The following is a 144,179-nucleotide window of genomic DNA, read 5'->3' as shown; positions in this document are numbered from 1 at the left end:
AAATGATGGAACTGGAAGTGCTAAATATGAACTTGCTTCCAGGTTTTGCCTCGAAAAATACATCATCCCTGCGGCACTCTATAGCCCTGGCATAGACTTTTTAGCATTTGAGACTCATGTTAGAACAAGGTGTATACAACAACGTGTCTCCCTTGAAAACATGCAATCAGATCACCTGAGACTGATGTTAATACAAGATGTAAACAGGGTCTTTGTTTTCACTGCCTGTAGTGACTGATGAGTATGAATGATGGAAACATAGCTGGACTGTTGTTGCCATCCATTCATCATCTCGGGTCTCAGGGGGCATACGCTCTGAAGTCTTGCACAGCATCACTGACATCATGGTATCGTACAGTGTTGGCCAGGTCTTGTTATTTATGAGGCTGTGCTTGTGAAAGACCCTGGCAGCACACCATGGAAACTACCATCTGGCTTCTCTCCCAGACACCTAGAATGAAGTTCTTGGGAAGAACTGGGTTGTAACTAAAGGTTGATGTATTGCTGCTCACTAAAGCTGGCATCTAACCCTGTGAACTGTTAGCAAGTGCATAGGCTGTGTTTAATTGAACTAAAGCACAGTTGGTGGGTTGCTTAACTAAAACTGCTCTTTTTAATACTAGGAAATATTGCTGGGAAACTTAGGGTTTGCCTTAGGGTTGGTCTGGTCAGTGCATAGCTTTAACTTACCATGAGATCCCTGAAATCTTGACTTTGGTATTATTATTATTTATTTTTTTGTGCATTAAAAAAAATTGCCCAATAGATATTTGGAGGGAACTAAAATTTTGTATACCTTATACCACTGTAACTTACTTTGTATAAAAGCGTCTGCCAATTGCATGAATGTCAATGTCTGTGCTCAAAAAGTGCAAAATAGTATTTTTTTAGGTCAGGTTTTTAGGTTGCTGTCAATATAGGGTATAAAAGTGTGATCAGAGGTTGTGTTTGCATCAGGTGTATACCCACGATACTGAAATTCTGTTTATGCTAAATTTCTTTCTTTCTGGAAAAATCTGTTTGGTTTATCCTTTATTTTGAACTACTTTGTTTTTCTTCCTAATCTGCTCCTGGTCGCTGGTGGCACGGTACTGAAGATCTGCGACTTTGGTACAGCATGCGACATTCAGACACACATGACTAACAACAAAGGAAGCGCAGCCTGGATGGCCCCTGAGGTGTTCGAAGGCAAGTTCCACCCATAAGGGTTTTTGACCATTTTTAGCTCAAAATGGTTTCACTGTGCATTCACACTTCACATTGTCTATTTAGTGTTTCACCCATCTTTCAAATTAATTATCTTCTCTAAGCCTACTTCAGTTTTCACAATTACTCATACAAATATTTTCCTAAAACCAGAAGCTCCTGGCCTAGATGATGAATGAGCCATTATAATTTAATGCATGTGTTCGCAATCAACCCGTAATGGGTTTCAATTTTTTCCCAAACACGTTCGGGGGCACTCAGCTGTCAGGGCGGTCGAAAGAAACCTCAATTAGGAGCAGGTTGTTATCTTGTTTGTTTGGGGAGGAGCAGAATGGCACGCTATTATACCACTAACGTTGCCAGCAGAGGAAACACCGTGCTCCTCATTTGCCACACTGACAACGGTATTATCAGAAGACCAGAGCAAGTCAGCGTAAAGACATACTAGTGCGAGCCGCTGTAATTTAAGAATAATAAGAGCGGCAATTAGGGCTCTCTAGGGCAGGATGAGAGGAAATTAGCTTGTGTGTTCAAAAGAGCCGACAAGTTAAAGGCGCCCCCACCCTGAACGATGGAAAATCAGCTTTGGGGAAATAGCTTTTGTTCTTTGTTGTGTGGTACCTTTTGTCTCCATCTCCTCTTTATGCAGATGTAAATCATCTTATCTTTTTAAATCCTTTAAGGTCCATATTTTAATGTGTTTCTGTCCATTGATCCTGTTTGTCTGTGTTGAAGGTAGTAACTACAGTGAGAAGTGTGATGTGTTCAGTTGGGGTATTATTCTGTGGGAGGTGATCACTCGCCGGAAGCCATTTGATGAAATTGGTGGCCCCGCTTTCCGCATCATGTGGGCTGTACACCGCGGTGAGTTTTGGGCTAACATATACAAGACTTTGCGATTATTTTTTTTATCACAAAACTGTTTAGTGACCATGGTGTTCCTATAGCACAGTTGGTAGATGATTGCAGTAACAGTACACACATTGATAAAATTAGGGATGCACCGATACCACTTTTTTTGGAATACGAGTACTTGCATTTTAGTACTTTCCGATACCGAGTACTTAATAAAAAAAAACATGATTTAAATTTACAGCTTTAGTCATATAATTTAACAAAAAACAAAGGACTAGTTTTCCAGTTTGTTGTAAATTCTGCCTCTTTGGACAAGACAAGAGACATTAACCCCTTACACGCTGCTCAAACATAGACATTTCTCAGACTGTGGTATTGATCCCCGGTATCGGGGGACTTTTAACGAGTACGAGTACTTTAAAAAAATGTGGTATCGAGGCCGATACCCGATACCATTATCGGTATCGGTGCATCCCTAGATAAAATGTATACCTTGTAATGCACTGTAAGTAACTTTGGATAAAAGTGTCTGCCAAATGCGTAAATGTAAATGACCAAGGGCTGTATAACGCCAAAAGGACAGAAAAGTATTAGGAAGAGAATAGTATCTGTAATGTAAAACAAGCATTTAGCCTCAGTGGTGTGACGTGTCTTCACATGATAAACTGGGATATGTGCAATTTAGTGCTGGGACGTAATTTAATAACGGTATTTTTATGATATAATTTTCGCGGTTAAACAATAATGACACTTCGATAAGTGATTGATAATGATTTATGATTAAAAATTTCATTTGGTCATATGACCGGCTCTAGTGCAATTACATTTAAAGGGGACATATCATGAAAATCGGACTTTTTCCATGTTTAAGTGCTTTAATCGGGTCCCCAGTGCTTCTATCAACCTAGAAAATTTGAAAAAAAAAAAATCAACTCAGTAACTTAGTTTTGGTAAACAAGCATGTGAAAAAATAGGTAATTAAAGTTTGGATCCCCTTGTGATGTCAGAAGGGGATAATACCAGCCCCTAATCTGCAGTATCCAACCATGGCACTGCCATTTAGTGCAGAGATAAACTAATTTGCATTTTAAAGGACACACCCAAAATGGCACATTTTTGCTCACACCTACAAAGTGGCAATTTTAACATGTTATTATACATTTTCTATATGATATTTTAAGCTAAAAATTCGCATACGTACTCTGGAGACACCAAAGATTTATTTTACATCTTTAAAAAGTCTTATGAAATGTCCCCTTTAAATGCGTAAAAATTTTAAGTGGTTTTGCTTTTAATCTGTTCTAGGGCTGCACGATAAATCGCATGCGATACCACGCCAGGGTGTCCGCGGGGTTTTAAAAAGTATTAAAAAGTGATAAATCAAAATTGTCAAATTTAAGGCCATTAAAAGTGTTAAATTCGGCTTAGAGGTATTATTTTTTCCAAATTAGGTATTATTTTTTCAGACTATCAGGTGTCCTATTCTGATTGAAATTCTATCTGCGTTCGCGTTAGTTCGTTTAAATATGGGCTTTAGCATATCTGGGCACATAATCAAAGATCTTTCGTCTCTGGGATGTTATCAAAGCCTGGAGTGGAGCCAAATCACGTTCCTCTCTCCACTGTGAGCGTACTGAAATAACTACGCACCGGATCCACTCCGGGTTTTCTGACTGTATCCCGTTAAACTGAGGTAAAACTATTTCAGCTAGCATGGTCAAACTTATAAAGCAGGAAGGCTCCGATGTTTTGAAGATCGATAAAGGTGTAAAAGACCAATGGAGATTGACTTGGCTTAGCGAAATGATGAAGATTGGCAAGCCTTTCTGTTCAGGGGCTAAGAAACCCAAACAGCCAGGTAACTTGCGTGTCTCCGCAGTATGACTGTATTTTGTAAACTTCATGTGGCGCCACAAGAACCAAGAGGCAGATGACATCCAAATCCCGTCAGAGAGATTGACGAGGAATCATATGAGGAGACTGCTTCCAAAATGCTCTCGCGCGACTTTGATGTCATCGACCTGTCGGTTCTTGCAGTTGCATTTGCGTGTGGTCACAAAAACGTAACATTTGTCCATATATTTAAGCACAGCAGTTTAAAAACAAGTGATTTTAAGCCATTCAAACACAAACAACAGTGCTAAATGTGTCCGCTGTTTCTGTGTCAGAGGAGCACGCAAGCCGTGCATTCGTTTCTCATTGAGCTTGTGTTGTAAGTATTTTTGCCGCTTTATTGGCCTTAAATAACACATATGTTTCTGTGTCAGAGGAGCACGCAAGCCGCGCATTCGTTTCTCATTGAGCTTGTGTTGTAAGTATTTTTGCCGCTTTATTGGCCTTAAATAACACATATGTTTCTGTGTCAGAGGAGCACGCAAGCCGTGCATTCGTTTCTCATTGAGCTTGTGTTGTAAGTATTTTTGCCGCTTTATTGGCCTTAAATAACACATATGTCTCAAAAATCCCGTCTTTGCAAATATCCTCATATAAACACGACCATTTAGGTCTTAGAAAGTAAACAGCAGAAACATTGCGCATAAAATAGCACATCAGCGCTGCCTCTATGTAACACATTTAGTTGATAAAGGTACAATCATTCAATTTCGTTCACTATGGTTACAGGCATCCTGTGTGAATTGTACACTAGTTTAACTCGAGTTGCTCGTTCAGGGTTTATATTCATACATAACGTTTGTATAGCTGTGACTGTAAGCTGTTGTGTGAACAGAACAGACCCTGGATTATTCGTTTATGTGTAACGTTACTGAACCAGGGTTTCCGCGGGGTTGTAAAAGGTAGTAAAAGGTAGTAAATTAAAATATGCCAAATTAAGGCCAGTAAAAAGTAGTAAAAAGTAGTAAACGTCATCTGACGAGGTAGTAAATTTTCGATTGCCTTTTGTAATGTTATGATGCCTGGAAATTAGTTCAAATCACCTGCATATCTGGGCAAATAATCAAAGATCTTTCGTCTCTGGGATGTGATCAAAGCCTGGAGTGGAGCCAAATCACGTTCCTCTCTCCACTGTAAGCGTTCTGTTATCACTACGCACCGGATCCACTCCGGGTTTTCTGACTGTATCACGTTAAGCTGAGATAAAACTTTTTCAGCTAGCATGGTCAAACTTATAAATGCAGGAAGGCTCCGATGTTTTGAAGATCGATAAAGGCGTAAAAGACGATTGACTTGGCTTAGCGAAATGATGAAGATTGGCAAGCCCTTCAGTTCGTGGGCTAAGAAAACCAAACAGGTAACTTGCGTGTCTTTGCACAAGGGGTCCTGTATTTTGGGGGTAAATGATTTCTCACGTTACTGATCATCCGCGTCACGCTTTTTAATGCTATGCTGATATAGCCAGTGGCTGGTACAACGGGTTTGTTTAACTCGTGAGTAAACTTCATGTGGCGCCACAACAACCAAAAGGCAGATGACATCCAAATCCCTTGAGAGCGATTGACGAGGAATCATAAGAGGAGACTGCTTCCGAAATGGTCTCGCGGGACTTTGATGTCATCCACCTGTCGGTTCTTGCAGTTGCATTTGCGTTTGGTCACAAAAACGTAACATTTGTACATATATTTAAGCACAGCAGTTTAAAAACAAGTGATTTTAAGCCATTCAAACACAAACAACAGTGCGTCCGCTGTTTCTGTGTCAGAGGAGCACGCTAGCCGCCCATTCGTTTCTCATTGAGCTTGTGTTGTACGTATTTTTGCCGCTTTATTGGCCTTAAATAACACATATGCCTCAAAAATCCCGTCTTTGCAAATATCCTCATATAAACACGACCATTTAGGTCTTAGGAGAAAGTAAACAGCAGAAACTTTTGCGCATAAAATAGCACATCGGCGCTGCCTCTATTGTAACGTAATATTTAGTTGATAAATGTACAGTCATTCAATTTACAACTGTCACTATGGTTACAGACATACTGTGCGAATTGTACACTACTTTAACTCAAGTTACTCGTTCAGGATTTATATTCATACATAACGATACTGTATTATTACTGTGACTGTAAGCTATTGTGTGAACAGAACAGACCCTGGATTATTTGTTTATGTGTACTGAATAATATGATATGAAAAAGTTGTATTTGTTCACATTAGTAAATGCATTATATAACATAAACAAACAATGAAAAATATAGAGTATATAAGCATTAATTAATTCTTGTTTATGTCATTACAGTAATTGATGGTAGTTCATGGTGCATTCACTAATGTTAACAGTTTCAATGTTGATTAAAAAATTATTAGTAAATGCTAAAATAAATACATTTACAATTAATAAATAATTAATAAAAGATTCATTTAAGGTGGTAATATTCATGTTTTCTTTTTATACAGTATAGTAAGTTATTTAGCTGTTTCGCCTTAATTTGAAATGCCCTGCAAACTACAGCTACCTATATGCAACAGGAGACTTCAATATGGAATTTATGGCAAAAAAAATCTCCCCTTAAAATGCTATTGGTCTCGCCTACATAAAGTGTTAGGTAAAGGAATATGACTTGCCCTGAAAAATATTTCAGTCAGAAGAATTTTTTTCACTTTAATTCTTTTTTGTATGTTATATATGTCAAAATCTGTGTAAATGATAGAAAGGTCGCTGATTAACACTTGCCATTCAGTGTCGTGATGGTTTTAAAAAATATTCTGAAGGTAGTAAAAAAGGTAGTAAAAAGTAGTAAATTTAACTTAAGGATTTCTGTATAAACCCTGTGAACAATATGATATGAAAAGTTGTATTTTATTTGTTCACATTAGTAAATGCATTATGTAACACGAACAAACAATGAAAAATATAGAGTATATAAGCATTAATGAATTCTTGTTTATGTCATTACAGTAATTGATGGTAGTTCACGGTGCATTCACTAATGTTAACAGTTTCAACTTTGATAAAAAAAATATTAGTAAATGCTAAAATAAATACATTTACAATTAATAAATAATTAATAAAAGATTCATTAAAGGTAATGATATTCATGTTTTCTTTTTATATAGTGAGTTATTTAGCCGTTTCGCCTTCGCATCTGAAATGCCCTGCAAACTACAGCTACCTATATATGCCACACAGGAGACTTCAATATGGAATTTATGGCAAAAAATCTCCCCTTAAAATGTTATTGGTCTCGCCTACATAAAGTGTTAAAGGAATATGACTTGGCATGAAAAACATTTAAGTCAGAAGAATTTTTTTCACTTTAATCAATGTCTATTCTTTTTGTATGTTATATATGTCAAAATATGTGTAAATAATAGAAAGGTCACTGATTAACACTTGCAATTCAGTGTCGTGATGGTTTTAAAAAATATTCTAAAGGTATTAAAAAGGTACTAAAAAGTTGTAAATTTAACTTAAGGATTGTTGTATATACCCTGCATGCGCATCACGTCAGTAATGCCGGTTCCTTGATTAGTATTAAATCGCCATCAGCTGTTTTCAGATGGCGCGACATTAACTGCACAGAGCCGTAGTTCCCTGACAATTTGGGCCATATCGCATACATATCGCAGGCGATATGTCCGCGATAATTAATGTGAAATTGCCTTGATTGTCAGTGAACTACGGCTCTGTGCAGTTAAAGCTGCTCCATCTGAAAACAGCTGATGGCGATTTAATACTAATCAAGGAACCGGCATTACTGACGTGATGTGCGTGACAAACACATGCGATTTATCGTGCAGCCCTAATCTGTTCCTATGAATTAAATAACCTTCATTAATCTGATGGAACCACACAGTGTGTATATATAAATTGCAGTTGCCTGGTTCCTGACAATTATTTTATGATAATCTGTATGAATGAAGACCCTTGTGGATGATGGTATTTTAATGATAGCAAGTCATCTATCTGTCTGCAGGTACTCGTCCACCTCTCATTAAGAACCTACCGAAGCCCATCGAGAGTCTGATGACTCGTTGCTGGTCCAAAGATCCATCACAGCGGCCTTCAATGGAGGAGATAGTAAAGATTATGCTCCACCTCATGAAGGTAACATCAACCCTTTGGCATGCCAGGCTGCTTGTCTAAATCATTCTGTGACTGGCCGTCAGTGAGATTTTAACATCATATTTGGTCTTTTCCTCAGTATTTCCCAGGATCAGATGAGCCTCTTCAGTACCCCTATCAGTATTCAGATGAAGGCCAGAGTAACTCTGCCACCAGCACAGGTAAAGGGAACCACAGGAGACTTATTGTGCTTTTCCACTGCATCGTACCCAATGGGTCAGGTCATGTCAGCTCACCTTACTTTGGCTTGGTTAGCTTTTCCATTGAGTTTAGTAACACTTTAGAGTGAGAGGGATTATGGGCGTGGTGTTATATTTGCGCTGCTTACTGCTGTGACATCATACAAAAAGTGAAAGCGAGCACCGTTGGAATGCAGTGTTTCCCATACGTTCATTTATTTGTCAGTCCACCACAAAATCAAAATTGACCAACACAAATAGATGTTTGCACATCGCGTTTATCACTACCTCTGTCTAACATGACAGTTTCTGTACAAACACCTGTGGCGTCAGTCGACGCGCTCCGCCGAGCCTCATTTAAGTTGCATTTAAGCATATTTGCGAATGTGCCGCCAGGAACTGCATGTCTGGAAAAAATTTGGTATGGTCTTCCTGATTCTGAACCTGTGGATGTTTTTCATCGCTAAAAGGGAGTTTGGGAACTTATAGCAGAGCACAGATGACAACATGTTTGCTTGAGACAGCGCAAGCTAGCATGAAGGTAAAGCTAATATTTTACATTGATGCTGGTAGTGATGATTCTCTCAGACCAATCAGTGACCTACAGTGTTTTCGCGTCACGTTTGGTATCAGCTCGGGTCGCTTGGAACCCCAACCTAGGTGGTACTAAAAAAAGTATTGGGTACTACATACTGCACCCAGTGGAAAAGCTCCCAAAAGTAAGCTGTCCCAAACCAAACCGTGGGGTACTATGCAATGGAACGGCGCCATAAGAGATGTCCCCAAAATGTCATCTAACCCTCTTGTGGCATTGTGGCTAGTGAGGAGAATTCATTTATCGACGGCTAAACATCTGATATAAATAGATATACCAAAATTAGATGGTTTGATTAGAATATGCCAGACTTCTTACGGAAATTTTGCTTTGCATACCTATAGAAATGTACTAAAGTCGTTTATGTTAATTGTTGCTCTCTAACCCAGGCTCATATGTAGACTACACGTGTACCAGCAACAAGAATGACATCAACATGGAGCACACCAACTCCCCTGGCAGTAATGACACCATCAAATATCCATACAAACCAAAGGTAGCACATCAACAGTATGCTGAACAGTCTTTTGAGAAACCTCCGAAATAGGTTGTAAATCTATACCTCTGTGCTTTTCAGGTTGACCCGTTGAGACCTGGTCTCCCTCTCTCTAGAGGGGGCAGTGTAGAGAGTCTCTCTGGCAGGTCGCATTGTATTCCTTCCGACAGCAAACGAATAAGTGTCGATCTTTCCGAACTAGAGCACAGATTGCCCTTTGCCCCTGCAGGTAACGTTTAATTAGTCATTGCTTGATTTTGGTAAAAGTTTACCATTTTGTACTTGAACTTGAACATATAGTGTATTTGTCAAGTGCACATTTTTCTATTTCTGTCATCAGTTTAGCTTCAAAATTCTCAGGTTGACCCCTGAACAGGCACCACTAACAATGTCCTGGATATCGATCTCACTCCTCAGTACTTGCACTGGCTAAAAATTGCGTACACCAGGGTGTACCAATGACCCCAGCCAGTGCTCCCAAACATACATCAGACACAAAAAGCTCATTGCATGGCATCTCCATTTCTCCTGTAACTCATCCTTTTGCAGCCCTGACATGTTAGTGTCTAGATCCAGCAGGCTTCATGCCTACCTGCCTGCCTGCCTGCCTCTGCATGGATACGTTTGTAAATATGTCGCATGTATGTGCTAATGCAGCTGAAGAACGGAAAGACTTCCTTCACCCAGTCTGCCTTGATGTCTTCCATTCTCTCTCTTTGTCTCTCTGTCTCAGTACACACATTGTCTGCATGCCTTTGTGGTCGTCGCTACATGCGCGTGTCTTTATGTGTGTTTTTGCAGCACGTCCACAATTTAGGCGAGGTCACCGTAAAACGGCGTCATATGGCACCATTCTGGACATTCCCAAGATCATCGTCACAGGTACCGGGAGTTCGGGTGCTCCCAGCAAAAAAGCTTATAATCAGAGAGGGGCGTCACATTGGCGCAGGAATTCGCATTGGCTGTTACTCCAAGATTACATGCATCCCCCTTCACCCGTGTCCAGTCTGGACAGTTTTACTGATCAACAGGTTATCAAAGGAAACTTCTGTCATTCACAAATGTATATATTAGCTGTTTGTAAGACTATGGTACTCAATTAAACACAATATTTTATACCACATTTACATCTTTTTTACAGAATGTGAAAAAATCAGCACAGAATATATACACTATTCATCAGGCCCAGACAAAGTCTATTCATGCCATATTCCCATATCATGAGTCTATCAATTCACCATTTTGTTTATTAAACAGCTGTTTCATATAAGGGATTTGATGGAGGATAGTGATGTTGGAGTAACACCCGTTCCAATCTTTTCTTTTTGTCTCTTGTTCTCCCATCTGTCTTGCTTATGATAGTAGTGAACCTAAGGCTGTGACGTTCACCTCCCATCTTCATGTCTCCCTCTGGCCACAAGCTGCTGTTTAGCATTTTATGAAAAACATCAGACAAATACAAATTTGATGTAAAAACAAAAATCATTATGCACCAATCAGCACATGTGGCAAATATGGGTAACATGCAGATGTGGATGGACACGCAGTGTCAATGGCTTGCCTTAGTGTTCCTGTTTGGCTTTATAGCAGGTGAAAGAGGATCCTCCCATTTCTCTCACTTTCTCAGCGGCCGTACGCTCACCTTCGCTCGTCCTTGTCTCGCCTGCAGAAAGGATGCCGACCAACGCTCTGCTTTTCATTCTTCCCTCCTCCACGCGTTTATTAAGTTGTTCATTAATTCAGAGACTGTGGTCCTAATGAATCTCTTTCACATTGAGGGTCATCACTATTATTATCATCATCATCCCTAATAAAGTCAAAGGAAATGGGGACAGTGAAGGATTGCACAGTGGGAATAAAATAGATCAAAGCATGATGAAGAGGTTTTTAATTTGGTGTAACAATAAGAAGATCGAATCGGCTTCTGAATTGTAGCCCTCATCCACGCATGCTCTTAACATGTCAATCATTTTTGTTTGTTTTTTCAATAGAATTCATCTCATCAATGACAATCATTGTTAATTGAACCGAATAAGCAGCATGGTTTAAATTGTGAATTTTAATGGGCTGTTTTAGCGCTATGGCACGTATTAAATACATGTATTAAAGCATGTTTGGGTAAGCTTTATTGAAAGTATCTGTGACTGCTGTCTATCATTTCAACGCATTCCTTAATTTGTAAATAATACATGCAGTTTTAGATGTACAATGTCTACTTTTTGTTAAAGAACTTGTTTGAGATGCAAAGTTGTCCATATAGAGCTAGGATTTTGGTTTGTCGCTTTCATGGCTATAGGAATACCAAAAGAAAGTAACAAAGTTCACTTAACAAGGTTGTTACTTTGCACATACTAGGTTAGTAAGCAGGTTTGTTACATTAGTTTCATGTGTGCAATGTGTAACTTTTAAGGTTTTGGAGTGCTGTAAATGTAATATAAAAATCTAAATAATTTTGGTAACCAAAAGCAGCCATGAATATTGCGTAAGGCCCTGTGTCCACTGGAAAGGTTTTTTTTTCAACCTGGAGTATAGTCTGTTTTTTTACGTGTTGGCAAGCATGTCTTCCCAGGCATCTTTTGTTTGACTTGTACTTGTATACAGACTAGAGGTCTTCTCGGGTCCAAAGAAATGGACCTGACCCGAAATGACCCGAATTACTTTATAACCCATCGTGAATACATTTTTATTTTTAAAGAAAGACCAGAGACAAACCCGAGAAAATTAGACCCGAGTCCGACCCGAACTAGTCGCAATTTTTTTTAACCCGACTGTACCCGAATGTAAACGGCACTCACGCACTTTCACACAGAAAGTAACTCCGGTGGTCTCGCAACCAATTTGGCGAGCTGCTCCATTTGTTTTATTTTGTTATCTGATGACGACACCAAGGTAACCACTACAATTTACATTTAAAATTGACTGACATGTCTGTCTCAACGAAAAGTAACCTACCGTCAGCCACACAATGTCACAAGCACTTTTGGCAAACAGATGAGAGGTTTAAAAAGGACATTGACGCACACACGCGACGAGTTCGGGTCCGTTCGGCAAAAAACACATTCATTTTAAATTACCCGAGACCTGATGCTGCTATTATTGTACCCGACTTGTGTCTGAGGCACATGGGAAACCTGTAGACCCGAACCTAATCGGGTTTCGGGTCGGACCTCGGGTTTTTGGATCTAAGAGGACCCGTGAAGGCCTCTAATACAGATGTTTAAAATAACATGTTGCAACAAAATGCAATGCATCACACCAACCAACTGGTAGATTGTCCGACAACAAAACAAAATTTTATAGCAACAAAGCACTCGGCTGAAGAAATGCTTGCAAGCGTCCACAATCGGCATGCGCCTACCATTTTCAGATGCGTTGTAACCACTGATCTATATAAATGACTGGATTGCGCATAGAACGCTTACGGCGCATTCACACGGGGCGTAAGCGTTAACGCTTAACGGAAGGCTTGTCTGAAGCGTGGCCAACAACCAATCACAGTGGCCGCTACACATGCTCGATTCTTCCATAAACGTAATTGGCTGGCTCTGTCTAGGTAATTTGCATAAGGCGATCTGATTGGCTGACACACGCGTTGCCGCTTGAAAAGTTGAGAAATGTTCAGCTTCTGCCGCGAGCAACGGCACTGACGCGGCGTCGACGGATCCACAATTCAGTTTGGCAACGCATGACGTCACCCATTAAAAGTGAATGCATTAACGCTGACGCCCTGTGTGAATGCGGCGTTAACGTAACAGCGTGAGGTGAAGCCAGCGCAGAGTTCGAGCCGCCATCTTGGTATACCCAACCGGCAGACGGCGTCATTGACTTCCATTCAAAATCCTGTTTTAAATTCACCCGCTTTATAGCGTATCAGTCACGCAAGATTATTTTTAGGATATGTGTACGTAAATTAATGGTTAATTCTGGTGTTATTTGCAATGTTTATGTTTTAATCGGGCAGGAAAATGGATTTATAAAAAAACGTTAAGGTGAGTGTGTCTGCTGCGTTCTGTTAATGACACGGGTATAAATAAAGTGTTTTTTGACATTCAGCTACACGGTCAGCGTTATTTCTCTAAATAAGTTCAGGTAACTTGTAAGTTTAGATACCATAAAACCAGCAAATTATTGCATGCACATACGGTACAAAGTATGATTATTTATTTAGATTTCAGAATGAGCACGTTTGTCATTAATACTAAATATCCTGCGGTCTGTCTGCTGATCTGATACTGTAATGAAGATGAATGTATAATAACTGATTAAAAACTAAAATGTACAACTTTCAGTAAATAACTATGTACATGCTTAGGACGTTTGTGTTGTAATAATGTACAGGGTAACTTCAGATATAAAAACGAAGACTAGTAAAGTGATGTTTTTTCATTAAAATCTGATCGCGTCCATTGGTTTAATAGAATGTTTGGGTATACCAACATGGCGGCGCGGTGGCTTCACAGATGTGACTTCATGCGCAATCCAGTCATTTATATAGATCAGTGGTTGTAATGCTTTAGTGGACATAGGGTCTAAGCATTAAAGGCGTAGTGCACAATTTCTGAAAACCGCTTTGGAAAAGGGAGTTAGGCCGACTACCAAAACACACTTGTAGCCAATCAGCAGTAAGGTGCGTGTCTACTAATCGTCATTGTTGCATGGGTTGCGTATGTGTGGGGCGTGTCTATCAAAAGAAGGTCCAGATTCTATTGGGGTAGGGGCGTGTTTGTTTAGGTGCCTTGTTTACCCTGCCTTTAAACTAAAATATTCCTTGTAGTAATTTGGATCATGTGTTTTTCAGCACAAATATTTAAAGTGAATCATTTTGTCATAGTCGATAATAGGTACTTTTCACCCTTGCCGGAACTGAGCTGCATTCTTTACCCAAATCATGGTTTGTTTGTAAAGACGTTTGTTTGTGTATAGACATTCTTTAGTAATCCTCTGTCATAGGATCTTATAATAGTCATGATTGAAAGCACAGCTCCTATCACCATTGATCCTTTTGTTACCATAAACTCAAACTCACAATATAGGGATAGGAGCTGTCCAATCAATGCAGGACAATCTACCCGTGTGATACTGTAGGTGTGGTCTGCTGTTTTTGGTGTGCGTGTGTGTGTTTTGAGGGGTCTGGTCACGTGATGACCACATTACAGGAACTGCTGTCATAGTAGTGAGTGGGATCAAATCAGTGCAGCTGTCTGAGTGTCACATCCCTCTTGCACCAACCCTGGGGCGAGAGCACGTACACTACCAAGACTTATCAGATTCCTCTTTTTGTTTTCCCTCTTTCCCGACCTGCTCTTTTCACAGCGACCTGCGAGCCACACAGACGCAGATCAGTGCAGGACCTTCCTGCCATTGGTACTGAGTCCAATCAGGTAAGATGCTCCACATTCACACTTGCAGTCGTGAGGAAAGAACCAGGAACTATTTAGAGGCAATAAACAGAAATCACAGCGGTGTGTCAGACAGAACAAAATCTTTCAGTTTGTGCTGTACGCTTATCTTCTGTGCATCGTAGAGGTATTTTGTTTTGTAAGGAGAGCTCATGTCTGAATGTGCACTGGGAGGATGTACTAGCTTATCAGATGAAGGAAGAAAGGGGGGAGATGTGTTTTGTTGAAGGAGATAGAGGTGTTGTGGGTGTAGATTTTTTTTAATCTGCTGTGTGCTTTATGCACACCTCAATCCTAAAATTGTTAACTTTGTGTCTTTAAAAAAATCCAGACGAAGTCTCATAATTTCATGATGCGTTTGGGAGCATCAGAGTTTGATTTCACATTGACTTTAATCTTTGACATGGCCTTACTCAGTATAAAGATATCAAGGTTATATATATTTCACAGGATGTTCTTTATGTATAATGATTTGATGCAGAAAACAGTAAATCAGAATAATTGACTTAAGCTAGGTTTTTACAGAAAGACTCACTTGAGAGAGCTTGCGGAGTTCACTCGAAATTTCGAAAGAAGCAGGCACGTGATCATTAATGGCCAATATTTATTTCTGTCCTTGATACTATTTATTATTTCAGGATGTGCTTTTGTATTTATGTTAAAAGTTTCTTTCTTTCACATGTACAAGAACATACCTACATTTCTGCATTTGCACGTACATATCCACAGTTAGTCATTTATGAACACATCCTTGTTCGAGATTTGAAATTTTATCTTAAAGGGACACTCCACTTTTTTTGAAAGTATGCAAATTTTCCAGCTCCACTTGAGTTAAACATTTGATTTTTACAGTTTTGGAATCGATTCAGTTGAACTCCGGGTCTGGCGGCACCACTTTTAGCATAGCTTAGCATAGTTCATTGTATCTGATTAGACCATTAGCATCGCGCTAAAAAATAAAGAGTTTCAATTTTTTTCCTATTTAAAACTTGACTCTTCTGTAGTTACATTGTGCCAAGACGGACGAAAAATTAAAAGTTGCGATTTTCTAGGCTGATATGGCTAGGAACTATACTCTCATTCCGGGGTAATAATCAAAGACTTTGCTGCTGTACCATAGCTGTAGCAGACGCAATGATATTACACAGTCCCCGAAAATAGTCCCCTTAGTAACTTTCAATAGCTACAGAAGAGTCAAGTTTTAAATAGGAAAAATATTGAAACTCTTTGGTTAGTTTTGAGCGCGATGCTTAATGGTCTAATCCGATTCAATGGATTATGCTAAACTATGCTAAAAGTGGTACCGCCATACGCGGAGGTCGGCTGAGTGGATTCCAGAGCGGTGGAAATCGGATGTTTGACTATAGGAGAGCTGGAAAATGAGCATATTTTCAGAAAAAGTGGACTGTTCCTTTAACTCTTTTCCCGTCTTTTACGAGTTATCTTGTCAATTAAGAGAAAACGCTTCCGTGCCAATTACGAGTTTGTACGACAATCCATATTTCTGCTATTATCCACTAGGATACCCAACTCTTACCCAACTTATAAAACACTGAAGCATCCACTGATCCAAAAAACTTAAAAACTATGTTTTTTATGTATGTATGTATATTTAAAGAAAATTTTCTGGAAGGCATTAAACTTTGTGAAAATTAAAAAAAATGCTGGAGCTGGCTGGCAACTTGTAAAGGTTAAAAAGTTTGGAAGATCTGTTGTAATTTTTTAATGAAATGTTTACACGCAGGTTTCATGACAAAACGTGCAAATTATCTTGTAGTCTATGTACTAGACTTCTTTGTTCTCATTGTCAAGATGAAAATTCATATTATTATTTTGAAATTGATGATTTTACATTGTTTGACCAATCACAGGAGAGCAGGAACAGTAGCAGATCATCCAGCCCCAGTGTGAGGATGATTACACCGGACAAGACAGGTAGAGTCTACCGTTTTTCTCCTGAGCGCTGTATGAACATTTACATGTATGCATTTGGAAGATGCATTGTTCCAAACTGACTTTAAAAGCATACATTACAAGGTATACATTTGTATCAATATGCATGTTTCCTGGGTTCGAACCCATGACATTTTTCATTGTAACACCTCTTTACCACTGAGCTATATAGAAGCACACATAAATCAAATTGATAACCATACAGTAATAAACATATAGACAATCAGTCATAACAAATAGGGTTTTTATGTAAGGAATAATTGACAACGGGCATTTTAATTATTCTAAAATAATGCACACCCAAGGTAGTAATGTTACACCACAGGGGTGCATTATTTTCAAATTATTTGAAGGCCCAGATTCAATTATTCTGCTTATATCACAGTTACCACAAATATTGCTCCGCAAGCCATTTGATAGGTTAGGTATGTGTTTTACAGAAAAATAATCAACACCTGTGGAACATTTCTCAACCAATCAGAATAAAGCATTCAACAGGCCTATGGTATAAATATGTATAAACAACAGGGATTTGTTGGTTTCCATCATAAGCAGAATAGAGCAGATTGTGATATTAAAAGATGAACTATGCTGTTGACGTCCAGTCAGCATGACCTTACTAAGAGTTTACAGCCTTAGTCTGAGCTGCAGACATTACGTAAGCTTCATCAATAATGGATGGCTTTCTCCTGTCTGACAGGATTATCACTGTTCACTATCAGCATTACTCCACAAACCACTTTCTGATCTGCAGTTGAACTTAACAATAAACAAGTCTCTCATTCATAGGTATCATCAATTAATGCCAATGTGATGTTAACTAAAACCGTTTTCCTTTCCCTTTAGATACCAATGGCTCTGATAACTCCATCCCGATGGCCTACCTGACCCTGGACCATCAGCTACAGGTACGCAGTTTTGATATTGTGTGTCAGACTTGATATTGTATAACTTCTCATGCATGGAAACTCTCATTCTCATATCTATTTGTGGGGTCAGTGGTTTGATGTCCATAGTGCTTCAGCATTTCTCCTCTCTGAAAAGATTGACAAGATGTAAAAACAGCCCTTTAATTGAATCAAGTCTGGGACACAGTGTTACAAAGCCTTTTTGACTCTATTTATACAGCGGAATTTGGTTATAAATATGTAGCAGCACATTGACAGTGAGACGTTTTGGTATTTTTGCCATCATGACTGGTGTTTGTATCATCCTTTGCATTTTGGATTAATTGGACGTAAGCTGCAAAATGTGATGAGTGTCTGTATGTGTGTTTTTGCAGCCTCTGGCCCCATGTCCAAACTCTAAAGAGTCAATGGCTGTATTCGAGCAGCACTGTAAGATGGCACAGGAGTACCTGAAGGTCCAGACAGAAATCGCTCTGCTCATTCAGCGGAAGTAAGTATAGTCACGTTTTCATGAAATTGTGATTCATACAGGTCAAGCTTAAGCACTTGAACATAAAGAAAGATATTTTGAAATAAATTTGTAACTGAACTGATCAGAAGCCCCATGGACAATAATAGTACTATGGAAGTCAATGGGGCTACTGATTGGTTTGGTTACAAACATTCCTCAAAATATATCTTGCTTTGTGTTTACCAGAACAAATACATTTTTACAAGTTTGTAACAACATGAAAGTGAGAAAACAATGACAGAATTTTCATTTTTGGGTGAACTATCACTTTAAATGTGAAGGTTTTTGTGCTTTATTTTGCAAGTGAGTTTTATAGCACAGCTCAGGGGACATACAGCGGGAAAATAAATATTTGACACATCAGCATTTTTATCAGTAAGGGGATTTCTAAGTGGGCCATTGAGACAAAATTTCCACCAGATGTAGCCATCAAGCCAAATATTAAATTCATACAAAGACATCAGAACATTTAAGTATACAAGTTGAGTCATAATAAATAAAGGGAAATGACACAGGGACTAAATATTGAACACACTTTATTTAATACTTTGTAAAAAAGCTTTTGTTAGTGATTACAGCTTCTAGACGCCTCTTGTATGGAGAGACCAGCATCTGCATTGCTCAGGAGTGATTCTGGCCCATTCTTCCACACAAATTGTCTTTAAATCTTGAAGGTTCCTTGGGCCTCTTTTATCAACTTTGATCTTCAGTTCTCTGACTGGGCCATTCAAGCAACTTGATTTTCTTTCTTTGAAACCACTTCATTGTTTCCTTGGCCTTGTGTTTGGGATCATTGTAGATCATTGTCATTGTAGATGGCAGCAGATTTTTATTCAGAATGTCCTTGTACATTTCTCCATTCATCCTGCCTTCAATAACATGAAGTCTGCCAGTACCCCTTGCTGAAAAGCAGCCCCAAACCATGATGCTTCCACCCCTAAACTTAACTGTTGGTTTGTTGTTCTTGGGGTGGTGGGCAGTGCCATTTCTTCTCCAAACATGGTGTGTAGAATGCATGTCAAAAAGTTCAATTTTGCTTTCATCTGACCATACTGTAGTCTCCCAATAATCCACAGTCTTCTTCAAATGCTCTTTCGCAAACTTTAACCGAGCCTCAACATGATTTTTGTTCAGCAATGGAGTCTTGCATGGTAAGCGTGCATGGATGCCATGGCGGTTCAGTGCATTGCTTAGTTTTCTTTAAAACAACAGTACCTGCTGATGCAAGGTCTTCCTGAAGTTCTGCCCAAGTGGTTCTTGGCTCTTGGAGAACTCTCCTGAGTATCCTTTGGACTCCTCTGACAGGGACCTTACGTGGAGCACCTGATCATGGCCGGTTTATGGTGAAGTGATGCTCTTTCCATTTCCGGATTATGGCCCCCACAGTGCTCACAGGAACATTCAGCATTCTGGAAATGTGCCTTTAACCATTCCCAGCAAAATGCTTTTCAACGATATGATTACGACGATCTTGAGAGAGTTCTTTGCTTTTACCCATCATGAAGTCTTTCCTGTGTGCCTCCTGGGTAATGAGAAGCCTTTGTAGGCCATCAATTAGGACAAAAGCAGCTGATATCAATTAGTACTGATAGGGGGCAGGGTTTCTCTCTCAATACTGACAGATTTCAGGTGTTCTCCTGGCTTTCTATGGCATTTTGGACCTTGTTCTTTTCATGTGTTCAATACTTATTCCCTGTGTCATTTCACTTTATTTATTATGACTCAACTTGTATACTTAAATGTTCTGATTTCTTTATGAATTCAAAATTTGGCTTGATGGCTACATCTAGTGGAAATTTTGTGTCACTAACCCACTTAGAAATCCCCTTATTGATAAAATGCTGATGTGTAAAAAAAATGTATTTTCCCCGCTGTAAGGAACCATTAAATAATAATATTTGGCAAGGTGATGGCATAATAAAGGGCACCTTACTTTGTTACATAAAGTATTCAATTTGATATTGGGTAACCTATTGGTTAAATCTCTTTAGAAACGAGCTGATAGCAGAACTGGACCAGGATGAGAAAGATCAGCAGAACGCATGTCGCCTCGCACAAGAGCACAAGAAGCTCCTGGAGGAGAACAAGAGTCTGTCAACCTACTACCAGAAGTGCAAGAAGCAACTGGAGCTGATCCGAGCACAGCAGCAAAAGAGACAGGGCACCTCATGAACCCACTTTAAACACACCCCTTTTCCCATCATGTAACAGAGCCAGACTGACTCTATAATCACAGTCCCATTTCTATATTCCTCCCTGATCCAAACATTGGGGTATAACTGTAGTTTGGCCCTCAAAACACCTGTTAAAGCCACCTCATGCCCACGCCAGTGCACGGCGTCCGTGACCACGGGTCACTTTCGCCCCTGCAAACCGTTCCGAGACCCTGCGCTCAACTGCACAAGCAATGCTGCGACACATGCCTGCGATTTCACAGCGGGATATGCAGCAGCGGGGCCAAGCTGATACACACTGTTTCCTGTGTTAGGAGATCTGGAAACAGCTGCTGCTTGCCAAATGAGCCAGCAAGTTTGAGTGTGATTGCAACTATTTTACTTTAAAAGGGGAAAATGTGCATCTTATGCCTGGGCTTTGAGGTCACTTTAAAACGAAAAAGAAACATGAGCCCTGTGGAATGTCAGTCATTTTGCTTCTCTAACATCCCAGAAATCCTTGCAAGGTTTGCCTCGTACCCCTCTGTTAGGTGTTGGTCCTTGAGAATGTGAAAGCTAATGATACAAAAGCTAATTTTATAGTTTTTAATTCTAGGTTTTTATTTTATAGCTTCCACTTCCACTGTGTACTTTTAGTTTTAACCCTTTTATGCAAAAACAGTGCTACAGGCATCCGTTTTTTTTGTTTTTTTCTATTTGTCTACCCTAGACGGTGTTATAATGTCTGTTTTGTCCATTTTGATCGGGGGATGTATCTTACAAATGCCTTCCATGTCAACTCTGTGTTTATGAACAAACATAGGGAAGATCTGCGCGCGTACGCGACTTCACAAGAAAACTCGTAATCTGCTTTATTACTGTCCCACTCGACAGGGCGCTTTAAGTCGAAACTAGCAAGTAAAATGGACTTGTGTTTGAGATTGTGAGTACAAACATTATAATCATGACTTCAGTATTCTCGTGTTTCTTTGATCTTTGTTGTGTATCTTTATCTAACTTATCCAGGGTTTTTAGAGATGCTTCATAGTTTGAAAGTAGGGGAAAGACACTCTTTCTCCAAGTTTAATTTATGTATTTTTAGTTCACATGATGCCTTGGAGTTGAATTGCTTGCATTTACTTGACTTACGTTGCGCACCTTCCAGGCTTTATGTAATTGTCAGTATAGAGACGAGAGTGCGTGGCTTTTTTGTAAAAAAAGAAGCTTGTATATGCAATATGAATGCAATCAAGAAGGTAATGCATGCCCATTTTGTTTGGCCTTTATAGTCAATATGCTGCAGAAATCACGATACGGGCAATTTCATTTATTCCTTCATGCCTGTATTTAAGAGTTTAAAACCGAAATGAGTCATATTCTTGATCACACCTTGTTTACTCATAATTTAATCCCTACATTTTTGCACAGTCCAGCCAAAATTGGTGATCACTGATTTTGGAGAATGCTTACTGTTAAACTCTTAAGCATTGTGAAGACATCTAGATGTTCAAGGTCTTGTTTTTCCCAGAAATCTTTGTTGTTGTTTTTGTTCAACAGTGAAGTGGTGTATTATTATTTACCTATCTTTTTCAGTTTAGTGTTCCTGATGAGTTTCTGTACTATGTGCTGTAAATAAGATGTCTGATTTCTTAAGCTATTGGGAACGGGATACACAGGTGAAGGTTGCATCTTGAAATAAATCGAACCGGTAAACATCCATGTCTCCAGGGTTTACTGTCTGAGCAGTCTCTCTGTGACAGGCAGTCACAAACGTTTCATCACGTCTACAACTGAATGATTGATGGTTTGCTAAATTTATAGTCGCATATAAAATGAAATCGATTTTTGGTGTTTTGCAGTGACTGTGCCTTGACATTTATATTGTAGATAAGAACGCAATTCTAGAAATTCCACTCAATGGTTTTGCTTTAAGTGTTCATCTAAAAAAAACTAATCTATTTTATGCAAGAAGTTTTCTAAAAAAAAAAAAATATCCATATTCCCTGTGTAGTGTAGGATGATATGATAAAAATTCTAGTCTTTTTAAGCACACGTGCTAAACTGTTCGCTTTAATTGCTTATATCTTCTGTATGCGAATGTTGATTCATACCAAAATGCTTTTTTGCATAGTTGTGTTTGACACATGAAAACGTCTTTGGTTACGTATGTAACTGTTGTTCCCTGAGAAGGGAACGAGACGCTGCGTCTCCCTTGCTATACTTCCTGGGTTCCTGTAACGCCGTCTTTGGCTATTTTTCAGATAGCGATATACTTCCTGGCTCCCGCGTCACCGTCTTTGTCGTTAAGCCTCACCATTGGTTGAATTTGATATACACATTCAGACATACTTTACCCTGGAAGCGTCCCCAAAGTGTCACCGCAGTGACGCAGCGCGAGTTCACTCGAAAAGGAACTGTAACAATATATCTTAAAAGGTAACACAATGTAACCTTTCTCTCACTTGAAATGTGTCCCCACATTTAGTCTTTGAATTTGAGGGTATTGGACCTGGAAGTCCTTGAATTTGAAGTTAACTAAGGTGTGGGAACCCTGCACCTTGTACTGACATATCTAAACATAAATAAGTGTCATTGTTTTGTCTCAAGATGCATACCAGAATTGTTTTTTTTTCTAAGGTCTGTTTGTACAAACTACTTAAATGTTTTCCTAATATAAATTAAGGCCTAGTCCTGGATTATTCCTTTTTGTTGGGAAACCGCCCCGTATTGTAGTTGTTAAGATTAAAGCATTTATATAGAGGCAGTTTTTTATCAAATTAAAAAGGTTTAGGATAGGACTAGAGCACCCTCTATGGAGCACAAACTGCAAGTGCTGTTTGATATTTAAAATAACTCATTTAATATTTCTATAATAAAAATCTGTATGTGATGCTTTTCTCAGCCTGAAGGGGGCGGTAGAAGTCAGGTTATTGATTTCTCTGTATTATTCATTTGTGCAAACACTTCCTCTCAGACAAAGAAATCGTGCATGTTACTGAGAATGTTGCCTGTACAAAAGACGCCCTAAATAACTTCACAGACTGCTTTTTGTGTGTCTTCAAAAATAATAGTTTATAAGCCAAGGGTGTGCAATGTTTAAATCGATACGTCTTCACAAAAGACTTTCATATAGACAATAGCTATCTTTCAAAAACAATAATGCATTTCTATAAAGGTGGTGTTCATTTCAACATAAACACCCTTTTATTCGAAAATCTGGATTGAATGTTTTTAACGCCACACACTTAGTCATGCTTGAAGTTGACATCTAAACGGATGGACTTGAACCCACTTAATTAACATGATGTCACTTCTTTCCCCTTTGGGTAGGTATTGTGTGTACTGGCTTCTTTGACCAGTTTTAAGTGTTCGTAAGGTGGAGAAGGGACTGGATGTATTGTTTAAGGACTGCCGGATGCTATGTCATCCTGGTGGGGTTTTTATTTTTTTGTTTTTGCGCTGAGTTATTGTGGAAATGAGAAACAGACTCTGGATGGTGTCTGGTGACCTAAGTGACCCCGGGCTTAATGAGGTCACTGGCAGTGGTTGTGCGTTACACAAACTGCAAAACTGATCATGACATATCCGTAACCTTGCGTACTGGGTTGCAACTGGTGAGTAAAGTCTGAAGTTAGAAGCTGATGTAATAACAAATGTGAGGCGGTCCCTGGGCACAATAGTGTGTGTGTGTTTGTTTTGCATGTTCCCTTTAAAACACATTTATAGTGAAAATGTATATGAAGGGTTCTTGAAGCATTAGCAGTGCAAAGGTCACGTTTAATCCAGGAACGTACATTTTGGAAACATGATATATAATGCCAAATATATAAATGTAAGTGAAAACCATTGTTCCTCTTTCTTTGGTGAGAGAAAGTTTGTCTAGAATTTTTATAAGACATCCCTCTCTTTCTCTCCTCCCTATCTTTCTGTCACCATGGTAACTGCCTGGAAATAGGCTAGGAATGGTAGAGGTGGTTGCAGTTTTTAGTAGCCTAATGGCCAGAATTTGGGTCATATATCTGTATATCAGTCTATAAATTCCAGTGTTCCAGATTCGTACTTTCATTAATCAGAATGATTCCCTAGCCGGCTCTTTTGAAATGTGGCTGTGGGCGATTCTTCTGCTTGCAAGCTCCTAACAGACGCTCGAGAGGAGACAAAGAGATCTTACAGCTGCTGGTGTTCCGGTCTGAGGTGTTTGGATTCTTTTTCCTTCAGAAACCAAAAAAGATATATCTTCCATATGATGTGAAGATCCCTAATGCATTGTGATGCACGTGAATTAGTACGTTTTCACATTTGTTACAACATAAATAATTTATCTAAACTGATATGGCGATGTGAAGGTTCAATGCTTTAAGCGGCAAGATGTCGGTCTTATTTGAACAGTGTCAATTTCACAAGCAAGTGTGGTTGAAACCGTGAGTCTTTGTCGGTGTTTAGAAGGAGTCTGTGGCTTACAACCGATCCTGAGCAGGTTTTCGCTTTAAAGGAAGCTTTTCAATTTCTATAAATACAACATAGTACCAAGAATGACCATCTTGAGGAGAGACAGGAGCGTTTGGGCTTTCTTTGTGTGACTGCTGATGGTGTTTGTAAATATAGCACGTGCATCATGTGACCTTGAAGTGTATAAGCTTCAGCTTGTGAAAGGCACAATGATAAAAGCAAAACGATATACAAAGAGAACAGATGATGTTGAATATTGGGAAATTAAATTATACAATAAAAAATATTTTGGACAAAAATGTAATTCTGTTCCAAGCAATGAAAGTGGATGGGGCTTTCAAGATCCAAAAGTGCCATACAATTATGATAAAGTAACCTACTGTATATGACTCACAATAAATTTCCATTATTCTGAAGACATGGTAGCTTTGTGTGAAACACATTTAAGTACACTGGGGAAGTACCCTTTAAAAAGGTCCTTCTGTAAAAAAAATGTGTTGCCTTAAAATTTTGAGTTAATTCAACAAAAAAAGTTGAGTCAACTAATATCTTTAAGTTGAAATAACTCAAAATTTTAAGTTGAACCAACAAATCATTTAACGATACAAGTATCGTTAAAGGTCATGTTCCTTCTGATCCCATTATTTTTAGTTATCCTAGTTAGTGTGTAATGTTGCTATAATAGCATAAATAAAGCTCAAAGTTCACTGCCAGGCGATATATTTTCTTTAACATAATTCGCCTTTCAAAGCCTACAGCGAACGGCCGGTTTGGACTACAGCCCTCTACTTCCTGCTTTAATGACGTCAGTAGAACGTTTTTTTTACTAAACTCCGGAATACGTCAGTCCCCAGCTAAGCCAACGGCAAGCTAAGCTGCTATCGAATCACAACACACTAAACAAACGACACAATCAGAACTCGTTACGCATTTTTGAAGGAGGGACTTTATAGAACAAGAAAGACATCAGCCCATTTTGAGAACAGTAAATTCAGCTGTATACAGAGTAAAGTAAATAATGTGAAAAATACACCGTTTTTTACATGTGAAACATGAACACGTGTTATATTGTGCACTGTAAACACAATCAAAGCTTCAAAAACACAGAAAGAACGGGACCTTTAAAGGTGGGGTGCATGATCTCTGAAAGCCAATGTTGATATTTGAAATCACCTTAACAAACACGCCCCACCCCAATAGAATCTGGACATTCTTTTGATAGACCCGCCCCACACATATGCAACCCAGACAATGATGCCGGTTAGTAGACATGCGCCTTACTGCTGATTGGCTACAAGTGTGTTTTGGTACTCGACTGACTCCTTTCTCCAAAGTGTTTTTCAAAAATCATGCACTCCGCCTTTAAGGTAAATATTAACTCTTTAGGTGCAAAGCTGTACTTTTTACTTTTTGGGTACTGCCCCAGTGACAGTCGGGTTACATATTTTGACAATTTTTTTACTTTACATATTGGAAACATGATGTTGCGTACAAAATAACAGGTGTTTCATTTTCAGTAACTCACTTCTTAAAATGCACTAAAAACAGAAGCGTGTGAGTGCTAAAGGAGTTAAAGACGTGACTGTGTGAAAGTGTGAGAGAGCCCGGCTTGTCTCTTATTGTTCTGATCGGCCGTGTTTGTGAGTGGGTGACGCTGTGTGGGTGGAAATAATGACTTTGAGTCTGCGGAGTGATGAGCATTTCTGTGCACAGTACATATTAGGAGCATCAGACTTCAACACAACATCCTCACCTCTTCAAAACTGATGAGTCATCTCGCACAACCCATCTATTATTCTCAGTCATATCCCGCCTTTGAAATTACCCAGATAGTGCACAGTAGACGCTCACCTAGAAATCTCATTAGGGATGTACTGGATTTCATTCTTTTAATCCAATGCACACAGACAGATAATACAGGAGCTGAACACGTGGATGAAGACAATAGCATGAATCCATATTCAGGCATTATGAGTTAACACGATTGTAATATCTGCACAAATTTGATATGGAAGCTTTGATAATATGCTTGTGAAAAGTCATTTTTGGTGATTTACTGTTTTCTACACAAAATCATCCTTCATAAACAACATACTGTGATACAGCCTTCATATATTTAATATTGACTAAGTAAGGTCATATCAAGGATTGAAATCAAACTAATCTCAGTTTATGATGATAAAACTTTAGTCTGGATTTTCACATATTTAATTTGAGATTATAGCGTGCCAGCAATAAAACAACAAGACCTTAAATAGCGACGCCACTCTCAACGCCTTTGTGGTGAGCTGTTTTTAAGCTTTGTTTCAGCATCAGCACTAATTCCTGCGGTTTCTCGTGCGCTAACTCATCAATTATAGATTGTGTATTCAATAGACGGGCATGCATACACACAGGCAGAGATTGTTTGCCATTATTAACCCTCAATGGCAACCTATGCTATTTCTGCATTGTTGTTACTTACCAACAACCACTGAAACCCTTTTGGATGTACTTGAATGTTCTTGTGAGAAAGTTTGATTATGATTCACCAGTTATAATCTGTATCCGGTATGATGTATTCATTTCCTTCAGTACGCTATTGGTTTTCACACAAACCATATTCGTTTGCTGAATGGGGCAGTAAACGTTTTTGTGTTGAACTGCTTTTCAGTCCAAGATGATCAAGAAACAAAGCCAAACTAAAGCAAAACTATTGGTTTGAACTGTGAAACCTCACTTAACCACCCACACAAACACATACATACATACATATACAGTACATGTGCATAAACATCCACACTTTCCCTTAGCTGACAAATATACAATAGCAAACTGTCAAACATTGCCATACTATCTTTCATCTGAATGTGTGAAGTTGTCTTCACAAACAACAGCTTTCTATCACCAGGTTTAAATTGCATTTTAGAGGGAGTCCATGAAAGTAGAGGTTAACAAGTGTCAACTATTCATAATAGAGTCTGATGAATATCTCTTATGTTGTTTATGCAGGCGTGGGTGATAAACAAAGCACAATCTTTTTTTAATTGTCATTTTATTTCTCCAGTTATACGTGAATGTGTGTGGTATTCTTTAAACCTGTGTGTGTGAGAGAGAGAGAGAAAGTGGGTAAAAGTGTATGTCCCGTGTATGCAGAGGTGCACAATGTTCTCAAGGGGAAACTGTTACCTCTCCTCCAGGTAACCTGAGCCGTTGTTAGTATCTGTGTGGTGTCTGTGTTGTGAATGGCGGTTAGCTCGTTCCCCGGGGCTCTGCAGGAGAAGCAGCAATTGACGTAATGAAGGCACTCGACTTGATATGCAACGTTGGCTGGCCTCCGAATTTCTGCCTCAGTTTACGTCTTTGCGCCTCTGTCGGGGCTTGCCTCGCACCTTTGCGAGCCAATATAGGGATGTTTTTTGGCACCGCGTTGCATTGCTGCAACCGCAACGTCAATTAATCTGCTCCGAAATGAGTCATCAAGTGTGACCGACTGCTGTGCATTCGACTGGTTCAAGGGGCCTGTTTTGAATTTACACCAGTCCTTTTTTGTTATGACTCATAGCTTTCGGCAGCTAGCGGGATTTGACATGTCGACTGAGATTGAGCTCTACTTGAACTTGAACTGTAAAATATCTGATTTAGCGATTTTATATGCTTGCAAATTTAATTTAGTAACTATTTTCAACACATTAAAAATAACTGTATGTTGTTTATTACAGTGTAGTATACACACAAAAAAATCTTGCTGCTTAATTTTTTTAAATACAAAAAGATCACGGTTAGATCACCTTTAAGAAGGTCCTAATATGTACCTTCGAGGTACCTAATGCTGTTTTTTAGTGAAAATTGATGAACCCAGGTGTTGCGTTAAATTCCCAACACACTAGTGTTGTCCCAGAATCCACCCATCTCTGTATTATTATGGAAACTACAAATTTTGTGTTACTTTTAACACAACTTATGTTTTATTTTAACACAAGATCAACACAAAACGACACATAATGTGTTAAAATGACACATAATGTGTTTAAAGCTTAATGCACAAAGATGTGTGAAAAATTAACACATGCTTTCTAGGAGTGTGGAATATATTTTTGAATTTGGAAATATATCAACAAAATGTATTTTAAGGGCACGCAAATGCATTTCTAATTTTACATCCCATATGGCAAAAATGTATTCTTTGCCAAAATATATTCGAAATATATGCTAAATAAGATGATTTTATAAAATATATTTTTGAAGTTAAAAAATATATTTTATTTTATCCTTTTTAAAATTGTTTACATGTTCGTAACCTAAATAAAGTTTTTCTTCCAGTGTGACATGAATATATTTCCTTGGGTTGAAATATATGGAGGGCTAAATATATTTTATAAAGCTTTAAAATGTATTTATTAAAAAAACATTTTAAATATACAAAAAATTGCAAAGAATATATTGATGAAAAATATATTTTTGAAAACATATTTCAGGAAATATATTTTTGGCCATTTTTGTATATTTTTAAACATATTTTAAAATATATATTTTTTGCTGTATGGGTTAACCCCGAACATTTATATTTTTACGTTTATATTTGACCCAACAATGGTTAAAAACAACTAAGCATAGGTTAAATTATTGCTTTTTGGACTTTGTAAGGTGTCCTTATGGGCCATGAAAGGCGCCTATAAGAAAATGTATAATAATAATAATAACTCAATGGATTGGGTTTGTCTTTTTTTGACCCAACACAAAAAGATTTTGTAATTAAATTGGCAGTGATAAGTTGTTAAACATGTTGGATTAATATTAAATAGTAATTAATTATGATAAGTTGAAGTGTAGTCAAAATAAAATAGTAATGACTTGCAAAGCCAATTTGATTATACTTAAAAAGCATTACACAGTGCAAGTTGTTTAAATCATTTATGCATGCAAACATATGCAAGTGCATATATGCATGTCAGTACTTGCACTGTGTTGCTCATAGAGACGGGATCAGAAAATTCATTTTGTAAGCACCCCATTTAAGCCTTAGATAGGATAGGATGTTGAAGTGATAATACAGAGGAAGGTACGGTGCTCCTTTGTTTGGTAAATTCATTTTATTTTTTAATTAAGTTAAACAACTCCAATTAGTTTTTATAAGTTATGTCAACTGTCCACTAGTCTAGTTCAAAACTTAAAGTTGTAGGTTGAATTGACTTACAAAACCAAGTTGTTTTAACTTCATGCTGTATTTTTTTTATAGTTTGTATGTATGTTCTCTTACTTTTAGGTTAGCCTGTGACATAAAAAACGCTATCCAAATTGCAAAGTCCACTTATATCTCCACCAGATTGTTGTAGGTGATCAGAAGTGGCAGGACTATGATGACCTGCCTTAAATCACTGTCACTCCTGCAACACATCAAGGACTCCTAACAGAAGAACACAGAAGGTCATTGAGTCCAGGAATGCCTCTTAAACTCCTAGGCTCTTCTGTATGTGTGTACATTTGGTCATAAATGAATGAAGCATATCTGTTGCTCACATGTAGGCAATAAGTAACTGGAGTAATCTGATAAATTGGTAAGCAACACATTGGAGATTAAATGCATTTTGCTTTAGAATATCTGCAATATCTTTAAGAGCACAGAATGTTGTTTTAGAAGGTATAATGATTCAATTAATTGGACCAATAAGTAGTTATATTTTAAGGACTGTATGAGTAATGTGTTAGAAATATCTGTTTTTGGTTGTTGTATTACTTGGGTGTACATTACACTGCTAATGTGGTTAATTGGTTTAATTATATCCAGCTTTACAATTTGACTAAACCGTTTTTTTCTACACAGAATCTCCCACTGTAGCGAGAGCTCAGGATCGTATAAAACAGGAAAAAATGTCTGTGGCAGCTAGATAATTTATAATTACATGCATACTCCCTCAGGGCAAGAATGCAACATTAGAAATGAGAATATTTTACCACTTAAACAAACAGTAAGTAGGCTGATTTGGAACAAAGCATGCTCGTGTTATGAGCTCTGTTCCCTAGGTAGTCTGTTTACACTCTGTGTTTTTTGAGTTTCCCTCTATTCGCAGTCTTCTAAGCACAGGAGGAGCTACAAATATTTGGATGTTTAAGACAAGAGAATATTATAATATTCATATTATGTAAAAAATTATTTGCTATTGCTATTACAACAACATCATCATAATAAAACATCTATTGTTTTGCATATTATCCCACATGAAAAATATTTATTGTAGTATACTGCAGTAAAATACTGCAGAAATGTTTTTGAAATATTTAAATATTTAAGTGCACTACAGTTCAGTATTTACTACAGTTTTACAGTTCAGTATAGTTAATACTAAAGTATTTTCCATATGATGTGTTTTGTTATACGTTAAGCTATAATACGTTGGGCATAGATTAATCTAGATCAATCTCATACAAAATAAAAGTAATTTTTTGCATAACATATGAGTTTGTGCTGTGTGTAATTATTATGTATATAAATACACACACATTCATGTATGTATTTAAGAAACATTTACACGTGTATATATATATATATATATATATATATATATATATATATATATTCTAAATTATAAATAAATTAAAAAACAATATTTAAATAAAACATTTATATATATATATATATATATATATATATATATATATATATATATATATATATATCACAAACTCATATATTATGCCAAAAAAGCTCTATTTAATACACATATGTTGATGTAAAACTAAGAATTTGGCTTTTTGTAAAATGTATGAATAACATACACTGTAATTATTGTGTTGTATGGTATTTATAAAACCCACATTAACAAAATACTAATACACTTCTATATTTTTAAAGTAAACTGTAGCAAAGTGTAATATATCATTATAGCAATCCCTACACTTTGTTATACTAAATTTATTCTGTAGTATTAACTATAGTGAATTGATAAACTAGTAAACAGTGTATCTAGGAATTTTACAACAAATTACTTTATACTTTTTTTTAATGTGGTAAGGCTTGAAATAACCATAATAGCATAGCATAGTAAAAAACGTTATTCAGCATTTAATTATTTTTAACCTACTGGTTACAGACTCAAAATGTCTTTGTTATCAGTCACAACGTACTCAGACACTATAAGGATCAGACTGTACTGTCCACATACATATACACGCACACACGCACGCACGCAAACACCGACTGTTATCGTTCCCGCTACTCTAATTCGCGAAGCACCACTGCGCACATATTTGGAGTAAGGTGCTTTGCCGCTGGAGGCAGCAACGCAATGCGCAGCGCGCTATGTTGTGAATGAGGCATGACGTCAGCTCGCGAATGTCAACAATGTAGCGTTTGAGAGGAGGCGTTTCATTCGCGTGTAACAAACAGAGGAGACGGAGCAGCACGCTGCACAGATCACCACACAAATTCACACACACACACATTAGCCGAAGAAAAACAACACTTTTACAACCACAAACTTGCTTTTCGCTCGTTGAGACAAAGACACATTCAAAGAGTGAGCCGCAAAACGGGATCTCCCTGCAGCCCGGGGGCTTTAGGAGTCTGCAAGGAAGTCATCATGTGAAAAAAATATATTTGGTATACGGACAAAAGGGCTGGATTACAAGGAAAACTGAAGTCTGAAAGGTGAGTTGCATGATTGTTTTGCTCGATGCGTCCTCCACGTTACGTGTGATTTCTGAATCGGAGTTGTTATAAAACAAAAACGCTCTGTCATAAAGGGAAACGTAGCGCTAAACTTGCTTTTCAAAGCTGACCCCATCGGGTTGTCAGAGGCGCTGTGTCACAATATCCAGGGGGGACGAGGCGGCATGCATGGCATGGTTTACTTCGACTGGTTCTGCTTGTGGTCCGCATGAACACACACTCCCTTTTAAACGGTAACGTAAGGTTACCACATCCTGTTGTGCAGCAGTGACAATAGCGAGCAGCGCTTCGGTAGTGGTGGGATGCGTTGCGATCCCGGGGGGAGGAGGGGTCAGGCATGGCTCATGTTTTCGCTTAAAGAAAAGAAGTTGTCACTCGGCCTTGACCGATCAACATAACGACGGAGACCCCCGGTGTACATTCCCTCATCAGTTCTTTCCTCCTTCCCAATGAATGGATAACTTGTAAAATTACGTAGAGTATGTTTGCAATAATCTCATTGCAGTGTCACTATTAGGTTTAAGCGCATATATATTTGAAATAATTATTTGATATTTATATGCATTACAATTTTGTACTGTTATTATATCAATCCATTAATTCCTTAAGGTGTAATAGGATGAGGGCAGTGTGGTACCGTCAGCTCATCTTTGTTTCAAAGAGTAATCGGATAAAAATACAAGGCTCTAAAGAAAATGTGCTTACTGCAGTGCGTTGTAAAAATGGGAAGCAAGCTCTCTTTGTTCCCCGCTGCACATCACTGATAGCCATTACATTACACACATTCATTAATCCCCATAAAATCAGCACAATATTTGCTGTGTAAGGGACCGCGAGCCTTATTTGGTTCAGAAGCCACTAAGCGTCTCGATCAGCCGAGGCTACCATTTAAAGGAACGGGGACCCTGTTAGTGAACGCGTCGGAATGCTGGATCTCCAGTCCGCGTACAAACGAACTTTCCCTCAATTACGAACGTGTTTTACATTACTAGGTACAGTTCCGCATTAAATGTGCCGGATTTAACGCATCACAACATGTGTATATGGAACGCGCGTGGGCTTGATCGTTAAACTCACCCTTATGTTATTGTAGTTCTCTGACCGTAAATAAAGGCTGCTTTTCAAGTGTAACTTGTCGTTTGTCATAGCTCGTTTGTGTAATGTAGCAGATGTTGTTGTGCGGATGGGTTTTGACTTGTTTCATATGACTTGGCGGTTTTATCTCCACATATCTAATGGGTGTATTAATTCCCGCTTAAAACCAGCCCACGTAAACCCACGCGCCTTGATATAAAATGCCACGTATCGATTATTTTGTTGCTGCCTGTCAGTACACAGTTAATCGCAGTTAATACAAATAAATGAATTATTTTTGGTTATGAATGAATCAGGTAATGTTATCAGAGCATTTGAAATGAGGTGATACAGCAGTTTAAGCTGCGCCTGCATTCCTTTGTCTGCAGGCGCTGGTGAACCATTCGGGCTGTTTTCCCTTTGCCCTAAATACATGACAGACTTAATTGTTCAACCGACAATCTGCCTTATAGAAATGCGTGTTTGCGATTAATTACACTGTATTAGCCTGTTAATAACATCGCTTTTTAATAATCTGTTTACGCTTACCCCTTTAATAGTGCTCATGTAAAAAAAACTAAGCAGTTATCTTGTAATGAAATGAATTTTGTTTTGCAAATCGATTTAAATAGCCTACTGTAAAACACGTGCATGATCTCCTGAAGCATACATGACGCCATTTTTCTTTACAGTCTCGTGCGTCCTGACAATCCATCATTTAATGTGTGCGTACATTTATCCTCTTATTAAACGAAATATTTGTACATTTAACAAATACTTTTGTTGCGTCGTATATGTCTGTTGCTTATGGTAGGCTAGATAAAAAAACAATTAATTGTAAACATAAAAAATATAACTGGGCTTTTGTGTTAAAGTAGCATACTACAGGAAACTCGTTGTGTACTGTGTAATGTCTATAAAGGATTATATATTACGTTTTTAATAGTGGGCAAAAAGCCCTGTCAGCAGAGTGATGAAATGATAACGTGAGTCTGTCTGACCCTGAGTCTGCATAATGCAGCTCAATTAACAGCATCATTAATTTTCCCCTGCATTAGTGATATTCCACCATCAGCATCTTCTGACTATGTGTCTGCATCTTCTTGCTGACAAGTGATCAGTTAAATTCATTATAGATATATTGATTACCTATTTATGCCAAATTCCTAGTATTATTTGACTTAAATATTTGGCTTAGTAATAATAATAATAATTATTATTATATTTTAGAATACTATTTAGCAGTTAACTGTTTGAGTGTTTTTTCTCTCTCTCTCTCTCTTTAGTCCAAGCATTCCCATAATGATTCATGAACTGACAGGTCTTAACAATAACAATAACAACAGCCTAGCCCATTGTTGTTAAGTTTAATGATAGCATCGAGTAACTTTAGAGTAGGAAAACAAACAGTGATATCACTACTCCCTAATGATTGAAATGTAATTAAGTGCATTATAAACACCCATACATCATACTGGTGTAGTATGTGCAAAACTTGAGATTGAATATTTACAAGTTTTAGCTTAATCCAGTCTGTTTGAATAAGCCAACCAGTAAAGCACTCTGCAAAAAGAATTAGAGCCTTGGGTATGAAAACATGTTCCCATAGCCATCCCACGTCAGCAGTAAGGCATGTTTGACCGAGTTCCAGCCTCTGAGAGGAAGAAAAAAGAAAAGAGAGAGAGAGGCAGCGAATAAAAGGGAGAGCGAGAAAGCTGAGCCATTGAAGTTTAGTCAGAGCTTTTTCTTTCCACACATGGCATTATGGGTGGCAGTCATTGGCATCATCCTTTAGAATGTGACAGATTAACTAATAGCACAGAAACCCGCAGACTTTGGAATAATAGAGGGAATCTCTCTGTGTTCACCCTTATCAGTGATTGTGCCAAGACAAATCACAGTGGCTGTTGCCACAGGCAAAATCCTGATTGGACTGTTTTGCTCAGCGTTTTTTTTTTTACTAGGGGATCATTCAGATGATAAATCTTTCATCCGTGCTGCGCGAAATCTTCCCCACCTTCTCATCTGTTTTTGACCTTGTCATACAGCTTGACACTTTGAACTGTTTTTTCCAAGTTTTCTGCCTGACTAGCACGTCAGTCAGTGCCTTTAAACCGTGTTAAAACACAAATAAACAAATAAATAAAAAAGATTGGCAGTCTGGTCCACATCTGGCCTGAATTGAGCCCCAGTTAAAAACAACAAGCGCAAACGAGCAGGAAGTTTATGGGTGGAATTGTGGAAGCGTTCGGCTCAATGGAAGCCCATTAAAACCACACCAGGAATTCCGTAACAGTCAACAGTCTGTCGACCCCACAGCAGCATGCGGATGGAGAATTGAACTTGCTGTGCTCAGCTTTGAATGAACACAGTTAACGCCTCGTTTGAATATTTGACTTCAACTGTTTCTTGGTGGGAGTTGTGTTTTCGGATTAATTGTTGGATTAGTTATTAATGTTTACTGGTGTGTGCGTGTTTGCTGGATTTTTGATGCTTCCTCCTTTAGGTTAAAAGTGAGCAGTAAACACACACTACAGCTGCTGTTTTGAGACTAACAGACTCTCTCACACATCGTAAACTTCTCTCATTTTGCGCTCTTTTATTTGTAACTTTCTTTTTCAAGCAAGTTGTTCTGACTGAGCGCCTAAAGTTAAAAATTGTAAAAAAAAGTTTTGCTTAATTATTTTGTATTCATTTGCAAGGTGTTTTGTGTCTAAATGCATTGTGGGTAGTGTACAGTATGAAAATTTACCACACCTGTATTAGTAAAAATCAGGTGGGAAATGCAGTTACAGGTGTTGCAGTTTTTACATCTACCTAAGTGTGTCCTGCCAGTTTGGTTTTATTGGTCGTACACACCGTCACACGTTGTCATGGTATTTTATATTTATCGGTCTGCCTAAACTGATCTCTGAAACAAATACCTTGTCAAAAATAAAATGTTTTGGTTTGCTAAAGTCAAGCGGAGATGTCGAGCAAGGATTACAAATGTGAAGAGAGGTTTCGTAGTAGATCTCCTCATGGAGACTTTAAATGCCCCGTATGTGTATTTGTGTGTATGTGTGTGCATTTTCCATGGTTAAATTTGGAGCTGTCATTCCCAATATTCATGCCCGCAGCTGCTGAGTCACATGTGCCATGCAACTGGAGAACCCCGGAGTGCTGGAGAGCACTATCACTTTCTTTTTTCATCATAAACATTCACATGACTACTTCACTGCGCATTTACCCCACTTATTTCACTCCTTTACACAGTCATTCATGTAACTGTTCTTTACTTAAAGTCTGTAAGTCATTCATTCTCACATTCCCCATGTGCCAGACATCTCTCTCCTTATCTCCTGCCGTTCCTCTTAGAGTAGGAGTTTAACCAATAGAAGCTTTGAACCAAAGCAAAGCTGATTCAGTCCGTCTCGCCTCGATGGTGCAGTTAGGTCTAACGCACAGTTCAGTGCTGACTCACTATAAAAAGAGAAAATAGGTCCAACAACATGCTTTACAGCAAGGTCCACCTGCTAGCTTTCTATGCTGACACAGCAAAAAGACTGTCTGTGATGTCAACGGATCTTTTGCAAATGCCTCTAAAAGCCACCTCTGAAAAAATGAGATCGAACCGAATGCTCTTGACAATATATACATACTATAAATTTGCAGAAATACTGGTTTGTTGGCAGAATCCATTAAGAGTCTGATAAAAATGCTCATTTTTAAGAAAACGTGTCAGAATGCACTTCGAGGGTTTTGCATTGGAGCTCTTTAATTGTTTCGCTTTCTCACACTCTTAACTGCTTTAGAAATACTTATGCCTTGATGTATCCAACCTGTTTAGAGTCTACAAAGATTGATGTATTATAAAGTGTTGTGGAGAAGATGAAACATTGAAAACGTTACGCCGGTTGCACTCCACACATAAGCAGCGAGTAGGCGTAGTGTAAACAGCGTGTGACCATTGTGCATGTATGCTACCGTGCAGCTTACAACCAGAACAAAAATATCTAGTTCACATTACTTTATTTTACATACATTTAACCTCTTCTGACGGTCAGTGTAGCTTGTATATTTGTTTAATCCACGTTGTTTTCATGGTGTTCTGGTCCGTGTAACGGCAGTTATAGACATATTTACACAATACACAAAATAGCCCATGGCAAATTATGCAAACTTTTAAAAAAAAAAAGAAATTTTCCCACATAACTTGTGCTGTATATAGCAAGTGTCCTGAAAACATACTAGATAATAGATTTGATGCAAAAACATAATAGATTTGATGCAAAAATGAATCCATTATTTTATGAAAGTCTTGACCTGTTTCTTTTCTTTTGTGTGTACCGAAGGGCCACCTTCCGATCTTTCTGATGAAGCCAACACAGAAGTGACTTAAAATGCAATTTATTGACTGGCTGCTTGAGGCTGACTCCAAAAGGGAGTCAATTCCCATAGACCTCCATGTTAAAATGTCCAACTTTACAGTAGAAAATATGTTTACATCCTGGTACAAAAGTGTTTTTGGTCTATATAGCTAATTTTGCCCTTCGTGACAAAATTTTTTTTGTAACTCATTCATTTAAATTATATTAAGCCTTAAAGTTCTGCAGAATTAAGGGCGTGGCCACTTGAGTGACAGGTGTACTGCCACTGCTGTCACTAGAGTCGAGCTAGCCAGGTGTGGTTTCAGAAACCAGTTACCTCGGCTTCACCCACGTCCCCCGCCTCTTTACCCATTTTCGGTTATCCGCATGTGATGTGCAGCCAAGATGGCGGCGGCAGGCACCACCTACTATTGGCTTCAAAAAAGCTCTTCACCTGTGGGACAGACACTACGTCCATATTTTTACAGTCTATGGACTGTACGCTAAAAACGCACCTCTCTACCTTTGTTTTGTAGATATCGCTACTGGTTGTTACACATTATTTAAAGTTACCCTGCTGAAAAAATAATAAAACCATTACAGAAAATTCTAATGGTTTTATTGGTTTTATTGGGAATTGTATTGGTTCTAATGGAATATGGCCCAAAACACACTACAGGGTATTGGTTTTTGTTGGTCTTTAATGGTATGTATTGGTTCTATTGGTTCAATGTAGGGATCGACCGATATGGATTTTTTAGTGCCGATGCCGATACCGATTTTTGTTTCATCAGCCTTAGCCGATGACCGATACAGGCTGCCGATTTATTGAGCCGATATTTGGAGCCGATACTGCTTTTGCTCACTCAATTTACATCATAAAAATGGCACGATGACACCATATGTCTCAATTTAAAAAAATTTTTTGAACTTAATAAAAAAACTATATTTAAAAAATAGTAAAAACGGGTGAGGGTGCTATGAAACCATGAACTGCACTCTCCACAATGACGCGGAACTATCATCAAAGGATACTGATTTCTAGCACTTTACTACTACAAATATATATATAAAGATGAGAAACAAAAACCCGCTTTGTGTAGCTATGATCAGCTGTTAGGCCGAGCTTTCGATGTTGTCATGGAAAGGTTGGTTGTTTTTAGTCACATGACCTGCAATTCCTTGCGGCTTCCAGCACTCTGTCTATAAATAATGCTGGAAAAAATCGGCAAACACAGCAGCCACATATCGGCCGATGCCGATACACATAAACCCCGCAAATATCGGCCCGATATATCGGCCGACCGATATATCGGTCTATCACTAGTTCAATGTATTGGTTCTAATGGAATATGTATTGGTTCTAATGGAATATTGCCCAAACCACACTACAGTATAGTGGTTTTAATGGTAAAAGCTAATGGTTCCTATTGGTATTTTAATCAAATCCATTAGAATTTTCTGTAATGGTTTTATTGTTTTTTTCAGTAGGGTAAACATGCTAAATATGTTTAACTGAACTGAAGTAATGAAGTTTACGAAAAATGCACCCAGATGTTAGTTTGTTTGACGCAGGACACTTCAAAAACACAACTGTTTTCAATATTTTACTATGTTTTTACCTCAACTTCGATGAATTAATTAATACATACCTATCTTTTTTCAATGCGTGCACTTTTAATCTTTGTACAGCCATTTTTGAATGTGTTAGCATTTAGCCTAGCCCCATTAATTCCTATGGCACCAAACAAAAGTTTTATTATGTGCCACCATACTTACTCGTGTAACTACTCATGTAACAGTCTTCAAATAGGGAAAACATGGAAGTGTTTGGTGGCTTCTAAATTCATCCCTGTTTGGAGCCATAGGAATGCTAACACATTCATGAGGCGCTGTACAAAGATTAAAAGTGCACGCATTGAAAAAAGATAGGTATGTATTAATTCGTCTAAATGTTGAGGTAAGAAGATAGTAAAATATTGAAAAATGGTGGTGTTTTCCTTTAAAATATACAGTAAGAATCACATAAAACGTTGGTTACAGATTTTAACCAGAAACCCCAAAACAACAAAATCTGTGTTTTGGTCAGAAGAACAAAAAGAAACCCATCAGGGGTTTAAATGAAACTAGGGTGAGTGAATAATGAGCCATTTGTAACTTTTGGATGAACTGATCCTTCAAGCTTCAGTCTTACTCTCGAGTAATAACGCATACATACATTCATGACCTGAGTCAAGCAGCAGGAGTGTCCTTACAGCCTGCAAACAGTCATTCAAAATGCTGCAGTGAATGTGGGCCAGGCACCGCCTCAGGCTCTTCCACACATGCTCATATATGTATATGAGTTACTGTATATGTACATCGTACGTATATGCACACGTCACCAACTGCTCTGTAACACAGTTTCAGACTCCATCTCATACAGACACAGACAAATAAACATGGTTTCACACCACAACAGGACCAAGGAAACCTGGGGGCTGGGGTGTCACTGGCCTGTGTCGGTACGGATGAGTCATACGCAGTGTGCTGTGTCAATATTGATGCATAGTCTAAATATAACCTACACACAACTCACTAAAGCACATACACGTGTCGTGTACTGCACACACTCGCTTGGAAAATGTGTGTTTGTTGTTTATTTCACTTTGCACCACCTGTCATGTTGACTTGCACGAATGCCCTGCACGTGTTCCAGAATGCTGTCCAACCTTAAACATGCTGTCAAAATGTTTTAAAGCTTGAAAGGTCTGGGTATTGTTGCCAGCAGAAGTAAGATTTATACAGGTGTACAAATCTTACAAGAATCTTTTTCTTCTTCGCTCCGTAAGTGCGTCATTGGATGCTGTCGAGGCTCATCCCAGGTGAACATACCACAGCTATTCTGTCAAAGTCTTCAACACGCTGTTCATTAAAGAAACAGTATTTGAGTTGCATTAGAAAAAGACAGTTCTCTCTCTATGCTTGTGTTTCTTAGAATTCCAGCCAACAATAACTTGGAGAAAATGTTGATGTTTTTTGACCTTCTTTCTCGCTCTCTTTCTCTCCATTACTCTGTATTGAATTGCAAGGGCTCTGTGCGGTATTGGACGGCAGTAATTTAAACCAATGTCAACTAAGAGCCTGAATGAACTGTGTCTCAGGGTAGATACTAAGCTTTCCCCAAGGTCATTTTTCGTTCTCTTCTCTGACATTTTCCTGGATTCCTGGTAAGTGGTGAGATCATTGTTTTAGACAGAGAACGTGTATGGGAGTATGAAGAGACTGGGTGGGTGTCGGGTTGGCATCAGGGTTGACCCCTATGCGTTGTTTTTCCTTTGCCAGAGCAACTCAGCATTCACAGTGCCGGCTCTGGCAAATGTCAGAATTCCACCCAGACGGATTTATTTGTATTGCTTTGCACTTCAGAGAGGAACAAAACATTCCCATTGTGTGTGTGTGTGTGTGTGGAGTTTGTGCTACACCGCAGTCTATTAGAAACATCTGTGGATGATGAATGCCTGAATGAATAATCATGAATAAGTAATAATCCCTCAGCAGAGGTCAGCATAAACAAATCAGTGGTGTTTAACACATTACAAAAGAGTGATGGATGCATCTGTAGCTGTGCAGTGTATATCACTGAGGTTTGAACGCATAATGTTTATTTGACATCCTTTGTGTGTGAACAGGTGCATAAGAAAACACTTTATAGTTTTTAAAATATCATATAAAGTGGCTGTCTTGCTGACGTGTAAAGCAACCAATTTGGTTTTGTTTCCAGGTGGACCTTTAAAAGAATGCAACGCACGTCTCACGGAAATCCTGTAGAGTTCAGATCAACTTTAAAACTCCTGAAGTGTTTCTAATTTTGTTTGTTTTATGCATCAGGCATTCTGCCAACGATCTGTGGTCTGAGACCATGAAACACCCTGAATATGGAATAGGGCAAAATTGAAGTTTAAAGATGCAATTCATATCTTTTGCCTCTCTATTGCCATCTCTGTTTGAAATATAAATTACAAGTTGTGAACTTCGTGTGTTGAAAATTAAAGAAGTCGAAAGTCAAAACAGACATTACCCAAGAAATCGTACATGTTGGCTCAAATAGTAAATCGTCATCATAAGCTTAATGTTTTGAATCCACTTGCTAAAGCTAAAGAAGAGTCCACCCTTAACTGTTTTATTAAGGATATATTCTGGCTTTAAGTGATGAAAATTATCTTTACATTGTATCTTGAGCCTTACTTTTACAAATTTATAATTTTAAAATAGCGTCTTTGCTTTATTTTACTAATTGTAAACTACTTATGTAGCTAATAAAATAAAGTAAATTATTTTATGTATAATTATAAAGTAAAAGTATACATAAGATAGTACTAGATTTAAAGTATTTAAGTATTAAAGTTAAAAAAATAACTTTTATTAAGTTTTTATGAGAAGTAGTCAAGTAAAATGTAAAGTATTATGCATAGTAAAATAGTAAAGTAAAAGTTTGTCAAACAAAAACACTATGATAAAGTACTTTACAAAAAATACTTGAGTAAAGTAAAAATAATTGAGTACATTACAGCTCTGTTAATATTTAGTGTGTCTCATTTTTGTAAATTCGTTTGGATAAAATTGTCTACTTAATCCTTAAATGTATATCCTTAAAAGTTTATAGGTTACAGCCAATTTTGATGTAAAAGCTGGACACATAAGCAACTTCTCTCAAAAGTTTGACACTATCAATTAGGCTGGTTATCGATTCAGATGTTCCAGATCGATTCGATTTCGATTCACAAGCTATCAAATCTATTCGATTTCGGTTTCCGGTTCAATTTCAGATTCTTGGAACAGTTTTTATACTCGATTCTCGAATCAACTCAATGAATATAGATCTAATACAAATAACAATAAAGAACAGTGAACATACGTTTACAAGGGTTATTAATAAAAAGAAATTAAGATCCACAAACCTCTTTTATTTTAGATACACTTGGGTACATTAAAACAGAACCCATCTCTAATTTTCAAATGCCTACAATTATGGTAAATACAATACAATTTTGATGCAAGATGAAAATGTATGCTGAAAAAAGTCAGAACAGCCTAGTGGAGAAAACTAATTAGAATAACATTAATCTTACGGTCAATGTTTGCGGAAATAAATATGAAAAAAATCGACCCGTGGCCTTTGAGAATCGATTTTGAATCCACACTCTAAAAAATATTTAACCCAGGGCTGGGTAACTATAGGACAGAACACATTTCTGGGTTAAAATGACCCAAAAAAATGGGTTGTTTTAACCCAACTGCTGGGTTATTGTTAGTCATCCATGTTGAAACAACCCATTATTTGGGTAATTTTAACCCAGAAATGTGTTCTGTCCTATAGTTACCCAACCCTGGGTTAAAAACAACCCAATATTTTTTAGTGTGCACTACTTAAAAAAAAGATTAATCGCAAAATCTTTTTTTGCTCATCCCTAAAATCAATCCTGTTTTGTCCTGCTCACAGTCAGATTTAATACCTTCAACAATTTCTCATTTGACAATATCAATGTCACTTTATTTATAAAGCAACAACTTTATTTAAAACAACAACTGCTGACCAATGTGTTGTACTGAAGCCTAAATTAAAGGACTAATAAATAGTGCCAACAAAAAGCAATACAATTTTAAGTTCTCCACAGAACATTTCGGTCAAAAGATCTTAAAAGAAGTGTTTCTTTCTTACCTTTTTATAGTTTCCCACAGCAAAGATCTACAAATAACAAAAAAACTAAACAAAGATCGAGCAGAAAGGTCTTCTGGATGTTAAAGTTTCTTTATGGATTTAAGACATCTTTTCAAAAAGCCACACTTACAGTTGTATAAGTAACAGTCTGTTATGTTATTTAAGTAAGGCATCATAAACTCTTTTTTTTTTGTACATTAATGTAAAGTAAACACAAACTCTTCATTCAATTTTATTTGAATTATTATTTTAAATCGCTTTATTTACGTCGATTTTATAAATCAGCTGTTAACTAATGTAACAACTCAAGTTCAAATCCTTAAAGTATCCGTTTAAGAACCACTGTGCGCCCACCATGTTTGATAATTTTTTGCAAGTTGTTCTCTTATGATTTCAATATGATTGTTAATGATTGTCAATACGTAGTGACTTTTCAAACCAACCGAGTTACGGTTTCTGGTTTAAATTAATGATTTGTGGGGCACTGGGGTGTGAATGAATAAAAACAAGTATGATATGTGGTTTTGCTTTTTGCAGCTGGAGGTGTGTAAGAGTGTGTGCATCCGGTGAGACTCGCACAGGTGGTGAGGGGGAGGGGTAAGAGGTGGGCGTGGAGCAGCAGGGGCGGTGTGACCACTTCCTGTCTCGTATGTACAGTAAATCGGTTGTGCCTGTACCAAATCAACTTTGTGTACCGGTGGTGGGTTTATGCCACCTGGCAGGATCCTCTCATTGGCTGAACTCTTGCAGTGTGGCTTGCAGATTTTTTTTCCTCGTAGATGTTTTTGTGGTGTTTTGTCTCTATTTAGGGTGAATCAACCGTACGTCATTTACCACAGCAAAATATTACAGCAAAGTTCTGCAAAAGCATGCATAAACATCAAAACACCACATTTGAGACTTTTTTGCAGTAAACAACAGCACGAGCAAAAGCTTGAGGTTGGAGGAAATTTTGTTGCATTTTGTTCTGAAGACTTGCGGGATGAAAAGATTAAACGTGGTCTTTCAGAATTAACAGCCATATAGTTGAGTTTGACGTATGGAATGCTGCTTTGCTTCGCCTGAGGTGAGAAGCTTGATGTGGGTGTGCACAGGGCACAATTACAGTTTCTTAGCCCGAAAGTACGATGGTCATAACCACAAACCTCAAAAAGCTTAGAATGTTATATGCACAAAATTCTGCTGTTAGGAATAAATTGATCCATAAATGGATCGTTCTGCTAAGTGGTCAAGAGTCCGACGTGATTTATCAGGTAGCTGATAGCAACTGCTCCACCCACTATTAGGTATGGACAGATTTATATCCCTATAGGGTGCAGTCAATAGCCATGACCTTAACTTACAGTCAACAGGTTTAAGTACCGGGGGTCAATGAGTCCAAGAACTAGACATAATGAGTGTTTCAAAGAAAACATAAGGGCTCAAGTATAAACTGCACGAAGACTGAGGCTAGTACTGGTATTTTGGGGTGCTTAAAGGTTTAATGTTTGAGGTCACTTTATGTACATTACTTAAAAATGACTTGCGTAACATTTACATTTCCAAATTTTTCTTTGCAAGTCTATGCGATGCTATAATCTAGTTTCACACCTGTGCAGTATGATGGCTTTTTATAATTTGTTAAATAAACTAAGTTAAAAAAAAAATTCAAAATGTTGATTAAAATTTTAAATCCGATATTAATAAATATAAATAAATGCTAATTAAATAAATAAAACATTACTTGATTAAAGGGATAGTTCACCCAAAAACGAAAATTTTGTCGGGATTTTCTCACTCTGATGTTTGTTACAAATCTGTATAAATTTCTTTGTTATTTTGAGGATTGTTTGTAACCAAACCGATCAGAGTCCCCATTAACCTTCATAATTGGAAAAAGAAAACTAATGGGGCTTCTGATCAGTTTGGTTACAAACATCTTCCATTTCCTTGTTCATCAGAACAAAGAAGTGTATACAGGTTTGTAACAACATGAAAGTGAGTAAATGACGAGAGAATTTTCATTTTGGGGTGAATTATACCTTTAAAAGATATTTTGTATTGTTTTGTTTTGTAATAAATTTGTGGCTTTTATGTACTAAAACTTTATATTTTGAAGCTTCCTTCTAGTAAAAATAATATAGACGGTAACATTTCTCATTGCTTATATAATTTTCTCAGTAATTTGTGTGTTTTGAGTGTTTTAGGGTTGCAGTTTTGCAAGTTTAGTAGTTTAATTTCATAAATATACAATAACAAATATTATTGCAGTGCAAAGTTAATTTGCCAATGCATAAAAGTCTTAGATAACTAGTCAGGTTTGTTTGTCTGCTATGTAGACAAATTCATGGAAAGTCTTGCAATACAGGACTCCACCTTTGCCAAAAGGCAAATGGTTTCAGCAATAACTATGTTTAAAAAAAGAGAAAGGCTAATAATGTGGGGGACGTATCTTTTCAGCCTTTCAGGCAGGCTGTCTAACACATACCTACATGTTTTCCAAAACAAAAACTGAAAGCCTTTTCCAGAAGTTGTTTTAATATAAATATAGAATATTTCAAGCGTATATTTAAACTTTTCATAGTCAATTAATTCCCCAACTTTATATTTAAAATGTTTAGTCATATTTAGCATTTATATACAATAACATGGCTTTACATGTTTTTATATTTTCTTAATACTTGATATTTTGTAGTCTTTGTAAATCTTGTCGGATTAGAACAGACAAAACATCAACAAAACAATCAGAAAAATACAAATCTAAGTTAGTTTAGAATTAGCAGTTGTAAATGTAGTTTTTCATAATTTTCACATAACAACTACTACACTGTAAAAATGCAGCATTTTTGTCAAATCAACATATATTTTTGTTACTTTAACCAAAATTTATAAATTTAAATCTTTATCCAAGACTCATTTGTTCTATCATTTATAATCTTTACTTTCTATACTTTTGTTTGTTCTGTAATATTGTTTTTCTTTCTTTTTTTCTTTCTTTTCAACAGTTTTTGCTGCCATTTTTTCTGGCATTCTTTTGACTACTATTTGTCCTTCTTTTTCTGTTTCATTGCAATGTAAAGTGGCCTTGAGCTCTGGAAATGTGCTATATAAATATCACGTTATTATTATTATTAATAAACAAATTAATTGTTTAAGTTAAAAAATTTCAACTAGTTTTATAAGTTGTTTCAACTTATCATAGGTCAAAACTTAAAATAGTAGGTTGAATTGACTTGCAAAACCAAGTTGCTTTAACTTCATGCTGCATTTTTTCACAGTGTCGTAATTATTGCATTTACTGTAACTAGTGAAAAACAACAATTGTGATGTTTACCTGAATTTGTAAAGAAATGTTAATGTTGTTTGGCAGATTATAGTGTGAACAAAAAAGTAGTTTGACATGCATTAAAAACTTAAGCAATAGCTTTGAATGATATTGCCTTAAGCAGGTTTCCAAGTTTCAAAACACAGTATCAAATGGCCAACAAATTGTAAGAGCGGTCTATTAAGTTTACTCTATTTCTTTCCAAACAAAACAGGATTGCTTTATAAACTACAATTCTGGTATCTTGTTACATCATGCAAGCATGATCTAAAACAGGTGGGTACGTTTTTTTTTTTTTTAAGAAAGATAATAAGAAATTGACGGTTCATTACAGGAAAGGAAGTGTGGCTGGGGTTTACAGTCAATGAAGTCTAAGGGGTGTGTGTTAGAGCGACAGGGGCGGAGCTTTTCTCCACACTGATGAGACAGAGAAACGTTCCTCTTTGAGGAGGCCTGTGCTGACGACCCCGAAAACCCACTGCCCGCCAACCAAGAGTGGTCCCAGGCGCTGTGGCACAACATGCGAATCAATCCCACGGTCAATCAGGAGCATCTCAGCGCATGTTAATGCTCACGGACCTGACACACTTACCTCCTGTCAGAGCTGTCAGACAAAGGAACAGACCACTGTGAGTGATCGAATTTTAGCAGCTCCTTGAAATGTCATTTCTTTTTGCTTCGAATCCGAGTGCACACCTTATTCTTGAGCATAAAGATGGGAGTCTTGTTTTATCGATGGTTGCTTTCTAGAATGTTGTGCTGTTGGATATGATTTGATGGTTGTTATTGGTTAAAGACATTGCCAGATTTAATTCGACACAAAATCTATAAAAGAGCACCGAGGCTATGCAGTCCCCTATGTATGGGATCAGTCGTGGGGCAGGTAAATGTTTAACAGGTGTCTCCTTCAAAATGTCCAGCGGTCACCTAGTAGCAGGTTTGGAAGAAAGCTGATTTGAATGCCTCTCTGAGAGAAACTTTGGCTTATCAATTCTTGTTTCAGGTAGAAGGTCTGCCATTTTGCGGAGAAAGCACGTTGAGTATGAATTTTCACTAGTAATGAACAGAACATAAAAGTTGTTATTTTCTATTTGTTTCACACTTCTGTTTCTCAAACGTCTTGCAAAGGAAATAAAACTTCCTTTTTACTATTTCCTGTCCAGGTGCTACGAATATCAACCATATAAATAAATATTAACCCCCAAAGTGACTTTTAAATTAACTTAATATAGAAAAACTTTTTGTCTGTCAACTGGTCCCGAATTCCTGCTTGAATGCTCATAGATCATTGTAGACCCATGTAAGATCCGTTTTCTGACATAAAGATGACGATGCGGTCCAAAAGAACTTTTATATACACTGTGAAAAAAGATTTGTTGTTTCAATAAAAAATAAAGTGTTCGTGCTGCCTTAAAATCTTTGAGGTATTTCAACTTAATTAAATATGCAGAGTCAACTAATATTTTATTTTATGAAGTCAAATAAAAAGTTACAACTTTTTTAATTTGAAACAACAAATCTTATTTTACAGTTTAGTGGAGCATCCTGAACTGCTGCAGAAGGAAAAGATCGAAACCCTCACGTAAATGATTGTGTATAATGTGTATACTGTATCATGTTGTATTGCAATTTTTAGACTCACCTTGGTAATGCAGTCTTGCTGGTGTTTTTGCGGGTCAGATGTTCATCGGTATGACACGTTGGAGAGCAGATGGTTGTGTATAATGCTGGTCAGAAGAACAGAAAGGCTTTAGTGAAGGGCCAAACTTCTGGTGTTGTTATTAATCTAGCCATTATGCATTAGACTACTAAAGTACTTTTTCCTTTTAAGAGTATACGAATGGTCCGATACACAATTTTACATTTCCTTTACATGTTTACATGCAAAAGCTGCATACCCCAAAGTAAACGATGATGTGAGTTATTGTCGTAAATCTCTTTTCTTGGACTACGACAAACAAACGGATTGTAGGCAACAGTTTATTTCCTGGGATTGGTGATTTAGTAACGATCAACATTATCATAATTCCTCCCGCTTGGACTCACAGCCTGTAAGTTAACTCCTGTTAGCATTGGATTGTGAGCGAATCTTTCAAACATGGTAAGGAGCGTCGCATTTCCGGCTGACGTCAGAGGTATTCAGGCCAATCACAATATACAGATTAGCTGGCCAATCAGGGACACAGCGCTTTTCAAATCAATGAGTTTTGTACAAAATCCGTGTTTCAGGAAGAGAGGGAAATCTGGAGCTACAATAATGTACGGTATGTGGAAAATAATGTGTTTTTTAACCATGAACCAAGCGAACACATTGTATTATACCGAATAAACAAAATAACGTTTTTTAGCAATGAAATAAGTGCTCTTTAAAAATTATGTAAATATTTGTTTATTTAAAAACATATTTCTTTTTCATTTTTTATGGTTTTGTAGCAAATGTTTAAACGTGGAGTGGTATGTTGATGAAATATGAGTTACCTAACATGGCATATCCTTTTTAAAATGATCTACTTACAGTGTATGAATATTAAAAACAGGGCTGGGCTGTAAGATTAATGTGTTAATGTTGCATAGTGTGATTAATTGTTAATTAAAAATGTTTTTGAAAGGATTGCCAATTTACAATCGTAGTAAAAACCTTTAAAAAATGTATAAAAATACAGATAGATAGGGCTGGGCAAACAAATTGATTTTTCGATTAATCTTTTTTTACGTGGTCGATTCAAAATCGATTCTCAAAGGCCACGAATCGATTTTTTTTTCCCATATTTATTTCCGCAAACATTTTTTTATAAACTTAATTTTTTTACATTAAAACAAATTAACACACAACAAACCAAACATTCCTTGACAGCATCATTTACATATTATTAAGTCAATAAAAAATAATAAAGTAAATAATGAACAGAATAATAACAATATTCAAAAAAATTAATTGCAGTAGTAATAGCATTAAAAAAATTATGTAAAAAGAAATTATAAGACAAAAAAGGAATAAAAAGAAAAGCATACAGCATAGTGAAAATCAATTTTAAATAAAAATTCCTTACTGATCAATTCGTTTTTTTAATGGTGTTTAAATATATACTAACATGCGTCCATTCCGCAAACATTGAACGTAAGATTAACATTAATCTCATTATTCTTCTCCACTAGACTGTTCAAACTTTTTTTAGCATACATTTTTCATCTTGCATCAAAATTGTATTGTGTTTAACGTAATTGTATGCATTTGAAAATTAGAGATGGGTTCTGTTTTAATGTACCCAAGTCTACTTAAAATAAAAGAGTTTAATATACAGGTTTGTGGCTCTTAGTTTCTTTTTATTAATTATCCTTGTAAACTTATGTCACTGTTCTTTTTCATAAATATAGTATTTGTATTAAATTTATATTAATTCAATTGAATCGAGAATCGAGTATAAAAATCGATTCGAGAATCGGATTCGAAACGAGAATCGGAATCGAATTGACTTGATAGTTTGTGAACCGAAATCGAATCGATCTGGCACCTCTGATACCCAGCCCTACAGCCCTTGCAAATTTTAAAACAATCCAAAATCTACAGTGACATTACACATTTATATACTCTATGCATATATGTGTCCTCTGTACTGTATATACCCTCAGTTTCTCATACAGCGAGTATACCATTAGACAGCAATCTGCCCAGTTCCCAGCATGCTGTTCTGCATGTGTAGCCTGGGGTAAACCCAGTGAAAGAAGACATTGTTCATGTCATAGTGAGGCATGTTGCATGCACTTATAACTCAGAGTGGGTGAAGTTTCCCCCATCATGCACCAAGAATTCCTTTGAATGACTGGATTGTGTGGAAGGAAAGCTGCAGGCGTCTAGTGCTTTTGTTTTTATTTTCCCTATCTGAGAAGTCACAAACTCAGCCACGCGGTTAGAACCGTTGCTTAGCTTGTTCCAAGTCATGTCACTGGGGATGCATAACACAAGCTACAACCTCGTGTGCTTCACGTTAAGCTGGCCAGTGTATCGGACGGAGGGAAAAAAGTACATAAGGGAAAGAGTGAGCTGAAAGTGTTGCAACGTTGTGGATTAAGATGCTCAGCACAGCTGTGTCAGATGTGTGAACCGTACGGTGGAGTGTTTCTTATCAATTCTCATGTCCGAGAGCAACGTGTGACTCAGAACGCCTTGTTTGTGAGCTGGTGAAGTTGTGAAAGACCACCAGAGTTTAATTTGTAGAGATTCAAACCTTCCGTATGTGCCTTACAAAATGGCTTTCACGTCTTTCCTCTAGGCATTCTTTCCTCATAAAAGGCATTGATTGATGAAACCACATGAGTGAAGGGTCCCATTGCAGGGGCCTCGGCACTGAATGATGTGATGTCCCAAGGGCCCGTACATGAGTCGAAATGAGCGGATGAACACAAACAGTGAAGATTTTGGGATTTCACTAAACACGTGCTTGTTTGTTTTTGCTGGGTCTCTGAGGAGTGTTCACTTTCAGCGAGTGTCGCCTCTTATGTCATGGCAACATTTATGTCCATTCAGCGAGACGAAGTTGACGTGGGAATTCATATGGGACAAATTTCCAAAATTAAATGACAAAAATGCGTATTGGTTGACTTATTTCGAGAAAAAGAGTGAGAAGGGACATTTCGTCATGTCTGAGTATGCATTGACGTCACTTTTCCATGTGACCACGCTGGAACTCGCCCTGTTGAGTGGCAAACGTTCAACAAAATGGCTGGTTTTCATAGTGACTGCTGCGAAAATGCCAGTAAAACTGACTATTTTCAGCTAAAATTGAATTTAGTTGGACTTGATAGCAGAGGTGGACAATCATTTTCCAAGCATCTGTGCTTTATTAGGGTGTTTGTCTCAGGAAACATTTTACTTCACTACATTCTAAAGCATAGAATCATACTGTGTATTCTTTAATATTGCATATTAAAATGTATTTAATACCTAATTACATTACTATTGTGTACTTTTACTTGAGTAAAAGTACGTTAATGTACTTAAATATTAAATGTAAAACAAAACTTGTATTTATGAAATGTAATAGTGTAAAAATTATGATAATATGCTTTGGAATGTATGTTTTCCAGTGAAAAACACGGATAAAATACAAATACTTGAAAAAATACTTTTAAGTAGAAAGTAAAAGCTCTGCTTTATAGTGACCCTAGCAACTTATCAACTCACCTGTGGTCTGTGGATGTTGGCATGAACGATCAATTTACTACTTCTTTCAGTGTTTTTTGTCAGTCTGTAAAACAATAGCTCAGAATTCTTGTTAATCTGTTAGTAAAGTCTATCGCACAACAGCTGTTTCCAATTTAGACTGTTTTCCCCGTGTTTTCGCTGATTTCTCACTGTACACTCATTCTGCCACTCTGTCTTTTGCCACTCAGTGGGTGTAACCGCAGTCACTCTCGCCGACGGTGACATCATGTGCATACCCTCTATTACATAAATCGCAATTACACCCTTCAGTGAAGTCCCGAGGGGTGAGGTGATATTAAATGTGCTTTTGTATACGACAGGAAAACCTTTTCATACGACTAATGGGATTCAGTGCATAAATGACCATTTTGGGTTGGTTAGCGTAGCATCTTTGAAACCGTTTCATATACTTCTTTCACAAATCACAAATGTGACACCAGCTACCAAGTTCGATTTACTGCCCTGTGAGAAAATACAGGCTATGACACCATCTCCTGTTCTGGGTGTGTTTTGGTTCAAGGATTTTGCCGGCCGCGTCAAAGGTCCTCACGTTGAGGCTTCCTCCTGTGCTTTGGGCTGCAAGGGGAGCACAAAGCAAAAGGTCATGTAGAAAGAGAGAGAGGGCGGTTATTTTTAACCCTGTTGTATCATGTATCACGTTCCACCATAGATTAGTTGAGGGAGGACATTTCAATTCTATTTGGTTCTCTTGTGTAAGCATGTGAAACCAGACGCTCTTTTGTTTATCTTATTAGATTAAAATAAACATATTTTTTACGTCATGCACTATTGGGGCATGTTGTCACAAATGTTCAGCATATGTTCAATGAACTGTATCTTTTTTCTCACCAAGACTTTGACCTTCCAAAATAAACCTACCCTGAGAAACATTCACTGAAGTAAACAGCGTGACAACTATCCCCTGGCTCTATCCATCACCTCACATGTACAGAATGGCAAATGTTGCATCATGGGAAAATAACGCAGTACAAAAATTAAACAGAAAGTAGGGATATAAAAAAGCAAAATATGCCAAAAATCGAAAAGAATGCAATGTCATAATTTCAGGTCATGATCTTTCTGCCGGAGTCTCGAGAGTATATCTCTTCCAGTGCTATCCCAGCATGCATTTCTGGAGGCATGAGCAAAGAGTTGGCACTCTTCACAAATATTTACCATACAGTATGTTTAGCCGGCTTCTGAATACTACAAGGGTATTTTCTCATGCCATCTGTGACTGCAGCTGTGGTGGAGACTCTCATGGTTTTTATCTACAACATAAATCAGATTATTTGATAGAGATTCTTTGACCACAGTAAACATTTGACAGTCTACATTAAACTTATTAAACTTGTTAGATAAATTTTAAAAGTTTATTTGTAACAATATTTCGACAACAACCCCCCTTTTTTAAGAGGTGTATGCACATTTATATTTAACTAACATACACCTCATTGATAAAAAAACTGATTCTTTATAGTCTGTTTTCCTAACACCTCTAGAAGGTAATAGTTAAAACTATTTTTTGTCTGATGAAAATGTTTAAATGTGTATTCAAAGTCTTATAGTTACTGATGTTTGGCCAATGTGACAACTTGCCCCAGCCTTCTCGATATTGTGCTTTAGTTTGTTCTTCATAAAGCTTAAAGGATTAGTCCATTTTCTTAAAAAAAATCCAGATAATTTACTCACCACCATGTGATCCAAAATGTTGATGTTTTTCTTTGTTCAGTCGAGAAGAAATTATGTTTTTTGAGGAAAACATTCCAGGATTTTTCTCATTTTAATGGACTTTAATGGACCCCAATTGCAGTTTCAAAGGACTCCCTACAATCCCAAACAAGGCATAAGGGTCTTATCTAGCGAAACGATTGTCATTTTTTACAAGAAAAATAAAAAATATGCACTTTTAAACCACAACTTCTCATCTATCTTCGTTGCTGTGCCGTGCCAGCGCGACCTCATGTAATTGCGTAATGACGTGGAAAGGTCACGTGTTACATATATGAAACGCACATTTGCGGACCATTTTAAACAATAAACTGACACAAAGACATGAATTTGTATCGTTCCACATACAACAACGTCCGAACAGTCCTCTTTCTCCACACTTGTAAACACTGGGGCGGAGTTTCGCATTTGTCATCCGTGAGATAGACGGACCGGAGATAGATGAGAAGTTGTGGTTTAAAAGTGCATATTTTTATTTTTATTGCCAAAAATTACAATCGTTTCGCTAGATAAGACCCTTATGCCTCGTTTGTGATCGTTTAGAGTCCTTTGAAACTCTGTTAAAACTGCAATTTTAAACTGCATAAAAACTGTTACGTGTTGGGGTCCATTAAAGTCCATTAAAATGAGAAAAATCCTGGAATGTTTTCCTCAAAAAACATAATTTCTTCTCGACTGAACAAAGAAAGACAACATTTTGGATGACATGGTGGTGAGTAAATTATTTGGATTTTTTTTAAGAAAATGGACTAATCCTTTAACGTTGAAGTTTGTAGGTGTGAGTGAATGGGACATGATTTATGAAAGGTGTGCATTCACCATCTTTCCTGCCATTTAGGGATGTTTTGTTTCCCTTTTGTCTCACACTCTCGCTGTCCTCACTGCTTGGACTTTGGGAAAAATGGGATGTTTGTTTCTGGATTGCACTTCTCTTTGCCACGCCTGGCATGAAAACATCTTTGTTGGAAAGCGACAGAGGAAGGTCTGGGAGGCCTCTGAGGGTTATCGAGTAGTGTGTGTGTTTTTCGGACCGGGTCGGGGGTAAAGCTGCCGCGAAGTTCATTCCCTCGTTCATTCATTCATACGCCCGTCACCGGGCCTCCGCTTTCTTTTATTTTTAGCCAAATCCATCAGGCTTGACAAGCGGGAAATTCGAGCCGGCGCGGGGCTCCGCTCCAGAACCCCCCTCCCGCTCCGGACCTTCATTCTTCTCTCTCTCCTTCCCGAGACTTTCGTTCCCTCTCCCCCCTGGGAAAACCGAGGCCGATTCAGACTGCCAAATATGTTGAGTCATGTGAGTCCATGTACACAGAGACACCACTACTTTGCACTCATGAAGGAAGAGTGAGAGAGATTCAGATGAGCTGTGATCAGTGCGCAGAGAGAGAGATAGAGAGAGGTTTTACGTTCCCCTCTGATTTTTCTATAAGGTAATGTCCAGTGGCTCTGGAAGGGCAGACATGTGCACGGATATATTTTAACACACAGCAGGCAGGCAGAGAGCAGGGGAGGGGGCTGAGGTCTCTGCCAGCTTCCTCTCCTACTTCCCACAGACTCCCTTTCTCTTGCCTTGTGTGCCTGCCCAGTCCAGCGTTTGCAGCAGACAGGATCATAGCGGTCAAGTAAAGCTGAACGAGCCGAAAAGCACACACACATAAGAGGCAAGTCTCAGCCCTGGGTTTGACCTATTAACCTGCATGTTACTATCTGACCGCTTCCCTTCAGACTGTGATGTATTTCCGTGTGATCCGGAGACTTCAGTCCTGCTAAAAAGCAGCATGCTTTGAATTGAATGGCCAAAGGGTAGCAATAGATGTGTTTTATTTTGATTAAATCTTGCAGTTGGTTGTCCTATGATTTTATAGTATGCTCTGTTACAAAACCATGAGAACTGCCTTGCTGACTAATGCCTATCTTGGCATCCTAACTATCATGGAACCTTATAAGTGACCATTTAAAACTTTTAACAAAGCCAGCAACTTGAAAAATAGCATGAGAGAACATAAAATGCATAGTTTAATATTAATTTAGTATTAGCTTTATTAATTAATATTAGTATTATCAACACAGTGCATTCTGAGAATGCTGTCTTTTCAAAGCGTATGTGTATTTTGGCTCAAAGTATGCTTTAAAAAAATAAAGGTATCTTTCTTTAGAAAATTCTTGAAGTTGGGAACATGCCTATGATGGATTAAAATACTGCATAGGCATTAGATTTTGAAACACAGGAGTAGTGTAATATTTCTGGCAGGTGGAAATGAGTGTCTGTGCATTTTTATGTATCTATAGGCAGAGAGAGAGAGAGAGAGAGAGAGAGAGAGAGCTGACTGATCAGGTTGAATTTACTTGGATTGGAAAGCTTACTTCTTGGAATTGGGATATAGGAAGGTGTACAGTACATTAACAGAAAAGGGTTGATGTCCAATGAGCTGTATTTGTCTTCAACACTGGCCCCTTCTGACAGTAGTAGTACACTGAGTTTTACTGATGAAATATTTTACAACCGAGAGAGTTATGATGCCCATGCACTATTGTTTTTATACTACATTAAACATTTTTTATCATATTGTCCAAATTTGACACGAGTTACATTTTGTGTTGAGCTTTTACCCAGTGGGTTGTAAGTCCCAGTCTGATTTAAAATATAAAAAATATAAAAATATAATTTTATATAAATTAAAAATTATAACAAAATCTGGAACATAACATTGTACTTTTTAATGTAAACATTTGACCATCCAGCCTTTTCTTACTGTTAATATGTGATAATAATACACTGACAAAAAATGATTCATTTAATTTACTCAATTCTTTTTAAGGTAAGTGGTTGCAATCAATTTATTTAAGCTACATTTAAACAAAAAAGATTAGTAAAGTAAAATTAAATAAAAAACTTTTGTTTAAAAGTAACTTAAATAAATTAATTGCAACCACTTACCTTAAAAAAATTGAGTAAATTGAATGAATCATTATTTTCAGTGTACATAACTTTTAAAAACACAAAAGATACTTTTTGGTATGGGTGGATAGACACTGCGAATGTATAATATGGACGTATTGGCAACATTTACTTGTAGCATTATTACATTTTTACAGCTCCAAAACGTTAAATATATATACATTTTTCACAGCATAAAGATTGCTGTATAATTATTGATAAATGTTAAAACCCTCTATACATGTCATTAATATGACAATTAAATGCTTTTGAATCGAAACGCTAATGCCAAGATTTGATTAATTATAAACAGGAATACGTACAAATTTGTATGTCTGTAAAGTTGTTCATATGTAAATAATTTTACGTTTTAATCTTGTCAATGCGTAAATAATATACATTTAAGTGTGTATAAAAAAGTATGTAAATGTACATGTGATACAACCACACTTAACGTAAAAATACACACGTATTATCATAAAATCACGTTGCAGCGATCATCCACATCTGAAGAGTAAAACACTTTTATTCAAATGCTACCAAAGTCAAAGCTAGTTTGCAGATTTTGAGCAGTATTTCATAGAGAATCAGACTATAGCTCCATCCAGTGAAAGATATCAAACATGTTTGAGATTTTAAGGTGACTCGGTGTACGATGCTTCACGACTCAAACTTCACAAGCTCACAAAGCTCAAGAAAAATTGCAAAGTGCAACAGGAGAGCACATGTTTCCACTTAATTTTATTGCGTTTAAAACAATTTGACAGTTGGGTAGACTGTGATCCTCAGTAATTTTAATGTGATGCCCAGGCCTTTCCTGTAGCCATTTACAAAGTTGGCAGGCTTGCAATGTTATCCAGCTTTTAAGGGTTTAAGTTTTGACTTGGAAGATTTTTATTTATTTGTAACAGGCACATTTAAATGTTGGTTAGCATTGTTCTCCAGAACAGTTTGTTTATGTAAGTAAATATGGCTACGTAAAAAAATGCAACAACCTGTCTAATAAGGTGATGAGAAAGTCACAATGTTACTTACAGTCCAGTTTGGATGCTGCACTTATTTAGTGCATTGCACAAAATGTACAGTATCTATGAATTGCACTCTACTGTATATTATTTTTGAACAGTATGCTATACAGCAGAGGTCAAAGTTGGCCCACAACGACCTTTAATTTGGCCCGTCATGTCACGTTAGATAAGGAAAAAGGATAAATGTCATTGTTTACGATGTTTATATTTCTAATTAAAAATTTTCTTAAATGGAAAATTTTTGGTTTATTTGTACATTGCAAAAATGTACATTGAAATTAAATGCAAAGTGAATAATTTTCTTTTTAATGTACATGGACACTTGATGGTGTAAAGCATGCATCACGAAACTCAACGAACTTGGGTACTAAAGTCTAATAATGGAGACGTCAGGCAGTGGCACAAAAGGAAATTTAAAAATGATTGGCAAAATTATTGCGTTTTTTACAAGTTACCTTTGAAAATAAAGATGCATTAGTTATGCATAACAGTAATGTTTGCTTATTCATTTTTTAAATATTAGAAAATTATAAATTAGGAGAATCAGGGCAACTTTATTTTTAATATAACACGGCAACATTTAATTTCGGCCTGCGGCCCTCAGTCAAGTTTTTTTTTGGCACTTGGTAGGAAAAAGTTTGGGCACCCCCGCTGTACAGTATATTTCCCATGTTGCTCCATCTCTTCCAGTATCATGAGTGTATTCCCATTCTCAGCACATCCCAAATCTGATTTGACTGTTATGTGTGTGGATCAGCTCTGCTGTCAGCCTGGGGCAGGGTTCAGTTCACGGTTAAATACAGGCTTCAGCAGGCACTGACATGGGTCTGATGTACTCAGTTATCTGTATGTTTCAACATCCTCTCCATCAGATACCATAAGCTGTTATCGTATCAGAATGTCTGTGAACATGCTGATTCTAGAGATTGATCATTCTCTTTAAGTGAAAGTTATGTATATTATATATCATTATATATTATACTTTTTAAGAACAAAGATCACAATATAACTTCTGTTTTTAATTATCGCAAATATCACATACATTCTCCATTTCCATTTTTAGCATTGATGTTTGTGTTATGAGTGAAAGTTTGCATGGCTTCATTTCATGCGCTGAAGTCGGGATCGCCATGGTTACCGCTATAATGGGTAACTGGTAGCTGAGTCTATATAGCAGGTTGGAATGCCTGGCTGTTTATTTAATGCAACCTTTTGTCATTTCACACAGTGAATTGCTTTAGATGTGTCTGTTGATAACAAAGAGCATTTTTAGTCAATCAAAATGTCTGACTCCAACATTTATTAGACATCAACAATGGAATTAAGCTGTACTCCAAAATCTTCAAAGGGAGATTTACAAAACACCACGTCTTGATATTCACCCATCACAATGTCTATTGTCAGAATCAAATTTGTATAAAACAGAAAGTGGATGATTCTACAAACTGAATGATAAAGCTTTCAGGAAAAGACCTTTTGCCCTTGACAGAGCAATCTTAGGAATGTGGATTTGTCTGTAATTTAAGATGGCTGACTTGACTCTTCATGGTGCTAACCCGAGCTGAATCCATTCGAAATCAATGACACTTGAAAATGTCTTAAGATTAAATCCTGTAATTATATGGCAGGTCGTGTCAGTGTAATTGTAATATTATGTCGACTGAGTTAGGTAGAGTGATGCAATAACATGAAAGCGAGAGCCCCATTAATGATGTGTAAGTGAGGTGAATAAATGATCCCTGCTTTGTTCGTCTTACCCAGCACCTTTTAGCTGTGACGGTCGGCTAGGCGAAAAGCTCCATATTCTCTTCCATCTGGCAGAAGTGATTAGTTGAAGTTGGGCAGATGGTTCATCATAGCTTTGGGGGTAATCTACAGTACACATACCTCCTTACAAAGCCATTTAACTGCCTCGTTCTGTTAGCCGGGCTCATTGTTACACCTGCACTTGCAGAATTTGGTAGAAGCATTTCTTTTCTAATTATAACATTTTTGACTAAATTTTTTTGACACCGATAAGGATGCAGTAGTATATCTTAACCCTAAAATCCTGAGGAACCTTAGTGGCTCAACTGGTAATGCAGTGTTGCAGCGCAAAGGTTGTTGGTCCGATTCCAGGGAATGCAGATATAGTCATACAAATATATCATGAATGTGCTCTAAGTCACTTTGGATAAAAGCGTCTGCCAAATGGAAATTTGAAACGCAATGCGTGAACAGTGGTAAACTATGGTGGACAGGTATTTTTTTTAAGCATTTAAGGTGCCAAACCCCCTTATTCATAATTCTGTATGACCCCCATCTTTATGTCTCAGTACGTTTACATGCAACCAAATAATCTGTTTGTAATCGTATTGATGGCTCAATCGTTTTGAAAAGCCTTCATGTAAACACCTTAATCGATTGAAGTTGATCAGATGCAAATTTGGATCATATTGAAGGGGGTGGTGTAGGCTACTCCGATCTGTGATCCGATCAGCAGGAGAAAGTGCACATGTAATCGTGTGAATCATAGTATTTTCTCAATCGGATCCAAAAATACATTGTGCACATGCGCAGAACATTTGTGTTCAAGTTCACGTCTTATAATTACCTCTTATATCACATGATTCTCATCACAGAAACATGCAATAGCAACACGCATTTTGATAACGTTAATGAGGTCACGCGATGTACATTCTGCAGCGTTTATGTGTAGGCTACTTTTAAAATTTTAGGCTACTTAAAGCATTGTGCTTTTTAAAAAGTGTGTTTTCAACCTATATCTAAAAACTTCTTAAGAACAACTTTCTCCAAGTCATTTGTGACTTTTATCCAGAGATAAAACGTGAACTCGACAAGAGATGCTGTCCGCAGCGTTGCCAAGTCCTCTGCTTTTTTCCGAGTTTAGATTTGGGCTACTTTTTAAACTATTTCCATCAGTTGTTCTTTTCTGCGGGTTAAAGACTAAATTATTTTGTTGATAAGTTATTGATATTTGGGCTGTGGACAGTCTTTGGGATGCTTTTGAATGTCCATTCGGATGGTTTTGATACGCGAATCTGGCAACCCTGACTGTGCGCTTGTGGAGATGTTCGGTTTCTATAGATTGTAAATGTAAACTAACATTTTAATCAGATTGCAATATTTAGAGTGCATGTAGACTCTATCGTCGTAACCTTCAATCGTATTAAATACAGTCGGATTGACAACATTTTGTGCATGTTAACATTGTGTTTTGCATTTGTGATGTGTTTATTGGCTATACATGTAGTATATGACTGAAAGAAGAGATGATGTAGAAGTATCTAAAATATTTACTATTTCCATCTAGTTTAACGGTAATAAAAATTCATCCCTTTGGTGGGGGAAAAAAAATGTTTTTTTTTTGTAACACTTTATGCATCACAATTAAATCTATTCATCTTAATTTCACAGATGTTACCCGTTGCTTCCCCATGTTAAAAGCCTTCACAAGTTCTGTGTGGCCCTCATTGCAAACGCTAGTCCTCAAATAGCACAACCGAACTGCTTAGTCTCAATAATGTATTGCTCACCAAGCCTTAGGAGTCATTGTTTCCATGAGAACATCCTTTTTTTCTCGCTAATAACACATTGTCTAGGTCTTAGCCTGGCCTCGGCTCAATCCCTGTTTCCTGTAGTGGAGCCCCGGGCAGGCCCGGCCCGCAGGATGTTTTTGTTTTGGACGAAGTGAGAGGGGCAGGGGAGGGGGTTCTATGACTCTGTTCTTGTGTGGCAAACACACCCAATTAAAAACCCTGCGGTCAGGGAATGGACCTGGCAGAGAGCAAGTTTGAAAGTGCCGATGTACCAGGAATGAGGAAAAGGGAGAGTGAGTGAATGCAGGGATCCCCCTGGAAAAAAGCGACGGGGCGGGCGTCTGTTAGGGGGAAGGGAGCGGGGTGAACAGAGGCTGAGGAATGTGCTCAGTTTAGTCACATATTCGCTCGCTAAACATGAGGAACTCCTGAGTCAGCGTCTTCCGAAATGAAACCTTTGCAGTCATGGATTCGTCCTGCTTCCTATCTGCCTCGTTTTTGCACCTCTCTGTCTCTATTCCTGTCTTCTTGTTCCCTACCCCCCTCATCGATTTAGACTCAAGCTGTTGCCGTATGATTGGCAGAAATCCTGGCTTAGAGACAAAACAGCCCTCCCCCTTTGACTCCGCCTCCTCTCACCCTTCTGCTTGGGATGAGGTCAGCATGAACATATGCTGGTAATGATGAAACGTAGCAATGATACTCTTGATCGGGAATCTGATACTTGCACTAGATAATTTTTTTATATAAAAATATGAATATGAACAAAAACAAAGTTTTATAAACCTCTTCCATTTTACTTGTTCCATTTTCTTGTGAGTCATTTGTATTGTGATAAATATCAATACACACCCCCTTCAGCTCATACCCCAGTTTCTTTTAGACAGGATAATCGGTCCATTGACCTTTTAAGACGCGTCTCGATTGCTTCACCAATCTTTGTTTATCTCGAAAAAAAAGCTGTGGTAATCGTTGCAAATTCACTCCGCTGTTTACGTAAGGACATGAGCCAAAATGAATCACTATGCTCCAAATGTGAATCTTGATGGTTATCAAAATAAATTTTTGAATTTACCTTTTTTGCAGGTTTAAAGCAAAGTTTCAAGTTAAAGTCCCCTTGTAGTCCCACCTACTCAATTGCACCAGCTCGGATCATAGATATATATGCACATAGATGCTACATTCGGCAGTCTGCCAAGTCTGGTTTCGCAATGCATACGTGAGCAATTTTTGTATTTCAAATCAATGGATCAATGGATTGGTTTGCAGCACTTGTTTATTTTGTAAATCAATGGATTACTCTTGAATTAAACATTGCAGATGGCTTCTTCTAATGGAGATTTTCTCCAAGTGTGAGAGTCATCAATGACTCTGTGGAAATTATGCACACCTGTCTCCTGTGCTGTCATCCTGCTGTCAGTCACTTTAGCTATGGCATACGCAGTGACATATGATCACTCATACTCTTGAGACTCTTGAAGACGGTTCAGCATACACACATGCAAACACGTATTCATGCAATATTACACCGCCATTACTGTGAATGTAATTTTTCTGTATTTTTTTTCACCAAAACTGCTTCTTTCCACTAGCACACACAATCCAGTTTAACCAGATGCTAGATCAGCCATAATAGCCGTGCGTTGTATTAAAATCTCTGTCCTTTATTTCTTTGGGAGCACACCTCGTATACATATATTCAGGCTTATTTGCAAAACTTGTGCTGCCTGCAATTAATGAAAGCATGCTGCAAATTGAACTAATGAAAAGAGATCTGTGTTTACATTTTTATCGGTCATAGCGCCAGTAATTTATCAAATGACGATCGAATGCTTGGTACGTATCCAAACGTGTGCGTCAAAGACTAGATCTTACATTCATTTATTATTTTCCCTGCAGAATTACACAAGGTTTTAAAATAATACATGAAACAACTTGAATTTCTATAAGGCTGCTAATTTACGCAGTGTAAGATAACAGCGAAAGTGACTTCCGTTTGTCAGTTCGACGTGTTTTTACGGCATGTGATCAGCACTTCTATCCAGTAGCACATGAGATTTTATGATCGAGTGCTGGCAGTGTGTGTAAGTTTAAGCGTGTGTGGGTGTGATATAGTAGTTGTAATGTCATTCTGCAAACCTGTTCTGCGTGCTAAGTGTGGTGGGAGAGTCTATCTTTAGCACTGAGGGGGATTGTGAACAGTTGGCCTGTAATGCTGGCGCTAACTCCGCTCGCCCAATTAGCACTACAGAGCTGTTAAAGCATGCAGAGAGATACGACTCTTCACAAAGTGTCAATAATATTAGCCATTTTCCTTTGATAAAGACGCAAAGTGCATTGCTATTTAGAAAACGTAAGGCTGATCTCACAGATTGCATCATAAAGGCTCACTTTTTATATTTTTTATTAAAAGAAATAAATTCCGCACCCTTCATTTTTCTTGTTTTTTTCTGAAATGTGTCACTTTACTCGAGTAGGCTATGTTTAGTTGTGACATCATTCTACGTTGACTTCAATCTGATGCAAATCTCTGTATTGAATCGCTTCCCTACAACTGAATTGTTAGTAATCGTTTAGCATTCTTGTAGCTTGTGTTGCACAACCATAAACAACACAAACTGTTGTGTTTACGTTGTGGCTCATGTCAGTAGAAAAGACAAAGCGTGAGACAGCACTTTTATACACAGGTGCATACATAGACCTATCATTTCAGGAAGTATGCTGCACAAGAGACGTTAAACACTTAGTTCCTTTTGTGACATGTGTTTCCATCGTCCCCCAAAATCTGAGGCCACACACACCCGCACCGGTTTAAGATGGTAAAAAGCGGCCACCACCACCACTTTTCGGTTTAACTGTTTTAACCCCGACCTGAGAAACCTCACTTATTCTGATGACTCGTCTCTCTGTTTAAGATCAGGCCCAGAAAAACAAGGGGCGATACGATCAACTTAAAGCTGCCTACCAGGTGAACGTTGTTTGTTGGTTTAAAAAAATAACCCTACTTCTCTCTCACCAAAGCATGAATGAAGTATGATCAGTTTTAGCACAAAGAATTTACGAGTTGAATTAACAATTGCGATAAACGCGGTAATGGTTAGTTCAAAAAGACAAACCATAAAAATCGACAATTTCATGGAGTACCATATCAAAGTTAATGAGACTGCAATTACCACAGTCTAAATGGATGCAGTATTTTGCATGGCTCCCTCAGTGATGATAATAATAATAATAATAACATGTATACGCAAACCATTTATTTGCAGTCATAAACAGCACTGTAATTTCACTCCATTTTCATCCATTTGGCCGCAATAGAAAGATGAGGTCAGTCAGTCTACCGAAAGACGATGTTTTGATTGGTAACTAAAGTCTGTGAGAAAGTAACCCGATGTGATGGCTTTTTGAGTGAAGAGATTGAAAGCATTCATACAAATTTCTAATGATGTCAGCAGATTCTCACCCGTCTTTATCAATACTCAACCTTTTTCTTTCGGGACATTTGTGCACGTTGCTAGTTTTACACTCACGGATACTGTGTCCCATCAGACGACACAGGACCAATTAGGCATGTAGTAGACGTTACATGATGGAAGAGCTGGAGATGAATGGAGGGTGGGAGGAGCGAGGATCAAAGTAGAAAGGTGGAGAGCTGAGAGCTGGGGATGTCAGACTGAGCCGGTAAAACTGGTCAAATCTAGAGGACAGCAATTTGATTGTTACTATACACCATTTTTGATCCTCAGTAAAGTCCTCCATTGGTTGGACAAACAGTTAGTCCTGCCATAAACCATCTTTATTGGCAAAGCAAGCTAATGTAAATAAACAGAGCATTTTTATTAAACCAGTTTTATATGGAAATCGCATGGTTTGCTTGTAGTTGTCTTTGCTTAAACTGCTGTGTAAATATTTTACCTTAAAAACGCATTAAATAAAAAATTTAGATTTCTTGACCTTCGCAAACTTAAAGGACAAGTTCGGTATTTTACACTTTAAGCCTTGTTTTCAGATTGTTTATGATGAAATAGAACGGTTTTGACTGAAACTTGGACATATGATGCTGTCCCGAGAATTTTTCAGGTGTTTGTTCTATCACCTCCCACCTCTACAATGGGTGTATAGGTGCACTGGAACAATCCTTTCTAAAATGCATTAAACTTTCGTTTACAAAGACGCTGCAAAAGATGCTTTCCAACAGCTGTTTTAGCATTCGTTGTAAACTTGTGGACCTATTTTTTCAAAACGCCTCACACCCGTACATTCTTCCGCTGAGAGCTTGAATAATAGACACTCCAGCCCAGTTGCGATAATCCGCCTTTGTCAATTGCAAGAATACAAACAAAGTTCCCGGCGCGGAGTAATACCGGACCTCACAGCACAACTAATACAAGTCTGTTGGAAAGCGTCTTTTGCAGCGATTTTTGTGTGAGCAGACCAGTGAACACCCCTGACCACTCGGTGAGTTTCACGTCTTTTTAAACGAAAGTTTAATGCGTTTTAGGAAGGATTGTTCCAGTGCACCTATACACCCATTGTAGAGGTGGGAGATGATACAACAAACACCCGAAAATTCTCGGGCCAGCATCATATGTCCAAATTCCAGTCCAAACCGTATTTCATCATCTGAAAACAGGGCTTTAAGTGTAAAATACCGAACTTTTCCTTTAACATGCGATACATATATTTAAAGCATAACCTTTTCTTTCATTGGTGATGATTTTTTTGCTGCTTGTTCTGTGTTTTTATAGTTTGTAAAAAATGATCTTGTAGTGGGAAAGTCTCTCGCAGAGAAGTTCCAGTCATGCCTGTGTCTATTGGCTCTGTAACGGACAAGAGAGCCAGCAAAAATACCACTCAGTCATTGATAGGCTCTTCAAACCACCACAAGTCTAAATGACTTTTTAGTTTAATCAGAAATTTTTCCCTGCAGGTTTTTCACAGATAAAAGATCACAGGTTATGATGCTGATGCTTTTTTTTGCTGCTCTTTATGGAAACATTTGAGGGAGAGACCCAGCCTACGTTTCTTTGATTGCTCTTCTTTTATAATTTCATTAAATGTTACAGTGGGCGACTCAGAGTTTCCAAAGGCCCGGGGCCAATTCTGATAGATTCGACTCTGAGTCATTTTTGAAAACATAGCGGTAGATAAACCATTTATATTGAGTTCATATTACACGTCTTAATATCAAAAAATGCCTGCCATTCTGAGAGTGCCATTTCATTTTTTGGTGTCTACTGCAATTTCAATTTCGGTAACACTTTACTTGAAAGGGTGTTGTTCATAAGACTGACATGACACGTTCATAATCATGACATGACGCGTGCCATCAACATGAAGGAGATTTTATGCACGTAACTGTCATTAAGTGTCATTTGTTTAATTATGTCATTTTTAATGCAAAGATGACATTGTTTGAGATGTCTTTGTTTTGACAACATGACATTAACCAATACATCATAACTTGTCATGACAACTTGACATAACCAAGGCAACATAACTGACCACTTTTTACCAGTGATACAAATTGAATTTGTCATTAAAAAATGTCATTAAGTGTTAATACTCTGTCAAATAGTTTTATCATGAATATTCTTCAGTTCGTAAAGTTTCCTTCGTGTGTTTAAGAAATAAAATCAATCATCCAATAATAATAATTAAAATTGATAAAATTATATTTTGTTGCATTTGGAGACAGATTCACCTAATTAAATGAAAACAGTACAATAATGGGTTAAGCCATGCAGCATTGGGTCCATATCGCTGGAAAACAATTATTACATTAAATGAATTAATTAAATTAATTATATGTTTTGTTAGTTTTTTTTCTATGTCAGAAAATTTCAAAATCCATTCAGCTGATCTCTGGATCTGGCGGTACCACTTTTAGCATAGCTTAGCATAATCCATTGAATCTGATTAGACCATTAGCATCGCGCTCATAAATGACCAAAGACTTCTGATAATTTATTAATGATATTACGCAGTAATCCCCTGCTGTTAAAAGTTACCGAAGGGACTATTTTCAGGCACTGTGTAATATCATTGCACCTGCTGCAGTCATCCTTGACTTTTAACTTTAGCAACTTTTAATTTTCCGTCGGTCTTAGTACACGATGTACAGTAACTACAGAAGAGTCAAGTTTTAAATAGGAAAAATATTGAAACTCTTTGGTTATTTTTGAGTGTGATGCTAATGGTCTAATCAGATTCAATGGATTATGCTAAGCTATGCTAAAAGTGCAACCGCCAGACCCGGAGATCAGCTGAATAAATTCCAAAACTGTAAAAATCAAATGTTTATATCTAGGGGAGCTGGAAAATGACCATATTTTCAAAAAAAGTGGAGTTGTCCCTTTAAGGTATTTAAAATGATTTGACATAGTATTAACACTTAATGACATTTAAATACAGTTTAATGTAATGTTAACGTATAAAGCTACATTGTAAAAAATCTGTAGAAATTACAGTATCACTGGGTATTACTGGCAACTAGCTGCCCGTAACTTACAGTCGATTTTACATTTATGCTATTTACTGGCAACAGTTCATTCAAAAATTAAATGAACATGAATCATTTTCTTTCTTTATCTTCTACAGTAAGTTACTGGCAACCAGCTGCATAATTACAGCACATTTTTTACAGTGTAGGTAGTTTCTAAAATTTGATAATTATTCTGCTATGTCATGTTTATGACAGATTTATGACAAGTTATGATGTATTGATTTATGTCAAGTTGTCATAAAATCTCCTTCATGTTCATGACCGGTGTCATGTCATTCATGATTATGAAGGTGTCATGGCAGTCTTATGAACACCCCTTCGAGTATTACCCAAATTTCTACATGAAAAATGTAACCAGTGGTGCAAAATTAGATTTCTCTCATTTAGATGAGACAATATAGCCTATATATAAACGTCATGTGTATGATCAATTAAATATAAATTATTAATGCAGAAGCAGGCATGTTTTTGATGTTGTAGCATCTCATACGAGTTATGTCCTTAAGAGTGGCTCTCTGCTTGAATTACATTTGCATGAGTGCTCAAATCTATGCTGTTATTAATGGACGTTGAAAGGCAGGGTCATAATGGAAAGTGCTATGATGATGTCAGTCGAAAGAAAGATAGAGAGACCACATGAATGTTACGTTTCTCCCTCGGCTGAGATCAGACTCATCAATAGCTAGATGATGGGGAGATGAGCGCTGTGACATCAATATCAGGCGCTGGGATCTCTGTGTTCTATTGTGTTTCTATTGTGCACCTCACCCCCTCTCTCGTTCAGACACTGAGGGTCCCGAGGGAAACAGGCAGCCATTGATGATGTGCCATGCAGGCTTCGGTGACTATGTGCATTGTCTTAGACGTTGCAAACTTCACCTTGTTTTCTATAGTTTCACCTAGAGATGTTTACATATATATTCAGAAGACATTTATTCAGAAGTGCCTTAACATTTCAGAAGTACATACGTAGTAATTAAAATCAAACCCATGACTATTAGAAATAGTACAGGTCTCCAAATATGCATCGTGCCTGCACAATGAAGGAGACTGAGAGTGCTTTGACCCAAGTTAAAATATGATGATCTTGAATGCTTTTAGACATTGATTGATGCTTGTGGGGCTTTTACGCACAAATCTACCGAATCATAAAATAAACAATTCGGCTTTCGCCTCCATAGCCATTGCACGTGGTGTAAATTTATCGTTGTTCTGCATAGATTTATTGACACCGTTCTTTCTTTAGACAGCCGTAGAAGTTGTATACAATCTTTCAGTGACAGTGCAGCATAAAGTCTCATAAGTGTTGTGACTGTAAATCAATATTTATTACTGCAGGGAGAGATTGCTGCAACACCAGAGAAAGGCGCTGATGGCACCCTGCGCTGCAGGAAACCATAAATCAGTCTTTGTATAATCCTTCTCTATATCAGAGATTATGCCATTTTAATGTGTTATACAGCATTTATATAGGCAATGAAAAACTAAGGAATGATGACATACACCCTTAAGAACCCCCTCCAATCTGACTGTTGTAGAGAAGATAAATGTCTTTGTCCCCCTTGTGTTTAGTTTGGACTATTCTAGGAATGCGTCGTCCATCATAAGTTATCGGTCTACACGAGAGCCTTCTCTTTTCAAACAGACGGTAAGAAAACAACCCCTGTACGCTGTTGACGTCCCTCCTCGCATAGCACAAAAGACCTCTTTCACGCCATCGTATTATGCTTTATCGTACCTCCGTGGCCCCGTGACTGCTGAATAGCGCGGCAGAGTTGACCGCACTTCAAACGCTGGCGCATGGGCAGTGGCTCTGGAGGTTTGATGAATGAGTTCAATTCCACTGAGGCTCACATGGCAACAATAAGTGCGAGAGAAGAAGCTCTCTCGCATTTCACCAGCCTGGGAACCATGCTTTGTGCGTGTCACGGGCCTTTAAACGCTAATCCTTTCTTTTGCACAACTAGCGCACAGAAACTGAAGTAGCACCCACAGGCAAATCCTCCTGATGCAGGGTGTCTTTTTTGGGGACAAAAGTGCTAGATCTTGATATTGTTTTAGCACCTCATCAGAATGGTGTGTAGTTCCTTAATTTCTAAAATTGTTGCACATACTAGCAAACTAACCAATGTTGGATCTTTATGCAGTAAGTCTGGGTTGCAAAAAAATTCACTTTTGACAGTGGCAAATGGTTGACAGTTATGAATAATCGTATTTACTGAAGTATTGAAGTATAAGGGCCACTCCACTTTTTTTTTAATCTGCTAATTTTCTAGCTCCCCTAGAGTTAAACATATTATTTTTACCGTTATGGAATCCATTCAGCTGATCTTCGGGTCTGGCGGTACAACTTTTGGCATAGCTTAGCATAATCCATTGAATCTGATTAGACCATTAGCATCGCGCTAAAAAATAACCAAAGAGTCTCTATATTTTTCCTATTTAAAACTGGACTCTTCTGTAGTTACATCGTGTACTAAGACCTTCGGAAAATTTAAAGATGCAATTTTCTAGGCTAGGAACTATACTCTTTAAGTACGGACTTTGCTGCTGTGACATGGCTGCAGGAGGCGTAATGATATTACGCAGTGCCTGAAAATAGTCCCCTGCTATAGAAAGTAACCAAGGGGACTATTTTCGGGGAGTTTGTTTTATCATTGCGCCTCCTGCAACCATGTTACGGCAACAAAGTCCTTGATTATTACGCCGAATGAGAGTATAGTTCCTAACCATATCTGCCTAGAAAATTGCAACTTTTAATTTTCTGTTGGTCTTAGTACACAATGTAACTACAGAAGAGTCAAGTTTTAGGAAAAATATTGAAACTCTTTGGTTATTTTTTAGTGTGATGCTAATGGTCTAATCAGATTTAATGAATTATGCTAAGCTATGCTAAAAGTGGTACCGCCAGATCCAGAGATCAGCTGAATGGATTCCATAGTGGTAAAAATCATGTTTATCTCTAGGGGAGCTAGAAAATGAGCATATATTTTTAAAAAGTGTAGTGTCCCTAGTGTACAGGACCGAGCAGGTCGTAGCCGTTTAGCTGACCCCAACACACACAGCCAGATATTAACCATGTGATCAGTCTATTCACAAGGGGCTTTTCTCTGTACCCCGCTTTACCCAAGCCAAATGAGATCATGATGTATATTATCACATGCTTAAGAGTGAGGGTGGTTTGGGACTGGGCATATTTACACACAGCTTTCTGGACAATCCCTACAATGATTAATCCTCCTTCTCCGTGCCCAGAAAGATGACTAGAGCCTTCTAGGGAGAATATGTGAATACATAATGAGCAGCCACGCCCTTATTTTCACCTGTAATGCGTGTTTGTTAAGCCTCAGTGCAAAGCCAATTCATTTCGCGAACAGAAAGTCTCCCAGATAGAGGAAGGTACAGAAATGATGTTGAATTACTACTGTGTGTGCATCGCAGCGTTAAGGAAAGTGATGTCATTTAAAGGAATAGTTCCCTAAAACAAGAAAACGTTCTCATAATTTACTCATTCCAATAACAAGAATCATAATATCTTTCATGCATGTTCTGTGAGAAAAACATGCATATGACAACTAGTTACAAGGCGCATGAGATTCAATGTGCCGTTTAAATGTATGTATACGCGATGTATTGATCGAATAAGCTCAAAATATTAATAATTTTCTCTCAGAAAAGAATCGATTCACTTTGGATTACTTTAATGATGAATGTGCAGTACTGTGCAAAAGTCTTAGGCCACCATGCCAGAATTAGATTTGTTGTTTTTGCAATGTATAGTGATCATATATAATTGTTTCTAGGTTTCTTTAATATAATACATCCAGAAAATACAGGAAATTTGTAAATAGTATTTAAAACTGTATAAAAGTATAAGCTGAAGTGTCAAGTATTTAAGGTAAACTCCCCTTCACTTGAGCAATAGCAGGATCTCTTAAACCTAAATAAAATTTTTATTTCTAATTTTAAAGAAATATGTCTTTTTTCTTCATTCTGCTAAAAAAACGCTCAAGATGTGCTTAGTGCCAAAAGAGGTCACACTAAACACTGACGATGCCTAAAGAAGACATTTAGTCCTGAAATTAAAATTTTTGTACATATTTCCTGTATTTTCTGTTTGTATCTAAAATGGATTGTAAATAAATATGGATGGACATTAAAACTTTTTAAAACACCAAGTCTGGTGGTGGTGGCCTATACTTTTGCACAGTACTGTATTTGCTTAAAGGGATAGTTCACCCCAAAATGAAAATGTTGTCATTTACATGTTACAAACCTGTATACATTTTACACAAAGGAAGATATCTGTAATCAAGCAGGAAACAGGAGTATCATTAACTTTCATAGTAGGAAAGAAAAATACTATGGAAGTCAATGGTGCTCAAAAACAGTTTGGTTATAAATGTTGCTCAAAATATGAAGAGTTACTGAGGTACAAGTTACTGCCAGAATCAGTATTATATCAGGTCAGTATTTTAAAGTAAATTCTTAATTTTAGCAAAATCCAATATCCGCCCTGTTACTCTGTCACAGAATCTTAGTTTTCCTCATCTACTTTGTTCTTCCTGATCAACAAACAAACAAAAACAAAATAATACTTTAATGGCATTGATAAACCTGTGATGTTTTTTTGTGACGGGAAAGAAACGTAAGCAATCAACATCTAATAATTTACGTGAGAGGCACTCGGGGAGCCGGTCGCTTGTTCTCCCGACAGCATCAAGTTTCTTTCATGCTAACACATTGACCCCAGGGATCTTATGAAAAACTTTCCATAATTTTTCTCAAAGTCAACGAAAATCGAGCAGGACCAAAACATTTTACAGCTGATCGCTGTGAAAAATGTTAAGCTACGACGTACAAGTATAACCGCAGCAATGACAGTGTTCCTAATATTACAAAGTAAGTGTTTTGATTAATGCCATTAATGTTTATTTTTTTAATCATTGTATACCACAAGTCAACTAAATGAATATAAAGTGGCAAAGATGAATGCACATTTATACATTGATTCAATAGATTTAGCATTTTGGAAAAAAAACTTGTCATGGATTTATTGCATTTTGTGGAAAAAAGAATTCGTTTTTATAATAAATCTTTGAAAACTAAGTTATAGATTTGAATTTTTTATGTTTTTATGAACTAAAGATGCTATGTGAAAGTTTGTAACAGAAAATAGTGGTTTTCATCTTGTCACTTTCTTGGTATAGAAAATTTTACCCAAATTTGTCAAAATGGATTTATTGCGTTTTGGAACCAAACTCTTCATATCTTCCTGTATACAGGTCTGAAACAACCTAAGAGTGAATAAGTTATGACACAGTTTTGATTTTTGGGTGAACGATCCCTTTAAGAGCTTTGAGCCCCATATAAAAATAAAACATGACAAGCATTTAATATACAATTATTTGTTTGTGTTCGACTGAAAGGCACGAGTATGAATAGATTATGAGAATTACATTTTTTCCTTTAATGCATACTTGTGTGTTTTAAACAATAGTTGGCATAAAGAGCAAAAATTGCTAACTGAAGGTTAGGATATACACTTGGGTTGACACTTATATTATATGGCTTACACTGTGTTTATTTATACAGTAAATTATAGCAGCACAAAAGCGGTTTGTTTACCAAAATGTGGACAGAATATGAATAGTGTGTTTGGAAGTCATTCAGGTGTTTCTGCGAGACTGTACTATTAGACTTGTGGAACATTCTGTGAGTCATATTTGGCACCCACTGAAAAATTATGACTCAGAGGAAGTAGCACACATTTCAGAACATTCTTTGTGTTCTGTGGTGTGTGTATGTATTAAGTGTGTGTGTGTGTGTGTGTGTTTAGAGTGAGAGACTATATATTCGTGTGTGCGTCTTAAAGGAATTTATGAATCGGAACAATAGGCCAAATGAATTTTGAGTCTGTTACGTCTGTTGCTGAACGATCGTATTTGCTCAAAGTTTTTACGCCTCCTTTCCAGCCACGTTTGCTTAGTAGGCATGTAAAATGCATGCGTGTTTGTTCTGCCCGTGGGCCTGCATGCGTGCATGTACGTATGAGGCATTATTTCTATGTGCACACACAGCAGCATTTTTCCATGCGTGTTTATGGGTGACTGTGTCTGCCCCCTTCATACGGGGAGGGTGTGCGTGGAGTTTATGAGACCCTTTGAACGAAAGCTGTGGTCCCAATTATCTTTTAGACCCTCACTATACCTCACATGCTTTCCTTCCTCGCATTCTGCCCATTTTTAATGCCGCACAGCCTGTCATTTTCTTTCAAAAGGGACAGCACCTCCTTAAGAGCAGAGGATGAGGGGAATTCTCCACATAAAATTGTTAAAAGAGTTATCGTTCTGTAGACTTTTCCCCTCGGCTTTCATCGCTTGAGGTTTTGGTGCAAAGTGCAGAAAACAAACATATTTTTCATGCTTCACAGCCTAGAAAGCTACTTCATTTCATCATTTATGCACAATGGTTTGTGAAGTGTGCAGGAGTACACACTGTAGCATATTTATGCATTTATCAGATGATTTTATTTAAGGAATCTTAGTGAACGTAAAAAGTAAGTTTCTTCATAGATTTTGCATCGCTGTTGCTATTAATAGGGGACAATGGAATGCTCAATATGGCCGCTCTGGTGACGGAAGTCCCGCTTTTTATGTATGTTGTTTACTCTAGGTATGTTATGAGGGTAAGTTTGGGTCTGTGTTATACACGGGTATTTCAAAGCCCCGGCCTTGCATCAGCGCTCTCCTCGAATGACCTGCAGGTTTGCTGTAACTGAGTCACTCTCATTGAGGTGACACATACCTGGTGACTCATTGCTTAAGACCGCTGGCAGGTGGAGGGCTGTGAAAAGACTTTTATTGGGCTCTATGATTACAGTATTAGAACCACAGCTTGATGTGTGCTGATTCATTTAGTGTTGGGCTGGTCCTCACTGAACTTTCTTGTTCAATTTGACTGTTAAAACCACTTACCAATACATACACATTGCTATCTGTGTCTGTGTGTCATTATTAGGTGACATCAAATAAACTAAATGGTGCTGCAAGGCTCCTGTTGCAAGGCTTACCTTTGGAAGCTGTCACCACGTTGGGTGATGTGACATTAAGCTTTGAAGGCCCGAAGGCCCCAGGGCAGTGACCCAGCTGGGCCAATCCGTAATCCTGTCCTTCGGCTAAAATGTATCAGTGACTTGTCTGTTGATCCTCTGCGTGTAAATCTATCTGACTGGACTTGTCAGCTTGGTTCCAGAGAGATCTGAAATGGGTTTAAGAAAAAAAACTGTGTGAATTGTTTTCTTTGGGAACAGACATATAATTCCAATGTTTGTGTAATCATTCCCTGCTTTATCACATGTGATGCATCAGTCAGTCACATAGTATGATACTGCACACATACAAAGAGAATCAATGGCCGGAGTGCAGACGGGGTCTGCGAAAGCAAACGTATTGAACAGAGAAAGTGACACAGCTGTGAATGACCACACACGCAAGCTTGGAGAGCAGAGAGCTGTGAAATGATTTTATTAGCTGTGTTATGAAATAAACTGTACCCATATTTAAAAACAGCTCGGTGCACACTTTCAGCTAGTCAAAGATAATGTTAATATACTACTGTCAGAATGATCTCTCTTTTTGTAAGGAATTTAAATAAATATTTTAATTCATGTATGAATGGAGTGTTTTGACTGGTTCATCCAGGGGCATGAGTTTGAAACAAGGTCCATCTGTTTGCCAAACAATGACGGGGACATACTGTACGTAAACAGGGTTCTCACGGGTCCTTGAAAGTTTGTGAATCTGGGGGAAAATTCAAGGCCCTTGGAAGTTTTGAAAATATACATACATACATACAGGTCATTGAAAGTGCTTGAATCTCTTTTATGCAAGAAGTTTTCTGGAAAAAATCCATATTATTCCCTGTGTAGTGTAAATTTCTAGCCTTTTAAGCACATGTGCTAAACTGTTCGCTTTAAATGCTTATATCTTCTGTATGTGAATGTTGATTTATACCAAAATGCTTTTTTGCATAGTTGTGTTTGACACATGAAAATGTCTCGTGTTACGTATGTAACTGTTGTTCCCTGAGAAGGGAACGAGGCGCTGCATCTCCCTTGCCATACATCCTGCGTCCCTGTAACGTCGTCTTTGGCAATATTTCAGATAGCAATATACTTCCTGGCTCCCGGGTCACCCTGTCTTTGTCGTTAAGCCTCACCATTGGTTGAATTTGATATACACATCCAGACACACTTTCCCCTCGAAGCGTCCCCAAAGTGTCACCGCAGTGACGCAGTGCGAGTTCCCTCGAAAGGGAACTGTTATAATGTATCTTAAAAGGTAACACGATGTAACCTTGCTCTCACTTGCAATGTGTCCCCACATTTAGTCCTTGAATTTAAGGGTATTGGACCTGGAAAGTCCTTGAAAGGTCCTTGAAATCAAAATTAACTAAGTTGTGGGAACCCTGTTAAAAAACATCATTAACTGTACAATTATTCCTTAAGCTACTGAATTTAGCAAAGCCTGGATCAGTGGGACAGTCATCAGTTTATGGCAAACACGACAACACCGGAGATTACCTAGCCAGCAAAATAAAAATAAACTATTAGCATAGACTTCCTGTGCCACTTCCTGTTTAAGATGGTATAGCATAGTGTGCCAATGTTACATTATTGCTTGTTGCTACAGATGATTGAAATACAGTCCTGTTATCGCACCAAAGTGTACAGTTGCATGCAGACTTCTCATTAAGTTGAACGGTATCCGATGAAAGCAGAGAGTTTGAAAGGAGACCCACCTCCATTTTAGGAATTAAAATAATATTTAGAAGTAATATTTAGTATAATATTTTTTTACAGTGTTACAGTTTAGGAACAGTTCACCCAAATATGAAAATGTTTCATAGTTCACTCACATGGACCTAAACACTAATAAATATTTAATAAAATGCAGTCATGTTATCTTTTTATATGGGAGCCAACATGGCAAAGCTCCAAAAAGCACATACGTGCATTTACCATGCCGATCTGTATGTTGCCATGGATACGCAACATGGATCATTTTTTATTCATGTATTGTTTTACTACAGAAGACATAAATTAACCCAGTGGAGACATTTGGATGACTTTATTGATAAATGGATGTGCTTTATGTGACTTTGCTTTAGACAGTTTCATCGGACGCACGCTTGATACGCGTTAGCTAATATTTGAACTAAGATAATCTACTAATCTTATATTGCTTGTTATCAGTTGTTGTTATTGATTATTTGCAGAGTTTTACGGAAGTTACGTGTGTTCCACGAAAGTCGTTTGTTTGTGTTGTTACTGCTGAAACTGTCTATATAAGAAGATATCGCAGTGACATTTTAATGCAAAATTATTTATTTGTGTTTAACAAAAGTCATATACATCTGTGATGGCATGAGGGTGAGCAAAACTGAGAAAGTGCCATATCTGGGTGAACTACAACTTTAAGAAGCCAGTTATTTCCCTAAGAGAGTGTTTCATTCGAGACTTGAAGTATATAACATTCCTCTTGGATTTCTTTATCTATTCCTGATGATGTCTGTGGTGGGAATTCACATCCCTGTTTAATAAAGAAGAGAGCAGGTTTGCCAGCCATGTGTGTATCTGCAGAGTCAGACAGCGTTACGTAAGGTAGACTGACAGGATGCCACACAGACAGACGGATAGATGTTTTATTTTATTCTCCATTCTTTATGGCAGACTAAATCTCTTTCCAGTGTGGCTCACCATGTTCTTCTCTTGTACATAGTAATCATCCCTAGAATAGTTATAGGTTAGATAATATGACTACAGTATGAATCTAAATGACACATTTATTAACCTAAACACGAAAATACTCTGGAAAAGTTTGTTAAAAGGCAGGTGGATATATTTGGCCTGGAATATAATGAAAGATCATACAAAAACCTCTAAAGAAACACTTGCCGATCAGGTTTTTATACTTTTTTCTTTTACACGCTTACTCTGGTTTATTTATGCTTTTTCATCTCTTCAGTCTGAGCCATTACAAATCCATTGAAGGATTAAAGTGGCTATAAATAGTCGCTTACGCAGAGCGGGACTTAGCGCGTTGCCTGCTTCATAAACAAACAAGCGTAGATCTGCTCCGCTGGTCTAGGTGGGGGCCGTCTGCTCGGGGCTAGAGGGAGTCGTTTGTGGCCTGTGGGAGGCTGACCTCGGTCAGGCACTGGCGGATACATGAGCCTCGCTCGCAGCCTCAGGGATGCACGCAGACGTGCAGATCTGCGCTGAAGGCTGGTGTCCAGCGTGTGGGAGTAGTGACACCACAGACGGGCCAAAACGTGTAATGATGCTAATTAAACCGCATCCGTGGCTTGTGGCACGCATTGTCCCTTTTAAAACTGATCCGGGATCAGATCAGACATGACTGGTCGGACTGGGCAGCCTCAGATGTTTCAGTTCAAGCTTGTGAACTGCTGTGTCGCCTGTCTACAAATAGAAACTACTCCATGAGCATTTTCACAACAAGGCAAAGCTAGGAAGAGCTGTTACTATAATGAGGACAGACAAGTGTGTGCATTTGGGGCATTGAACTTACTGAAGTAAAAGACAGAGTAAGTAGAAGAAGTACTGCAGAAACTGTCTGTCTGTCTGTCTGTCTGTCTGTATTCAGTGCTTTATCTTTCTATTATTCCTTCCTTTCCTCCTCCCTGCCTTCCTTTGTAATTTCTTCCTTTCTTCCTTTTTCTTTAGTTCCTTTCTCCCTTCCTTCCATCTTTCCTTGTTTCCTTTCTCCATCCTTTATTCCTTTGTTTTTACTTTATTTCCTTCTTTGTTTTTTGTCCCTTCCCTATTTCCTTCCTTTGTTTTTCCTTCCTCCCTTCCTTCGTTCCTTCCTTCCTTCTTTCTTTCCTTTGTCTTTTCTTCCTTCCATCCTTCCTTCCTTTATTTGTTCGTCCCTTCCTTACTTCCTTCCTTCTTTCTTTCTTTCCTTCCATCCTTTCTTCTTTCCATCCTTCCTTCTTTCTTTCCTTCCTTTGTCTTTCCTTCTTTCTTTCTTTCCTTCCTTTCTTACTTAATCTATCCATCTTTCCTTTGTCTTTTTTCCTTTCTTCCTTCCTCCCTTCGTTCGTTCATTCCTTCCTTCTTTCCCTCCTTACTACTTTCTTTTTTTTCCTTAATCTGTTCTTCCTTCCATCCTTTCTTCTTGCTATCATTCATTCCTTTCTTCGTTCCTTCCTTACTTAATTACTTCTTTCTTTCCTTTGTCTTTTCTTCCTTCCATCCTTCCTTTCTATCCTTCATTCCTTTCTTCGTTCCTTCCTTCCTTACTTCTTTCTTTCCTTTGTCTTTCCTTCCTTCCTTTGTTTTTCCTTCCTTCCATCCTTCCTTCTTTCCTTTTTTCCCTTTGTCTGTCCTTCTTTCCTTCCTACTTTTCTTCCTTCCTTTGTTTTTCGTTCCTTTCTTCTTTCCTTCCTTACTTCCTTCTATCTTTCCGTTGTCTTTTCTTCCCTCCATCCTTCCTTCTTTCTATCTTTCATTTCTTTCTTCGTTCCTTCCTTCCTCACTTACTTCTTACTTTCATTTGTCTTTTCTTCCTTCCTTCCTTCCTTCCTTCCTTTATTTTCCTTCCTTTCTCTCTTCCTTCAATCCTTCCCTCTTTCCTTTTTTCTTTTTGTCTGTCCTTCTTTTCTTCCTACTTTTCTTCCTTCCTTTGTTTTTCGTTCCTTTCTTCTTTCCTTCCTTACTTCCTTCTATCTTTCCTTTGTCTTTTCTTCCTTCCTTCCTTCTTTCCTTCCTTCCTTCATTCCTTCCTTTCTTTCTTTTGTCTGTCCTTCCTTCTTTCCCTCTTTTGTTTTGTCTTCCATTTCTTCCTTTCTTTCTTCCTTTCTTCTTTCTTTTGTCTTTCTTTCCTTCCATCTTCACATCCTTTCTTTTTCCTTTTTTCCTTTGTCTGTCATTCTTTCCTTCCTCCCTTCCTTCGTCCATCCAGCTTTACTTTGTCTTTCCTTCTTCCCTTCCTTCCTTCCTTCTTTTGCCTTTCCTTCCTTCTTTCCTTCCTTTCTTCTACCTTTCTTCCTTCCTTTGTCTTTCTTTCCTTCCTTCCTCCCTCTCTTTCTTCCTTTGTCTTTCCTTCCTCCCTCTCTTTCTTCCTTTGTCTTTCCTTTCTTTCTTTCTTTCTTTCTTTCTTTCTTTCTTTCTTTCTTTCCTTTCTTTCCTTTCTTTCTTTCTTCATCCATCCATCCATCCATCTTTCCTTTGTCTTTCGTTCGTTCGTTCGTTCCTTCCTCCCTTCTTTCATTTGTTCCTTCTTTCCCTCCTTACTCCCTTTTTCCTTTCTTTGTCTTTTCTTCCTTCCTTCCATCCTTCCTTCTTTCTATCCTTCATTCCTTTCTTCGTTCCTTCCTTCCTTCCTTATTTCTTTCTTTCCTTGGTCTTTTCTTCCTTCCTTCCTACTTGTCTTCATTCATTCCCTTCCGTCCTTTACTTCTGTCTTTCATTCCTTTCCTTTTCTTCCATCCACTTTCTTTTCTTCCTTCCTTCTTTCTGTCCATTCTTTCTTTGTTTCTTTTTCTGTGATTATTCACTTCTCAGTGCTTGTAACAGCACATCATGACAATGATTAAAGAACGGGAGACCTTTTTTCTGTAATTAATTGTCTCCTTTCGCTTTATTCCCTCATTACAAGAAAGAAGAAATGAAATTCAATCTGTAATTCTTTAGTTGACCCCAGTAATTCTTTCAACGAGCTCCATAAAACATCTCAAGAGTTTCTAATTAAACAGCTTCTCGAAAGCGTATTTTTTGAAAATGAGGGTTTTTACCTGCTCTCACTGTAGTATTGAGTCATTACATTTGACTATAACAGATTGAGTTTAATAAACTCACTACTCAACCTGGCACTGAATGACTAACCTGATCAATCCTCACGCCCTCTGAATCATTCTATATGACTTTAGTTTTATTGTGTGGAAATCTGTCTATTCACAGGTAATATTGTAAGTGATTTATGAATAATTTCTTCTCTTTCTTATAAATTTATCTCTTTCTTATAAGTCATTAGTCATCTTTTCACAGTTGTTGAAGGTAACTTGTCAGTTTTGACCATTAGGTGTTCTTTACCTGAGATGCAAATTTTGATCAGGTCCCTTTTTTAAAGGGCCCATGGGACCCTTTTGCATGTGTTTGTGTGAACATATCCACAACTTCTGCAATGTATCAGTGTGATTGAATAAAAAATCTGAATTGTTCTGCATAGCTACAGTCTATGTTAAGATTCAGCATTTTCTCAAGATTAAATCAATATTCTGCAAGATTGTATTGATCTGCCAGTGCATTTACATCTACTAGTGATATTGTACAGCATAATTACAACAGATGTTGTATCTTTATCGATATAAAACAGGCCTGGGTGAGCGAGTGTGTGTGTGTGTGTGTGTGTGTGTGTGTGTGTGTGTGTGTGTGTGTGTGTGTGTGTGTGTGTGTGTGTGTGTTCTCTTCTATTTTTGAAGTCTCTTACGAAGATACTATGAAGCTGACACAACCCATATCTTAAGCAAATACATTTTGTATCTGATATCTGAGTTTTGTGAAAGCTTCATACTGTAAAAACAGATGATGGTTAATATTTAAATAAGTCAGCGTCAAATATCCAACATCCCAAATGTCAGATGTTGATAAAGGGAGTCAAGTCACCAGCACAAAGCAATAAGTGGGCTGAAACCTCCCACAAACTGACATCAGTTATACACTTTACAGGTTCAGAATAATCTGAATATTTCCACTGTCTGTCTGTGTGTATGTGTGTGAGCGAAAGAGAAATATTTGTCCTCTCGTTCTGAGTCAGCTTTAAATGTGTTTAACCCCAAACCCACAGATAGTCTCAGTTGCGCACACTTGGGATCATAGCCTTTAAAACTATGATTTATCTGAAGGAAGATATATGCACTTGCATGCAGATTCTTCAGGGCCGCTTCGAGGGGAAAAATAGGTTATGACATCATGGCTTACGGCTTTAAAGTGACTTAAAACAATCTGTCCATAATAATGTCTCATAATACTGTTGCTGGCTGATGTTGTCTGAATGGAACACACATTGGAACAATGGAACACACTAAAGGAACAGTTTACCCAAAATTTGTTATTATACCATCAATTGGTCATACTATGTTGTTCCAAAATTTTATAAATATATTATTCCATTATTGCACAAAAATATAAAAGTGAATGGTGACCATATACATTAAAAAGAATGCTACTTTAAATTTTAAAGTAATTTTTTTCAACTTACTATTTTAAATTTTGTCCACTGGTAAGCTGTAGTTCATAAATAAAAATAAGTTGATATTGCTTAAAATTTAATTTAAAATGTATGAAAAATGTAAAATATCCAGTTTGTCTTCCGTGCACTTGGAGGACTTTGCTAAAAAATCGACATGATGTTTAGTAAATTCTGCCAATAAACCAGTATTTCTGAATGGCTGATTTGATGTGAATGTTTTTGATGAACATAATACATTTGACAGAGGTGCGTTTAGCGGCTTTTTTCACCTGAATAACATCAGGGTGAGTAAATGATAACATAATAATATTAATGGGTCCACTTTCCCTTTAAGGTTATGCCAAAGTAATCTTCTCTATCATTTTTTCTGCCATTATTCTTTAATTTTCTATTTTGCTATATTTGTCTCTTTATGTAGCTGAGACCCATGAATGGTGAAACAGTGGTGTTGTTTGGAAACTTGCATGCTTTAGGTGTGTGCACTTGGGAACATACACCTATATGTGCTTATATTAGCTCTTAGTATTTTGTCACCATGGCTGCCGGCAAGCTATCTGACCCACAGGGAGACCATTCTCTATTTCTGTAAGCTTTTTGAAGCACACTATACACAAGCAGTAGTGCATTTTATCCAAGGGTTAACAGTGTGCAGATGTATTTAGAGCACTATACTATATTGGTACTGTATTAGAAAACCTCACACAAAGCCATAATTCCCTTTTGAATGAATAGAGCTTTGAATAAATGCATTACTTCTCAAGGACAATTTTGCAGAACGGGAAGTAGCTACTACATCAATGAAATGGTCATTGTAGTGACTCCAATATAAACGTGGACACCATATTTGATATTAGCCATTGCATCAAGAAAGAGGAAGAAATATCTGTTTCTGTGTGCATTTGATAAAAGCAAGCATGTGTAAAGATAGAAATTTCTTTATATCTCAGATATTTCTCCTAAACACAAGTGAACAGTAAATGAGATTAAATGGAAAACCACTGGAGACTTCCCATATACAATAGGATCTTAAGGATCTCAATTTTGACTATTTAAATGTCTTAACCCTTGTGCATTGTTCCAAAAATGGCCACTAAATTAAACTGCTGTAAAAATGAATCAGATGAATATTTTTTTCAATTTTTTGCATAAATCTGTTAATCAACCTCATTACTGATCAAAACTACTAAAGGTTTACAAAAATTTCATGATTTTAACTCTTTAATTGCCAAGTTCATAAGTGATGTCACTGAATTGAGGGAAAAAACACACAAAATTACTGATTTTCAATATAAAAAGTGCTTGTGGACTGGACTTTTTTCACCTTTTTCACAGTCTTGGGCATTCCAAAGATTGTTAAAAACATTGGCTTTGATGCACTTTTAGTTTTTGTGCAGCATCAGATTTTATTTTTTTCTCTCTCATTTATGGTTTGTGGCCATATTTGCCCCATTCACTTCCATTATAAAAAATGTTTTGATTGCAAAGCCATGACAACTTATTATCCAAAATAAACCAGAATTTAAGCTGTTTTTTGCACAGGCATACTAAAGGGTTAATGGTGCCACATGGTGATCAACAGTAAAAATGAGTATGTTTACATGCACAGAATAAGTGGATAACTATTATAAATCTGCTTATTATAAAAAACTTTTTCATTCGTTTACATGCAAATCAATAAACATGATGGGACTTGGTGATAGCCGATCAAAAAAACCGACGGCATATCTGTCTTAAGCTATATTGTTTTATCTCTTCGTGTCTCCAGAACCTGTAAATATAACATCAGTTTTTATTTTCGCAGTTTCTCTGCCAACTGCTTTAGTAGAGCAGAGACTTTTATGCGTTACTTAGTGCTTACTTCCGGGTCTGACGTTTATCTTTCACACGCGGAGACATGCGCGCATGGACAAAACCGTGAGAAAGCCGGTTAAGGTGCTTACATGCCACGCAAAATCGGGGTAATGAGCAAAAAACTACCTGTGCCGATTGGTTTTTGCTTATGCTGTTTATGGGCTTTCACTGATTAAAGAAAACCGTTTTCTGTGTATATATGTGACCCCACGTGTTATCAGTTTATTAAGCATAATAGGTGTAAGACTGTGCATGTAAGCGCACTCAATGACAAATTTTACCTCTTTGCAAATAGAAAAACCACAAAGAATCAAAAATGCATGATAATAAGGTGTCATGGCTCTGCAATCAAAAAATTTTGTTATAATGGAAGTCAATGGGGCAAAAACAGCCACAAACACCTAATTAGGGAGAAAAAATAAAATCTGATGCTGCACAAAGACTAAAAATGCATCAAAGCCATTGTTTTTACTAATCTTTGGCATGGCCAAGACTGTGAAAAAGGTCAAAGAAAATCCAGTCCACAATCACTTTTTATAATGAAAATTGGTCATTTTGTGTTTGTGTTTTTCCCCAAATCAGTGACATCACTTATAAACTTGGCAATTAAAGAGTTAAAATCATGGAATTTTTGTAAACATTTGGTATTTTTGATCAGTACTGAGGTTGATTAACAGATTTATGCAAAAATACATTTTTACAGCAGTTTAATTTAGTGGCCATTTTTGGCCACAAACAACACGAAAGGGTAGTAAATTTACCCACAGTATATTGTTGAGTTTTTGAAAAATTTCAAAGCATTTTCTTAAAACATGTGTGAATATAAGATTTGTCACCAAAAATCATTCCATTTGCTGAAACACAGAGAAAGTTGTGGCCAAATTAAGACAAAAAAAAACAAAAATGGCCCCAACAACACATAAAGGTTAAAAGAAATCTGTGTGTCAATCAAACATGCAAAGAAACCTGCATTTTACATTGATTTATACGTGTCCAACACTGTGCTCTTATCGCATACCAACAGCTCACTTTGTCTCAAATTGTTTTATTACGGAAATTCTTACAGAATTTGACAATTGATACCTAACTGAGAACTTCAATAAAGTCTCCTTTAAGCATCGTCTCAGCAAAAACATTTTCTCTGGCTTATTAAGGACAAATTAATATACAGATAACACACAGTCTGCAGCACATGCATGTTGTGAAAGTGCGGATGTGGGTGGCCATAAGTGTCAGTTCTTTCCTACGGGGAGATTTTCCATCAAACTACATTTCCTCTGTTGGGTTGAGGTTTGTTTTGTACAAAATAAAATCCTGGCAATTGTTTTAATGTGCATTCCATTAAAATAGATCTTCGGATCTTACTAATCTGGGTTTATTGATTCAGCAGTGGTTGTGTCGATTGTGTGTGAGTGTGCGTGTGTGCAATGCATGCATAGTTGGAGGATAAAGTATGTAAATTGGTCATGAAGTTTAATCCAATAAGGAAGCAACATATAATGACACATTTCTTTATTGAGCACACTGTGTAAACATTGCAGTGCATAATGCCAACATAAACCAAAACTGTATTGAGCAGAAACCTCTACTGGCCTTATATTATTGAAGAAAACTGAACTGTGTGTATGATTTCGTGTACGTGCGCATGTCTTAAAACTCGAAAGAATTAGCTTGAGGTGCTCGTGGATTACTGTTGCAGGATGTTTTGGTTCTCTTTGTGTTTTAAACACACGTATGCCATTTTTTTTCTCTGCTTAAAGAATGTGATCCCAAAATGTGTGTCTGTACTTAGACACGGCTTTATATGGGCACATGGAACGTCCACTTGGGAAAGCAACAATGTTTTCTATATAATGCCTGTGTTCGGCACATACACAATTTGGCATGAAACGAGAGCGATTCAATAACCTCCAGGAATCTGTGTTTCTGTATCAGACTGATGCTAGATGCACCAAGACCATAGGTTTAATTTTAGGGTACCACACAGACATTAAAGCACCTGTTAAATACACCACAAACTGACTTAACAGCACTCACACATTGGCATTTTATGAGAAAGATGGTAAACTTGCCATCAAAGTTGACAATTTGTTACAATACAGTGCACATTAGTTGATGAAAAGCATATGATGAATACATGGAATGCATGTGGAGTTATATATGGATGAGTCACGGGAAGTGAATATGAGCTGTGTTGTTTTAGATCCGTTCGTTGACTTTTAATAGATCTGCTGCTGTCAGATTTGTGGTCAGTTTTTGTGCACTTTTTGTTAATTAAAAATTAACACATGCACAATGTGTCATTTTTTATATGATGAGACTTTCCGGTGTTATGGAAGTTGCTATCTTTAATATTTAATTTGGTCAGTGTCACTATGGTTGCAGGTGTTATTCGTGGATAACACAAGAATAGAAAAAGGGTTTGACTTTAGTTATTCCTTGATACATGGAGATGTCAGCTGCTCCTCTAAGAGCACAACCATTCGACAGTCACACCTGTTCCAGTTAGTAAATATGGTTGTCAATCCTAAAGAATACTTTATTAGTTGCATATCACAGGGTTACTATTACTCATCATCAGTTTATGTTTGTGAGATGAAGTCAAAATGAGTTAAATGAAAGTTTTTGTGATGGATAGCATGTAGTAAACATTGAAAAGTATCTTAGTATAAAAACCATTGTGTCTGTGAGAGTACCTCACCAGTAAACTTGTGTGTAAGGTCTGTGTGTTTGCCGGTCCAGCCCTGTCTGTTACCATATAAGACTTGTTCATGACTCATGCTGCTGTGTGACCTGCAATGTGGGAAGTCATGATTCATGCAAGCTACATTTATTCATCCTCAGCTCAAAATACTCTGGCATGTTTGACCCCCTCCTTCTCATGCACACACACACAAGTAATCAGTTGTTCAGATGCCAGCACACTTGTGTCATTGTGCTCTGCAGTGGTAGAAAGATCAAGTTAGGTTGCATAAACTAAAAACAACATGAACGTCAGTAGTTTGACTGGAATGTTTTTATTTCTCATTGGAATTATCCCGTCATCCCTCGCACCGACACGGTTCTGCTGTGACATCATTCAGAGGTAACACGGTTTCCATCAATACACGTGTTTGCTGTTGTGAAGGGATATATGACAGGAGTAGCTGTCTGATATTATTAGTATGTGTATTTTTATTGATTTATTTATGTTTTCTATTTGAATTTGGAATTTAAAGAATTTTTCATGTTGACATTTGAAATGGAATTTGGTGTTTCTCGTACTTGATGTTTTATTTTAAAGGAATAGTTCACATAAAAACAGAAACTTTGTCATTTTTTACCCTTCATGTCATCTTTCTTTGTTCTTCAGAACCCAAACGCAGATTTTTTTTAAGTGTTGTTTGGGGTTTTCTTGTTACTATGGGAGTGGATGGTGACTCGCTTTGTGAACCCTATAAAGCTTCAAAAGAACCCAAAAGTTTTAAATAAATATCTCTATTTGACTCATGTCATATATTTTAAGTGTCCTGAAGACATTTACCTTACTTTCTTGTTGTGTATATCGCTGTTGTTACACATTTATTTACAAGTAAACATCCTATAACATCCTTAACAACAGTCACACAGCACTGAAAGAGAGGCACAGGTCAAGACTTTCTTCAAATAATGGACTGTATTTTTTATCAAATGCTTTTGTGCTGTATGCCTTAAAGACATTTAAAATATACAGTACGAGTCATTTGAAGTTATTTGTTTAAAGGAATAGTCTACTCATTTTCAATATTAAAATATGTTATTACCTTAACTAAGAATTGTTGATACATCCCTCTATCATCTGTGTGCATGCACGTAAGCGCTGGAGCGCGCTGCGACGCTTCGATAGCATTTAGCTTAGCCTCATTCATTCAATGGTACCATTTAGAGATAAAGTTAGAAGTGACCAAACACATCAACGTTTTTCCTATTTAAGACGAGTAGTTATACAAGCAAGTTTGGTAGTACAAAATAAAATGTAGCGCTTTTCTAAGCGGATTTAAAAGAGGAACTATATTTTATGGCGTAATAGCACTTTTGGGAGTACTTCGACTCGCCTGAAAAGTCCGCTCCCTTCTCACTCTCATAATGGGAGAGGGAGGGTGTTACTGCGCCGAGTGGAAGTACTCCCAAAAGTGCTATTACGCCATAAAATGTAGCTCCTTTTTTTAAATCCGCTTAGACAAGCGCTATGTTTTATTTTGTACCACCAAACTTGCTCGTATAACTACTCGTCTTAAATAGGAAAAACGTTGATGTGTTTGGTCACTTCTAACTTTATCTCTAAATGGTACCATTGAATGAATGGGGCTAAGCTAAATGCTATCGAAGCGTCGCAGCGCGTTCCAGCGCTTACGTGCATGCACACAGATGATAGAGGTATGTATCAACAATTCTTAGTTAAGGTAATAACATATTTTAATATTGAAAATGAGTAGACTATTCCTTTAAAGGTGCAGTGTGTAAATTTTAGCTGCATCTAGTGGTGAGGTTGCGAATTGCAACCAACGGCGTAGTCCACTGCTTACCCCTGGCTTTTGAAACACACAGAGAAGCTACGCTAGCTACCACCGGACAAACATGTCATTGTCGGAGACAACTTAGTTAAAAAAATTGTCCGTTTAGAGCTTCTGTGGAAAAATGGGGGCACAAAATGGCGACTTCCATGTGGGGGGACCCTCAGTGTATGAAGATAAAAAGGTCTCGTTCTAAGTTGGTGAACACATAACGGTTCATTGTGAGGGGTCTTTGTGCACCCCTGATAATATGGTTTTGTGTATGATTTTGCATTTCTGTCAAGAGATCCTTCTAAAAATTACACACTGCACCTTTAAGCTTGAAGAGGCGGTCGGTCACCATCCACTCCCATAGTAACCAGAAAACCCAAAACAGTATTTTTTTTAATCAGCATTTGAGTTCTGAAGAACATAAAAGACATTAGGGGATCAAATGACAAGTTTAAGTTTTTGGGGGGGTGAACTATCCCTTTATATATAATATAATGTAAAAAATTTGACTTTGAGGAGACATTCACAAAAAAGGTTTGAGTAATACCGATATGTTTATTTTAGATGTACTCTTACCCATGAATATCTGCTATATAGTCTTAAGTAAGGAATAATTGACGACGGGCCATTGAATTATAAGAAAAAAATGCACACCCAATTACCGTAGGTGTGCATTATTTTCAAACAATTCAAAGAACCGGAGTCAATCTTTCCCCTTATACCAAGGTTACCACAAACATCGCTCTGGTGCCTATTTTTAAGACAATTGACAAGTTAGGTGTGCGGTTATTGAAAAATAATGCATACCCATGGAACATTTCTCAACCAATCAGAATACAGCATTCAACAGACCCATTGTATAATCTAATTTAACCAGCATGTGATCTTGACATGGCATATATTTTCTGTTTTTGCCATAATGAGTTTATATAAAACAAGTCTCATTCAATTATAACCAATAATAAGATCAGAACATGGCAGAATTTGACCTCAGTGTCTATTGATGCAATTGTTTTCTATTACACCTAAGATAAACATTGTAAATCCAAAGCATAGGTCAGGGCGAACATTGTGTTTTTTAATAGTTTTTCCTATAGGTGGCTAATCTGATGTGTGTTCAGTATTGATTAATGCAAGAGGATTTCAGCCTGTGCCCACCCATTAGTTATAGACAATACTTGAATATACCAGTCCTGTTTTCACCTGGCATCTATCTTGGTTGATCTGATCGCTAGTTGTCAGGTGAGATACATCAATGCATCTCTCATCATGACTACATTAAACAGCATTGTTTCTCCATATGTGCTTTGACTTAACCAATCACACTTACATACATCGAGTCAACCAGGAAGGTGATAATAAGGTCACAGGGTCAGTGTTATTGCCTATGAGTGATGTTGCATTGTTGTCTTTGTTCTGTTGTCTTGCACAACACGTCTGCAACAAGCAGATCCTCGGTCGCTGGTGGCCGTCGGAGATTGATGATGATGGGATTTCGGCTTCTGCCTACCCGAGCCGTACGATAACTCAAGTAAAGCCGTGCCCCCTATACATTTTCCATTATGATCAAGTCACACTCAGCTGGCAGAGCCTGTCGTGAATAATTAACAACCTCTCGGCGTACTCCAGGAAAGTCAGAGAGAAAGGGATGATGCAAAGCTTTTTCGCTCCCTTGGGGCGCAGCACAGGCAGACGATACTATTGATTTCTGCCTGGGCAAGAGGCACTTGGATCCATTTAGAGATTGAGCCGGGCTTAATGAACACAGACACGGCTTCATGCCTCTACCTTGAACTTACCACACGCGCTGTCAAATCTTCACATTTCAAGTGTATGCAATCAAGTTTTGATTCGAGGAATTATAATCCAATTCCAGAAACTGATTTGGTGCAACTTTTTGTTGTTGTGCAAGTCTTAAGCAAAGGTTAGCCAAATTAAAATATGTACCTGTATGTTCTGAAAGTTGATATTATTATTATATAATTATATCTTGTATATATATCATAATCTGCATTGATGTCATAAAAAGGATCTCCGTGTCTCATATACGTAAATGATCCTTATTACGTCTTGTGTGGTTGTCAGCTGTATAACCGTGCAGTCAGGTTGACTTTAATCTGATAAGTAAAGTATGACTAAAGCGAGCTCAGATAACACTTACTGTAGTTGTGTATTCAGCACAAAAGAGCTTAGTCAGGAGGATGTCGGTCAAGCTTTCTTGAGGCATTATGGGATGCATCGGACCCATTTTTGCAATGGATGAGAGACTGTAATTGACTTCCTCACCAAGCATGTTATCTCTATGGTTTGAACCAGCAAGATGGTATCTTAGGGTCATCAAAATTGAGCTTGCAAGTGTTCTCAGATTAATGATGAAGAATAGCCAAATGTATTTCTGTTGAGCCAGTGTGTACTAACCCATACTTCGTTTAAAGTTAAGTGCATTTTCCTCTGCATTTTTTAATGTATTTAGCTGAAGAACTATACTTGCATCATTACTTGTATTCCCTGTGAATTGAACTCATGACCTTGGTGTTGCTATCACTATGTGGTACCCATTCAGCTGTGAAAGAACCTAAGGTTGGCAACACTGTTATGCTATCAAGATAATCTTGTGCTTGCGCAAACAGAGGTCACCACCAGTGTCTTATCTGCATGCGGCTAAACTGGAAAGCCCCAACTGAAAAATGAAGAAAATCCCTTCTTCCAAACTTTTCACGCCAGTCTTAAACACCGTGTTTGTCTCCTTTCTCTTCATCTCTTCTAACTCAAAATTTGTCTCTATCAGAATCTGTCATGTAAATCACAGACCGTCCGGTTAGTAATACCGAAACAAGGGTGTCGTCTGGAGCGGAAGGAGAAGACGCGATTCGATTTCTTACACTTTCACCAAACATCGTTTCTCTTGTCACTGTTTGGGGGGGGGGTGCTTGTGCCTTTGACCTAAATCAACACACTGGTTTCAAGTTAAACCACTGTGACCTTAATAGACCTTCAAAACTCAAAGTTCGTTTAGCACGCGAACAAACTCATTCACCTCTGATCGCAGGATGTACCCTTTAAAGGGGACATATCATGAAAATCTGACTTTTTCATATTTAAGTGCTATAATTGGGTCCCCAGTCCTTCTATTAACCTAGATGTGAAAAAGATCAGCCAAATAAACAACTCTTTGCAAGCATGTGAAAAATTGGTAATTAGGCTCCCTTTGTGATGTCAAAAGGGGATCTTATTATAATAATACAGCCTCTTAATTTGCACTATCCAACTCCGACTCTGTAAGAGAGAGACCGAGAAAATAATTGACAGCACAATTGAGTTTCAATTTCAACAAACCACCATTATGGGATTAGTTTTTCCATTTCATCAGCTCATTTGCATTTAAAAGGACACACCCAAAAGGCAATTTTAACATTATTATAATAAATTTATATGTATAGTATTTTGAGTTAAGTCTTGTGAAATGTCCTCTTTAATGTACTTGATATCGACTTCACTCCGTGATCATTTATAAGTTAGTGTCACCCAGTCATATTTAAAAGGGCTTTAAATGGTTCTCAAGGAGATTTATTGGGGATAATAATCCCCAGTGGTCTCAGACAAGGGCAAGATAGAAGTTAATTGTTCTATTAAAATCATCATTATTAGCTATATAATGATGATGGGAGTAATATGAATGTGTCATGTACCGCACGGTAAAAGAAAGTGAGGGGTAGAAGTGAAGGTATTAGTGTCAGGGTAGATTGTGTAAATTAAATAAGATAGGGTTAAGATAGGCGTGTTCACAACGGGCGTGCTCTTCTTTTTAAATAAGCACCTAGAACTGAAACAATGCTTTAAAAATATGCAGACAATTGCATAAGATGCTTAAAACCAGAATGTCTGACACATGTACAGTTGAATATATATATATATATATATATATATATATATATATATATATATATATATATATATATATATATATATATATATATATATATATATATATATATTAGTATGCAAGAGTGCCTCCTGTGTGGCATCACACTTCAAAACACCTCATGCACCCACACAAAAGTCTGACTTTAGTTTTTGCATAAATTATGAAATTGAACCAAATTTAGTGGGAAAGTGGAAATTTTCTGCTTTTGTCAAGAAAAATACGTTAGTTAGTAATGTCTCTTGACCTTTAAGAAAGAAAAAAAGGTGCATTCCTTTTAACCGCGTGGGAGAAATGATAGACTGATTCTGTTGGCATTTAATAAAGCGTGATTATGAATCATGGATATAAAGTTAGCATTGAGAACTGTAATTACTTTTTATTAAAAACATCACACTAGAAATATATACTGTATAAAACCAGTTTATTCTTAACTACTGTAGTGCTTACTACTCATGTGATTGTCCAGGCCTAATGCTTTGTGCATATGAATCACTCTGACGAAAGATCTGAATAACTGGCAACTCATTTTTAAATGCTTTCATAAGTAAGGGATATCCTTATTATATGCTATATTTATTACTCAGTGCAACTTTCAATGTAATTTTGTCCTGACAAGTGCCCCCCAAAAGCGTTCCACTCTCTACAGAGACTGTCATATGTCATTTTGTACCTTTATGGGTATACAACACATTGAAATGTACATTTTGGGGTACAGTATTATACCCTAAGGATCTATTGTGTGCCTTTAAGGACCAATTCTTTACCAAATGTTAAATCTTAGGGGTTCAATACATTTAAGGTACAGTAATGTACCCAAAAAGGTACAACATTGTATTATGTAAACCTGTAAAGTACCACCTCAGTGACAGAAAACATACAGCTTTTTTTGCAGTATTTTCCAAAGTTTACATTTAATGATTTCATTTTTATTACATCCCAAACAGATTTTCACTTAGTCAGTAGACGTATGATGGGAAAAATTATTAGCCTAATTAAAAAAAACATCTGGTGCATCATGTAAACAGCTCTCCTGATGATGCATTTGTGAATGTGTTTGTTTATAGTGCAGCTCATTTAGTGAATAGCTGGCAACCCTCCAGTCTCACGACTTACTATAATAAAAGAAGATGATTATTATTTTGATGTCTGTGAAAGTGTTTGATACCTAGTAAATAAATAAAAACCACAAATGTTCACCTGGGACAGTTTAGACAGGACCTATTGAGGCAAACTTCCCTTTTTTATTGTTTATTTCAAGTACACCCAATTATTTACTTTCTCTCTACACCTAATACTAGATGAATAGTGTTAATAGTTTGTCATTCCCCTCATTTTATATCCTATTTTAGTTAAAACGTCTACATGCAAATCACCCATAAGAAAGAGTTCTATTTAACATTCTCATAGACATCAATGATATTGAATAGAGAACAATTGAAAAATTTTGTGTAAGAAGACACAGAAATCTCACGTCTCCACTACAGAGTTTAATAAAAGATCACAATAATCACAAGCTGAGCTTAGATTTGCCAAGTGAAATGCAACCAAAGCTCAATACAAAATCAAACATTTCTCATAAGTCTTTATTCAAAACCACATTGTTTTAAATACACTCTATACTCATTTTGTAGCTCTACGCTCGATATATTTTAACAGTCTTCTTTTTATCTATTGCTCAAAAGCTATTTTATTGCTTTTGCAATCACAGTCTTTTACATTTAGTCATGCACAAGCTGCAGGGAGCAGATGCCACAGAGCGGGCAGATGACTGATCTCCTTCAGACAAGCACACTCAGTGCTTGTCGAGGGCCAAAAAGACTTCCCTTTCAATGACTCAAGTACCATTTACCTCTAATACTGTAGTCCAGATTGTTTTGTGAGCAAAAGTCCATCCTAATGATCAAGAATAACAACACTTGTCTGCTCGCAAGCCCATTACATGCAAGAACGTTCGGAGTGGTTTGTTCTCATGAATCTCGAAAGACATTATTGTTTCAAACAAAGTGCAGGCATTATACCCATTTCAGACCCTTTTCTTACACATAAGCCTCTGTTACTACAGGTATTTACTTAACTAGATTTCTAGATGAATCCCTAAAAGCTTTTTGATCTCGTGACAGAATTTGTGACTCTTATGCCGTGGATTAGAAACTCCTCTAAACGTCCATTATTGTGAGCGCATTGAGAGATGAACCATTAGAAGAGCTCCATTAGTGAGTGTGCACTTTTGTAGCAATATTAGTCATAGAGAGTGATGATTAATGCCCAGCAGAGCTGAAATGTAATGAGCCATTAAGTTGTGTTTTAGTGTCAGAGGTCCAAGAAAAATGTACCCCATGCATGACACTGTCAGAGCCACACACGCTCAGATGCTGGTGTATGAGATTATATGTGTGTTTTGTACTCTGAAATGGGCTTTTAACAGTTAATAGCCAATAATTATTGGTGGAATGCAAACCTGTCCAACCACAGGTTTTGTTCATTCCTTTCATCACACGGAAATCGTAGCACAGTTCATCGGTTCATTTGCTCAATGGCGAGCTAAACGTGATTGTGATGCTTAGCATGAGGTAAATGGATGGTGACTGTTTTTGTTGTAATGGTAAAATGAGAGTTGGTAATGACTCTGCAGTCTGTTAGCTTTGCTGGTAACTGCACTAATATTGACCACACTTGTGCAATGAAATTGTTTGTGTGGAATAAAAAATCAATGTGAATGTCTGGTAGCGCTACTTAAGAAACAGTATGACATCACTGCATCAAAATGTATGGTTGCAAAAGTACCATGATTACTATAGAAAGTACTAGCAACTACTTGATGAATCGATATGGGATTTTCTTGAAGCGGTATAAGAATATTCCAAGATTATTGTTTTTGGTGTTTTTATGATACACTGGAAGAAGTGAAAGATGCTTTAAAAATTACTTTTAGTAACACCTAAAAAAAATTATAAACTAAAATGCCTCTACTTTCATGCCATTGTTGAGTTTTTATATAAAACAAAGCTGTCGTGTGAAGTGATGCCTGTGACTTCTAGCGTCGTTGGTTCTTGCTCTCCCTCTGATTGACATGTGGGTGTGCTTTTCCAGGGGAAGTGCCCAAAAAAATAAATAATACGTAAGGCTTACCCCTGATATGTCAGCTGGACCTGTATTAAAAAAAAAATTCAGAAACTATCCATATGAACCCTGGCGAAGTGCATTCGGCACAGAAATACTCTGTAACATGTCCAACTGCTTTTTTTGACACATTGCCTATGTTTAACATGAGGAAACCAACTTTTAACCTGTGTTAATAAGTCAGAATGCATGAAATAGCTTTAAACCCCCTCCCTCTTAACACCTAAGGGTGTGCAAGATATATTGTTTGTGATAATATAGTTGTTGTTTTTGTTGTTATAACGATGTGCAAAATTATATTATCGAGTATATCACTTATAAAAAAGCAGCCTTCAGTGCCCACAAATTTAAGAACGTGATGTAGCAGCATATTTAATTGTGATGTGTGTATGGCAGGTAAAAATCAATGTCATACTTCTTTATACTTCAGCTGATCGCACTTTTTGCAATTTCTATCTCGCAAGCGGAGAAAATTACTGTATTACAATGTTATTTTTTCTTCAAGTACGCTACTGTTTAGTAGGGCTGCATACCAACTAATCGCAAATAATCATTTGCAGAATAAAAGTTTTTATTTACATCATATATATATATATATATTTAAACAAAAACTTTTATTCTGCAAACGATTAGTTGCGATTAGTTGTTAGCCCTACTGTTTAATGTTTCCATTTTAAATCATAAAGACTGACTTTCTGTTGGGTTAATAACACCAACATTAACCTTGATCATATTAATAATATTAAATCATAGGTATTTTCCAGATATTAACTTTTTTGCCAATATTGCACACCCCTAGTACACCTAAAATATTTAAACATTTTCTACTAACATTTTTCACTTAAAGTGAGAAAATTTAAGTTGATAAAGCTTGATTTTTTTAGGCGTTACCAATTAAAGTCATTTTTACTTTTACTTTTTACAGTGCAGAGAAGTTTAATACCAAATTACCTCAGGCCTGTGGCAAAAATTTTACTAAAAATGGAAAAGATTGCATTTTTGAGAAGTTTCATGTACAGACAATAGCATCCGGGCTGTCAACTGTTCACAACGAAAACAACTTTATATCGTGCATGCCAGGCCAGTTGCCGATGCCATGTGATGTCTTAAGACGTAATATGGATATGGCTTTACCATTTTCATAACAAATTCGCATTTTTGCAGTTTAAATGAAGATGAGGAAAACTGAGTCAACAAAACAACGTTTGAGTTTTTTTAGGCCCCGAAAACACCAATGTTGTGTAAATGAACGGGCTGAAATGCATATTACATTTTCTGTTTTAGTTGAAACCTGTATTGTGTAAATGCTTTGGTTCTCCTACTTCTCAGTTTGTTCTGTTGAGAAGGAGACCCAGTAATATTAGAAATGTCCTCTTCTGAGGTTTAGAAAGTTAATCGCTGCAAACATTTTTCTTATTAAATTCTTTTTAATCCCAAATGTATCCAATACATTATTTGAATAGCTCTGTTCTCCTCCTGTGTGTTACCAACTCTCATGTGTATATATTATAATTCCCCAAATGGCTTTTTAGCATCTGAGCATTATCACATTATCACATAATTTGTTGTAACTGAATTTGGTAGCAACTGTAGTAACTTAAACATAAAGTTTGAGTGTTGAATTGGTCACAGGTGAGTTGAGTGTTTCTGTCAGCGTATCCATATCAACAGCTTTGTTGCTCGGCAGCAGACTGTGTGTCTATGGAGACAGAAGTTAGGACACACACCGCAAAGCACATCATGAGCTGTCATCCGCCCAAACCGCCATGTCAGGCCTCCTGCACGGTTTTACAACAGCACTGCTTTACACACACAGTCTGGGCTGTCAACCGCCTTTACTGATGTTAGCTGAGATACTGCTGAATTTAAACTAGTTTAAAGGTCCCCGGGCATGGGAACGCCCAGCTCTGTAGTGAAGCTGTAAAGAAGGCCTCTCATGGGTTTGTTTATTTTTAGGGTCCGCTGTGTGAACCCGCCTTTACTGTCTGAAATCTGAAGCTGCTGGCTAGGGTCGGTGCAGAGTGCAGGAGCGTCTTTGGACAAGGACGTCTTTGGACAAGCGCTAATTATAAGGACATCGGGTCAGTGTCTGTTATTTCAGGAAAGTGACTGCTGTGTGCAGGCTGGTCGGGGGCCAGGGAGAAAGTAAGAGAGGGAAAAATAAGGAATTCAAGAGGAGGGAAAAGGGCTTCAGTTCAAGATACAATTAAATCACTCAGATGAGAGAACAGGTTTTCCTGAAACCTCTGTTTTTGAGTCAAGGTTCAAACACAGCTTGGACTTTCAATATGTGGATTTTTTATATGTAAAGATGAGAATGTATCATTTTATCCAGAAATGTATACACTTCAGCTTTAAATTAAACAAAGCACAAAATTTGCCTTCCTGGGAAGATACAGTAGAGTATTTGTAAAGCATAAAATGTTTGCCTTGTAATGCACTGTAAGTCACTTTGGATAAAAGCATCTGCCAAATGCATAAATCTACTTATAAATCTATGCACATTAAAGAGAGAATTACAATTTGATCATCATGTGTTGTTTTTAATAATCTGCAATGAAGCGAATCTCTATTGCTTATTAATATAATTAAATACCCAATCAGTATTCTTTGTAGAGCAATTCGGCTGGTTTCACATACTGTAAGTCTCAATTCTCTTCTGTCTTCCAATCCCTTGAGCGGACAAAAGTAGAACGGCAGCGACAGCTGTCGGAAACCCATCAGGAAGCTCCACTTTTGATGTGAGTGGGAGTGTTCTTCGCAAAACCTGTTAGCTGCCACGGTTAACAAGATTGAAGAAGGTCTGGAGGAAAAAAGTAGAAACGATGGAGAAGAAGTACGTTTTCCTCGCATCTCCCAGCAATCAGTAACGTGGCCGAGAGCAGTCGTTTGTGGTAGGCTTGTGTGCGTATGCATCATCCGGTACGAAATGCACACATTTCAAAATCCCAGCATGGAAAGAAAGCACACTCCAATTCCGAAACAGTGTGCCTGGAATCTCCTCAACCTTGCAACCACATCCGGAAAAAAAATTCTTGGAAGACAGGTCATCATGCTTTGAATGCAGCAGGGAAAACATATTTAAAGCGTCGAAAATAAAATTGGAGTGACAAGTTGGGCTTGCTGTAGATATCTGGGAACGTAGGGTCCTCAATGGAGTCAAATGCAGTGTCGGAAATACATGCACTGTAAAAATGTGGCATGAAGTTTAACAACCTTATTATGCAATTTTGACTTGTGATAAGTTGACATAATTTATTAAGTTGAAATTGTTAATTTGTTAAGTACAAATTTATGTTGATTGGATATCATTTTTTACAGTGTGGTTACAGCTGTCATAATCTAGTACTAGTTTGAATCAGGTGGATTGAAGGTACAATGATAATTAATGGTGTCAGAATTTGTACTAATATTTGCTGTAAAAGCCCCTGAATGAAGATCATAAACACATTGTGAAAAATCGCATATCATTGAACGTGACTTTACCGCTCTAAAATCCACCGCAATCTCTCCTAAAAAAGTAAAGCTGTCCGTTTCATCATATAGGTGACTGGTCCTTTAAAACGTAGTGCTTTGCACAGATACGGCTCGATTCTACCTGCCTCTCTTTGTTCTTCTTTTTTTATGGTAACCACAGCCTGCCTTCCACACATGCACATATGTGCACACACACACACATGATGCAGTATATATATATAACCACAATGACGTGTGGTTTGATTTTCTCGGAGAGCGAATGAGAAATAGATAGAGAGAGAGAGCGATTAAGCGAGAGGGAGGTGTCTGGCCCACTGGTTCCATTCTCTTGGTTGAGGAGTTTCCATTTGCACACACAGCCATTTCCAATGACCGAGGACAACTTTCCGTTTCCACATTTTAATTTAGGCAGCCGTAAACCGTCAACTCTCAGTCAAGGCTCACAGCTTTTACAGATTTGCTCTGATTCAAGAGTCACCGCGGTAACCGCCGCATGCAACCTGCCTCGGATGAAGCAGAGCTCTGAACGTCTGCGAATGTGTGCCGTCTGTCTGCATGGAGAACGCAAAGTGCTCGTTTTGCCCAGTCAGAGGTTAAGACAAGATGACAAGGGTAAGAAATTTCAGGCCTGTGTCTCTCTTTGGGTTAGAGAGGTGAAGTCAGTGGTGGTTTTGGGAGCAGGGAGGGGCTTCCTCACCGCAGGGAGGCATATGGTCCTGGCTGCAGGAGAGATGGAAAGAGCAGCGTTGGCTGCGAGTGGGGCTCTGTAGGAATTGTTTAGTCATGCACAGATCATTTTGTGAGCAGAAGTTGACCCGGACAACTTAAACAGCTTAGTGTGTTGTGGAGAAGACTGCTGGCAGAGGCTGAAAGTAGAGATTGTTTCGTTTCCAAAGCAATTAAAATCAGACTGATTCAGAGCTTAAGCATCCTTGCTCTGTCTGTGTTTTTCTTGCTCGCCCCCTTACACCCCCTACTCTTAAAGGAAAAGTTTGCCTAAAAGGGAATGTTTTGTCCACCACACATGCTATTAAAATTTACAGCATATGTGCGATTTCTGAGATTCAATTCCAGGACTTTATACACTCCTAATGCTGCTTTCAGAATAGCCATGGTAGAGGCGTCAAGCGCAAGTGATTTCAATGTTAAGTCAATGTAAAGACGCGTTGGCGCACGTCTGGAGGTCTCGTGGCGCGAATGAGACGTTTAGCACGGTGCGGTAGACGCGATTCCACCTCATTCGTGTGTCTGGTTTGCGTGAATTGAGCGTTGCCGCAGGAAACGCGCGAGTTAAAATAATGTTACTTTGGCGGAAAAACGTGCCGCGTTTACCAATCAGGAGCTTGCTCTAGTAGTGACGTGATTACAGAACGCGAGCAGAGTCGCAGAAGCCCCTCCCATGACGTGAATTTCCACGTGAATGTCTTAATAATTAGAATTTCACGCGCGAATGAAGCGAGTAGACTCAAAATGTTCAAGCAGCAAACTAGACGCGGTAGACGCGAATTTGACGCCTCAAACGTGGCTGGTGTGAACCCACGGTGACACAATGCGTTACCAATTAAGCTATAGGAACTCTTGGATCCAATTTTTTTGTGGAATTTTAAAAGATATTAAGAAATGGTAATGGGTTTTGAACACCATGGGATGAGTATTTAATAACAAAATATTCATTTTAGGCTAGGCTACACTTTAAAGTGAAAGGATTTACTAGGCCTGGTTTGTTTTCAGAGATCATATGCATATACTGCCAATGCTGCAAGTGCTTTCAAATTATGAAATTTTGAGCTCTGTTCCTGACTCATCGTCATGTTCAATCTGTTCATTCACATCACCAACGGGCTGAATGCGAGGTTAGCGATATTCACTTGGCATCCAAAAAGCATCCCGTCCGCCTCCTCCGACGAGAATCCCAGCTCCCATCACTGATGAGATTAAACGAGTCATTGTGAAGACAGATCGTCAAAGGGTCCTGATGGAGGGCCTGGGGTACGTTTGTGTACAGAGAGAGGTGATCTAGAATTTAGAGACACTTAAGTCCCTAATCACACATGTACCGGCTGATCTGCTTTGATGGGTGAAACAAAGGAGACAGAAAAAGAGCTTAAGGTAATCTTTGTTACTGTATGTCTGAAGATCATTCACAGAAGCATCTCTCATCTACATAAGAACCGATAGCAGAGACTCTGTCGCTTCAATGGCTGTATCATCATCTTCTCGAGCTTGCACGACATGCGGCTAATCTACCGCTGCGTGTGTGGATGGGATCATTGTCTGAAGTGTGAATCTGCACCTGTTTTCATGGGGGTGTATGTTAAATGAGTGAGTGTGAATGCTATGACGACAGCTGATCCCCACATGGATCATGTGGGAGGTTTGGGGCTTTGTTTTTGCCTGTCGCTTTGTGGAAGGGCGCGTTTGTGTGCGTACGCTTGTTGTGGGTGGTATGTTTGAGGAGGTGGTCATGGTGAGATTGCTGAACCTTGTAGTTATGGTACAAAAATAAACTTTTGTCCACACTTGCCATGGTGGATGAATTGACTAACTTTCGAGACCTACTGTACGTTATGGACAGTTTTGCATTATTTGTATTCAAAAATAGATTTTATCTTCATATAATTGTTTTTATAGAGTGACTACGGCACCACAGGTCTGATAGTGTTGTGTGTGCAGATGCTTTCCTTTAATTGTTTTAATTGTAAATTGCATTGTTATCCAATTGACTTAATCCTCTTACATCTCTCTTTCTGCGCAGGGTGTGAGCGGTATGTCCGTGGATGAGAAGTCTGAAGCTCCCATGTACGTGTATGAGTCGACGGTGCACTGTACCAACATCCTGCTGGGTCTGAATGAGCAGCGCAAGCAGGGCCTGCTCTGTGATGTCACCGTGCTGGTGGAGGGGAAGGAGTTTCGCGCACACAGGGCTGTTTTGGCGGCCTGCAGCGAGTACTTCCTACAGGGGTTCGCCAGCCAAAATGACAATGAACTGGTTCTCAGCATGCCAGAGGAGGTGAGGATGCACACTCTTTGTCTTGGCTTTACACATTTATTTTGCCAAAGAAGCTGTTTGTATTGTTTGTAAAGCTGCTGTGCAGTCACAGCCAACAAGATATTTGAAGTTCAGTGTACACTTAATAAAGTGAGGGTTCACGGTGGCACAGAGAGACCAAGAATTCACTGAATGACTTGTTGATGTGTGTTTATAAATGTGGTAATGTGTATGTATGAGGTGCATGAGATTACAGCATGGCTATAATCACCATTCATCATTAATCTATCTACCATATGGCAGTGACCATTATTATGCCCATCCTAATGAGCAGTAGCTCTGTCAAACACACACTCGCGCATCTTCATGAGCAGTCTGCCACAGACCAAAGCACACATTTCATGAATTTCCATCTGTTGCATCTCAACCTCTCCAGTTTTCAAGTGCTAGGTTTGTCAAAAGTTAGTGAAACGGGGTGCATATGCAGTATTATGATTTTTACGATGATTCATTTACTGTGTAACTATTACAGTATAGAACAAAACGTATTAAAGGCAGCGGTTTCAACAAAGCTATACGATTGGATGCGCTACCCTAAAGGATTAGTCAATTTTCTTAAAATAATTCAGATAACTTACCACCATGTCATCCAAAATGTTGATGTCTTTATTTGTTCAGTCGAGAAGAAATTATGTTTTTTGAGGAAAACGTTCCAGGATTTTTCTCATTATAATGGACTTTAATGGACCCCAACACGTAACATTTTTAATGTAGTTTAAAATTGCAGTTTCAACTGAGTTTCAAAAGACTCTAAACGATCCCAAACGAGGCATAAGGGTCTTATCTAGCTAAATGATTGTCATTTTTGACAAGAAAAATAAAAAATATGCACTTTTAAACAACAACTTCTTGTATATCTCTGGTCATGTGATGCGTCAACGTGACCTCACGTAATACGTCATCACATCAAGAGGTCACGGAGGACGTATGCGAAACTATGCCCCAGTGTTTACAAGTGTGGAGAAAGAGGACCGTTCCGACGTTGTTGTATGTGGAATGATACTAATTAATGTCTTTGTGCCAGTTTATTGTTTAAAATGGTCTGTAAATGTTCGTTTCATGTAACACTTGACCTTTCCACGGCATTACGCAATTACGTGAGGTTGCGCTGGCGCGTCACAGGACTGGAGATAGACGAGAAGTTGTGGTTTAAAAATGCATATTTTTTATTTTTCTTGTCAAAAATGACAATCGTTTCGCTAGATAAGACCCTTATGACTCGTTTTGGATCATTTAGAGTCCTTTGAAACTCTGTTGAAACAACAATTTTAAACTACATTAGAACTGTAACGTGTTGGTGTCCATTAAAGTCCATTAAAATGAGAAAAATCCTGGAATGTTTTCCTAAAAAAAAAAAAAACATAATTTCTTATCGACTGAACAAAGAAAGACATCAAGATTTTGGATGACATGGTGGTGAGTAAATTATCTAGATTTTTTTTTTAAGAAAATGGACTATTCCTTTAACTTATTAAAATCCTTAACCTAAAAATTCATTAGACATTCACTTGCCAACATTTTAAACTGTCTGCACTTTTAAACCATAAAGATTTCTAAATTTGTCTTGGTCTGACAACACAAAAGGCCACGACTGAAATATTGTGATTGTTGCTGTTTGTCCAGGTAGTGCAAACTAATTTGAATATTGATAATAGGACAAACTTAGACACCAAACTGTCTGTAGTGAGTGACTAACATTATAAGTAGCAAACTGACTTATGGCAGGTGTGTTCATTATTGCTAGATAAGATCACATTGCATTTTATGCCTCTAGGTTTGTTAAAGCAAGGTGACTGCTGTCATGAGTTTTAATCGAATTTAACAATTAACAATGGCTGAAGGGCATGTTGGGAATTCGCAACTGGCACATGCACAGAAACACATACGCACACACCTCTGCTTTCCGAGCTACAGTATGAGTTTTCCACAGAGGTGTAATGTCACATCTAAACACCTCCAGTCATGTGTTTACACCCCCTTATTTATTCACTATCACACTCATGTGCGAACAAACATGTGCACATGCTCGGAAGAGGGGCACTTGTTACACGGGTGGTTTATGGTGGGCTACGACCACACCGTGTTGAACTGTATAATAGTTATCATCTATCATTTGCTTGTCGAAAACGAAACACCTCATCTTTGTCTTTTTCTGTGTAGTGTAAAATAAAGCTCTAAAGGTCTATAGGTCTTTTTGTAGTGTAGAAATTAGTGCTGCCAATTTACCAGTAAGAGAGGTTGTAAAATTACTAGTAATTTACCAGTAAGCGCTATGTGTGAACAAAAAAATATAGATTACCGGCATTTAGAATGGACGACGTTAGGCCGCCCTGACAGCTTCGGGCCAATCATAACGTTTTGATACAGATGACGCGTTTCCCCCCGCACTGTTTACGGACTTTTCCACAGTCCACACACACGCTGCTTAAAGTCGAGTACACCTGAAGTTAATGTCCACATTTCTTCATCAAAGTTGTTTAAAACAGCTTACCATCTATTTGCATAATGCAATATTGTTTGGTCACAAGCAACTTCTCAACCATCAGATGTAAGGCTGTCACGGTTATGAAATTTGACTGACGGTTAACTGTCTAATAATTTGTGACGATTATGACGATTAATTGCCTGTTTTAGGACTTTGACGATTAATTGCCTGTTTTATTGCTTTGACATTTAATTCTCATACATTTTTTGTTTGTTCATAAAATAATTTTCCTTCACTTCCCTAAATTTGGAATTGCTGTTTTGAAAATTTATATTTTACCTGGCAGTTCATACTGCTTATCAAAGTTTTGCAGCATTCTTCAAATTATGTTTTTCCACTGTATTGAATGGCTTTGCGATGTTTCGCATTACACTCTCAGTTAAGGACCGCCATCTGATACGGTTTCGTTTATACAGGTGCTGCAGCTCCCCCTTGTGTTTTTAAAGAGATGTGCAATCATTGCGGTGATCTAAAACCATTGCAGTGAGCTCAAACAATCGCGATGAGACGATTATTTAAAGGGGCCGTGAATTGGTCGGTTTTATTGCTTTATGACGTTGATTGATGTCTACTTATGCATTTCGCGTTGTTTTTACATTCAAAAACATCAAAAGCAATAAGTAATACGCTATTTTGTAACATGGATTAGTGGCTGTCTTGAGAAATGGTTCGTTTGAAGGGGCGGGCCGCATTGAAGACCTGAACGTAAACACCCACTGCTATGATTGGACAGCTTCATTCCCCGTCATTACATGTAGGGAAATGTTTTTAAAACATTAATGTGATAAAAATAGCAGCCGAACACAAATATGTTTGAGACACAAAAGATTCTGGGTGCTAAACATGATACACATAAATGACAATACGTATATTAAAGTAGAAACAAAACTCGACGTGACTAAATTACCGTATAAAACACAGTAAGCGTGCATCCGAATCTAAACTGCGGCTAATAAATCCTTATCAATAACTTTGTATATTTCTATTGTGCTTGTGAGGTTGCTTTTACATTCACGTAATGTTAAATAACACAGTTATATGATAAAAAATAAGCTTTGTTGAGTGTTTGACCTTTCAAACGCAACTTGCCTAAGTTACCGTATACAACACAGTAAACGGGCATCAGAATCTAAACTGCGGTTGATAAATCCTTCCTTATAACTAACTTTGTATATTTCTACCTTTAAATTACAGTCGTATTGTTAAGTGTTGTACCTTTATTAATCGTTTAATGTTTTTAGTAAATTAAAACAGTCAACAAACGTATTTAGACACGGATGTTACAACAGGACACATCAAGCAATCTCTTTTAACAAAGCAATAGTGAAACACAGTAACTTAAATAAAGTAAAATGTCTTACTGTGAATTATACTGCTGTGTCATTGTTGTCAGATCCAATATAAGTGGTGCTTCTGACTGAGTCTCTCTGCAAATCCAGCATCGACTTCTTTACAAATGAATCCATGTCCACAACGTTAACAAACGCTCCCCACACGAGCTGGAACTTCTTCAAAAGCAAACTTTATCCAAGCATATTGCTAATGTTAGGTTCCAAGCCTCCGAATTGAAGTATTTAGCTTCTGTGTTGTTCTCATGGTTGTTCCCACGCGGTTCTTTCAAAACCGAAAAAGCGTTTCCATGGTATCATAACAGATCACAGCGTCAAAATAAAAGTCTCTCAGAAAAAATGTATTTAAAAAGTCATTTTGGTTAAATTTGTCAATCTTTAAAGACATGTTTACTTACTGAGACACACGTGTCACGCGAAGCTGTGGGCGGGGCTACAAAAGTAGACTTGTCCTTTTGGTTATGGGGAGGTGTTTCAATTCTACTTTGACGTCATAGATTTCCGAATTTTAGACTGGAGTTTTTAGCTGGCTTGGTGCCAAAGACGGTTATATTTCAGTAGCACGGACGTTTTCAGTTCTGAAACTTGCAGGATGTTCATTTAAGTATGATGACCTCTTATATAACAAATTATCAAGTTAAAATTGAGTTTTTGATTCACCGCTCCTTTAATCATTGTGACAGCCCTAGTCAGATGTGAAAACAACAAAATTCAGACCGTGGATAGGAAGTCATAACCCGCCATTGTTTACAAATACAATCCTGAGCTCGCCACGTGCCACAGGTAACTTACGCTTTTTCTCAGAGTTTACTGGTATTTTGATACTGATGTGTGAATGATGTTTTACTGGTAAAAAGACGGAACGTCACTGTGTGTGTGAACAGCACATTTTTGTATTTACTTGTAAATTTATTCTGGTAAATTCATGGTACTTTACCGAAATGACTGTGTGAAAGAGGCTTGACTTCTTACCTTTGTCGCAGGTGTGAAATATGAACAAGAGAGAAAATTATATCTTCACATATTAAAAAGCAAGAGTTTGAGGGAGTGTCTGTCGTCACCTCTGACAGGAGATAACATTATTACTGACACTTTTCTGTCTTGCTTTTAAATGTTATCTATATTGCAGATAAGACGTATTGTTAAGTAACTCAATGCAGATTTTTAAAGATCAGAATCAGATTTCAATGGTGTGATGTACGGCATGGAAAAATGATGAGCATTTCCTGCAGATGAACATTACCGTGGCGTGAAGATACGCTTTTCTGTTATTTTCAAAAGTGGTCTGACGTTCCAATCTCACTGTATTTTATAACCACAGCCTACATTTAAATTGCAAAGAGGCCTGCATTATTTTGCAGTCTGATAAATAACTTTGCTTAATCATGTTTATCATCTTTATCAAAGACTGAGACAACGCACCTGCTCTGCTGAAGGTGTCGTATGCACATGCATCAGTGTCCATTATTACAGCACAATTTCAGCTCAGCGGCCAGTGCCTGCCTCATCCCTGCTGAAGATCGCCCCCTATATGCTCCTTAAAGGAAATGAATGTAAGAAAGATCGTGGGGGTGTGCTGGTGTGGTGGTTAATGAAAAAAATCCTCTGCAGATGAAACAAAGAGCACCCCCAACTTCTCTTCCACTATGCAACCCCCACATCCACCTCACCCCTCCCAGATGACCTTGTTATTGTTGAGTGTGGGGACCGCATTGGGTTAGTGACATCATCGTGTTAGCCAGCGAATGTTAAGCAGAGAGAGAGAAATAGAGAGAGAGAGAGAGAGAGAGAGAGAGAGAGAGAGAGAGAGAGAGGCTCTTAATCGGCTCTTTGTTGAGAATCAGATCATGAAGAGTGACAGAAAAACAGCTTCCCCCTCACCCTCCCACAGAGATTGAAGAAACTCTGTAGATTCCCAGCATTCCTTTACTAAAGGATTGCATAAAGAAATTATTCTCTATGCTTTGCATTCTGCAACCTACCTGCTGAAGGGATTTATCACAATGCTTTTTAATATCTGAAACAAATGAAAAGGTGTTCCTGTAGAGCATTGTGTTAGAGCGCAAAAGATTGTGGGTTTGATTCCCAAGGAACACGCATAATGACATACTGCTAAAAATTAAAATGCATATAAATTGCGTTGGATGAAAGCATTTGCCAAATGGGTAAATGTATAGTGTATAGGTTTATAAAAATAATATATAGGTTTAATGTTTACGGTTATGATGCGGGTTGATTTAGTTAGTGCTTCATTATTGCTGTGAACTTGAGCCATTGAGACACAATCATAAAGAGACAAACTGCAAAACAAAATGTTTGGTTCTCATCTGGTTGTACTCAATACCAAAATTGTTTATAGCACAAATGTGAATAAAGAAAGACAATAAAACTAAATCATACACTCCAAAACATGCTGGGTTGCTAAATTTAATTCTAGTTCATCATAAGATAATTTAACCCATCGGGTTGGGTTAAGCCCAGATTTTTTTTAAGTATGGAAATTGTTGATATGACATACTGAACATTAGGCTAAACAGGTAAATTGACAATTTATCAGTTTTTACCAGCCTAGCACATGGCTTAATATTGTACTAATTGTCGCTATTGTACCAGTTGACCCGTATTTGCGTTATATATTCGAAAAAATGCTTGGTTATTTTCAATTTTCAACAACGTGCTGGGTTGTACTTTAACCTATGCTTTGTTATTTCCACTCATTGTTGGGTCAAATATAAACATTTTCTAGGTTAATTTAACCCAACAGCTGTTATCGTCCATTTTTGACCCAATGCAGGATTGAAAATAAATATTTTTAAAGTGTAAACAACATAAAGTTTGATCATATCCAGAACCTTCAGGAGCCAAAAATATGGTTGCATTATCTTTCAAATAGCAGTCATTCAGTTGAGATCTGCTGTAGCAGATACTGAGACAACTTTATTAACAGTCACTTTATGTCAGCTTGAATGAATAGCTGTCCCATCGCATGATGAGGCCGTATGTCAGTGTTACGTTTGTCAGCTTGCTGTATATCTTAGTCCCAGATGTTAGCTCACAGTAGTCTATGTGTCATTTTCATCTGTGGTTAAGATGCTGTTCAGCACAGACAGTAATAAATGTATCTGTAATTTTTAAAGGAAGCTGATTCACCAGCTCCTTTCCGTGATTATAATTCCTTAATAACATAATTTGCCGTGCCATTTCAACATCTGCTTATTCAAGCAATCATTTCATTTCTTTCTCAAAAGCTCATGTTTTCATCACTTTTATCTCCGTTTTCTTTTCTTCACAGTGATTCATGCATTGATGCATTAAGAGTCTTGTAATTAAATCATCATTCAAAACTCTATGCCAGGGCTATTCAATTAGTTTGTCGTGGGGGCCAGTTCATAAAAAGTATCTTAAATGAGGGGCCGGAGATATAACAGTGATGATGACTAAATTTTTCTACATTTAAACATATTCATGTTGTATTTTAAAACTGCATAACAACAAAATCAGTGCATTGTACAATAGGCTTTTTCTACAAACATGTATTTTGAAACTGCATTCAACAACATTAGTGCATTGTTAGATGTCAAAGTAGGCTTTTTCTACATCCAGACATGTTCGTTGTATTTTAAAATTGCATAACAACATAAGTAAGATGCCCTAGTAAGCTTTATTCTACATTTAAATAGGTAAATAAGACCCATATCACACTCATTGGGCCCTATTTTAACGATCTAAGCGCATTGTCTAAAGCGCACAGCGCAACGTCTAAATGGGCGTGTCCGAATCCACTTTTGCTATTTTAACGACGGGAAAAATGGTTTGTGCGCGAGCGCATGGTCGAAAAGGGTTGGTCCTATTGTAATGGGAGTATTTTGGGCATAACGTGCAGTAAACCAATGAGAGTCTGAGCTCTCATCCCCTTTAAAAGCAAGTTGCGCTGGCGCTATGTCTAATCCCTATTTAGATGACGAACTTTGTAAACTGAAAAACTAAGCGGAGGAAGAAGATCCCCAGTTTAAGATTAATGTTAAATAATTGTGTTGTTTTACACTTGTATTGAAATTGTTATTTTTTTATTAAAACCTTTAAAACCCGTTTTCTTTTAGTCATGGAAGTAAAAAGCAGGCTTGTAATTGCTTTAAATGTATGACTATCCAATATCATCAAAACATAATTTACAAGTATGCAAGATAAGGTTTGTACTCTATCTCCTGTTTGTTACAAATAAAGTATTTTTAAAGAAATTACAAACGGCTCTCCTCACGTTTCAGCACTTTGGACAGCGGTTTTTTTAGCAAAGAGTTTTTTTAAGCATTACTTACAAATGTTTCTCATCTCGCCATATCCACAGGTATATCATATACAATAAATCCGTCGGGTAGCATTAAAAAAAAACATTTAAAAACAGACGCATTTGTTTAAAGCAAAGCATTTATTTACTTACCAGGCTGCAGGTGAAGCAGCTCTTTGCGCCTTCTAACGTCTCATAATAAGTCCTCAATTATGTCCAAGAGACTCAATAATAATCTTTTACATTCAATCCTTTAATCTTTCATATTTAAAAGCATTTTTGTGCTGCTGCGCATTCATGTACTTTGTGATAAGCAAACCCGCGTTGTCCTCCCGTTTATAGGCGCATTTTACTAATGCGCTCTTTAAATAACATAAAACACATTGCGCCATTGACTTTAGACTTTAGACCAGGTTTTTGTTGGTCAATGGCGTAGTCTATTTTAGTTGCCTCAAAATAGCAACGCGCCAACAATGCGCCTGAACACACCTCGTTTTTCAGACCAGAACGCCCATGGGCGCAAAGGGGGCGCAAATGCATTTGCTATTTAAACAACGCGGCGCTAAACGTGAAAATTAGGGTGGAAACTAGCGAAAGACACTTGCGTCGCGCATTGCGCTGCATTGCGCCGGGTGTAAGATAGAGCCCATTGAGAATTTAACTCATTTACTCACTTCAGTGCACATAACAAAAAAGTTTATAATATGGAACATAATTGTTTTATGCTGTTTTTGTCAAAAGCTAATTACAGTAGCCCTATTTAAACTACAACAGCCATCTTAATACTTGGCAAACAGTAGGCTACCTTCTAATAAACAGAATATGTTTTTAGATTTCGCAAGAGCAGTAAAATCAGGTGTATGTTTGGCAGCATGATACGCATACAGTGGTGCAGGTGCTGTGAGCGATGGGCGATTAACTGTTACTCGTTTTAATTGCATTCTTGTGTGAGAACGATGACTCGCATAATATTTGAGCCTTTGTCTGCTTTGAATTTTGGAGAAACGGCAGGATCTTTTTGTCTAGTTCACAAAATCGTTTCAACGAGTTTCCTTTATCTAACGCGTTAATGTCATTGTGGATAAGCATAAACATATCAGACAACAAGTGTCGGAAAAGGCAGTGTTTTAAGCTGAAAATACAACAAATAAAGTTAAAACAACCATAGAGTCCGGTCTCTTAACTCACCACTGTCTGTCAGCTATCGCGTCTTGAGACGCGGGCGCGAGCGGGGGAGGCGATCGCTTTGAACTTGTGGACAAAAGCGCGAATATAATCACGTGACATGAAACAGACGCACGCGTATCAACTCGTAACTGTACGGCCCGTTGTCTAACTTACTAAATTTATTTTAGAGATGTCTTTTTTTACAGACTACATACAGGGCCGGATCAAATTACCTTGGGGGCCGGGTTTGGCCCGCGGGCCGCCAATTGAATAGCCCTGCTCTATGCAAGGAGTCATTGATGATAGATGTTGAAAAAATGAATGCACACCCAAGTGAAACAGGTGTGCACACTTGAAGCGATACAGTGTTTGAACCATTTAAACATAAGAAATAAGAATTTGTTTTGTTTTTTACCCTAATACACGTTTTATGTGTTCTTTTTTGTTTGAGTTCATTCGTAACGCAGTATTTCAAAATGAACTTGCGTGAACTTTATTCCAGGGAGTGTGGTATTTGTGTGTGTATGTCCCAATGCAGCTGTGCATTCAGTATGTGTCACTGTGATTCAGCATTGCTTTAGCAAGCCAGTGTTGGTCTGTGTGTTTATGTATGTGTGTGTATGTTTGTGTCTGTCTGTCTCTGTGAGTCTGATTCAGCATTAGTCTGTACAATGACCTCAAACCACCTCCTGTTATAAAGTTTACAGGCTTCCACATGGAGCCGGTTATGAAGAGCAACCACATGAAATTCAGCACCATTGAAACACTCCTTCAAACCCCGAAATACACACACTGTAAAATATATATTCGTTGATGCATGCAACTAAATGTAAACCTCACTGGAGTGAATTGCAAAATATCTTTATTTTACTAAAGCTTTGTAAAACTGTACTTGTGCAAAGCTTGGTGGACAGGATAGTATCATTTCGGCTTGTTTTGAGATTCTGAATTTAAAATATATATACTGGTTAAGTCATTGCTGCTATGTCTTGCTGCTTTATCAAACAGATCAATATTTCGGTAATGGTGCCGAGGAACAACACTTACACGTCAGGGAAATCAATGTACAAATGGCCCATTTATAGTTGTTTCTGCACATTAAAGTGAAATAAGCAATTTAACATCAAAAAATTGCACACATCAGTCTAAGACCACAGAGACATCTGAATAACTGTTTTTAGGACCAGATGAAAAGAGATTCATTACATTAAAAAAATAAGCAACCCGTATTTTCCATAAGATTTACATAAGAAAATAAATTGTGGAATGATTTGACCACATTGAAAGCAAATCTTTTGGCCAAAATAAATTTTGGTTTTACAAAGTAAGCTAGTATACCAAATTTTACTTTGACCAATGAATTTGCTTATCATATCGTACACTGTCGAAAAAAAGCTGTCACTGGGGCAGTACCATTTAGGTACAAATATGTATCTTTGAACTGCCAGTATGTACCTGTGCAGTACTAATATTCACTTTTTGGGTACACAGGTGTACCTTTTTGAAAGGGTACTGTCCCAGTGACAACTTTTGTACCTTTATTTCTGAAAGTGTACCACAATATATTTAATTAATAAATGTGTGTGATGCAAATTTATTCATCGGTAGGTCCGGCTGTTATGCATATTCTGAGCTAGGGCTGGGCAACAACATATCATTATTTTGTTAATTTTGATTTTTAATTTTAATTCTGAGTTTTGGTTATATATCAGTATTTTTCCCAGCTAGATATGGGAAGAGACAATATCGGAATGGTCTTATATGACCTTCCTTCTTTTCAACAAAGCCTCTGCCAGAAATGCACACTGAGATCAGATGTAAGCTTTCCAACCAGCTTGCATGTTGTGCAGCTGTATATTTTCATAAAGGAAGGGAATTTTATTTTTATCATACACTGTTTTAATAAAGGTGATTGTGACATCTCACATTAGACTTTGACTAGTTTCAGCCTCAGACTTCACACCCACAGACCGTTGACTGAACGTTTGATGTCTAAAACACACTTTTCTGGAAACACTTTAGTGAATGTCGAAGTCGTCCTCTGATTGGTTAAACAATACGGGATTTCCAGGAGACGTGTGTTGCGATCTTTAACGGTCCGACCAGAAACAACACAAAGCTGTCTGATCGAGAGAAGAAAGCTTTCATGTTTACATCGGTGACAATATGCTTCATCAAGATCGAAAAACGTTGCATGTTTAAAAGCTATCTTAACGTGTTTGCTATTGTTGTTATAAACTTTAGAGACGTTTGTTTGTGAATGATAGTTGTTGCACATCGGTCTGTTTTAATAGCCACATCTCCAAGCCCCTAAAACATGACGCGACACAAAACGAAATGTGATGGTTGCTTTACGTTCTCAGACCTTCTGTAGTACTATGTGAGACTAGGCTTTGACTTGCATGTAAACATTTAAGAAGCTCAGATGAAAAACCGCTAAACAACACCTCTGTCAAAAATGAGATAATGATATTAACCGAATGCTTTCGGTTGCCTGCACAGAGTCTGTGAGGTGCCCGCCAAAGCACATTATATTAATAGTCTCAATTGTAATATTTATTTACAGTATTACATATTTGTTATATTAGCTTGGCTTGGTTTATGTATATTAACATTTTAAACAATACTAAAACATATCAACAAGTGAAATAAAATAAAATCAACAAGTAAAACAAAAACGTTTTGAGTAGAATATGTCAAAAAGTAGCCCGCCAGATTGTTTTATCCATTATGGTAGCCCTTGCTCACAAAAAGGTTGGAGACCCCTGCTATAGACAGTTTCATCGGACTTACGTGTGTTGTCGCGTTTATGCGTCTGGACGGACCTTAAAGGTGCTCTAAGCGAATTCACGCATTTTAGACCATAAAACGCGGTCTCTGTAGACAGCCCAGCCACCACAAACTGCAATAAAAACAAAGTGGCCAAACCTAGAAACAGAAATGATAACAAAGTGTTCCAGCCAATAAACAACAAGAAGGATTTGGGGGTGGGTGTTAGGCCCGTTCATGAAAGCACGGAAGGGAGGGGGAGGAGTTAGCTAAGCTCCGTTTGTTTGAAAACAGTTCAAACATCAACAAAAAGTGATGTCACACAGATTCGCTTAGAGCGCCTTTAACTTCCAGTCTCTGTTTTTTGTAATGGTCTGACTTGTTGCTAAACTGAACCCTGGAACAAATACCTCGTGGAAAATAAGAAATGTTTTGGTTTCCTAAAGAAGAGGGAAGACGGCGATTATAGATCACCGTTATGTGAAGGAAGGTTTGGCAGCCGATCTATAGTTAACATTGTATACATTATTTTACAAGTAAGTTACGTAACATTAGTTGTAACGTTAGCTCAGTGTAGCTTTCGATACGCTTTAGCTATAATTTGAACTACGGTAATCTACTTGTTGATTATTTTGCTTGTTATCAGAAATAAACGACTCTAAAAGGACTCTATTGTTATTGAGTCTTTGCGCAAGTTTATGGTAAGTTACGTTTGTTTCACGAAAGTAGTTAATATTGTTATTGCTGAAACCGTTTAAATGTTTAGAATGTGTTACAGTAAATCCAGTGATATACACAAACACAGTGAGAGGCTTTTGAGCGGGTCAGACAGGAAAGTGTAATCCTGTTGTATAAGTCATGGAGGAAATAACGGCAGACTGGCATGCATGTTAACACTCAAGGCTATGGCACATTTGTAGTCTGTTATGCAGACCGAGGGAGTTCTGTCTTCTGTCATAGGGTGAGGGGGGTTGGGCAAAGAGGTAAAGCCCGGGTGAGGAAGTCCATCTATCAAATGGATTTCTGAGTAAGAGAAATGACCTAAGAAGGGAGAGAAGAGGAAGAAATGAGCTTTTGTCTTAAAGGGCCAAGGACTGTGGAATGGACAAGCTCAAGGTAGACGAGGTCATGTCCTCTTGCCTGTCTGGTTGTGTACTGTAAACCTCACTTTGAGAGGATTAGCCTAGACCTAGAGAGTAGCCTATCTGATTTAATCCGTCGCACAAGGAAGGGATGACTTTAAATCTGTCAAGCACTTACTCATCTGAGTGTGTGCATATGTGAGTGAAATTACTGTTTATATTTACATTTACCCATTTGGCAGATGCTTTTATTCAAAGCGACTTACAGTGCATTGCAAGCTTTGCATTTTTATCAGTATACAGTATGTGTTCCCTGGATCGAACCTGTCACGTTTTACAGTGCTACCAGCTAAGCTACAAAAACACCATTAACTTTAAATTAATAAAATGTTATTTCTTCCAGTGCTATATCAGAGATAGTACTCTCAAATCTTAGCATTTAATATCATTTTCAGTCATAGGCATGTTTAAGCACTTGAATCACATACAGTATATATCCCAAAAATGCTGTCTCAAGTAGGTTTTAAAGCACAGCCAACAAATACCCTGTACACACCATATATCGCATTCATAGTGAACCGTGACTTTGTGCCGCGCCACATTTCATTTGTCTGTGTCTGGGTGCGAGATTAAGGTTAGGTTAGTCAGCACATTTCATATCACAAGCGTCCCATCTTCAGTCGAGTTTTGGTATTTGTCAGACGCTCAATACAGCTCTCGCTCCATTGTCATGTGGCTCTTTGCCTCATTAACATTCATAACATGCAGGAATTTGCCGGGGCAAATTTACATACATTAGCCATTTCTGCTACTGAGAGGCAAGAGCATCAAAGAGGAGAGAGAGAGAGAGAGTAAATGAACGAGAGGGCAGCTGTGAGGGGTTTATAGCGTTCTGTGACCTTTTTATGGAAAGAAATGGCTTGGCACAATTCCCAAATTGTCCGGAGTTGTCAGGAGGTATGATGTACAATAGGTGTAATATCCTGCTCTGTAACAATATGACCCTTTTCAGGCCCAGTGAGAAAGAGAGGGGTCTGTAGTAGGAATTAGCATAAATGGCCCAGATCTGTCGTTTAGATAAATTTGTTCCTTTGTCTGTTTTCAACATAATAAATGTTGTTAACAGGTTCAGTGCCTCATATGTCAAAGTCCGCCCCCTAACGAGTAGCAATAGCGCTTTAGTTTTTGCTTTTCTGTCCGCACCTTTTATCTTTTCTTTTGTTGTTTGTCAGCGTAGCGCTGCACGGTTAAGTGCTACACTTTCAATTTACTTGTCTTTGTCTTTCTACCTCTCCACCTTTCTACTCTTTATTAATATCTTTTTAACACATAAAAGTTATGTTTTTAGCTTTTATTTAGACAGTATAGTGGAGCGTATACAGGAAAGTGTTGGTTGGAGATAGGGGAGTGGGATCGGCAGGACCTCAGAGATGGGAAACAAACTCGGGTCGTTGTGAGCACACTGGTGCTATATGTTGGCGCACTAACCACGGGCTATCAGCGCCGACATAATTTAATGCAATTGCTTTGGTTACATTTTAAGCAAAGTCAAGAGCAATCCCTCTATGCATGTGGTGAGCTGTAAGAAAATATAAATCCAAGATGGTGGACGAGGCAATAGAGTATATAAATAAATATATTTCATTTAATTCTGAAAGACATTTTAAAAAAATTACAAATGTAATACCAATATGACAAATGTTGATTTAAAGGATTAGTCAATTTTCTTAAAAGAAAAATCCAGATAATTTACTCACCACCATGTCATTCAAAATGTTGATGTCTTTCTTTGTTCAGTCGAGAAAAAATTATGTTTTTTGAGGAAAACATTGCAGGATTTTCCCATTCCAATGGACTCCAATAGAGCCCAACATCCAATACTCAACTCAACACTTAACAGTTTTTTTCAACGGAGCCTCAAAGGACCACAAACAATCCCAAACGAGGCACAAGGGTCCCATCCAGCAAAACGACCGTCATTTATGACAAGAAAAATAACAAATATACACTTTTAAAGCACAAGTTCTCGTCATGTAGATCCAGTCGTGATGACCCCACGCAATACGTCATGACGTCAAGAGGTCACAGAGGACGAACGCGAAACTCTGCCCCAGTGTTTATAAGTGTGGAGAAAGAGGACCATTCCTACGTTGTTGTATGTCAACTGATACTAATTAATGTCTTTGTGGCAGTTTATTGTTTAAAATGGTCCGCAAATGTGCGTTTTATATATGTAACAAGTGACCTCCCTACGTCACTACGCATTTACGTTAGGTCGTGCTGGACCGGACCTAGACGAAAAGTTGTGGTCCAAAAGTACACATTTTTTATTTTTCTTGTCAAAAATGACAATCGTTTAGCTAGATAAGACCCTTATGCCTCGTTTGGGATTGTTTATAGTCCTTTAAACTCCGTTGAAAAAAACTGTTAAGTGTTGAGTTATGTATTAAATGTTGGGCTCTATTAAAGTCCATTAAAATGAGAAAAATCCTGCAATGTTTTCCTCAAAAAACATAATTTCTACTGGACTGAACAAAGAAAGACATCAACATTTTGGATGACATGGTGGTGAGTAAATTATCTGGATTTTTCTTTTAAGAAAATTGAATATTCCTTTAACACTGAAGTATAAATTAAAAATAGTTTAAAATCATTTAAAGAAATTATTTTTCCCGTAATGTGTTAGCGATGTATTTTTTTGTTATTAGTCACTGGCTATGTTTACATGCACAAATTTTGTCAATCCGACTGAATTTAATCTGATTGCAGGTTACGACAATACAGTTTACTTGTACCCTGATTAAAATGTTCGTTTACATGTACATTCTGTATAATCCGAACCAAACGTCTACGCAAGCGCACAGCCAGGGTTGCCAGATTCACGTATTAAAACCATTCCGATGGACATTCAAAACTGGCCCCAAACCATCCCAAAGAATATTCACAGCCCAAAAACCAATAACTAATCATGAAAATCCTTAGATCTTTAACCTGCAGAAAAAAGTCAACTTGCAGAAATAGTTTAAAATAAACCAAATCTGAACTCCGCCAAAAAGCAGAGGATTGACAACACAGCACAGAGCATCTCTCGTTGTTCACGCTTTATCTCTGGAATTAAAGTTGGGTCGGAGAAAGTTGTTCTGAAGAAGTTTTCAGATAACGGCAAAGAAAATACATTTTTCAAAAGGCACAATGCTATTTTTTTGCTTTATGTAGCCTAATGTTATGAAAGTACACATGAACCCTGCAAAATGTACAGCGCGTGACCCCATTACCTTAATAATGCAATGCGTGTTGCCATTGCCTTGCTATTTCATGTTTCTGTGATGATAATCATGTGATACGCAAATAAGAAATAAATATGAGACGTGAAACTAAGCAAAATTTTTCTGCGCATGCGCTCAATGTATTTTTGCATTCGATTGAGAAAATATTACAATTCATTTGTTTACATGAATACTTTTATCCTGGTGATCGGATCACAAATTAGACTACACCAACCCTTTCAATACGATCCAAATTTGCTTCCGATTGACCTCAATCGTATTGATTAAGGTGTTTACATGAAAGCTGTTTAATCTGATTGAGCCATCAAAACGATTACAAAGTATTATTTGGTTGCATGTAAACGTACCTACTGATGGAGACTGCTTGCAGATAGGATGCTACCATTAAAGGGATAGTGAAAATTCTGTCATCATTTTCTCACTGTCATGTTGTTACAAACCTGTATAAATTTCTTTGTTCTGATGAACAGGAAGGAAGATATTTTGAGCAATGTTTGTAACCAAACTGATCATGAGCCCTATTCACTTCCATAGTAGGATAAAAGAATACTATAGAAGTGAATGGGGCTCATGAATGGTTTGGTTACAAACATTCCTTCAAATATCTTCCTTGGTGTTCATCAGAACAAAGACATTTATTGAGGTTTGTAACAACATAAGAGTGAGTAGATAATGACAGAGTTTTCATTTCTGGGTGAACTATCTATTAAAAGACTGTCTGTGTAGGCAATGAGGCAGGCAGCTAGATTTTGGAGCCTCCATTATTCATATTTCCCTTTATTCTCTCTCTACTTGTCATGGCTTATCCTTTTTTCTTTTGTTCACACACCTTGTTTTTTTCTGCATCAGGCTGGTGGTGCGTGTGTCATGGCAACACTTGTATTAGCAGCCACAGATGGTGCAGGAACCGATGCTGCGCCTGCAGACTCTGTCTGCTGATGTCAGCTCAAAAACTCCTTTCCCCAGCAGAGAGAGCTGTTAGTCAGGCATAGCCTTCACACACCGTCTCTCTCCACCTTCAGTTACAAACTGGTGTGTCTGATTGAATCCAAGCACAGCAGTGAACAAGTGGACTATATAGAAAAAACATCAAATGTATCGCTTGAATGCACTTTAAGTGGCTTTGTATTAAAGTGTCTGCCAAATGCGTGAATGTAAATATGATATTTGTTCTGATAATGGTATTTTGTCATTAGGACCAAACAGCCATTGTAGCCAGTTACATTTCTGAATCAGGTTTTTAAATGACGTCATTGGTATGAACAGTTAAAGGCAGGATAGGCAGGAATTATCTAAAAAACGTTTTTCCAAATTTGTTTAAACTTTCTGTATATACCAATACATAATTAAAATGTAAGTACTCTGAAAAAGAAGAGTATAAAACTGGAGTGTCTGTAGACCTCTCACCACTGTTTTAAACACAGATAATTATTTATATTCGGGACGAAACAAATGATTGGCTTGCGCGACTATCACTCTCTCTCGCTACCATGGCACCACCCCTGTTGCGCACACCCGATTGATTCGAACGTGCACAAGGCACTCTAGGAAGAGCAAAAGTACGGCAGAGAAAGAGCATTCAGAGCTCGCAGTACCTCCATATCCAGTCAGCGAAGGCAAACAAGGCAAACAAAGAAATAAACGAAGAAATCAAACAAGAGTAAATATCGCGTGGTTTTTTCTCAAGTCGACGATGCGGAGCGGTATTGTCTCCGGAGTGTAGTCATCATCAGAGTCAACAATGCTTTCCTCACGGAAGCTCTTCCATGCAAAACACCGTATGTTATGAACCTTCCACGAAATTCACCTTCATCACAGTGTAACTGATGGTAAAAAAAAAACGTGTATAAATGCAACCTGTTTTTAGCTTTGTCTTATAAATATAACTAGCTCGTTTGTTACCGAATCAAACTAAATATATTTTAAACTTTACCAGTATCGATACGCTAGCTTAATAGTGAGTACTAAAAGCCATCCTATTTGTTTATATTCATAGTGATAAAGTTAGGTGTATTATTACATGTGATTCTAACATGATGTTACTACATGCACCGCGCTCCTTCCTCTCCGCTCGTCTGGTAAATGCTTCTCCCAGCAGAGCCGGTCAGCGTCGCGCGTTCATGTGTTTTGGGGGCGTGGCTTTAGAAGAAACCCAGAAGGGAGGGGTGGGGTGAATGGAAAATAAGCTGTGACTCGTGAGAGGTCTACAGACACTCGATTTTTATACTCTCTTTTTCAGAGTACTTACATTTTACTTATGTATTGGTATATAAAGACAGTTTAAACAAATTTGTAAAAAAAAGGTTTTTTAGATAATTCCTGCCTATCCTGCCTTTAAACCTGAGTCATGAATTCAAATATTAAATTCAAGTAAATCAAATGTACAAACACAACATCATGTTCACTACAGAAGTTTAAATCAGATTTATTATTATTCAAGATATTAATACATTATGTATTAATAGCGAGTTATTACATCAAGTTATTAAAACATATCAAAATCACTGAATATGAATATAATAATAATGCAAATATCATATTTTTTTATTAAATCTCTTTTTTTCGGCTTCCTCTTCTAAGTGGACAGACATGATGTCAAAGAGCCATGATCATCCTTTTAACAAACACACGCACACATGCACACTTCTTCATATGATTCCTCCCCCACTCCTGTACACTGTGTACACACAATACACACACGCACACACACACACACACCATCCCCCACAAACATTACGAGTCAGCAGCTTCCACTCAGCAGTGACAGATCGGTGTTGTTGTATCGCCAGTGGGCAGATGAGTCTCTCTCTCTCTCTCTCTCTCTCTCTCTCTCTCTCTCTCTCTCTCTCTCTCTCTCTCTCTATTGAAATGTGTCTACTGGACACAGACAGTCCTGGATGACTCAGACTCAGTAGTCATCAATTTTGTTTGTGAGCATATTTGTGGATGCTGTTGAATCCTTTGTTTGTGTGTGACTGCAGTGCCGTCTTAGAGATTTCCATCTGACGATGCCTGAATATAAATATGAGAGGCTATATATTCATATAATCTTTACGTCAGGCACCTAATTTACCATTATTAATCATTATTACACAGCACTGTGATATACTGTATTTAAATTAGGTCCCTATCCGCCTGTTAAGTCTAACGTCATGCACCGCTTCCAGGTCCAACCGATCTCAAGCACCATAGGGAAATTACAAAAAATCATGCTAATATACACTCGTATCATAATGCAAAACTACCAAAAACACCCAATCCTAATTTTTATCTCCATAACAAATTCGACTAATTTTTTACAAATTATTAGTATATTGCTGTCTATGATTTTGTGAGCCTGGAAACTGGTGTGTACACTGTGAGTTACGTTACGTTATTTTCACGTAAATGTGTAATATGAATATATAATGCTTATAAACGGCTGTTTGAATAATATCCTCTATGAATGAGTGGAGGCAGTATTCCTTACGTCATGATTTAACAAGCGGATAGCAGCCATTCTCCTACCCTGTAATAATGGCTGGCTGCCTGCATACATTGTAGCTTACACACAGAAAATAAATTATTGCAGTGCTTGAAAGGCCAATTTTGTACTTTAAAGACTTTCATGAGGCACATGATTTATATGGAACCAGGCATGAAACCAAATATGACATTCGTTACCCCAAAATTATGAAATTAATTACCTTCCAAATGCTGGTATGGTACAATATGCTTGTCTGGAAATGCAAATATGGTTCATAATGTAATACAATTTATATTCAGTTGTTATGTACCAAACCTGGCTATGTTTTAGTTTTTGGCTAAAAGGTTTTAAGTGGTACTTATGAATTTTTTCAACATGCGCTTAGTGGCTATCGTGTTTGATTTCATTACAATCAAGTATGCCACCGCTAGCTTAATCAGGAGGCAGTATTTTACTCAATGTATGTGCGTTTCTGTTTTGTGTGTGATTTTTCGTGTGTTTTTACCACATACCACAATCTGCTGTGTTTTGAATTATAGTTGCTATGAAGAGTCATTTAATCTCAAGCCTGGGTTTTCCCTCCATGCCTTTGCCATGACTGTGCACACAATCCCCATGTTCTTCCAAGTGGAAACATCAACGAAGCAAATTTTTAAGATTTAAGTAACTAGGAAAGATACACCAGGCAGAGTATGGTTTGATACTACTGATCTGGGACCTTGCGCTACCCTCAATCTATAAGAGGTTCCTCGATTATCAAAATCTATGGAGACTACTGATTTTGTCCACAAAAGACACGTACATTAAACACTGTCCTGTCTCCATTCATTCAACTTAAAGTGTTGATCTCATTTGCTCTCATCCATGAGCACAAGTTCACTTGTGCTGTTGAGAACTTTACATCATTGAGGGAGAAGAGAGGGAGCTTTGTGAACTGAACAATGCTGGCCCAGATCAAAGTCCAACCATTTTAATGTGACTGTAAACAAAGATTACCTACGTGAAAGTCTGTTTGTGGCTCCAGACAGAGTCTGACTCAGTGTCAAAGATTTTTCTACCTCCTAGGATACATATACATTAGCCTAATACGTGTCTTATTATCTTTAAATTAAACTAATTGCAACAAAGACTGATGCACTTATGCCAACAATACAAATGCTGCAATGGGCCAGCCAAGCTTTTGCAGGCTCAGGCATTTACCTAACTATCTCGCATTAAGTTAAATGGAAAGCTTCCATATCTGTTTCTCTCTCTCTCTTTCTGTCTACTTCTCTCTGTAGGCTTAGGATGGCTGTTGCCAGGATCATTTGTAAGAGTCCTAGAGCCCATTAGTCTTTAAGATACCTCACCTGAGGATAGATGTGACATTGTGTTTACAAACCAATATGCTCCTACTTGTTTCAGAATTACAGCAGGGAGCGCTAGCTGAGCTGAATTTAGAGGGCCTTATCGAGTTAAACATCATAAATGAGTCAGGTCTCTTGGTCTGCCGACAGCCACCACCTTTTTCATGTTTTATTTTCCGCAAGGTTCAGTGCTGACCTGATAAAAGATTAAATGGCACTTTACAGTGTTTGTTTATGATCATTCGAGCTGTCGAGTTCTCTCCAAGTGCCCTGAACAATGGCTGATGGTAACACGGGCAATATTCAATTTTTTTCTGCATGTGTGTCCGCAGGTCAGTGCTCGGGGATTCGCTCCATTGTTGCAGTTTGCCTACACGGCTAAGCTGCTGCTCAGCAGAGAAAACATCCAGGAGGTCATCCGCTGTGCCGAATTCCTGCGCATGCACAACCTGGAGGACTCCTGCTTTCGCTTCCTGGAGGCTCAGCTGCGTAGCGAGGAGGACGGCCTGCTTCTCGGTCGCAAGGTGGAGTCTGAGAGCAATCACGTAGAGGATGAGAGCATGCAACCTGAGGCGCTGACGACGGTGACGACTGCAGGGACGACGCCGTCAGGTTCTCCACGCTCTCGCAGTTGCACTGAGAACTCCTTACGGTGGCCAGACCACGATCGGTTGGCAGCAGCAGACGATTTAGCCGACGGGCGGATGGACTTTGAGCGGCATGGCAACTCGGACCTGCCACGATGCCCTAAGTACAGGAAGTACCAGTGGGCATGCAACAAGCACAACAACGACGCCTCCTCACACACCAGTACCTCAGGTTTTCCAAGCACATTCAAGGACATGGGTAGGCCAGCCGTGAAGCAAATCAAGCAGGAACCACGCAGTGAGGAAGAATCTATCTCAGTTTGCCTGTCAGAGGATGAAGAGGATAGAAGGGAAAGCAACGATGTGGCTGAGATGGAGCTGGATGGTTCTATAGCAGTGGACCAACCAAAGGGGAGCAGGCAAACTCTCTTCAAGAAGGACCTGGCTAGCACACCTCAGCAGCTATTTGCTAACAGACTCGCCAGTGCCCAGGACAAAGGAACCACTCAGGAAGACCACAAAAAAGATCACAGGCCATCGCTTGCCAGTGAGCTTGGCATGCCTGTGGCATTCCCCAAAGATGCCGATGGTTTCCCGCCAGGGCTCTCGCTGAAGTCGGCCTCCTGTGACGGCGTGTGCAAGCAAGAGGTGGAGCTGGATCGCCGCAGTGTCATCTTTTCCTCAGGGGCCTGTGACCGACTGGGTACACCCACTCACTCTCAACCCAGCGGGAACTCATTGGAGAAGGAGCTCTCAGAACCCATGCCAAAGGGATTGTGGGCCGGTGCCAGCCAGTCCCTCCCCAGCTCCCAAACGTACTCCTCCAGCACCACAGCCAGCGACCCGCCCCTGCTATGCCGCCAAAGGCCCAATACCAGCTGCCCAGTGCCAATCAAAGTATGCCCACGATCGCCTCCTTCAGAGACTCGCACCCGGACCTCAAGCTCCTGTTCGTCGTACTCCTACGCCGAGGACGGCAGCGGCGGCTCCCCCTGCAGCCTGCCACAGTTCGAGTTTTCGTCTTCACCTTGCCCCAACGTGACACGGTGTCCCACCGGCAATTCACAAGAGGCGGGCGCCGACACGGATGCGATATTCGCACGGGTGCGGCCCAAGATAAAGTGCGAGCAGTCCTACGGAACCAATTCCAGTGACGAATCGGGGTCCTTTTCCGAGGGAGACAGCGAATCGTGTCACATTCGGGAACAAGGCCCTGAGGTGAGGCTTTCTGTTTTTCTCGCATATGTTTACCAGTTGTCAAGCCACCGCTTCTGCAAGCATACTGTTGTGCGTCTCGTAACCCTAGTGTCCATTCATGCAGAAACTGATTAGATTGTGCATCTGTTGTTCACTGCCCTCATGATATTAGAGACTTCCCTTGCGATCCCTATTCACTGAATCATTGAATAGAGCTGCAAACTCCTAATGGGCCAATAAACACCGTAATCATTTTCATGTCTGGGTGGACATGAACATGAATAACTGCAATGATATTACCCTGACCCTTGTGTGTTATGTGTGAAAGGCTAATAGAATACAGCAGAGAGGAGCAAACTGAATTTAAAAACAATCAAGTATGGATTTGCTCTAGTGTCAAGCACCATACATCGTACAGTACAACAAAATAGTCCATTAAAGGGATAGTTCACCCAAAAATGAAAACTTTGTCATCATTTACTCACTCTCGTGTTGTTACAAACCTGTATACATTTCTTTGTTTAAGATATTTTGAGAAATGTTTGTAACCAAATCGTTCATGAGCCCCATTCACTTTCATAGTATTTTTCATCCTACTATGGAAGGGAATGGTGCTCATGATCGGTTTGGTTACAAACATTCCTCAAAATATCTTTCTTCATACGGGTTTGTAACAACATGAGAGTGAGAAAATGATGACGTTATTTATGTTCATGTGAAAGTTTACTTACATACACAAGAAAATCTAAATAATATGAAAATATTTAGAATACGTGGTATTGTTTACACATAAGTGGTACTAAATATGACAATAATTGTCTGTGGGTTTGTTATCAGATCATTAACTTCATAGTTTTGTTTAAGCAAATATGTGCATCAGATTCATTTGTATCTAACAATAGATCAGTGCTGAGTAATAATATTTCCCTGTAGATCTCCTCAGACAGGGAAGGACTAATGCACCCAGAATATTCAAAAATCATGATGTAAGCCTGTTTACATCATTTGAAGATTGTACACAGTTGTGTTAACTGGGAATTTTATAAAATAATATGATATTTTTTAAGGTTGCACTTACTGTACTTACGCAATAGCCAATACTGCAACAGCCAGTAATACTCTGAAAGACAGCAGACAGTATAGAGAGAATTAGTAGTAAGAGTTTACAAGGAGATTGTTTAGTCATGTCAGTCACACCACAAGGATATACAAGCATTTGCTTACCTCACACCCATTTTAAGTCCACCGCATCTTTTTACCTCCATCAGCTGAAGCCCCTCTATTATGCACATCAAGCCAAATCTGTTCATTCTCAAGATTTAGATGAACATGTGTTGGAAAGGTTTGTGTTAGCATTGGCCTTGTGTCGAAGGCAGATATCTCCTTTTGTGTCTTTTGGATGGATAGACTTGGATGAATTCTGCTTCAGTCCACCTGGCCAGACAATCTGTAATGGAGCAGTGCTGATTACTGTGATGATATAGTACAGACAGTCAGATAACATACAGATCCTCTTTAAACTTTCATGTCTATGAAATCCAGGCCAACGTCTCATAATGTAATTGTAAAATTAGGCATGTCAGAGTAGTCAAGAAATTAAAACTTGTAAAAAATACCTGTGGGAAAGCTACCTCGTTGATTTATGTAAGGACAATGTATCAATATAGCCTACAAAGAAGGTATATAATTGTCCTGAGACTATATGAGACTTAAGATGAACAGTTTCTGTTCCTTAGTTAGTGAGTGAAGTGCTGGATATTGTGAGAGAATAAAGAACTAGTGAGAAGAAATCTCACTGACTTTTACTGACTGGTGACAAGACCTGTAGAAATGCATGCAATGACCATGATGGAGACTCAGTTGTCATGGCAACAGGTAGCACTTTGTAATAAACTGGCTAGTTTTCAACAGTTTTTCCAGTGTTGTTTAAAAGAACAACTAGATAAATCACCTGCTAACGTGTAAGTATTGCATTTTCCAGATAACTTGAGGTAAAAGTACAGTGTAATTCAAAATACATGTCTGTAAATTAGAGGTAGGATCTCTAAGGTATCTGATTGAATCCTGCTTTGCTTACACTATTGATTTTATTGCATTGGCTGTTATCACTGTTTTGAAGCTCTCATGTCACCTTAGCCTCTCATCTCACTCCATTCATTCTTCTAACACTTTCCAAGTTGTTATCTCACTATCACTCATTTTCTCACCTAAACGTTATCAGTCTCGTCTAGCCGAGCTGACAAAAGACTGACAAACTTTCCATTCAAACACTTTTATCAGGAGAAACTGCTACCTCACCTCACCATGACTGTCACTTCATTTCCACTCTTCTCTCTTTTGCGTACTTCAAGGCCCATTACTAAAGATGATAATAAAGATAAAGAAGTTTAAAAATCTGTAGTCTGTATTCCACACTACAGCTATAATGATCATGAAACAAAGAGACAATGGAATCAATTCCAGAGATTTTTATTCCCACTTGATAAAATAACAATCAAATTAAAATCCATTTGAATGTGAATGATGTGGACACTATTTAATTATCATTGTAGTTATATTATGGGCACTTTTGGTCCTTTTGAATTTTTAAATAAATGCTCCTAAAGCAACCCTTTTCACATTCTCATTATGTGTTTAAATTTGATTGTACATAAGTTACCCTGGACCACAAAACCAGTCAAGAGTAACACGCGTTTATTTGTAGAAATAGCCAACAATACATTGTATGGGTCAAAATGATAATTTTTATGCCAAAAATCATTAGGATATTAGGTAAGGGTCATGTTCCATGAAGATATTTTGTACATTTCCTAATGTGTAAATATATAAAAATGTATTTATCATTAGTAATATGTGTTGCTAAGGACTTCATTTGGATAACCTTAAAGGCAATTTTCAGAAAAGGTATTTATTCAGCTTTCAGATGATGTATAATCTAAATTTCAAAAAATCATTATGACTGGTTTTGTAGTTCAAGGTTACATATATGAATAAACACCAGTTAAGCTTCAAAGTTACTTTGATAAATGCACGTGCAAGCATTTTATGTGTCCTAAGTACAGAGCAGAATATTTGCGTATTTGCACATTGCTATTCATTAACACTACTGACGTCTTGCTAGTCAACTAAACCAAGTAAGTACATTAACTTTTTAAAACTGTATTTGTGGTAAAATGATTGATCATAATGGAAAACCCCCACAAAGGACATATTTTTGTAAGTATTAATTCTGGTCTTAATTCTGGTCTATTATTATTAGGGGCCAAGCACAGAAGGTGCGGAGGCGCCTATTGTATCTGTTCTGGTTCTTTTTTTATCCGGCTGGGCAGCCCATAGAACCGTACGTAGGAAATTTATGAAATTTGGCACACTAATCTAATATTTGGAGGATAGTCCAAATAATATCCACAAATCGTTGGTTTTGAGATAGAAAATTTTATTGCCTAAAACCTTGAGTCATCATGGATTATTCCTTTCATGGCTTGCCTTGGAGTATAATCATTGGTGGATGTCAATTCATGCCTATACCTCTGCATCAGAACATCGTAGAGACATGGGGATGGGCTCATTAACACCACTGTTTTGCCACTACAGCACCACTCACACTTCCTTCAGTGTTTTAGCTAACAATGCTCCTCGAAAAGAGGGAGAGATTTCACTGAATGAGAACACAGCTTTTTTGCTTTTATATACTTTCGTCTGAAATCAAGCGGTTTTCCTAGATTAATTAATCTGCTCATCCAAACTCAACTTTACTTCCTTCTGTGCTCTTTTTGGCTTGGCCCCAGTAAATGCTGCTTGCAGCCATATTTATTATTATTATTTTACTTTGTTTCTTTTACTTGGACTTTTACCTAAATGTACTTACATTGTATTACATGTAAGCATTTGGCACATGCCTTTATGCTGTTTGACAGCTATTTACAACACACTCAAGGTACACATTTGTTTTTTGAGTGTATGTGTTACCTAAGAATCAAATCCACTGTTAAAGCAGTGCTCTGCCAATTAAACTACACAAGAATTTCAAGAATCTTTCTCTGTCTTTCTTCTTTAATTGCTGTCTCCCATTGCAAGATTGTACAGTAATAGAAACATACAGCACATACAGAGAGAGAGAGAGAGAGAGAGAGAGAGAGAGAGAGGAAGAACAGTATACAGAAAGGAAAACACAGTTTCAAAAATAACTTTTGCCTGCTGCTGGAAACAATGAATTCAATGAAGGAAGGAAGTTGTTAAGCTGTAGGATAGTCTAGTCCTTCTTGGCCTGTCTAGTAGTGAAGTTAAACCAGGTCTTTGAACTTTTCTCATGAGTCATAGACTGTATCACCTATTCAACAGCTATTTAAACAGGAGGTGTTCAGAATTATAAGCAATAGTATATTCCCGAATCTCTCCCTTTGAAGATACTGGAGATCTAAATGCTCTTTAATTTTGTTTTACATTTACCTGAACAGTTTGCTGTAAGAATCTTGTGACCATTATCATGTCTCGAGATCTGAGACAATCTTTTTCTTCTCCATTTTCTTCTGGTTTAGTCATCTGGGTAAAGTATTGATCTCGATCTGTGTGGGTGTGATCAGAAACAGCCCATAGATGAAAATCTCATTCTCACTTCTTCATTCTCAGTCTACAATATTGCAGCGCAAGAAGAATTAACCCTTTAGTATCTCAGGAAGTGGGGAGTGAAGTCAGAACCATTTCTGTTCCTTTCGTTCCATCTATAAAGCTAAGCCGCTCTCTCAATATGAGCCGACTGTGGTCTAAAAATTATTCTTCAGTCATCACATTGGTGAGCTGTAAAACCGCATACCAAATATATGCTCAAGTTCATCGTTTGCTTTGCAAAGTAGAGTCGGATCACATTCGCATTTAACGAAGGCATACGTTTAAACGCACTGTAAAACTATATGAGCAATTGCTATTATAAGAGATGTGGCTATAGCCAAGTTAATGTTTTGTTTCATAATGAAATTAAATGACTTTTTTTGACCCCATCTGAAATATTGAGGAAATATAAGAAATAATTAAATAGGAGAAAATTGATTTTATTGTCGTTTAAGATATGCTTTGTACTGCAGATGTGTTTATTACTGACCCAGACAGACATTCATACAGGCAACTTATCTTAGACACACACACACACACACTTTGGTCCTGATGCAAATGAAGCCCCATGGTGACCAAAGACATGCACATCTCTCCATTAGATAAAGTGAATGTGTGCAGATAGTTTTCCCCCATTACTCAACCCCTGTGGAGCGATCCAGTAATACCAACAAGGTTGAGAGAAGAAAAAACAAGGGAAGAAAAGGATTAAAAATGAGAAATATCTTAGGGGTTGTCTCAGACTGTTTACTTATCTGTGTCACATGGCATCTCATTACAGAGAAATGTGAAACTGCAAGAAACATGGCAAATGATATTTGGCGAACAGATAATCTAGTTACTGCTTAAAGTCACCAAAAAATAACTTCGCTTTTGTGGCGGTTTTGCACAATAAAATGCATTTCAGCACATGAATCACTCATTTGGGTTTAGCCTAGAAATAAAGAGGGCGGTGTTGGCGTGCCAATTTTACCAATAAGGATACATTTGTGTGGGACCGCTTTCAGTCCAGTCACCTATTTTGTCCTTCACCTCACCACAATTCCCTGCTGCAGATGCCCATGCTCTGAGAAAGAGACAAAAAGACAAAGGTCACTTGGCTCCAAGTAACAGATGAGTCCTACATTTTTGTTTCAGACCTATTTCGAGAATAATGACCTAGAGAGCGAGAAAGAGAGAGAGAGAGAATCAAGATCACGTTTAAATGTATAAGTGTGCACTCGCTGGTCTCACTTTTGCCATGTTTTTCGAATGGTTTTCTCTGTCAGACACTAAATATAGACATCACGCTTGCATTTCTACTTCCAAACCTCTAACCGATTTACAAGAGAAGAAAAGTAGGAATGAAATATGAAAAGGTCATGAAGGAACAACATCTCCTTGGACAATTTAACCATGTTAAAAGACATTTTTCTCTCTGTAGTTCAGCTTAATAGTCTGATCATTATGACATCGTCATCGTGTGCGCTTTAAATCTCGGTGTCGACTGAGACGCGAGGCTTTTAGAAAAATGTCTGTCTATCATTATTAATAAATAATGATGCCATGGAGACAGAACGAGCGCCGACCTGCCAATGCTCCGAATCCCCTGCTGCTGTGCGCGAGACTGGGCCAGATCAACGCTTTCATCTTCTTGCAGTTGTAACCAGAGTCAGCGTGGGTTTCCCAACAGAGCGGTCCACTTCACATAGAACCGCAGTAGTGTGGTTCTGCATGGTTTATTGGGTCGTGGTACCACTAAGCCCATGTGAGTTCTTAAGTAGGGCAGTTAACTGGTTACACTGTGGTTGCTTCATTTATTAATGGCACTGATAGAAATTCAAGAGGCAAACTATTAAGTACACGTGAGATTTTATTAAAGCATAAACCACTTGAGGTTGTGCGATATTGTAAGTAGTCAAAGCTACAGTCTAATTTTGCAAATTTTTATTCAGGTGTTGTGCCATTGTATGCACAGAAGCTACAAGTGTATAACTTCATAGCTGCATTTATAACTATTGACCAACATTCAGGACTATTCATTTCATTTGTTTATTTATTTCACCATTCCAGCATCTATGGCTATTAGTCACAATATCTGGTTAATCTACACACGTTGGGAAATGATAATTTGGGATCTTCAGTTCACCTAAACTGGATGTTTTTGGCTGTTGGAGGAAACCGAGGGAGTAAAACAATGTAAACATGCAAAATCCACACAGAAACGACTCTTGACACATTGATGTTTTTTTAAGCAAACTACGCTGTAAAAACTTTAATCTAATTGGTTATGCTTTATAATTGGTTATTAAGTCAATTGAACCTATCAGGTTTTTGACTAGTATTTAGTTGACATAACTTATAAACAAGTTAAAATTATTTAACGTAGTGCTGGGCAAAGATTAATCGCATACAAAATAAAAGTGATTTTTGGCGTAATATATGAGTGTGTGCTGTGTGTAATTATGTATATATAAATACACACACATTCATGTATGTATTTAAGAAACATTTACATGTGTATATAAATTTATTAATATTTTTATATATTCTATATTATATATACATTAAAAAAAAGATATATAAATAATAGAGCTGGGCAAAGATTAATCGTGAATAATCGCATACAAAATAAAAGTAAATTTTTGCATAATATGTGTGTGTGCTGTGTGCAATTATTATGTATATTTAAACACACTCAAATACATATATACATTTCAGAACATTTTTATTTATATATCATTTTTAAAAATGTATATATAATATTATGGCTGGGTATCGATTCAAATGTTTATGATCAAATCGATTTCGATTCACAAGCTTTCGATTCGATTCTCGGTTCGATTTTCGATTCCGATTTTTGCTTGCTTTTATACTCGTATCTCGATTCAACTAAATGAATATAGATTATATAGAATATTATATTATATTAGAATATTATATTATTATACTATTATATTATATTAGAATATAGACTGAATGAATGAATGACAGGCTCGCCTCTTGCTCCTTGGTAACATCGCGCAAACAAAAAAGAGGGTGACATCTAGTTGAGAAGACTAGTAATTATATTAACGTTAATCTTACGTTCAATTTTTGCGAAAATAAATATGGGGAAAAATAAATTCGTGGCCTTTGAGAATCGATTTTGAATCGACCACGTAAAAAAAACGATTAATCGATAAATTTTTTTGCCCAGCCCTAGAAGATATAAATAAATATATAAACACATGTAAATGTTTCTTAAATACATACATGAATGTGTGTGTATTCATATGTACATAATAATTACACATAGCACACACTTGTATATTATGCTAAAAATCACGTTTATTTTGTATACGATTAATTGCGATTAATCTTTGCCCAGCACTAAAATACTTTCTTTTTTTTAAATGAATATATGTATGTGTGTGTGGTTAAATATACATAATAATAACACACAGTACACACATATATAATGAAAAAAAATCACTTTTATTTTGTATGCGATTAATCGCGATTAATCTTTGCCCAGCACTATTAATTTGTTATGGTAAAACAAAAACTTACGTTGATACTGTATACAAGTATAGTTTAAATTATACTAGTAATGGTATAACAAAGTTTGGGCTAGGGGTGGTGCTTTTTAACAATTTTAACCTGAAATCGCCACCTCTTCAAATAGTTTTGTTTTCCTGTGAGATCAGGTTGAACTCGGTACATTTCTGTTAGATTGGCCTGAAACAAGAATATGAACTATTTGCCAGTGAGATAGGAAAAATAAACCTCATTCAAGGTGCATCTGTGCAAGTCACAATATTACTTTAAAGATGCTTAGATATTTGTACAGGTAAACATGCAGGCATACTTATTAACAAATTCTGTAATTGTAAAATTTCTGTATTCAATAATGTTGCGTACTGTGTTCAGAATCTTAAGCGTCTCACTTTATTCTTCAGATTAAAGGAAGAGAGGAGATCAAAGTAAACTACCTAGGGTTCAGCAGGTAGAAAGACAGAGTAACAGAGAATGAATCCTGGATTGGTTGACCTGCAGAAGATTGGATCCCAACTGCCTCATTCCCCTCATTCTTATCCTCAGTCCTCCTTCATTCCTCATGATATTCCCCAATCTGTCTTATAGCAGCAGGGTGTTAGCACGTGACACCTTAGAAGTGCCCCCCATACGGGGATGAAGAGAAAAAATGATCCTTTATATTGTCAAACAGCCTGAGAATCAAACACATTTCACCTACAGCAGAGTGAGTGTGCGTATAGGATGCAAGGTGTGATATGTTGGAGATGCAGTGACGGCTTTGCTGGTTAACAGTTCAGTCATTTGCATACTTATGCCCTCTAGTTATGTGAAATAGAGAGATATAGACTAATCCAGCTGTGCTGAGGTGTTCTGCTATTGCTGCTTTATTTTCAGCTCTGACACTTTATTTATTTCTTTATCATCTAAGTCTTGCTGTTTTGCTGACCTCTTTTTTTAAATGATTCTGGTAGATGAACAATTAAAACTTGATTTTATTCATTTGGCAGACGCTTTTATCCAAAGTGACATACAGTGCATTCACTTTATGCATTTATTTTTTCAGTATGTGTTCCCTGGGGATCGAACCCGTAACCTTTGCATTGCTAATGCAAAACTCTACCAACTGAGCTGCATGAACAGTAAATATTAGAAGCTTGAAGCTGGTAGAGATGTGGTTGTCATTTTGTGATGAACAGTGTTCTGCCTCCCTCTAGTGGTTAAAGAGTACATTGCAAGGCCATAAGTACAGTTTTTTTTCTCTAACATTTTTACGTTAAACTACTTTCACTTAAGCCAGTTTAACTATAAATAAGCCATCTGTAGGCTGCCCCCCCAAAAAAAATTTTTTACTCTCGGGCACTTTCAAAACGGTCTGACATGTCAACACCTGCCTAACCTATCGTCTAAACCAGTGGTTCCCAAACTGGGGCCCGAGATTGTGCCGGGGGGCCCCATTTTTGTGACGTTAATTTGTTGTGAATTCTGTGTAATTAAATCTATAAAATACCTATAAATAAAAAATAAGGCTACTAACCAACAGCACTACATTGTATATTTTAATACGTTTTGTTTATTTTAAATTTTATGTTTTAGCATTTTTTAGGTCATACATTTTCTTTAAGGGGGCACGAAGGGCACAAGTGGGGGCCAAGGTACACAAGGGGGGCCGCACGCAGAAAACTTTTTGAGAACTGTTGGTCTAAACCAGTGCTTCCCAAACTTTTTCAGTGTGCGGCCCCCCTTGTAAACGGTGCATTCCTTCGCAGCCCCCCAAAGAAAATGTGTGACAAAAAACTGTTTAAAACTCAACATTTTAATAAAAAAAAAAAAAACATTAAATTATACAAAAAGTAGGGCTTTTGGTTAGTAGCCTTATTTTTTTTAGGTTTAATTACACAGAATTCATGATAAATTACTGTATTTCATAAAATGTCATAAAACTGGGGCCCCCCTGGCACCATCTCGTGGCCCCCCTACGGGCCCCGGCCCCCAGTTTAAAAAAAACACTGGTCTAAACATTTGCACATGGGGGGTCAGAAGGGACACTAAAAGTGTTTGTAAGGACATTTTTTGGTTAACAAAAGCCCATTTGGCAGAATTGTTTATAAAATGATCCCACAATAACATCTTACTCATATTTCTCTTTTCACAGGTCAAGCTTCCTTTCCCCGTCGATCAAATCACGAATCTTCCACGCAACGATTTCCAAATGATGGTCAAAATGCACAAGCTGACCTCAGAGCAGCTGGAGTTCATCCACGACGTGCGCAGACGCAGCAAGAACCGCATCGCTGCCCAGCGCTGTCGCAAGAGAAAACTCGATTGCATCCTCAACCTAGAGTGTGAAATTCGCAAACTGGTAAGACTCCCATCACTCTGCTGAAGTATCTTTATTTTACAAGTCACCCACCGGCTGTTAGCAGTTATCAAAGCATCAAGAGACCCCCAGTACACCCTCCCACCTGTCACGTTGCCATGGCAGCACCCTTACCTGTCAATCACAAACGCAGTCCCACGCGGTTTTCCTCTGTCTCCCCTGTGTTGGAGGCGGAGCCAACTGTCTTTGATGCGTGATGTAGTTTGAGCGCAAGAATCCAGACGGCTTGCGCTTTGATAAAACTTGCGCATCCTCAATGAGTAGGGATGCCTTTAGTCCTCTTATCATTGGAGTTTGACATCTATATTAAAGCACTTAAATTAAGGCATACATGTACCATGAATGAATTCATGAAGATGGGTTGTGTGTTTGAATAAGTACTTCTTTATGATGTTATATCTGTGACCTAGACAACAAAGTTTATTTAACTTAAGTTCAGGAGGAGCATGTTCATGTAATCCAACCAATCAGCGCAAAGATGTCTCTATGTATATGACAGTATTTGCAGCATCCCTCCTCCACCCCAACACCTTAATCTCTGCTGGTTTATCTATCCCAATTAAGGAGGGAGTACTCTGGGTTCAGACTGTTATTCCGGGCATGGAGCCCATGCCTCAGACAGCACGCCGAATATGCTTTATTTCATATTTGATTACATGTTAATCAGTGGCGGCTCGTGACTGCTCTTCCGAGGGGCGCAAATTCAAAATATGTGTCCGGAGTGTCGTGTGTTGCTCGTGTTTTCAAAATATGTGTTTGTTGCGTCATGTAATGCATGTGCATCATGTGTTTTGTCAAAATAAGTGCCTGCTGCACACGCGTCAAAACTGTTTATGATAAAAGAGACGCTCACGTTCACAATATACACGCAAGACACTCACTTAACATTAAACTCTGATTGCGCATGAGATTATGCGAGTATCTGGCAAATGCGAGCATCTCTTTTATCATAAATCCTTTAGATGCGTCTGCAGCAGGCACTTATTTTGACAAAACACGTGATGCACACAGGATCTCTCGACGCACTGAAAACATATTTTGAAATTACGAACCACACACATGACGGGATACATGTTGGGACGAACTTCGCATCGTGCACCCTCGAAAAATGAAGTCACCGGCAGCCACTGATGTTAATGCAAACTCATGAAATGCATATTAATAACCTTACCAAAGTCAGTTTTACACACATCCTCATTTATTCACAGTATTTGTGTAGTTTTGTGTAGAAATCAAACACTGTGTTTATGTGTGTCCACACCACAGGTATGCGAGAAGGAAAAGCTCTTGACGGAGCGCAACCAGTTGAAGGCGTGCATGGGAGAGTTATGGGAGAATTTCTCCTGCCTGTCCGAGGAGGTGTGTCGAGACGTGCAGCTGAGCCCAGAACAGGTCCATCACTACTGCCCCATCCTGCGTCCCGGCAACGCCACCTCAGCCAACCCCGGCAACCAGGCCGCGCCCGCCGGCAGCATCGACCTCACCATTTGCTCCACTCCGGAACCGAGCTTCCTCAAATCGAGCACCGCGACGGACGGGCAACCGCGACGGAGATCCGCCAAGTGGAAGACGGGAAACGGGTCGGAAAATGCAGCCGCTGATAGGGAGGAGCGAGAGGCGGCCTCCGCCTACCTTGAGGCGGGGCTTTCCCTGGAACAGTCCAATCAGACGGTGACAGTAGACTTCTGTCAGGAAATGACAGAGAAGTGTACAACCGACGAACAGCCCAGAAAGGACTGTTAATGACGGTGGATTTCGTGTTTATTTGTTGGTTTTATGATGTTTTTTTATTATTTAATTTAGTGACAAACCCTCAAAACTCGAGGGCTGTGGAGATGGCCAGCCTCTGCCAGTGTTTTTGTTGAAATATATTTATGTCTTTTATTATGTCATTTTTTTTAACAAAGGTTGACACTACAGTTGTCTTAACAGCAGCAATACTGTTCTCCAGGTTCTCTCTTGTTCAGCTGTGGCAGAGTGGCTGAGACCTTTTTTCAACTTCAGTATGGTGCTACACCTTTCCATGACAGTGAAACACTGTCTGTTTCCTATTACAGTCCATTCAAATGGGATGGGCCCTGACCACATCTCAAATTCAGACCTCTATGGACCTAGCAGCAGCTTTTTGCTCTCTCTCTCTCTCTCTCTCTCTCTCTCTCTCTCTCTCTCTCTCTCCCCTCCATTCACTGTCCCCACCCTCTACCTCTAAACCTCCACCTTTCTATCTTTTTGTGGCACTTGTCACAGTCGATTCAAACTCAGGAAATATTCTGAATGTTCAGTATAACTCATGAAAAAAAAACTAATACAGAACACAGATTCTGTATACACAAAAGATACGTTTTTTACAGCAGCTAGACTGTATGTCCATATGCAAAAATGTCTTCTGCATCATACGTTTGTAGTGTCTGTGTACCGCAACACTTAATTTGTACAGACGGTGGTATCTAGAAACATTCCGACTTTGCCTTCCACAGCACTGATACGAAAGTACGACAGACAGACGGACGAATAAAGGATGATTCGGACCGTCGTGTCGGCCACCTTTTGCATCAGCAATACTGTACTATTTGGATGTTTTTGAGGATAAAGTGCTTGCTTGGCAGAAAGTGTATTGTAAATACTATGGAGCATGGAGACGGTAATATTGTACAGGTAGAAATGTAGGTGGTTTTTGTTGATTTGTCTTTTTTTTTCTTTTTTTTATCTCTGGGGTTTGATCAAGCACCTTTTGTCACGAAGGGAAAATCTTTGCTGTTTCCTGTCTGAAACGAATTCCCCATGACAATGGGTGCGCTTAAACTCAGGAAACTAGCATCCTTACACCCATGCATCCACACCATGCACAGACACACACACAACACAAACCCCCCCACCCTCGTGCAGTGCAGAGCCCCTTGCATGTTATTTGGATGTAAATGGCGTGGATGGTTTCGTGTGCATAGTGACCTCACTTATTCCCCGGGTGAGCTATTCTTCTTTAAATGTGAAATGAGAAACCCTATTTCTTATCAGTATTTACAAACGCGGCGCATGGGCCAGTGCGCTCACAGACACCTCTCCGAACAGTTTCAGTGTTATTTCAAACAAACCTTTCAGTCACTGGCCACATACAGTGATTTCCGAGGTAAACCGCTCGGAGGGGAACAGGAAGTGATGATGCGTTCAGTGAAAGAAAGTCACTTTTGCTCTTACCCTCTCTCTCTTTCGGCACTCTTTGACCGTTTAGCACTTCGAAAAGGGTCGATTTCTGTTTCAGTACCCTTAAAAGTCTGAAATCGGAGCACTTAACGCAGACACTTAAAAGTGTCTCTACAGGCAGAATATCCAATACATTTTTGTGATATTTCAAGGTTATCTTCTAAAGAACTTTTTTTGGAAATTTATAGGTTTTTAAATGGATAGTTCACTGATAAAAAAACTATTCTGTCATAATTTATTCACCTTCAAGTTTCTGCAAACTTGTATAAGTTTCTTTGTTCTGCTGAATACTATTTTGAAGAATGTTTATACAATGCAAAAAATGTTTTTCGAGAAAATAATTCTTAATATTTTTCTGAAAACAAGACAAAAATACTATATTGATGAGCAAAACATCCCAAGAAAATAAGTCTAGTTTTTAGACCAAAAAAAATCAAATTTGGGTGATTTTGTGCATAAGGCAGGCAAGAGATCTGCCAATTGGGGTAAGCACATTTTCCTTGAATTTAGTGTTTAAGAAATATGTTCAAGCTTTTTTGCTTGCCCTATTGGCAGATTTTTTTGCTTGTTTTATGTGCAAAACCACTTGAATGTGCTATTTTGGGTCTAAAAACTACTTATTTTGGTCATCAAGAAAAATCTTAATTTAAATTTTTTTGGATGATTTTACTGAAAACAAGACAAAAATACTAAGAATTTTTTTCTTGAAAATCATTTTTTGCAGTGTAACTAAGCAGATTAGGAGCACCACACTGCAAAATATGACTTTCTTACGTAGCATTTTTGTCTTGTTTTCAGTAGAAATGTCTAAAATTTCTTGAATTAAGATGCTTTTTCTTGATGGGCAAAATGTCCTAAGAATATAAGTCTAGTTTTTAGGAAAAAAATATACAATTTAAGTGAATTTGTGCTTAAAACAAGGAAAAATAAGAAATAAGATTTATTTTTTCTTAAACACTCAATTTAAGCAAAATTTTCTTGCCACATTGGCAGATATGTTTTCTTGTTTTAAGCACAAATTCACTTAAATTGTATATTTTATGTTTACAAAATAGACTTATTTTGCTCATTAAGAAAATACATCTTGATTTAAGATTTTTTTAGATATTTCTACTGAAAACAAGACAAAAATTCTAAGTTAGAAAGTCATTTTTTTGCAGTGCACCGACTTTCATAGTATTATTTTTTCCTACTATGCACTGCGAAAAATTATTTTCAAGAAAAAAAAATTGGAGTATTTTTGTCTTGTTTTTAGTAAAAATATCTAAAAATTCTTAAATTAAGAGTTCTACATTTTTAGAACAAAATATCAAATTTGGGTGATTTTGTGCATAAAACAAGCAAAAAAATCTGCCAATGGGGTAAGCTATTTTTTCTTGAATTTAGTGTTTAAGAAAGTGTTTTGCTTACCCCATTGCCAGATTTTTTTTGCTTGTTTTATGCACAAAATCACTTAAAAAAAAAATTGTCTGAAAACTAGACTTATTTTCTTGGGTCGTTTTGCCCATCAAGAAAAAGCATCTTAATTTAAGAATTTTAGATATTTTTACTGAAAACAAGACAAAAATACTAAGAATTTTTTTTCTTGAAAATCATTTTTTGCAGTGTGGAAGTTAATGGTGCCCCAATATCTTAAAATTTATACAGGTTGAGGGTGAGAAAATAATGGCAGGATTTTCATTAATTGGTGAACTGTCTCTTTAAGACAGATTCAAAATTGCAGTATGAGAGTGTGTTTAAATCATATATTTATGGAAGACACTAAAAAGCTATCTTGAGAATATCTGTGAAAATCTGATCTGACGTTTGGATGGGATATAAACCCATTCTTTAAAGTTGTCCTATATTTCCCTTGCTTGTACATTTGTTAGACGAGTATACTAATCGGATTGCATGCTGCCTGTATATTTTATATAGTTTAGAATTTCTTTGCCTCGAGATAAAAACCTTTGAGAAATGGTTTAAATCCAGATGGTTTTAAGAAAACGTGAAGTACCTCTTGAGGAAAACCGATCTCCCATTATAAGTAATGCCACACAGTATAATTTTAACAATGTTTGAGCCCTATGTGTGCTTGTGTATTTGTGACTGCTTGATGCGTTCTTAGACATACTTACCTTACCCCTCCCTCTATAGTATGCAAGGCACATGTGCACATAAACACACACAAACACGCACACACATAAACACAACATACTGGGTGAATTGTTCTCTCATAGGGATGTAAAATCTAGAGGTGTTGTGTTGGATAGTTGTGCTGTCGTTTTCATTGTGGATCTGTTTTTTCTCTCTCTCTATTTTGCTGTCTTTTACTAAAGAAATTTAAACTTCTAAATTGTAATCAGGTACAAGACTAGAACTAAAGATTTATGGGTCCAAGTGGACATTTGTGCACACATATGCAAATCATCCCTACAATGCTTTTTATCATTTCCTATCGTATAAATAATGAATAATCGTGGAAACGTGAAATGCATGAACTTCCACGTGACAAGCACACCGTCGAACACTTGAGAATCGATGTCCACCTTTAAGATTTGATGTTTAAAAGGTCACACCTGCGTAAAACGGCAAGCAATCTTCCTGAGATTCCTTTGAAAATCTGCATTTTGTGTTCGCACGTTTCTCGGATAAGAAAGTATTTGTTGTGTTTTATCTGAGATATGGTTGATTTTCCACGCTTGCACACTTGGCCTTAAGAGTCTGAGGCTGACATTTGGATTCGGTCACATTTTTATGGTGAAACTCTGACCTCTGTTAGCCTCTGCTACTAAAAGCTGCATCATGTTTGCCTCCACGGTGGCTTCAAGGGTTTAACCCGGTCACTCGGTTACAGAAAGCCTCACAGGTTAAATAAGCTTACGATTAGCTATCCTCTCAACAACACTCCTGCTAGTTTTGGTTGTTTTACAGAGGTTTTATTTTCGTATCGGGTTCGCGATTGCTTTGTATCTCGTCTCAGGGTGCGTGCCAACATTTTTCATTTTATCTGGTTTTTTTTGGTAGCTGGTGAACTCAGCTTTCTGTATTTGCGTCTTGCATTTTTTTGTATTATTTGTTTCTTTAAGCAAATAGATGGGTAGCTATGGATTTTTATAGTTTTTAAGCTAAGAATAATTGATGGGGAGAAATAACCAGTTCTGCACAATTCTCTTGGATAAAAAACCCAACAAGGGCTATAGAAAATCTCCAAATAAAACCCAGCTATTTTGTTGTTGTTTTGTCTAAATTTGGCTGTTATGGCTAATCTCTTATTAAGCTCTTAATCTGCAGTTTGCAGTCAGCTAAAAGCAAAAACTAGAAGTATAAGTTATGCTGCAGTAAATGTATCGAGTACCGATACTGTAACAGAAAACACCCTATAGATGTTTAACATTGTTTTTTGTTTTGTTTGGTTTGTGCTGCTTCTCTGAAATATTAACACTGGCGTTCCAAAGGTTCCTCTTTTGACAAAAAAAACTTGCCTTTTTCACAATTTGCTTAACTTTATAAAAAATTGGTATTCCGACTGATCACAAAAGGATGAAGTCATTGAGAAACGAGAGGCAAAATGTTTACAAAAGAAAAAGGTGTCACATTTTTATGAGAATTTGCCATGTATATAGAAATCGTGAGGCTAATTTGAATGGGTAGGTTTAGTATTGTCTTTATGTTTTGTATGTGTTTTTTTAAGAGAAAAAAGAAAAATGGTCGTTTGATTACTATGCTCCTTTCCTCGAACTGTCTTTTCACCTGACGGCGATGTTTCAGTGTACAACAAATACAAAGTGCACCTCCAACTTTGCCTTAGAACTGACAGAGGCCATAGTTCACATTCAAGTGAAGTGTGTATGCAGGGGCGGTGAGCCCCCATATTTCGGCTAGCAGAGCTCTCTCTCTCTCTTTCTCTCACTTATCTACCTGTGAAATCCTTCATACCTCTCATAACTGGTCAATGACTGTATCAGCAAACTGCATCAGGTGTTTTTTCTACATGCTTTTTACACAGATTATATGGATTATTGTATTGGTAGATTTTGGTGCATCATTTTTAATGGAATAGCTCTTTGGCTCGTAGTCACACAAGTTGTTTTTTCTCTCTTTCTCTTATTCGGACTCGTTTTCTCATTTTTTCTAGAAGACTGTTTTGTGTTAATATTGTCGATTTGAGGTAGCTGTTTCTTTGCTCATTCTGTACTAAGAGTTTTTACCTTTATTTTTCATTTTGAAATGCTACATGACCCTAATGAATTTTAATGACTTAAAAACCGTTGTACATACAGTATTGTGCAGAACTCATTTTCATGCATTTCAATTGCTAGTGTTATATAAATGACAGATTTTGTCTAGACACCATTTCTGTTTATGAAATAAAGAAACATATCATGTATGTTGCTTCTTGTTTAAAGTTATTTACATAAAGGCTGTTCTTCTTTACCAAGTTCATTATTATGCATAATTGGATTGTGCCCTACCTGTTTAGTTAAATATGCCCTCGGATGTGTTATTAGACATTATGTAATTAGCAATGGGAGTGGGGGAAGCTGTATGTAAGGCAGTCTAAACTTAGCTGATATTGATAGATATGCTAATGAGGCCAAGGTCAACCAGTTTACTGATTTCAATCCATAGATCAACCATGTGTTGTTTCCACAAACAAAAGCTTAGGAAAAACTGGATTTGATTGGCAATTCATAATAAATATCTAAGCATCAACAACTGCAATATTAGAATATTGGTGGTTTAACATTTCTGTGTTTTGTAGTTTACCACCAGATGGCAGAATTGCACATCTTTGAAATCACCTACTCTTCAAAACAGCTTGAGAGTTGGTTCTAACTTTTAAAATTATGCTATTAAAATTACATTTTGATAAAGGATAACCAAACTTCTTACATAGCTGTCACTGGGGAGGTATCCTTTTAAAAGTACCCTTTCTGTGCATATTAGTACATTATACTGGCACCTCAGAGGTATACTTGTATCTAAAAGGTAAATTTTTTAAGGTGTCCAGTGTATGATAATGTGGCAGAGATTATAAAAGCATTTTATTCCTTATTAGGATTTTAACATTTGCTATTTACTATATGTCGAAGAGTATATAAAGGCAAAATTTCCTTAAAGGGATAGTTCACTTTAAAATGAAAATTCTGTCATCATTTACTCATCCTCATGTTGTTGTAAACCTGTATGAAACCTGGATGAACACAAAAGAAGATATTTTGAGAAATTATGGTAAACACATAGCAGTAAGTGACCATTGACTTCCATAGTAGGAAAAAAATATTTTGGAAGTATTTTGATAAATGACCAAGAAAATATTTTGATAAATTATGGTAAGCACACAGTTGACGGTACCCATTGAAATTCCATCATATTTTTTTTATTCCTACTATGGAAGTCTATGGTCACTTCCTGCTGTGTGTTTACCATCATTTCTCAAAATATCTTCTTTTTTGTTCATCAGAAAAAAATCATACAGGTTTAGAACAACATCAGGATAAGTAAATGATGACAGAATTTTCATTTTAAA

The 144,179-nt window shown here is 37.7% G+C and overlaps 2 protein-coding genes across 8 annotated transcripts in view; both read left to right on the top strand.

Moving 5' to 3' along the window:
• Positions 1–21,988, top strand: part of map3k7 (mitogen-activated protein kinase kinase kinase 7) — a 25,812-nt gene extending 3,824 nt beyond the window's left edge. The window contains exons 6-17 of one of the 4 annotated variants that reach the window (XM_055185789.2): positions 1,064–1,192; positions 1,946–2,070; positions 7,931–8,061; positions 8,159–8,240; positions 9,243–9,349; positions 9,431–9,578; positions 10,151–10,231; positions 14,663–14,730; positions 16,620–16,683; positions 17,548–17,609; positions 17,984–18,099; positions 20,112–21,988. In XM_055185789.2, coding sequence (XP_055041764.1) covers positions 1,064–1,192; positions 1,946–2,070; positions 7,931–8,061; positions 8,159–8,240; positions 9,243–9,349; positions 9,431–9,578; positions 10,151–10,231; positions 14,663–14,730; positions 16,620–16,683; positions 17,548–17,609; positions 17,984–18,099; positions 20,112–20,292 — 1,294 coding nt within the window. In that variant the 3' untranslated portion in view covers positions 20,293–21,988. Of the gene's footprint in view, positions 1–1,063; positions 1,193–1,941; positions 2,071–7,930; positions 8,062–8,158; positions 8,241–9,242; positions 9,350–9,430; positions 9,579–10,150; positions 10,232–14,662; positions 14,731–16,619; positions 16,684–17,547; positions 17,610–17,983; positions 18,100–20,111 lie in introns of all 4 variants that reach the window. The other 3 variants (XM_073855996.1, XM_055185790.2, XM_073855998.1) reach the window with 3 other exon arrangements.
• A 9,916-nt stretch (positions 21,989–31,904) lies between these two features.
• bach2b (BTB and CNC homology 1, basic leucine zipper transcription factor 2b) lies at positions 31,905–137,368 on the top strand. Of its 4 annotated transcripts, none has more exons than XM_055185836.2 (5): positions 31,905–32,349; positions 101,670–101,924; positions 123,532–125,004; positions 135,242–135,448; positions 136,733–137,368. In XM_055185836.2, the coding sequence occupies exons 2-5, from the start codon at positions 101,682–101,684 to the stop codon at positions 137,207–137,209; spliced, it is 2,400 nt and encodes a 799-aa protein (XP_055041811.2). In that variant the 5' UTR covers positions 31,905–32,349; positions 101,670–101,681; the 3' UTR covers positions 137,210–137,368. The 4 variants fall into 4 exon arrangements, with proteins under 4 accessions (XP_055041811.2, XP_055041813.2, XP_055041812.2 ...); XM_055185838.2 differs by lacking the exon at positions 31,905–32,349 and adding an exon at positions 47,294–47,427; XM_055185837.2 differs by lacking the exon at positions 31,905–32,349 and adding an exon at positions 86,794–86,954.
• Positions 137,369–144,179: the final 6,811 nt, after the last annotated feature.

Source organism: Misgurnus anguillicaudatus, chromosome 18 (assembly GCF_027580225.2).
Source record: "Misgurnus anguillicaudatus chromosome 18, ASM2758022v2, whole genome shotgun sequence".
Lineage (NCBI taxonomy): Eukaryota > Metazoa > Chordata > Actinopteri > Cypriniformes > Cobitidae > Misgurnus > Misgurnus anguillicaudatus.
Note: the sequence above shows the minus strand (reverse complement) of the source record. Positions and strands in the feature narration are given on the sequence as shown.

Excerpts from the sequence above, each read along its gene's own strand:
- bach2b (XM_055185835.2), top strand. Across the intron at positions 125,005-135,241 it reads TTCGGGAACAAGGCCCTGAG|GTCAAGCTTCCTTTCCCCGT; the intron begins GTGAGGCTTTCT and ends CTCTTTTCACAG. Across the intron at positions 135,449-136,732 it reads AGTGTGAAATTCGCAAACTG|GTATGCGAGAAGGAAAAGCT; the intron begins GTAAGACTCCCA and ends TCCACACCACAG.